Genomic DNA, 117951 nt, shown 5'->3' with positions numbered 1-117951 from the left:
AATGCAACTCTTCAGCATGAGGTTGGTTACTGGTTTGCTTATATATATACACTAATTTCTACAGATAGAGCTTGTGTTTGTATCAGACAGACCTATACATACACATACTGACACACATACACACACACATACTGACACACATACACACACACATACTGACACACATACATACATTGCTGCTAAATCTCGCGGCCAATACTCTATCCTAATTGTCCTTGATCTTTCTGCCGCCTTTGACACTGTTGATCATCAACAGCTTCTTCTCATTCTCCGTAACTTTGGTCTACGGGATACTGCTCTCTCCTGGTGCTCCTCCTACCTCTCCCAGCGCTCTTTCAGTGTTTCTTTCTCTGGCTCTGCCTCTTCTCCCCAACCCCTCGCTGCCGGCGTCCCCCAAGGTTCTGTCCTTGGTCCCCTACTGTTCTCTATCTATACTGCCTCCCTTGGTAAACTCATCAGCTCCTTTGGCTTCCAATATCATTTCTATGCAGATGACACACAAATCTACCTGTCCTCCCCTGATCTCTCTCCGCCCACCTTGACTCGTGTTTCTGACTGCCTCTCTGCTATTTCCAACTGGACGACTGCTCACTTCCTTAAACTCAACCTGTCCAAAACAGAACTTCTAGTTTTTCCTCCCTCAAGTGCTGCTACATCTGTGTATGTCTCCATCCAAGTCAACGGCGCTACTATCACTTCTACCTCGCAAGCTCGCTGCCTAGGGTTTCTTCTTGATTCTGACCTCCCTTTTACTCCCCATGTCCAATCGATAGCCAAATCCTGTCACTTCCAACTCAAGAACATAGCGCGCATCCGCCCATATCTAACGCCGAACGCAGCGAAGGTACTGGTTCATGCTGTTGTTCTCTCTCGCCTTGACTATTGCAATCCCCTTCTCACCGGTCTTACATGTTCCCAGCTTGCACCGCTGCAATCTATAATGAATGCGGCTGCAAGGCTTATTTTCCTGTCCGGTCGCACCTCCCACGCCTCCACGCTCTGTCAGTCCCTGCATTGGCTTCCAGTTAGATATAGGGCCCAATTCAAAATTCTGGCGCTTGCTTACAAATCCCTACATAATGCTGCTCCAACATACCTATCCTCCCTCATACACAAGTATGTCCCGTCGAGACCCCTGCGCTCAGCCCAAGACCTACGCCTATCCTCTGCCCGGATCCCCACCTCTGATGCTCGCCTTCAAGACTTCCCCAGGGCTGCACCTCTTCTGTGGAACTCCCTTCCCTCCTCAATCAGACTTTCACCCAGCCTCCACTCCTTCAAAAAAATCTCTGAAAACTCACTTCTTCATTAAAGCGTATCAATTACACTGTCAGCAGGTTTCTCATCCCCCACCCCATGACTCCTTTCCTGCAACTGTCAAAAATGACCTACCAAGCACTCAATAAACCCTTCCCTAACAAACGATTTAATTCCCCTACTTTAACCCTTTGTGTCACTATACCCCACTCCCTTTAGCATGTAAGCTCATCGAGCAGGGCCCTCAACCCCCTCTGTTCCTGTACGTCCAGTTGTCTGATCTCAATTATGTGTCTGTTAGTCCACCCATTGTACAGCGCTACGGAATTTGTTGGCGCTATATAAATAATAAAATAATAATAATACATACATACTGAAATATATACACATACATACAGATACATACTGACATACATACACACAGACAGACAGACACATACTGAAATACATATACATACATACAGAAAGACATACATTCACATACAGATACATACTGACAAACATGCGCATACAGATATACATACATACATACTGACATACACACACACAGCTAATTTATCTTACCTTTTTGGCTGGGGCTGATGGGAGTCAGCGTGGCTCTTTCGTCCTTGTGGCCTGTCTCTCTCCCCTCTGGCACAAAGGGAAGTGGGAGGAAGTGACTGGCTGTCACTTCCTCCCAGCACTACTTTGCAGCTGCAATTTTTTTTAAAGGGGCCCTGTCACGCTATTGCTGATCAATGGGAAACGGATCTAGGCGAAGTCTTGGAAGGCTTGGAATGGAGGGAGATATGGGAGGCGAACACCTCTGTCTCGATTTGTGTCACTCTCCAAGAGCAGGCATGGAAAACTATGCTTCGGTGGTATGCCACACCTGTGCAACTGTATCGCATGCGCAAAATGGACAACGATGACTGCTGGCGGGGTTGCGGTTCCCGGGGCACGTATATACATATGTGGTGGGAATGCCCAAAACTCACCGGCTTTTGGAGGTCGGTAGAGGACCTCCTACGACAGACTTTCAACAGACCCCTGCCTATGGATCCATGGGTGTATCTACTGAGCAGGTCTCTTGAGGGCTGGACCAGGAGGGAACAAAAATTGGTGCATAAGATAACCCTGAGCGCACGCCGGGCCGTAGCGATCGCGTGGCTTTCCCCTGAAGGCCCCGTTTTTTCCGGAGTGACGTCCAGAATTAGGGAATGTAGACTGATGGACGATCTGACTGCTAGGGTGCGGGGTACGATTACGTCGTTTCAAAAGATTTGGGGACCATGGGACAATAGTTTACTGGGCTCAGGCAGTGCTTGATGTCACCTTCTACTGCTATAGCTGGTAGGGCCTCACGCTGGGGCACCCCCCCCCTCCCCCTTTTCCCTTCTTCTCCTCACATTTACTCTGCTCCCTTTTTCCTGGGCTGATGCTCGGCCTCTTCTCTTTCCTTCTCGCTTTGCTTTTCTTCTCCGTTTTTTCAGTCTCGTCTTACTTTTTTGTTCTTCTCCTTTTTTTATCTTTCTTTTCTCCTTTTTGACACTACAGCTTCCCTGCCCCTGGTATATCCACGGGAAGTGGAGTTTTTTATTTTTCACCATTCATGGACCCGGGGATACGATTGGAGGAGCAATGTAGTCTAGGATAACGTGGGGCGTGTGTGGAGACTGCTGTCGCGGTATACCGGCCGCACTCTACACCGCCTCACTATTGGCAGCGGTCACCTGGGGCTCTGGCCCGGAATAGGCATGTGATGGCAATATAAAGGTATATCTTAAGGACAAGTCCACTGGTTATAAAGTTTCGATGTTACCCGGATTTTTTCTGGGTCTTTCCCTCGGCCAGTGTGCCTCTTGTTCTGCAAATAGGCGAAGGCAATGGCGGTCTGCCTTTATTTAACAACATAGAGTTTGTTTATGACCCTGTATGGCACGCTACATGCCCTCAGACTCAAGGTTTACAGACGGGGTTGTATGTATATTTTGTTGTTCTTTTTCCTTTCTTTTTTCCTTTTTTGTTGTTATAATCTTAAAAATCTTAAAAATTTTGTGCTGTATTAACTCGTTATGCTGTCCTATATTGATAATTGCACTCAGATGCTGATGCGGATCTGAGTAACTGTTGTTGATACATGCACAACAAAAATAAAGAATTTAAAAAAAAATATATATATATATATAGATATATGTGTGTGTGTATGTGTGTATATGTATCTGACACACAGATACACACAGTGACACATAGTGGCACACAGATACACACACTGACACATACACACATAGACAGCTACACTGGCACACAGATACATACACACACTGGCACACACATTGACACACAGATGCACAAATTGGCACACACATACACAGATTCACACACAGACACATACACACACATATGTTTACATTTGCTGTTCACTTTTTTTCTGCAGGAGGATCTTTAGTGCTGCTAGCTGAGCCTGGTATGCTGCTCAGTCCCCGCTGCTCTCTCTCTACCTTCAGCCGGCGCACTCAGTCTGGGAGGAAGTGCAGTCACTTCATCCCAGCATCCAATACAACAGGGGTCCGGTCACAGTGTAAGACGGACGCGGCGCCTGACCGGACCCCTGTTTAGTGAAACCTCAAGTGAACACCAATTGGGAAACACTGCTCTAATCAATACACAGAGACTAAAGAAGTTTCCACGGTACATAAAGAATAATGCTAAAAACTGTTGTGTTATCAAATTTTACTTACAAGGTTAAAATATATTCAGAGGGAAAGTGTATTCCCTATGTGAGTACCACGAGAAAAAGAAAGAAGAGAAAAAAGAGAATTGAATGAAAATAGGAGGGAAAGAGTGTAGTGGGGTGGAAATGGAAGGGACAAGATAGCCTGTGTCAGAGAGAACGTCCATTAACATGCAGATGGTTTATAATAGAAGGTAAAGAATGTGGTGGCATAGTAGCTGAAATGTCAGATGCTGTCATTCTGGAGATATCCACCCATTGGGCAAGCATTGTAGCCAGTGTTCTGCTGTAAAACCTTGGGTTCTAGAATTTATGTGGACGTTACTTTAACATGTACCACCTAGCTACGGATTGTTTCAGACCCTGATGTCAGTGGCCTCTTTCAGCATTGCAAAATATGTTTAGGAATGATTTGAGGAACAAGACAAACAATTCAAGGTGTTGCTTTGGCCTCCAAATTCCCTAGATGCCAATCCTTTTGAGCATCTGAGAGATGTGCTGGAACAATAAATCTGGACCCATGGATTCCCCACCTCGCAACATGTAGGACTTAAAGTATCTGCTACTAATGTCTTAGTGGCAGACACTTAAGAGGTCTTGTGGAGTCCATGCCTCAACACATCAGAGCTGTTTTGGCAGATGAGGGGGACCTACCCGAGGCAAGTGGTTTTATTGTTGTGGCTTATTAGAGTATATATGTATATAAATTGCTTTTTCTCACCCCTCCTGGTATACATTTTTCTCATTTTCAGCTCCTCTACCAGACGCCTGGGAGTCTGAAGGTTCTGCGCAGTGTTTTAGCTGTTCCTAGAGCTGCACTCTTATGGACAGCAATCTCAGATTTCCCACCTGGAATCTGTTGAAGCCACTCCCCCAACTTGGTAGTGCACCAATCACAACTGGGACTACTACTGCTTTCACTTACATATCCTTTCTAGTTCTTCATTTAGTCCTTTGTATTTGTCCATCTTCTTATGTTCCTTCTTCCTGGTATTATATTCCATTGGTATTGCCACATCCACCACCACAGTCTTCTTTCTTGCCTATCATAAAATGTCAGGTTGGTTGATCCGTACTTGATTGTTTGTCTGGATCGGAAAGTCCCACAGGATCTAATGCCTTTCATTCTAAACTATCTTTGTGGTATCTTTCATATTGACTAAGGCAGGTCCAGCGCATATTTTGTACAGATGTTTCTGTACATATTTTGTACAGATTTTGTACACAGTCAAAACTTTGCTGTATTGTCAACAAAGAGACATAGTTTTTTCACAATAAGGAGTGCTGGACATTTTTTTTTTTTGTTTATTCTTTGATACGTATCCGGGTAGGCGAAGTCGGAGTCATTGTACTCTTAAGAAAAATAAAAGTGAGTGTTCTCTCATACCATTGTTATTTAAGTCCAGATGGGTAGTTGATAATGACAGAGCTAAGATCCTGTGGGACTTATAGATCCAGACTGACAAGTATTGGCCAACCAACCCAACATCGTGGTGATAGACAAGAAACAGTAGACTGCAGTTGTGGTGGATCTGACAATACCAAGTGAATATAACATCAGAAAGAAGAAACATGAGAAGATGGACAAATACCAAGCACTGAAAGAAGAGCTAGAAAGGATGTGGAAAGTGAAGGCAGTAATAGTCTCAGTTGTGATAGGAACACTCAGGCTGTGAAGTTGGGAGAGTGGCTTCAACAGATTCCAGATGGGATATGCGGTCTAGAAGAGTGCAGTTCTAGGAACAGCTAAGATTCTGCACAGAACCCTCAGACTCCAAGGTCTCTGGTAGAGGACCCAAGAATAAGGAATATATACCACCCCAGAGGTGATAATATATATATATTTTTTATATATGTGTATATATATGTATATATATACATATATATATACATATATATATATATATATATATATATATATATATATACACACACACATTTTTTTTCTTGGCCATATCCATGGCAGCACAACAATTAAAACAAAGGTATATATCCCCTCCCACTCCCAGTCTTTTGTTCCTGTCCTATCCCTATAGGATGCATAAGGTCGTTTCAGGCTAAATAAAGCTTCTTTTTGGCTCACCTGAGGGTTGTTTACCCTTGGCCCCAAGGGAGTGCAGCCTCTCTTTCTTGGGAAGCTTCAGGAAGCCGCCCTGTGCAAAGGTTATGTCAATCATCAGGGAGAGACTCGCATTACAACAATAATGAAGATCATGATTCCCCTCAAATGGGTACTAAACATCTTCTGGGATTATTTGCAATATACCTACCAGGCTAATTGAACATCCAAGCATATTTCCTGAGCAGGCATCAGATCCAACCAGGGGGAATTGTGTGTGGCCAAATGGGATTTTCAGCTTATTGTTCAACTTTGGGGGTGTTCTAGATATTGATATGATAACCAATGTCAAGAACAAGCAAATACATAGGTTCATTGTACAGGAACCCCGACCATAGGTAGAAGGCTTGAGAGCCCTTTCCTGTTCCGGGAATTTCTCAAGGAGATATATGTTTCCTCTGATCCCTTTGATCTTCAGCTTTCTCAAGGAGGACCCAGAGAGGTCATAGCAGTCCTTCCGTATTGGTCGAGAAGGCCGTGTTTCTTGAGCCTTTTGTGGGAATCTCCGGTGAAGCAAGATATGCTGACTCAAGGTCCTTTGTAACATCCAGCTTCACAATCTCTTTATCATGGTCTGGAGACTGAAAAGAGGCAATTGAAGGAGAAAGGTTTCTCAGATGTTCTTGCTGTTTCCACCCTGCTTCAAGCAAGGAAGAAAAATACATCTGTGGCTTATAATCAAATGTGGATTTGGATGTCTTTACTGATTGGGCAACTAGAGAAGGTGTTCCCACAGTATCCTTTAGAGCTGCAGAACTCCTTCATTTTCTTGAAGACAGTCTCAACAAAGGTTTTTGCTTAAAATATTTGAAATTATGTTAAAGGATAGGATTGTTGAACATCTAAAAACACATGGATTTCAAGATCAGAGACAACATGGGTTTACTTCAGGGAGATCATGCCAAACTGATACCGGAGAAACTGACGGAAGCCAAGCACAGAGAGATGGACACAGGTTTCTTCAGGAAGGAAGAGATTCTTTATTGGATCACCGATCGGGACTCAGAGGGACTAGCGTCACCAAAATACAGCAAGTTCTGAGTCCCGGACAATAGTGCAGGCTCCTTATATAGGCACATAACTCCTCCCATATTAAGCTCCACCCGCACATTCTCTTAACCAATCAACACAAATGAGAATTAACTTCCTGTTTGACCGCATGGCTTGTCCAGCACAATGGAGGAGGGGAATACTACATCCTGTATTCTTGCACATGCTCCGTACACTACTGATCGTATCTTGCCTCGTGCAACCAACTGATCGATACGTCAGCATATGCACGTACACATGCCACGTGGTAATCTCGGCCTACTAAATTTATTTTTACCGAGATTCCACCACATTCCCCCCTTTGATGCCTCTTGATATTTCACAATTACTTGAGGCATCACTTAACCTTGGTTTGCATACACCGCAAGTTACCTTGAACCAGACCAGACTTATCTTATGATGTGAATCTTCAACACTCATCTTCCAGCATTGGTTCTCCCTGATCTAGAGCCTTATACTTATAAATCGCCATTATCTGTGCAGCAGCCTTCCTCTCTGCTATATTTTCTATCAGGCTTTGCACAGACCTAACTACTAAGGGTATAAGACACGGCAGGAGTAGACACAACATTAAAATCAGTAGGACTCCACCTACCACTGCCTTAAGCCCTCCAAACCACTCATACCAGCTACCAAACCAACTACTTGGATTGTACCCTTTCCATACCTGAGTAGGCACATGCGCTAGTTTAACCATATGGCTAGTAAGCTCAGCTATTGCTTGCCCTTCGTCATCTATTTGAAGACAGCAATTGCTCAGGTTAAACTTCCCACATACACCTCCCTCTACTGCCAAAAGGTAATCCAAGGCTAATCTATTTTGATAGACTGCTGTCCTCATCCTGGTGTTATGCTTCGCTAGAAGATTGAGCGCTTGTGATGTCTCGTTGGTGATAATCTCAACCACCGCCTGTAATCTTATAATTCGGTTGAGCATATAAATAGGGGTTCTATAACCAAAGGTACCATCCTCAGCCCACGTGGCTGGCCCATAATAATCTATGATACGCTGGGGAGGCCATTCATCATCTTCCCAGGCGCCTATCTCTATGGGTCCCCTTTTCTTCCTATGATTCACATCATACACTTTAACACCTAAAGTCTCACCTGTTTCGATCGGTAACAAGAAGAAGGATGGTTTGAGCATACCCAACACACATGCCCCTTCCCAGTCCTGTGGCAACTCCGAATAGGCTTTCTTACCACAGATCCAGTACAAATTTGCTGGGGCTCTCCAGGTAGATGTGATGGATAAATCAAACCACACATCCTTTAAATTGGCGTATCTAGCAAACGGGTTAGATGGTTCTGAGACATTTGAAGCCGACCACCAAGTTGTATTCTTTGTATCATCATCATAAGCTTTTTGCCCTAGACAAGTTAATTCTCCTACAGAAGTATTATACATTATTCCTTTCCTTGCTATGCAAACATAACCTATGATGGAGGTCTTTAATCTCCACTCAGATTTACCTCTAACACTCATATGATAATCGGCTTGTGTAGATATTAGTTGGTCAACTGCCTCAGAACCGGACATTACCTCCTTTGCTTCCCAAGGCCATTGGTCTCCCATGTTAGTACCTCCACACACATAGCAGTTGGTAACATTAAGACTACCGGCAATACTTTCGGCTAAATCAATAAACAGGTTTTTAGCATTATGGGGGATCTTATTATCTATACTCATCTCTTCATAAAAGGAATGGTATACTTGATGAGTCTGGGAGGATACCGTATCAGTCTCTATCCCTATAAATAATACTGTCCCAGGATCTAAACCCGTCCCGTATATTTGAAACCCAAACAAATTGCCATATTTGTCTAAGAACTTATCGGGGTTATTTATAAGTATATGGATGGGATTACATTCCATAGACTTACAATATGGGCTAGTCGGCAACTTAGTCACTATCATGTCTTTGTCTACTGTCTGTCCCCAAGTTGCCCACCCCACACAAGACCAATATGGGCAAAAGTTATAGTCTTTATTTGGGCATCTAGGACTCACATATTTATTTTTACTACTGGGACAAATATATTTATCATTAGACCCATACGTCCTCTCCCATCTAAGATCCCCACATACATTCCACGGCTTTCTACCACTCGATATCGCTTTACACGCATCAAATAGCAGAACACCCGAAGAATGTACGGATTCTAACACCGTCTTATTAATTAGGGTCCCCTGAGGATCTCCATTCCTGAGAGTCAACCAAATTGTACGAGGTTGATACTCCGGACTGAAGCACTTAGGTTCTCCTACTCCTAAATGGCACACACTATAATCTATATTTAGGTATCTACATCTCGATACATCTCCTTTACACTCGTATTGTGAATGCCAAATTAGGGTTTGGGAAATATGGTTACCTGTTCTCGTAGTCTTAATGCATACCTCACAGCTAGGAGTGTCGGTACCTCTACCTTCCTGAATATAAAAACACACATAAATAAACACTATCAAAAACACATCTTTCGCCGTCATCCTCAGTCTTCGTCCGTGCGAAGGCACCTCAGCTTCCAGGATGTAAGGGCTGCAGGGAATGGAGTTCTGCTCGTCTTCACAGGAGTCCCTTCGAGACTTTTCCTGGCTTATAAACTATACGTCGGTGGGCGGACAGGCTTTATTATGGCCTTCTCACTCACGCACCAAATCCCTGTAACAATAAAATTTGTAATCCACAATAGTTCCTCGTTACTACGACTGAGTAGTGCGTTTTAACCGGATCTTGCAGGGATTCTCTGGATCTGCTGTAACTTGCCAAGAATCGACTGCTGCTGGTTTAACCCTGGAGTGATGTATCCACGGAGTCACTTCGGCTACTTTTATCGCTGTAGGGGTAGACAAAAGAACAACATAAGGACCTCTCCACTTGGGCCCTAGCGGTACATTATTCCACTCTTTAATCCACACTTGATCTCCTGGATGATAACTATGAACTGGGGGATAAATATTCACAGGTAATCTATCTTGTACCCATTTCTGTACCTCCTCCATAGTCTTACCCAACTCTACAACCTGCTGTCGGGTAATTCCTTCTCCCAACTGACTCAAGTCCCCCCTTAAGTTACCAAGTACGGGAGGTGGTCGCCCATACATGATTTCAAAAGGAGAGAGGCCCATCCTTCTGGTAGGGGTACTGCGGATTCGCAATAGAGCTATGGGTAAGAGAACGTTCCACTTAAGTTGGGTTTCCTGACACATTTTAGCCAACTGGTTCTTAATAGTTCTATTCATTCTCTCTACCTTGCCAGAGCTCTGGGGTCTATATGCAGTATGAAGCCTCCACTTTATACCAAGCATATGAGTCAGTTGTTGTAGGCACTGATGAATGAAAGCTGGACCATTGTCCGATCCTATAGAACAGGGTAGTCCATATCGGGGTATTATTTCTCGTAGCAGGAATCTCACAACTTCTCCTGCTTTCTCTGTACGAGTAGGACATGCTTCTACCCAGCCTGAATAGGTGCACACAATTACCAGCAGGTAACGATGTCCACCCGATTTAGGCATCACTGTAAAGTCAATTTGTAAATCGGACATGGGGAGTCCCCCCATAAACTGGACTCCTGGTGGCTTTACTGGTCCTTGTCTTGCATTATTTTTAGCACACGTTACACATCTTCGTACAATGGCCTGAGTCAAGTTGGACAATCTTGGTATGTAGAAATGTTTTTTGAGAGATTCTTCAGTACTGTCTCTCCCAGAATGTGTCCCGTTATGATAATTTTGGACAATTTCTACCGCTAGTGATGCTGGTATGACTATTCTTCCATCTTCTAGCTGATACCACTTGTTCTCCAAATACTTTCCTGGTTCAGTCTTTAACCACTCCTCTTCTTGAGCTGTATAAACTGGAGTCCATTGGGACAGTGGAGTTGGTATAAGAGCAGCTATATGCCCCACATACTCCTGTCTTCCTGATTCAGCAGCACGCTTGGCTGCACTATCTGCCATCCGATTTCCCTTGGTTACATCACCATCTCCTCTCAGATGCGCTCGACAATGTATGATACCGACTTCTTTCGGCTCCCACACTGCTTCCAATAGTTGTAGGATTTCAGCTGCGTATTTGATTTCTTTGCCTTCTGAATTCAGTAGTCCTCTTTCTTTATACAAAGCTCCGTGGGCATGAGTGGTTAAAAACGCATATTTGGAGTCCATGTAGATGTTCACTCTTAAACCTTCAGCCAATTGTAACGCTCGTGTCAGTGCTATCAATTCTGCCTTTTGTGCTGATGTTCCTTTCGCCAGTGGCCGAGCTTCTATCACCTTGTCTATTGTTGTTACTGCATATCCTGCATAGCGGATCCCTTCTTTCACATAACTACTGCCGTCGGTATAATATTGAACATCGGGGTTCTGGATGGGAAAATCACGAAGATCTGGTCTACTTGAGAATACTTCATCCATTACTTCCAAACAATCATGTTGACTTTCAGTAGGTTGTGGCAAAAGGGTAGCTGGATTTAAGGTGTTTACAGTCTCTAAATGCACTCTGGGGTTTTCACACAACATTGCTTGATACTTGGTCATACGGCTGTTACTAAACCAATGATTTCCTTTGTAATCCAACAACGTCTGTACTGCATGTGGGACTCGTACATAAAGTTCTTGACCCAGAGTGAGTTTATCGGCTTCAGCTACTAGCAGGGCGGCTGCAGCTACGGCTCTTAGACAAGGTGGAAGTCCGCTGGCCACTGCATCCAATTGCTTAGACATGTAGGCAACAGGTCTTTGCCATGATCCCAAGTACTGTGTCAATACTCCCACAGCCATTCTTCTTTGCTCGTGTACATATAAGTAGAATGGTCGTGTGTGATCAGGTAGACCTAATGCTGGGGCACTCATCAAAGCCTTCTTCACATCTTCAAATGCCGTTTGCTGTTCTTGGGTCCATAAGAAGGAGTCGTGCTCTGTACCTTTTATAGCTGCGTACAGAGGTTTTGCCAGTATCGCGTAGCTGGGAATCCATATCCTACAGAAGCCTGCTGCCCCCAAGAATTCTCGCACTTGTCTTCTATTCTTGGGTATTGGTATTTGGCACACAGCTTCTTTTCTCTCTGGCCCCATAATTCTTTGACCTTCAGAGATATGGAATCCCAGATATTTGACAGTTGGCAAACACAACTGAGCCTTCTTTCTAGACACCTTGTATCCTGCCTTCCAGAGAATGTGTAGTAGATCGTGCGTTGCTTGCTGACAGATTTCTTTTGTAACTGCTGCTATCAACAAGTCATCTACATATTGTAACAATACACACTCTCCTGGGATGGACTCGAAATCCAGTAGATCTTGACTTAGGGCTGAACCAAATAGGGTAGGTGAATTTTTAAACCCTTGGGGCAGTCTTGTCCAAGTCATTTGGCGTTTTGAGCCCGTTACAGCGTTCTCCCATTGGAAAGCGAAAATACATTGACTTTCTGCGGCAATTCGGAGGCAAAAGAAGGCATCTTTGAGGTCTAAGACTGTAAAGTAGGTAGCCCCGCCCGGAATTAAAGCAAGCAGGTTATATGGATTGGGTACAACTGGATGTATACTAACAACCGCATCATTGACTGCTCTCAAGTCCTGCACAGGTCGATACTCATCTGTACCGGGCTTTTGAACAGGCAGCAATGGGGTGTTCCAGGGGGAAGTACAGAATTTTAGGATACCATACCGTATGAACTTATCCAGATAGGATTGGATGTTCTTCTTAGCCTTCTGCGGGATGTGGTATTGTCTTAGGCTCACTGGATAAACCCCAAGTTTTAGTTCAATTTTTATAGGTGGAATATTGCGGGCCAGTCCTGGTGGGTTGTTCTCTGCCCAAACTCCTGGTATGTTAAATAATGTCTCATCACTCCTAGGGTTTTGGCTAGTCAACGCTGTATAAAGTCGCCACTCTTCTTCCTTTGGTACGGATAATGTCATGATACCTGAAGGTCCATTAAACTTTAAAGATGTTGTTCCATTTGGTAGGAACGTAATCTGCGCTTGTAATTTTGATAGCATATCACGTCCCAGCAATTGGACTGGACATTCAGGCATATAAAGGAATTGATGTTTTACTACGTGGCCTCCCAATGTACAGAGTCGACTTTTAAGAACCGGTTTTTCAGCACTTCTTCCAGTTGCTCCTATCACAGTAATAGTCCTTCCAGATGGAGGAGCAACTAGATTAGTCACCACTGAATGTTCAGCACCAGTGTCGATCATGAACGCACTCCTTTTTCCCCCTATTGATACATCGACCATAGGCTCCGCTCGACCAAGGGGGATGGAGCCCGGTCGGTATCAATAGTCCTCCATGACCGTGTCAGCCAATCCTACAAAGTCCCTACCTTCTCTATCGCGGGACCTTTGCGCTGCTGGAATATACCTGTCTTCCCTAACACTTCCTCTGTTCCCATTATTCCCTCTATTACCATTACTCCCTCCGGGGCCTCCTCTACCTCTCGCTCTGCCTCTAAAGTTTCCGTAGCCTGCCCTGGGTAGGTCTCTCTCGTACTGCTCTCTTTGCGGACATTCGTTCCTCCAATGCCCTTCTTCCTTGCAATACGCGCATTGATTCCTACTCAAAGGCTCCCTATTCCATCTACTATCGCCTCTATCTGGGCCCCGTCTATCTACGCCTGCGATCGCTACCGCTAGCATATCAGCCTTTTTACGCATCTTGCGCTCTTCCTCTTTCTTACTTTCTGTTTCCCTATTCATATAAACCTTATTCGCTACCTCCATTAGTTGGGTGATTGACATACCTGCAAACCCTTCTAACTTTTGTAGCTTGCGCTTAATATCTCCGTAAGCTTGGCTGACAAAGGCGGAGTTCACCATTCGGGAATTATCTGCGTCTTCCGGATTAAAGGGGGTATACAAGCGGTATGCCTCCAATAATCGGTCATAAAAGACACTGGGCGCTTCATCGCTTTTCTGAATCACCTCAACTGTCTTCGACATGTTAATAGCTTTCTTTCCCCCGGCTTTCATGCCAGCAATTATAGCGTCTCTATAGGCTCTGAGTTGAACCATATCAGCACCATTTACATTCCAATCGGGATCGGTGTTGGGATAATGTGTTGCGGCCCATGCTGATGGATTGGCTTGGTTTAAAGTACGGGCTTTATCCTCTAGTGCTTTAATGGCCGCTTGATTAATTCTTGTCCTTTCCTCATTGTTGAATAAAGTCATTAATAACTGCTGGCAATCAGCCCATGTCGGGTTATGTGTCTGTACTATTGAGGTGAACAGATCAGTCATAGCTTGTGGTTTCTCAGTATACGAGGAATTGTGGGTCTTCCAATTCAAGAGATCGGTTGTCGTGAATGGGACATATACAAAGACTGGGTCAGCATGTGCCATTTGGCCTGCGGCATCGATATAGGCTGGCCCAGGATTCAGACGAAGAGGCATCTGATAGTGTTTTAATTGTTGGGCACCGGTCAACTGTCGGGTCTGTATGGGGCTACGTGGAGGGGCGTCAGTCATAGGTTCCAGTCGGGGAGAAATAGGGTATGGGGATGTGGGAGCTTGGTTTTGGGAAAAGGTTGTAAATAAAACACTTCGAGCCGAGCTAGATGAAGCTTGACCGGAAGTCTGAAGTGGCGCCAAATCAGGATATTCGTTTTTAATGGGGGTTGGTTCTGATTCCGGAAGGGGAGATTTAGTACGAGGGGGGGTGGATCCTGTACTGGAGGAGGAAGCGGAAGTGGATGAGGGTAATGAGGGGAGGGTTGCAGGACTTCCTGCATTTGCGTCACTTCCTCTTAACGGAAAGTAAGGGGGCGGCAAAGGGATCTCGGACTCAGGGGGCGTGTCCAAAATGGGCCTAACACCAGTCCTAGTGGACAAACAAGTCCTAGCTACCATGAGGCGACACTGCTCCTCGTGGCATGTCTGGAGCCATTTTGGCGAGTCATTTACGGCCTGTCTCCAACAATCAATATAAGGAAACTGGCCGTAAAGTTCAGGCCTACCCGATACAGCCACGTGTACGCGCTGTACCAGAGTTGGATCCAAACTGCCACGTGGCGGCCATGCCGCAACCAAAGTAGGCCACTCCCTAGTACACAAAGTGACCAAACGTACAGGAGACATTTTAACCCCAAAATCACAAGTTTTGAATCCCTTTTTAAAATTCTTTACCATACAACCTAAGGGATCCGGAATCGTTGACTGCGACGCACCCATACTTAACAATGGAACGTCGTCGACAACGAATACTATACACGCGTACTATTCAACAGTCACACCCGTTTCCTCTGGCAACAGCACCACGTGGTACGGTTACCAAGTGAAACGTACACAATAACACAATAAACACTCAGGGAATTCCCGTACACACACAGCTGTTACACCAGTCACTAGATAATCAATATTATGCCCTTTGGCGTAACTATACAGTCACCCACGCTATAATTCTCTATATACGAATTACCCGTCTATAACACACCCCAGTAACATCGTCTTTTACAAATAGCGGTTACAGTACGGTTAGCATAGGTCAAAGCACAAGTTAAGGTCACAATACAATTATTAGTGGTTATGGTGTTAAACATGCAATGGACGACAATGATTAGTACTTATATACAGTGTCAGTAAATATACAGGGTTATGGTACCGTGCACTATGATACAGCAACACACTATTAACACTCTCGCTAGACGGCTGAGCTCGCGCTATCTAACAAGATATACACTTTACTAAACAATCTTTAACACATTTACAATTCCCAACTAAACTATTGGCCAGTACCTTGAATGGACTACCTAAAACTATATACACCCGTTTTGGTTAGCCACACTGCCCAATCACCACATATAGCGAGCTAGAGAACCGAATTTACACAGGCGCCTCTTAGTCGCACTATCAAAAGTCTAGTGGGTTCCAAATTTACACGCCTTCCCACTTAGCCCAGATAGGTTGAGAGCTAGCGAACCGAATTTACACAGGCGCCGCTTAGTCTCCCGGTCCCTCCGACCTAGCGAACGTAATATACACCCTAGAACGCTAGTCTAGACAAGACACCGGTGTCCGGCTAGGGCTATTTACACCAGGACCCCGCCTGACTAACAAAATCAAACGGTCTGACTAAAGAGCGTTCGATCGAGCGGTGCGCCTTCGCTCCTTCCCTCCGACAGAGGGGGCAGATACACAGATTCAAACCCCTTTGGGCCTACCGCACAATCGGTATACCCCTAGTGGGTCCTGCCGTCTAAAACAGCAGTTGTCTTACCTCCTCGTTCCTGAACCTGAGTTCACACTCATCGACGGGGACACCCCAGCACTTCTCACGTAGAGGCCGATGATCTCCTGGACAACAGACCAGTGGCGCCGAGACGAAGGGAGGTCCACGCAGAAGTTCAGGGGTGCAGCCGTAGAGAACGTGGGCAAAGATAGACCGTCTCACGCCTCTGCCTCTCAGCTACCGTTGAACGATGAGCTTCCCGGCCAATGCACCAAATGATACCGGAGAAACTGACGGAAGCCAAGCACAGAGAGATGGACACAGGTTTCTTCAGGAAGGAAGAGATTCTTTATTGGATCACCGATCGGGACTCAGAGGGACTAGCGTCACCAAAATACAGCAAGTTCTGAGTCCCGGACAATAGTGCAGGCTCCTTATATAGGCACATAACTCCTCCCATATTAAGCTCCACCCGCACATTCTCTTAACCAATCAACACAAATGAGAATTAACTTCCTGTTTGACCGCATGGCTTGTCCAGCACAATGGAGGAGGGGAATACTACATCCTGTATTCTTGCACATGCTCCGTACACTACTGATCGTATCTTGCCTCGTGCAACCAACTGATCGATACGTCAGCATATGCACGTACACATGCCACGTGGTAATCTCGGCCTACTAAATTTATTTTTACCGAGATTCCACCACAAAACTAATCTTATTGATTTTTTTGATTGGGTAACTAAAATTATAGATAAGGGTGGTGCAGTAGACATTGCTTACCTAGATTTCAGTAAGGCTTTTGACACTGTTGCACATAGAAGGCTTATCAATAAACTGCAATCTTTGAGTTTGGATTCCAATATTGTTGAATGGGTAAGGCAGTGGCTGAGTGACAGGCAACAGAGGGTTGTAGTCAATGGAGTATATTCGAAGCTTGGGCTTGTCACCAGTGGGGTACCTCAGTGATCTGTACTTGGACCCATTCTCTTTAATATTTTTATTAGTGATATTGCAGAAGGTCTTGATGGTAAGGTGTGTCTTTTTGCGGATGATACTAAGATATGTAACAGGGTTGATGTTCCAGGAGGGATAAGCCAAATGGCAAATGATTTAGGTAAACTAGAAAACTGGTCAGACTTGTGGCAACTGACATTTAATGTGGATAAGTGCAAGATAATGCATCTTGGACGTAAAAACCCAAGGGCAGAGTACAGAATATTTGATAGAGTCCTAACCTCAACATCTGAGGAAAGGGATTTAGGGGTGATTATTTCTGAGGACTTAAAGGTAGGCAGACAATGTAATAGAGCAGCAGGAAATGCTAGCAGAATGCTTGGTTGTATAGGGAGAGGTATTAGCAGTAGAAAGAGGGAAGTGCTCATGCCATTGTACAGAACACTGGTGAGACCTCACTTGGAGTACTGTACACAGTACTGGAGACCATATCTTCAGAAGGATATTGATACCTTAGAGAGAGTTCAAAGAAGGGCTACTAAACTTGTTCATGGATTACAGGATAAAACTTACCAGGAAAGGTTAAAGGATCTTAACATGTATAGCTTGGAGGAAAGACGAGACAGGGGGGATATGATAGAAACATTTAAATACATAAAGGGAATCAACACAGTAAAGGAGGAGACTATATTTAAAAGAAGAAAAACTACCACAACCAGAGGACATAGTCTAAAATTAGAAGGACAAAGGTTTAAAAATAATATCAGGAAGTATTACTTTACTGAGAGGGTAGTGGATGCATGGAATAGCCTTCCAGCTGAAGTGGTAGAGGTTAACACAGTAAAGGAGTTTAAGCATGCGTGGGATAGGCATAAGGCTATCCTAACTATAAGATAATGCCAGGGACTAATGAAAGTATTTAGAAAACTGGGCAGACTAGATGGGCCGAATGGTTCTTATCTGCCGTCACATTCTATGTTTCTATGTTTGTTTTGTTTGGATTCAGTTGGGCCCTCAGCTCTGATGTGGCTAGATTTATGAAGCTAGTCATGCAAATTAAATCCATTTCTCCTCCTTGGGAACTGCCTCTTGTCCTATATACCCTACAGGTTTACCCCTTTGAACTTATTGAAGAGATTCTTCTGATGCAACCTGCACTCAAAACTGCTCTTCTACTTGCCCTTACCTCTGGTAAGAGGGTTTCGGAGCTTAGAGCCCTGTCCTCACTGAGTCTTATATCTCCTTTCAGCAAGATAAGATGGTTTCCAGAATATAACTGAAATTAGAGCAAAAGTAGATTGATTACCTTAATTCTTTCCATCACCATCTACGGGAGAAGAGAAGTTGCTTCTAAATCTCAATGTGGTTCATTGTTTTTCCATTTATCTTGACCGAACCAGCAGTTGAAGGAAGTTCTCAAGGCTTTTCATTATTATTATTTTCATCATGATAAAGGTTAGCTGGCATCTCCTAAAACCATTCCAAGATGGCTAGTTACTGCTATTTCTTTTTTTTTTTTTAATTCTTTATTTTATTGTGCATAGTTAAGACAAGGTACATGTATACCGGCAAGTGTAGTTACTGCTATTTCTAACATGTATGAGGTGAAGCAGGTTCCAGTCCTTAGGGTCTGAAAGCACACTCCACGAGAGCTCCATCTACTTCTAGAGCAGCTATTGCACAAGTCTTCTCTGATGAGATCTGCAGAGCGGCTACTTGGCCCTCTCAGAATACCTTTATTCAGTGCCATCACCTGGATGCTAGGTCTTCTAAACTAAAGAGTCTAAATTTGGCTTAGCTGTCCTTTCTGCCTCATCAATTACGTATTTTTATTAATACATTTTCAGCAGTTATTTTCGTGTCGTGTATTCTCTTTACCCCAATATTTCTAGCTTGGGAACTGCCCCAGACTAGTGCTGCCATGGCCATTGCTGGGAAAGTAGAAAGTTATTTCATACTGACTGATGTTTTCGTTTCCCGGTAATGGTCCATGACAGCAAAGGAATATATTGGAAAGTATGACACAATTTTCCAGTATCATAATGGTCTATCTCCATTCCTATAGCCTCAATACACAAATCCAGCTAACAGAACATATAGATAAAAATTATTTCCACTAAGCACTACCCACCCTTCTGGTTCCTTCTAATGTTATGTCATGCTTCTCCATCTGAATGAGATGCAAGTCAATTACATTCTCACTAACTTTACACATTACCAGTAGCTGCAATTATCCCTTAATTTTCTACGGCCATCAACTCCAAATGCTCCCTGCTACCTTGTCTAAACTCCCGATTGTAACAGCTAGATTGAAATTTCGCTAAGTACTTTCTATAGACGAGCTTCAGTGGCCCTTTCTATCTTTTTTACTGATCTGTGTATATTGTATGGTCTTTTCTCCCCAGTTGCACAGGAATATTATATCATCACAATACACCTGGTCAATTCAGTTAAATTTGTTGCTAAAACACTACCCTATTATATGTATAAGAAATAATATGGAGGTATATTGTGGCCTCTTGTTTCACTTTGAGAATCTGTTGATTTCTTGTACAAAAACATTTAATAAAAGTATCAGGTGTTTTTTTTTTCTTGTACTGTCACTGTTGGTGTATGGTCCAATTGTGATTTGCCCAGTGGAGTCTACAATTCAGAATATTCCAAGGATTGTGAAACAGGGAATGCCATGCAATGCCTGATAATTTACACTTCTCTGATACATTATAGATAGAGCTGGGATTTTGGTAAAAGCAAACACGTGGGAGGGAAATTTATGGTATACAGTTTGCCCTTATATTCAGCGGATTGCTTGTTGCAGTATTTTGTTTTTCTTTGTTTACTTAAAAAGACACTTCACTGCCTAAAAAAAAACCCAAAACAAAATATTTAATCTATTTATATCCCACCCCATTTTTACAAAGATGATGCATGCTTCACACAAGCTAAAGCCCTTCAGTGTTCCTTTAACTTTTCCGTTTGTTTTTGGATAATTCAGCATGTTTCACATATGGAATTAAATATATTTTCATTTAGGGGTTGCAATCTGAAAGGGGTTATTCACTAAAAGTGTGCATGTCAAATTGAAGGCCAAAATAACAAAAGTGAAAACAATGCTTACTTTTTACAATTGAACTATTGTGGCCTAACATTTGACATTCACACTTTAGTGGATACATCTGAAAGCTTCTTTCTGTATCTATCAGAGTTGTATACTTTCTCACCATAGGGTGCGGAGCAGGTGAAGCACCCAGTAATGAAGAGGGATATTCTAAAGCACCATAACCACTATAGCATGTTTTAGTAGTTATTGTGCCTGGAGTCCTCTGGTGCCACCACACGACAAGCTGTCCAAATAATTTAGGAAGAGTTTGACACTTGGCTACGACAGGCACCCACAGTCCTGACAGTCTCCGTGGATATGTAAAAGCGGAAGAATATTTGAATGCATTTGCATACCAATAAATACCAACTTTTAAAATTATTTGATTCAGAGACAATTAGAGATCTCAATCCAGACACTGAAGGGTGAATTCCTGCTATGCCAACAAATGCCCACGACTCTGATCAATGTAATTTAATATCCCCATTAGAAGCATTATTTACTTCTTATTTTTTATATTTTGCTCTCCCTCCCAACCTGCAGGGTATTTGCACCAAAAGTACTGCTGTAAACGATGTCACGAGTTGCTGTTTAGCCATTTGTTTTATACAGCAGAGAGCTGATAACTTAACTACAAACTCCAGAGACACCTGGCTGTGCTCGTAAGGCACTGTTTACAGCAAAAGCTCAGCAGTACTAGAGAACGTTCAGTGAGCAAAGAGTCACTTTCTGGGTTGGCATGAGGTCAATGTAGAATCTGCATAGCCTGAGAATTTGCCGAAAATGCAGGGACTCCAACGAGTAAATTTAAAAAAAATAATTTTGTGTATTGCATATTTTGTTTAATTTAGATCAAGGGTAGTCAACCTGGTCCCTACCGCCCGGTTTGGGATTTCAGGTGGGCGGTGGGTTTGTTTTCAGAAAACGCCCAGTGGGCATCGATGGCCGTGGACCAAGGGCGGCAAGAGAAAATCCTTTCATCTCCCCTGCTGGCCCATGCAGAGCCAGCCTTGCTGTAAGCCCTCTCGGGCTGGTGAGGAGATCAAAGATCTCCCTCACCGGCCCGCTGGCACTTGGTTCCAGCAGAGGGAAGGACCTGGGAGACTCTCTTTCTCCCGCAAACAGGCTGGTTACCATGGAAACGCAGCGATACAGTGCTGTGTCCTCAGGAGAGTCACCCTGCCCCCGGTGGTGAACATGCCACCACTGGACCACCAGGGCTTGCAGCATTATGTACCCCCTCCCTGGTTAAAAAGGCAAGAAGAAGAGAGGGGGCGACCTTAAGATAGATTTTCTCTTCTCACCCACCTACACACAGCATAGACCCCTATGCACCCCTCACACACGCACCTCACACAGACACAAGCACCCCTCACACAAATATATAGAATTTTTTAAAATAAATTAAGTACATTCATTGAGATAGAGATATATATATCTATATCTATATATAAAGATTGCACTTGCGCTATAAAATTTGTTATTTCGGCACTGGTGGGCGGTAAGTATCAAAAGGTTGACTACCCCTGATCTAGATGTAGTAGTAATGAATGTAGTAAAGATGTAGATGTAGTAAAAATGAATGGAGTGTCCTTTTGATAACTTCTGAAAAAGGAAAACACAAAAGGGGAAAAAAAAAACAAATATAAAGAAAAGGGAGGCTATGTGCCATCTAATTGCATGTAACATGCTTTATTAAGAGAATGCCAGATATTGTCACACTGCTCTCTATGGGATAAAAGCAGTGCAGAGCTTAATCGGATCCTTCAATAGAATAATAGAGCATTCAACTCTTATTTTGTCTAGGTACCAACATTGTAACCATTCGTCTTCCCCTAGACATGAATCCGTTACCTTACGGGAGTGGGTACGTGTGTTAGGTTGCATTGTATTCCCTGCAATGTGAGCAACCCTTTTTTGGAGGGGATTTAATTTTTTTTTGTTTTGTTTTTTTTGTAAAAAGTTCTCTATACAAACACAGCGGTATCTCAGATGTTTATACTGTACATTTTATACAAATTTAAAAAAGAAAAAAAAATAAGCACACAGGAAACATTTGACAGCACAATTAGCATACGTTTCATCACCTAGTGCCTGAACTCAAAAATAGTGTATTTAGAAATTGGCAGCCACGTTCTCCCCTTCCCAACCTTACCGGCACTCAAATCTTTAAATTTGTATTGCTGAAAATAACAGTCCAACAGAGAATTAAAAAAAGGAGTCACATCTGGGTTTGTGCAAACAGAAATCCCATTAACAAAGCTCTCAAGATCCCTCAGCATCAAGATGATCCCAGTAAAGTGTTTTGGGCTGCCCGGTCAAGGCAGGGGGATTTACAAACCACTTTGACATTTTAACCTGCTTTTGGAAAATGAACCAAAATCATATACACATTCTATATACATATAGAAATATTTTTTTTTTAAGGCAATGAAATGGTGACATTTCCTAGGATCCATTCTAAGAAACAAATACATATATAGAATTAATTTTTCTTTTCTTCTTACTTGATTCCTCGCTGGACCAAAAGTAGAAAATTAACAAAACATAAAAAAAACATGCAAAACTTTTTTTCCTCATGTGCACAAAATAATCCCAACGGTTTCTTCCCTCCTCCTTAAAATGCCATTTGGTATAACCGTTGAATCAGAAGCGAAGGGGAAAAGGAGTTAAAAAAAACACACAAAAAAATAAACATATAAAAACTCACACGTGCCAAAACCTTTCTAGATGTTGGTATTTTGCACATTCAGTCTAGTAAGGTTTTAAGAATCAAAACTTTCATCAACCATGTATGCTTCTGACCAAGGGAAAGGCACTGCAAAACGATAGATTGGCTCCTACTATCCGCTTGCAGGTATATGGAAATTTGTTAAAAAAATACATTTACCCATCCATTCATTAAAGCACAAAATTCGTGCCGCACAGTCATGTAGCTGAATTCATTTTTACAGCCCCCCAATAAACTTTGTTTCTTCTGAAACCACCCAGAGATGCATGTGCAAGGCCTGGGGACCAATGGGGTGGAGGGGGGATTTTAGACAGCGGTCTGCTATTTTATATTTTCTCAGTGCATTTTGCAGAAAGGGTCTGGAATTTGGCCTCTTATTTAACACAAAGGAGACCTCCAACATTGGCCATAAACTCTTCCAGGCTTTTGAGGAAAGACATCTTCTGTTTCCGGTCAAGAGTTGGAGGAGTACTGCTGGCCGTTAGCTTGTTGAATGCATCCGCTAGTCGTTGGTAAATGATGGGATCCTGTTGACTTGACAGCAAAGATTCCACAAGTTCTGCATATTCAGCCTAAGAAAACCCAAAATGTTCAGGAGAGATTAATGAAGTTGAATAGTAATGCACATAATTATTATTTTTAACTAAAATATGTAGTAACATTCAAAATGAAAAATAAAAACAAAAATATAGATTCTCAAAGGTCTGACCGTAAAGTGACTGTACTACCATGGGTAATGTAGGCACAGTGGTAAACCGAGATGACTTTCATGTAACCATTTGAGTGGTATAAATGGGCAATGCAAGTGGACAAGTGAGGGAACTAAGTCTATCAATTATGTTTATACACCTAACCAGTTCCTAAAAAGCACACCAGATGTCAATATGTTCATAGGGACAGAACTGAAAGATTCCCAAATCCTGGACTGTTCATGTATCTCAGGGGAAAAAGGGGGAGACACAGCGCTAACTCCAAAGGCAGCAGAATAAGGGCTGTTACTTGGATACCCTAATAACCAAAAAAAACATAGCACCAAATAAGAAATACAAGCTCACTTGAAAAAGCCTATCGGTGAAACACGTTGTGATTCTATAGGACTTTTCTTTTTTTTTACTTTTTATTTTGTATGGTATTACAGTAAAAATAGTTTTTACCGAGGGGGCGGGGCCTGACAGCCAAGATGGCCAGACGTGCATTCTGAAACCTCCAGCACCGACAGACACAAATTCGCCAATCCTGTCCAAACCACAGGTGCTAGCAACCCAAGGTGCTTGGAACAAGATGCAGTACATCGCAGGGATCAAGGCGATACCGGACCGGCACCGATCCGCACTGGTAGAGCCTGAGCCGGCCATGCGGCCTAAAACGGAGCGGAGCCTGCAGCATGGGGGAGGTGGCCGACCACCCGGCAAGGGACCCGCTTCCATACGAAACGCACGCAAAGCCCCATGGACCGGCGGGGGTTATCCCGGTCCTCGCCGGGGAAGGTTACCCCCAACCAAGCGACGGAACCAGCAGACAGGCAACAATGCAAGGGCCCAACCAAGATGGCGACTCGGAAGCGGCCCGCGAAGGGGAGAACCCGCATCAATCCACCTACACACACCGTGTAGTTCTTCGACCGGCTTGGAGCAAGCCTCTGGTCAGCACTTCACACCAAAAGCCAGACCTTTAAGCAGGTAATGAAACACGCAGCGGCGTGGATACGCCCCGCCACCAATTAAGCAGACAACCGCTAGCGGCTCCCAGGGCGGCCACCCGACGGTGGCTACACCAAGCGCCCAAACGGCAGAAGAAATCTATACATCTCCCGGGCGCCAGCTCCCGCTCGAATGTACACCAGAGGGGGACCACCCTTCTTGCCAGACCCATTTCTCGCCCAGAGACATCTGCAACCTGCACAGCGGCGCCATACCGCATGAGTGAACATACTGACCCTCGCTCCCGAGATAACAAGGCTGCTAAACCGGACTCCCACACAAGCTACTTACAAGCTCCAAGAGCCAAAGTCCAGCCAGGCTCGCATCTTCCCCTTCACAGCACGAAGGGAAGAGGCGCTCAGTCACCAAACACGCACCTAGTCAGCAACCGCCTCTTACCACTGCAAGGACCGAAGACGCCACAGCAGACCAGCACCTCCCTAGCACCCCGCTCCAGATCCGAAACCACGGCCTCCAGAACAGGTATCGGCTAGGTACATTGGGACCATCTCATCATCTGGCTTCCAGCCATAGCCCACACTCACACCATATGAACTATGCTAATTACTTTCACGCTGTTTTAATGCTATCGACCAAGAGCTTAGCAAATTTATTAAGGCCATTGGTATACCTAATATGATCCAACACACTTCACTCCAGCCTTCAGAAATACTCACACCATCGTTCACGTTGTTAACCCTGTGTTCACTTAACCACTCATATGTCTAGATAACTCATACCGAAAGTAGACGCTATTGATCTATATAAACAGACATACATGAACAGCCTGCAACCTAGCTACTTATATAGAAATGTGTGTGATAATGTATTTCTGTCAAAGTTACTAACCACCTGCCTTAACTTAAAATGTATGCATTTTTATGCTATCAGTTGGAACTGGTAAAGTTCAATCTATAGCCTCATTATTGCATACGGTCATGTGTTCCTACGTGGCATAGGATAAACGGATAGCAAATAATATACACCAAATCTCTTGCAGAGACATTACACTAAATGTTCCCTAAGAGCCATTACGGTGTGATTGATACCCAGTGGTCACAAAGCAAATATAACACTAACTAAAGCTTACTGCCTTTATATGTATGATTATTAACAGCATCATAATGAGCCATGATGATAGTTTACCTTTCCTTTCCTGTTCATCCTAATGTTTAAATTATGTAAATCAGCTACAGTATAGATGTCACTCTCTATTGATAGCAACGTTTTATTTGCTTGACCGAGCAGGTCTATGTTCAGCATGTAATGTCATAAGCGCTGCTTTAGCTTGGCTTGTCTAACTAGCCTTACTGGCAACCAGCCCATGTACTCTATCTTTTAAAGCGTGTACCTTAATCAGACATTCAAGGACTTAACTTAAGAATTGTTAATTAGTTTAGAATGTATTTTTCTCGCACTTGAAATGCCTTCATATAAATGCAATGCCTTAGACGTACGAACCGCAGCGCTACTAGCCATGTCAAATGAACGTTCAGTCTAACATGCTACACTATACTACCTTTATGTTGCACTAACTGTACTCCTCATGTTGTATATGAAAAAAAAAATGTGCCGTTTACACTGCAAACTGTTATGAAAATGCGTGCAGAAGCTGTCGTGGCTCTGCGTACTTGATGTTAATCTGAGCACATGAAAAAGATATAATATACATAAAGAATTAAAAAAAAAAAATAGTTTTTAATTTCAAAATTTTATGTTTTTGTTTTTTTTATCCTGCATTTTATTTTATTAACCTATAGGAAACTCCATATGTACCAACATATATCCTTGGTGGGAATCATACCACCCAAGCTAATATCAATGAGCAAAAGGTGCTCTTGAAATTGTGAGTAGATTTTATATACTTTTTTAAAACAGTACTATTGCTTACAATGGTGAGCACTAGATCTCCTTTTATTCCTTTCATATGCCATTTACATTGTGAACATCTAAAGAGCACAGCTCCAGATTTATACTTGAGCGGGGATTGTACTGCCCAGAGTCCTATCTAAGAGCTGATTGGAAGCTCTCTCTGTGTCAGTGTATTTTAACTTAATTTTACCCAAGACATTATATATACTGGATTGCACTATTGGTGGTTTATTTTGCGTTTCATTTTATATGAAACACCAACAACAGAATTCCTCATCTGCAAGTTTGGTCTACTTAAACACTAAGGAGGATAACAGACTGACCTCCAAAAAAAGCACTATCTTCAAAAGGTTCATATACACACAAACTGTCAGAATTACTAGTTGATCCAGCACGCAGGAATAAAATCACACCTAGGACTAAGGATAACGTCTAACCAGACCTTACAATGGCCAGACTTAACGAACCCAAGAATAGTCAAACTACTTGCTGAGGTCAGGGATACAGAATGAGACACAATGATGAGGGAAAGACAAAAAAGTCAAGGATACCAGGAATCAGGGAAGTCAAAATGAAGCCAAAGTCAAAAACTAGAAATATACGATCAGGAACACACTCTCTGATAACCAGCAAAGGGAAACCATGACAGGGCGATGAGTAGAAGGAATAATGAGTTTAAATAACCCTCCTACAGATCCTATTGGGCGTACCTGACTTTTGACCCCAAAATGTGTGTCTTTTGCATGACGTCACACGCACATCAACATTACCGTGGGCGGATGTGGGGCTATATGGTGTGGGTCCGCAGCAGCCGGCGTCCACCGGCATGTTGCAAAAGACAGGCATAATGGCGTAGGACTTCTAAGCGGCACTTTTATTATTCTTAAGAAGGGTATTCGTATTGTAATGTTTATATGGAGAGGATGGATACGTGACACATACATACCCGAATATGATTATCTAGTATTTCTTATTTGGCGCAATCTGTTTTTTCTGTATTTTTTTACTTGTTTATGTATCCTGACCACTGGACTGAGCATCACTAAATTAGAAGTAAACGTACCTGAATGTAGGTTGTCATCTGCACAATTGTAAATGACAAGTTTACTTCAATGCTTTACAGGGATTGGGTAACTGGCTGCTTTTAGGATTTTTAATGACAGCTTTTCAAGACACATGGAGCTGTGAGCTATTCGTCTACATTTCCATGTGCAATTAAAATAGAGTGTGTTCATTCTCAAAGTGTATTCCAATTACTTTTCAAATGCACAATATTCTCTTTTTTATTTCTTTAGGACTTGTATCCGTGTCTGAATATAGGTGGCAACAGAGACGGTACTTTATACGAATACACAAAATGCTTATTTGATAGAATGTCATAGTTTCCATGTGGGTAATATCTTGTCCCATATACAAATTTAGCCTGCGCGTCATTATCACAAGTATCACAGTGCTTGGAAAACTTTTGATATTTATACACGAAAAGATCAAGGCAAAACGGTGACCACTTCTCATTACTGTGCTATTCACCAACTCTGCATAATTGGATGTGATAAAATGTCAATGGGTTACTGGGTAAAATGTTACTCAGCAAAAATAGGACAATATTTATAGCTGGGTTTTAGTAGTCCAATTTAGCTCTTTGATGCCTGCCTTCTCATCTTCCATTAATACATAGGAACGCAACATACTCTTATTAGACAGTTCAGATGGTCTTGTCTTCGAGTGCTTACTTCTTCCTATTAACTTAATCCACTCCTTTGATGAATTTAGGACAGGCGATTTAATCAATCATTTCCTTAAAATAATAGTGATAAAATAATCTCCAGAAATTATGCTGGAAGGGAAAGTGGCCTCAATCATTTTATACTGTGCATAACATTGAAAGGACTAAAACTATCGTCTTAAAGAATGTTCTAGAGTTTTATGTAACGAGCCACACTGCACCATCACCTTTCAATTCTGCTACTTCCCATCCTGTTACTTGGTTGCTATCCCCACACTTCCCTTCCTCCCCCATCTCCTCTGGACTGTAAGCTCGTTTGAGCAGGATGATCATCAACCTATTGTTCCTGTAACATTTTGTAATGGTCTTATTTATTGTTCAATTCTCTCTTTATAATAGTGTAAAGCGCTGCAGTGCTATATAAATGCGAAAAACAATAATGTATTGCAATTTAAAGGATTGATCTATCTCAAGGCAAGAAAAGATTTAAAAAACAACCTGGTTTAGACAAACTAAAGTGTAAAATGCTTCCCCTGCCGCCGTCGTCATTTCCGTGTTGTGTTTTTGCAGAACGAGCATATCAAAAACCAGCTGAAAAAGAAGGAAATAATGTTGGTTACTGCATCACTTTTGGACATCAGCTCATGAATCCTGGCAATGAAAAGGGGTATTCTTTCCTACCTTAAGAAAATGTCGAGTTGCTAGTAGAAGAGGAGAATCTGTGTCGTGTGCTTTAGCGCACTGCTCGGCTAGTGGGGTTAATGCTTCAAGGCAAAGCTGGGAGACCTCCGAACTCATTCTTTTTATTTTTACACAATTAAGGAAACCAATTGATTCTCGTAAAATAAAATATAAGATCTAATGGGAGAAAAATGTTTTACCTCATTTTCCTAGAGTGTAAGCTCATTTGAGCAATGCTTTCTTTGTCTCTTGTGTCAATCAAGATTTTGGTCTCGATGTAACATTGTTAGCTTTCCAACGGATTTATTATTTTTGGACAAAATTTTAATATGATTTTTTTCCCCCCAACATCTGCAAATTTAAAAAAAAATCTATTTAAAAATATCTAAAAAGTACAAGTAAAATCTTTTTTAACAATATTAAATTATTTCAAACGATTATTAAAAAAATAGCGCATCATTTGACCAAAAAAAACAAACCTGTTTCCAACAATACTAAATTGAGGCCTATGTTTTATTTATACAACGTCATTGTTTAATTAGAAAGCTATGAAAACAATGCTAGTGCTATATAAATGCGAATAATAACAGTAATAATGGTGGCTCACATGGTTATGGTGATTGGCATTACATAATACCACACGTACAGTATTAATTTTACGTAGAAAATAAGTTTCTCTACCGTGGCTCTGCTCATCACCGAATGCCTGTAAATGCCAATCCCCTGCTACTAAATACTGAATGCTGCAATGGTAATTAAGCCAGGCATGTATATGTACTTATTATTTGTGCCCATTTTAAAATTCCAGAGCTGAAATCTAAAGTATTATTCTAATCTAAGTCTCACCTTTTGTAAAAGAACGGTATTGATCTCTGAGATATTAAAATAGGCAATATTGTGTAATTTCACAAATTTTCATCCCTCAAAATTGCATTATAGGATAAACAAAAAAAAGGGTACTTGGGTACGCGTCTACGCGATAACTGTAGATTGTAGAGACTTGCTCTGCATTATGAATTCTAAACTGCCATGGGTCCATAGTGGGATATACCTTCTCTTGATACTCTCACTTATCATTTCTTATAACTTAAAGTGACTCTATAGTCACCAGAACAACTACAGCTTAATGTAGTTGTTCTGGTGACTATAGTCAGTCCCTCACTCAGGTCCCCTATGGGAAAGCATTGGATAGGCTGGGATCATCAGTTCTGATGTCAGTCAAAGAGACGGATTGGAGGTGAGGCCAGCACCGGCAGACCCATGTGTATGTTATTTGCCTTATATTCTTGTTTTCTGCAAAGCCACTAAATTGATTCTAACACAAGATGCATGCCATCCCTGGTAGACACCTCTATTGAGATCTAGAGAAATGGAAGGATACGATGTCATTCCCAGCTCCAGCGAGTACATCAGGCTCTTGAACAGGTCTTCAGGAAGCTGAGGAATCTTTTCAGGGAAAATTTCACATATAAAAGTGATGAGTCTGTAGTATTGATTGCAGAGTGAAGGGAACTGAAATAAGCCCATAACTAATTAGAACAACCAATCCATGCATTTTAGGAGTATGAACTGCAATCTGCAACATGGAATTAAAAACACCCGACTTTGACAGGGGGATGACAAGTTCATTACTTAGGGTAAAACTTCAGGCAGTATTAAATTATAACATTAAGCAAAAAAACTGTGTCCCAAGAGGTCTGACAGATTAATGCAAATTTTCCAACCTGTGATTCATGTACCTTCTAAAGTAGTTAAATTAATAGAGCAGAAATGAATGGTATTGATGGGACAATTTACTGTTAAATATGATGTGCCGCATGCAATTAAAGAATGAAAATTAGCAAGTGGAACAGTTCCATGAGAGGAAACATATTGGAGAGCAGTACGTTTATCACAAATCCTTCCTTTCTAGATCCATTTAGCCATTTGTTTATATTCTAGCATCAATTCCAAGAGGGAGGAACCAGCTGGAAAGTGATGGCCAATACTACAGTGAAAGGCGATTTGCTGCAATTTGGGCAGAGCTAGCCATTGAGGGCTAGATTCTATTAGAGGGGATAAGCTTATCTCATGTAATCGAATAGAAATTCTTTTTTTCTCCCAGAAGATAACTGGAAAACTGCTTGTAAAAAAAAAAAACCCAAACAATAATAGAATCTAGGCAAAGTTACCAAGAATAATTTTTCCTTATCTTTATCTCCTGCCAAAGATCACTGGGCTATGCCAGTGTACTAACAATAACAGGATGTCACAAATTCTTAGGAATGCACAATAAAGGAAGAAGTTATCACTCTCTCTCGATATAGATATAGATATATATATATATCTATATATATATATATATATAGATATATATATATATATATCTATCTATATCGAGAGAGAGAGGGAGATTATATATTTATTTCTTTACTAAACAGGGCCTTTGTGGAGTACATAGCACAGATTAGAAGATATCCTCTAGCACAGTTAAATGCCATTTTAAAATACAATATAGATATTGTTCCCTCATTCTACAAGGAAATACAATACATACCTTTAGTAGATCTTGAGACATTAAGGGCAGCACAATATTTACTCCAAATAAAACCACGTCTGCTGCAGATACTGGCCTGTTAGTAGCTTGTCCTTGCTCGTGCGGTCTAAAAACTTCATCTGGAAAGAGAGATTAATAAACTCAATATCCCGGTGACAAACTCATACTACACCCCGCACTCCTATATATTATACGAATATCACAGAAAGTATGACAAGAAGGATACCTACAAAACTACTGCACTATTATCTAGATCCATCCAATCAAGCACAGTACCATCATGTGAACAAAAATGTAAAGATCTAAGAATGCAGGCGGGCATTCCCTCTAATGGCCATTGGAGAAACTAAATGACCTCCATTTGTCTAAAAATACATAGGGATTAAAGAGAAAGCGCAGGTAACTTTTTTTTCCTTTGGTATATAAATTTAAGGCAGGAAAAAAAATAGGACATATGGAATACAGATCAATTTTTCCAATATTGGAATTCTGAGAATAAGTGTGTGTGTGTGTATTATATATATATATATATATATATATATATACATATACATACACATACACACACTCACACACTTAATAAGACTTACACCTAGTTAAACAATAGGAACTGGAGGGCCAAGCACAGATAGGCGAGGCTCATCTAGATCCCATTACTTCTTTCTATGGACAGCAATAAATACCTGTGTCACTGAAGTCAATGAACTCTTTGGAGAGCAAGTTGGTGAGAAGTTCCATAATGAGCAAAAGATCCTGATACTGATCCTCCTCGGCTGTTACATCAATGCGCTTCCTGCCCATATTATTCTTGGAATATACTTGAAGCAGAGTCAGGCATGCTTCATACAGGTTCATGGCTTTTGACTAAGAAAGAAGCAGAGAAACAGTCCAGCAACGTTCTAGTGCCTGTACATTGGCAATATCTAGTGGCAACATTCACATTTCTCTCATAGGAAATATGTTTAAAACACAACACACTATGCATTAGAGGTGCACACCTTTCCACCTGGACCAAAATACTAAATTTGTAATGCACAGTTCCCACATAATGCTGTTAATCTCCAGATTAAATATTGCATTTCACAATCAGTTGCCTTTGGAACCCTCCCCCCCCCCCCCCTTAAAAAATAAATAACTCCTATCAATGTAAAAATAAGAGAACATCAGTCCCCTCCCCTCCGCCGAATACCTAAATAAGTAACCCAAATAGCATAGCACAAGTCCCAACTTCATTAGTTGAATGTATGACTACAGTCTTACAAGTTTCATTTCTTGAACAATAGGATTTTGTCATGCACCTATTTAGAGGGACATTTCAAGTATAACAACCATTACAAGGCATTGCAGTGGTTATGGTGCAAGAGGCTAAGGATTCAGCTGTGCTATTGCTTTCGTGACAAACATTTTGATTGAAAGATTGTAAGAAAAAAACCCCAAAACATGGCAGAATTCCCCACGACCCAAAACCCACACCATAGTTTGTGACATTACTAAATCCAATTTGACTTCCTCATTATCTGTCTATTATCACCCCCCCCCCTCTCCCACCTCCCAACCAGTGTCTAATTTCTACTTAGCAGAAAAGTAGACACTTTGACCTGGGTATAAGACATGTCCTAAAATTAGAGTGACTCGTATGGCTTTAAGACGTAGTGTATACTGCTCGATATTGCACAGAAACAATAAGTCCCATGACTACTGGATGTAGCAACAAACAACAAACCAGCACGCACCTCTCCAAGGTAACAGATCTGTTTATGTGCAACTTCTACAAATACTTCGATAATGAGGTTCACAGTTTCTGGGGTGTTCTTGTAGACTTCCATTAAACCAATGCAGTTCGTTAAAAAGTCCATTAGGAAATTGAAGAGGATTGCTACATTGTCAATCTGAGTAGCCTCTGCAATGCCACAGAGGGCTTCCAGTGTAGCGGTAATCTCCTGCTTCACCTCCTCCTCTTGGCAAATCTGCTGGAAGTTCTCCTGATTGATGACATTCAAAAACCGTTGCTGAAGAGGCTGCAGGACCTATTAAAAGACCCACAGGGATGAGTTGGCAAATGTCTATCCTGGCACATCAAATGCAGAAAACCACTTTTCTTTGACATATGCAACCTGTGTGTGTCTAGCCCAGATGTCAACCTAAAGGGACTTTCTTTTCTATTTTTTTTAATAAAGCACAAAGTATGAAAGTATAAATATTTATTTAATACACACACACACACACAATTTCAGAGTAACACTTTTCTAATTTAAAATAAACTGCCTGCAACAACTATAGAATATGGTATTGTCAATGCATTTATGCTGATGTGTGAGGAATCAGTATTGTCTATGTAGATGTGAGGAAGATCCTTGTAAAAACAGATCCGTATGTTAGAGAGTAAACTATCACACTCTTGTATGTGCTTACCTCTGTCCAGTACTGTTGTTTCATGTCTGAATCCATATTGGCAAATCCCCCAAGAACCAAAGCTTTCATCAGTGTCCTCTGAACAGAGCTGGATAGATAGTTAAGGGGTGGACTTCTTCGTGCAAACTGCTTAGCCAAATTCCACCAGTTTTCACAATGAATGACTACATTTGCTCTATAAAATAGGAATACACATTACTATCATTTCTGAAAATCAATCACAATGGTTTTACAGCTGTGTTTTTGTTTTTTTAAAACAAAAATCAATAAGAATGTGACACATTGCACCAAAAAAATCAGTAACTATGATCATTATCAGAGTACGTGTTGCACAGAAGATTCTTACCTCTCTCTCCGTTCTACCAAAGTAACCAGTAACTGGACAGTGTCGTTGGCCAATTCCTGCTCTGAGCTCCACACAGAAAGATTGCTAATCACTTTCTCTAGGAGATAACCAATGATCCATTGAGCACCTTCTGTGTCCGCCCCAAATGCCGTACTAAATGACATACTGATCTGCAGGATGAAAACACAATGAAAATTTATATAGTAATATATTTACATGAATCTAGGGTGTGTGTGTGTGTGTGTGTGTGTGTGCGCATATATATATATCCAAAGTTATAGACTGTACATCATGGCTACAACTTTTAAAGTAAAAAGTTAGTCTATATAAATTTACAAACACACACACTTAATACAACACCGTTTTAATCAGCCATTCTCCTGGCATACAATATCCTGAAGGGTACACATGACAAGGTATATTATCTGAAACCGTTAATATTTTAGCTAAAATTATGGGTTACCAGGGAGTACCTAAAAAAACAACAAAATAACACAAATATAAACCCCACCTGGTCATATAGTTTTTCATCCACGAGAAGGTAGGTTTTTGCCCAACGCTTCAGGAACCAAACAATATCTTTTCCCATTTGGGGACTTAAGAGGTGTGTTAAATCTGCCCTTGTGGCTCGAGTCTCTACTTCCGATACTCTCAAAACTGCAGAGAGCAACCTGCACAGGAGAGATGGAAATCCTGTTAGCAAAACTGGTGGGTGGCGAACAAGTAAAAACACATTGACAAATGGAAAAACGGTCCCAAAGCTTTATGTAATAGTCTATTTTTTTTTAATTTTGCTTCTTCAATACAGGGTATGTGCAGTATTCAATACCACCCCCTACATATTGTAGCAAGTAAAGAAAGCATCTGCCTGTCTCTCACCTGATGACGGAATCCGTTCTGTTGCACCCAGGTATGGAGGAAGCCTTCTCCCCAGGAGATCCCAGAACCTGTAGTGTTGTGTTGATGTCAACCTCCGTTGATTGCTTAATGGAATATTCCATTATTTCTGGAGGTATTAACGGAGTCTCACCCTGAGTATCATCAGCCAAGAGGTAGCCTGGATTGATAAGTGAGGAGAGTTATAGCAATGTGCTTTATAGTGTATGAGGCCTGTACTGCACTGACGCACATGAACTGTTGTATTCTGATAGGACTAGTCTTGAGTGGACATCTCGCATGTGTTACATATTGTATCCTTTTCAGTGGTAAAGAGATATACATTCTGTATTTGAAATTCCCTCTGGGAATGCCACAATAAAATTAAACGTTGACTCCAATATAAAACACAAAGTCTCACGATTAAAAAGGTTTTTATTTCATTTTCTTATGGAGTTTTGTTTTACTCTACTATGTATCAAGATCCGCAAATGTCTTTTGTAGCCAAAATTAATGTTCTGTCTAGGTGGACAAAACCCGCACCTCATGATAGGAACCTGCACAACAAAATCTGCAAAGTCTATGTGTCACACCAAGGAGTGAACTGTGGTTTATTGCAAGAACAGCCCTAAAGTGGTTTGTGTGCCTAGTTGTTGTACGCAGGCGTAGTATTCGCACAGCGCTTACCTGTAACTAAGATAAGCCAATGAATGTCCTCATAGAGATCATCCAGCACTTTGTTATCAGTAGAGCCCGATCCGGATCCTGGGGAAGCTAGCAAGTGTTGCTGGTACCTCTGCAGCTGCCCATGAAGTCTGGTCACTCGGTCCTCTAGTAAGCTGAAAGGGTAATGTTATGCATCGGTTATTTATTAAACTGAATTTCACAAAACAAGTTTATTAGCTATAACCATTTAGTGAATAGGAGTGTTTATAAGCAATGTGAAGATAATGGCATCACATGTGGCAACCGATCAGTAAAAACAGGCTTGGGAAAATCGAACTTACTGCTTTTTCTCTTGAAAATACAACCCAGATGCCAATGGAAAGGCTGCCATTTGGATATATAGACTTGGGGTAGAAGGCTCACAAGACCAACAAATCAGATTCCATGTGCAGTCAACAAAATACAGCAAGGATTGCAAAAGTTTTTGTAAAATGTTTCCCATGTTAGAACCTAGAAAATCTATTGATATCAAATGGCGTAATTTTATATTATGTTATTATTTATATAGTGCCATCAGATTCCGTAGCGCTGTACAATGGGATTTATAAAACCTGACCTAACATTTACAAGTGAAAGTTCATCTTTAAAATCCAGAAACGAGTTAGGTGTTTAATGAAATGGTTGTGTTTGCCCATAAATGTACCTCGTAAGTAGAGGTATACAGTGATCTGCTGCAATCCTGCCAAGCATGCCAACGCTCGCTAGTTGGTCAGAAAACAAGTCACGGTCATCCTCTTGAATTTCATTTATTTCTTCTTCCTCCCGAGAAGCAACACCATTAGCAGTCTGTAAACAGACAAAAAACAAAAATGAAGATATGTAAAACACACACACACTAAACATCAATTTCACTATAAATGGATGCCTTTTGGATAAAATGGCTTAGCTATCAGCTTGCAAGAGCAGGACCTGACATTTTATCTGGACCGCTAGATCTCTGGTCATGTTGAATTTCACATACTGCTTCATTTCTAATCAGGTTATATTAAAACATATTAAAGTGCTCCGCCAAAAATAAATCTTAATCTGCCTTTTCCGATTCATAAGATTAAATTTGCCTTGTCACCAATCTTCTTGTCCTCTGGGCACATGACTAACACAACAGTGAGCCATAAAATGGCCATTCTAAGAACACATTTTACAAAAATAGCTTTTAACATCATGCCAGGGAAGGAGCACAGTACTAATATCTGATGTCAAACAGGAGCAGAGACCTTAAAATAAAAGTTGGAGTGCATATCAACATGATACACATTTGGCCCAGTTCGTAATGAAGCCTCTGTGCTTATCGGTTCATACTGTACAAGTGGTTCCTTGTGTACTTTGTTACTTGGATCAGTGATACACAAGGTAAATAACTCTCTTATGTAATGAATTATCAGCAAAATGGAGTGTTTATAGGACTATACATGGCCTCACAAGTGACAATATTACGGACCAAATTATAAATGTGAAAAAAATTTCATGGTCAACAGGTCTATAAAAGACACTGTACGCTCAGGTCACATAACAACCTCAATTATGTGAAACCAGTGATAGTTAGTCTCACACTACTTGCAATCAAAAAATGAGACCGTAAATATTGGGCTGTCTGGAACATGGTTATATCCTATAGGCAACCCACTAATAACCCTAAATCGAGCACAATCAAATGTGAATGTTTAATGTTTTGACATTAATAAAATATGGGTCATGAACATCAAAATAAAATGTGAATATATTAAAGAATCAAATATTATTACGTGTGTGTGCAAAAAGCTACAGATTTGAAAATATCTAAAGGGATTTTAAAAGTATAGAAAAAAATCCACAATTCTGGATAAAGCAGAAGCTATCGTTACAAAACCAGTAACTAAAATGTTCTCCCAGCTGAAGCGGGTACAGAAAATACTGTATGTCCAACGTGGAGACACAGACACACACACTTGCTCTGTATTAACATGAGATTAAATATTCAAGTAGCGAGCCTTAAATGAATGTAAAATTAAATTGGGAAAAGAACGAGGATGGGCCAAGTATGCTGACGGAAGCTGTAGCACACTTCAATGCTTTTTGCGCCACACTTTCCAGATTCCGATCTCCCCTTAATCTAAACCACCAAACACTTCTCTTTAGGTGACTTCAAAGCTGCAGCTGCCTCCTTCCTAGATCTTCACATCTATCTGTAAGCCATGACCACCGCTTTGAAACCAAACAAGTAGAGCCCTGGAATGTCAGCTGTGCTTTAATTTGTAACTTTGAGTTAAATATCTTATTTGATAGAGATGGGCGCTGACCAAGCTTCTCATATGTAAAGATTACATTTAACCCAGGAGAATGAACATCTGATTTTATTAGTGCAGGCATAAAACAGCCATCCAGTAGGACAGCATTTGCAGGACATATGCTAGGCCGACTGGTGACAAAGAGAACATCTTCACTCTGAACAATTCTGTTACACAGACACATATCTTCTTGACAAAGTCAAGGTTTTTTTTACTAAACTGAAATGTTTGGGCCAAACGATGCAAATGGAGGAAAAAAATAAATTCCAATATTTTTGGCTGAAACTTTGCAATTCTGTGGTCAATGAATAACATGGATATAAATCAGTGGCAACACAATAGACATCACTATATCACATTACCATAGATTCTCATTCTTTACATCTAAAACTTTACACTTCAGACACAAACACTATGACAAGCCAAGTGATAGGATACAATTACATCTGCTCCAGCATAACAGACAGACACCAACAGCTCCACACACTAATGATGAGATTTAGAAAGCAGGGCCCTCAGCCAAGAACAATAGACAATCAAATACTCAACGCCACACTTGTGCTGTACATGCCACAAACAGAAATTAACAAAGTACCACTTTTGGCCACATACAATCCTGAACTAAAGGTATTAAAAATAACCTGACACAGACTCATCAAAAATAACACATTAAAAAATGTTTGGGGGACCTCACTCTACTCCTGAAAGACAACCTTCAAATCTAGAGATATTTTCCAGTGAACAGTCAACCAAAAAACAAAACAAAACTGAAATACACATAAGACTCTCTGGCAACATATCATATCTTGCACAGTATTATAGATCTCCATGTCTATCAACTATGTGGCTATTTGTTACTGTTGTTTGCTATATAAATGGAATAAAATGATCTGCCATAGAAGAGTTTGTAGACGTCCGGTACATCTGTGTAATTATTGGAGAGAAAATCGCAACGCATATGAAACCATGATACACAAAGGAAATAGAACAAATCTGGCAAACAGATTTGTGATTCAGAACCAAATAGATGTTTTGTGCCCAAATACTTATGTAGTTCTTCAATGCGTTTTAAAAATTTCTAAATAGTTTTTTAAAAAGGCAACAGACAGATAAATGCACATCAACTTGCTTTGCCAAAAGGTCAATTTTAAACAGAAATTCAAAAAGCACAGCTATCACATATACGGAGAGCAGAATCCACTCACTCACAATTTCACTGCTATTCTAGACTGTGAGTGTAGAGCATCATGTTAGTCACCAGCAATCTTGAATATGAGGAATTTGCACACCCCTGCTCTAGAGAATGATTACACTTACCAAGTTCCTTGTGCCCTCCGGAGCAGCTAGGTGACACTGGATATGAGAGTTAAAGACCTGGACGGCATGTTGAGTAAAGAAGCCTTTATGGAAATGTTTATCATCTTGTACCAAGGTGAGCCAGGATTCTAGCAGCTTATCGTAGGCTTCCATGTACACCATGTCATCTTTGTCGAGCTGCAGGAAGAAAAACAGGGGCATCGTCAGAAACACTTGCGTGACCGGTTAACCAGCCACTGGAAAAAGCACAGTCAGAACATGCTGAGCTTTTCAAACAAAGCAAATTCAAATAGTTTGTATAATCTGATCCATATGTGGTGAATAGAAAGAAGCCTTAGCCTCACTGAAGACTCACGCACGAACACAAACTGCCAAAAAAAAAAAAAGTTCTCCCAGAAAGAATTGCCGTAGCGTCACAAGAATACTTTTAAAGGAACACTGTAGTGTTAGGAATACAAACATGTATGACTAACAATCTAGTACCGAACTACCTATTTATGTGACCGGCTCCCCTTAGAATGGAGATAAAAGGTTAGCTTACCTTTTCTTCATTGCCATACTGGTCTTGCCTCCATCACGGAGATCAATCTTGATAATCTTAGCCAATCCAATGCTTTACCATAAGAAAGCATTGCGAGGCTATTGGCTAAACACATGGCTGCGCCATTCAGCATCTCCTCATTGAATCATGCATCCTGCAGAGCAGGGAGACGCTGAACGCACGGTGCAGCACTCAGATAGGAAGCAGCTCAAGTTGCTGTCTGAGTAAGTGGCACTAGAGGTGTTACTAGGTTGTAATGTAAACACTGCCTTTTCTCTGAAAAACCTGCAGGGACGTAGTATGTAACAGCTAGTGTAAAAGAGTGCACTGCAAGTAGGCTACAAATTTCAAGTACTGCCTGGATACACATATTTTGTGCCTGGTTTATTGTTAATTTTTTTTCTTTTTTAAATGCAACTTTCCTTTTGAGTGCTCAAATTATTAACTTTTTTCATGGAATAAAACTCCTTAAAGTGGCACAATAACCAATAAAGCTTACAGTCTTTCGGTACAATCTTCTAAGTTTTTGACGATTTGAGCAATTTGACAAAAACATATGTTTACTCTGAGTCAAACCCCTTGCCCCTCTATTACAATATCACGTAGCATTCTCATCCCAACACTGTTGTTCAAAAGTAGACGACTAATGCGAAAGGTCACTTCTGCCATCAGCCATACTGTGGCAGAGTGGCTGGACTTTTTGCCAAACCATTTAAACATGGTTTCACACAAGGACCCCAAAGACTCTTTGCACCATCACCACTGAATTCACATATAGAGGTTCTAGTACTTACAGTGAATCTTTAGGGGAAAAGAATTAAAAATAGTCACAATAATTACACCGATAGACCATTGTGGTAGCCAGTAATCCTCCATAACTGATAAAGGTTCAAACACAGAACATCTTACTGTGCCCCCCAATATACCGAACGATTTTCTGTCCAAGAGAAGTATGCTGCAATAAAGAAGCTAAGGTAACGGGACCCAAAATAAACTTCGAGGGAGCCGCAGCAACGCCACATATTGCCGTGTGTATATAAACATATGGGTGTTGTTTCGCAGTCTCTAAATCCTTTCTGCTTGCCGTATAATCTCCATGGTCTAGACTCGCTAGTTCAAAGCCAGAGTGAATCGGTCAACAGATCATATAGCAGGACTGAGGAGAGATCTAGCAGCTGGACAGGACAGTCAAGCACTGATACACTTAAAAAGTTAATTTAAAAAAAATAAAAATCTTTTTATAGTGGCTTTTAAAACGAATGTCTAGTTAAATGAAGGTGCTTGTTGTGAGTGTAGTTTTTCATTTTACTTTATTTCTTTAGGTAATCAGGATTCTAAAACAATATCTAAAGGGTTCATTCACTACACAGGGAAAGAAGGGGGAGGTGGCAAGGAATGGAGTCATTTAAAACCCAAACTGCAGAAAAATAGAAGACTTAGAATTTTCCCTTTTCATATATTTTGGCATAAAATTTGCAATGACCGTCAGATGTTAATTATTCTTGGTTTAGTAAATAACCATGCCAATGCCATCTACAGTCTAAATGACTGCACCCATATTTAAACGAAAACTCACTAATATTTTTTTTCCAAATAACATGTTTTCTTTATTTATGACTGTTTTTTTCTAAAATCAGTTTTATTTGTTTATTTAGATTATTCTCAACCTTTTCACTATTTCCCATGGAACATTGTCATTATAAGCAATCTTTTTGGGACATCCCATTTATCCAACAAAACATCCTCTGTAGCCAGGCTAATGGGTATTCACGCAGTGATCTTCACTCACAGCCAAGCGTGCAATAGCTCTGTGGGTTTCTAACTGCGCACTGGGAAGGACTGCTGATGAAATTCTACTTCCAAACCTTAAAATCACTTAACATGGCAGCACTTCTTGTAGTAAAAAGAAAATGTCAGCAAGGAAATCAAAAGTAAATACAGATATAATAAAAAAATAAAAAAAAAAAAACCTTAGTCACAAATAAAGAAAGCCTTATATTAGAAAAAATAGATTGGATATTAGATAGAGCTTTCCTTTGAGAAAGATAAAACCATTCTAAAGAGGATAATAAGGTATATGCTGAAATGGGCATTACACAATTCTCCGTGAACATGCTGGCATACACACATCAAAAGAAGATGCCTGTTGCCTTCACACCTATAATCTCTTCGTGGCACTTGCATATGGCTCTCCTTTTTTGAATGACTGTCAAAGCAGATTTATTCTAAATATCGGGAGCACACAGAATGAAGAGAAAGTCCTCATCTACTTCTGGGTTTGAAGCACCATGTAAGACAATGAAGACTAGCCTACATCTCTCAAACTTTACGTGTGCCTGGGCATCATGGGATATGTAATATTGAAACGTCCGTAGGGTAAAGGTTACCAAATTTCTGCCTTTTCAAGGTCTTAACACCATACCTTGCTTTCCTTAATTTTTAAGGAGAGTGTCCTCTTTAAGACGTTGCATGTTCTTTAGCAGGGGTAAGCAACCTTCGGCACTCCAACTGTTGTGAACTACATCTCCCCTGATGGTTTTGCCAGCATTATGGATGATGCAGTCCACAACATCTGGACTAATGAAGGTTGTGCATCCTGGTTTTATACAATAAGGTAGAAAATAACAATTGAGAAAAGAAAAAACAAAACACCTCTATGTACCCGTGAAGATAGACACAAGGCATAGTAAAAATATATTACACAATTATCAGGCACATAAACAGGTTGGGTGGTTCTATTGATCTGTCTAGTATACATGCTATTCCAAACAGTTCCCATCTGGTCTTTCTAAGATGCAGAGTACGCCACATAAGCCATTCGTATTAATTGTAGCTGACAGCTTCACAGGGTAATTTTAGGATAAGATTTCCCAACACCAGTCATCATGTCCCAGCTAATTAAACCACGCATACCGTTTTCATAAACATGCTGGTCACTAACCCGATATGATCGAGATCACAATGTAATAATGCACTGGACAACACTCATGGGGTTATTCACTAAAAGCAGAAATTGTTGTTATTCTATGTAAATTTAAGGCTAGTGTTGCAATTCTATTTGAATTTGAAGCATGTGAATTTTTGGCTAGTAGTTCCCAAACGAGTGCACATGGCCCAGCAACAGTGTAGAATTTTTATATTTCTATTCCAATGGAAATACTGACAAAACCCGGACTGGTTTGGGAACCACTAGTTCAGGCCAATATAGCCAAACTTTTAAGATGGCACAACTGGAGAATGTTTTCCGAGGTTTTTCGAACTTCCATTTAAAATTCATTTTGAATTCCAGACAATTCACACATCATATTATGGTGGCTACTTTACAACATTTTGGTATGCTTTTCTATCAAGTTTCTTCCATAGTCTATATTGAGCGATCTCTAGGCTGCTATTAAACATTTCATGTACATATTTTATCCAACATTAGTGTATATCATAATTCCTTGCTTGCTCTCTACTGATAATGAAAAGTGAATTTTGTGTTCCTTACCACTTCCTCCAGGGCAGCACTTCGTCCAAAGGAACATGTGAGATGTGTAAAACAGTTCACAAACGAGGAGAAAAGGTCACTAGGAATGGCGGTCAAAATATTTCGTGGAAAAACAGTTATCAAATTGCTGATTATATTTGAAACTCCCACGGCTTCCGAATCCTCAATTTCTATCCTAAACAAGAAATCAGAGGTGAGCTTATTATCAATTATTTTAAAGAGGTCACGCTTCAATGCATCAGTACACTGTTAGGCTTTCTTAATCATCACAGCAGGTTTGGCGACAAATTCAAACTTCCAACCCTGAGACAGATTATAATGTACACACACAAATATGTATATGTCCAAAAATGAAGAAAAAAAAAAAAGATTTGAGGTGGGTTAATAAGGCTGAGATGAATGGCAGAATAAATACCCACAGGTGAGCACCGTATACCCAATGACATGATCACAGCACACAGAGCACAATGTGTTAAGGAAATTAAAATAGGCACAATGCATTTCAGTGAGAAATAAAAGTAGGTGCTACATACCCATTAATAGTACTAAGTAATCCTTCAATGAAATGTGCCAAGTAATCAACCTGCGACCGGTCATCGGGGAAGATAGGTCCGTGGAGAGATGCAAGCTGGGCCAAGCACTGAAGAGAGTCCTGAGCCATGTCGGTATCCTCTCGGATCTTGCGATGTACCTGTGATAGAAAGCACAATCATTAGCTTGGTCACACTCTAAAAAGAAATCCAATACAGACTAAGTCTCCCAGTGTGTACGATTATTAGAAAGCATTAGCAGGATTCTTGTCCGGACACTGTCCTGCAGCATTAACATTCCCATCCAGCTGTGGGTATATGGTTTGAAGTCAGTGAAACAGTCCTTGAGATCTACCTTCACGAAGAAGGCCGAGCTAGAACACATGCCAGCCTCAGACGTCCTGCTCCTTCTAAAAACAGCAGTCATCTGGAGTATGCCAGCTATGCCTCGGCTATTGCGTCTGGCTAAACTTAGCCGACAACTTCAATCAAGCACATACGGATGCAAGCTTTGGTGGAGGTAAACACCAGAGGAACAGGGAATTAATGCAAGTCCGCACCCTAGCCACGCACTTCAATCAGCTGGCATTCTATGTGCTGTTGTGTCTAGCCACACATTAGGAAGGGCAAGGGTAGATAAAGCAGACAATCTTGGGGTCTGGCTTGCGAGCAATATAAAAAAATTACTTCTGCTTGTTTTATAGGGGATTTTTAAAAAAAAAACACAGTTAAAGGGTTATTCCAGGCACCACAGTCATTTCAGTGATTTGAAAGTGGTGATGGTACTTGGCGTCTGTATGTGTAGCATTTTGCTAAGAAACACAAAACACTAAGTGTTTAACAGTTTAACTCCTTTTGTGCTGGAAGTACAATTCCACCTCTGGCAGAGTCATTGGGCCGTCAGACAGCACAGAACAAAACCGGGGACCGGAATTGAAAGGGTTACTATAACCAAAAACTGTGTGTGTTAAACCAGTCTTATTGGTTATAATAACCTTTTAATCCAATATTGGTGTTTCCAACTAGTTTCTCTTTAAATTAGTATCTCTCTCTGCAAAAGCATTTCGAAAAAGTAACAAAAATAGCCTCTGATGGTAATGCTTTATCTCCCAACAATCAGTCATTAATAGAATCCAGGAAAATAGCACTGGTTCTAATTGAGTAGGCTGCAATCTACAGACACCTTTTACAGAAAAAAAAAAGCAGAATTTGTAAGACAGTAAGTAAAGATAAACTGAATCTCTTCTTCCAGTTCTAGATAACATATCAGTTCTGATATATATGGCTTGGTGGGAAAAGAAAAGGGGGGGCGTAAGGTTAATGAAAAAACAAAACGCTGTCAATATGACGATGACCAGGTTACAGTACTCACACAGTGGCTAACAGTGGAAAAATCACAAAATAAATGACCAATGTAAATTTCTATCAATACAACTCCCTTTCACCCTGATTAGAAAGGCGTAAACATGTTTGTTTCACAAGGAGTGAAGTGAGACATCGAACTGTTTTAATCCAATGAATCAGATGATATATACAGACACGGAGAGAGAGAGAAAGACATGCAATGCAATAGTACATCTGCTGGTGTAATAGAAGAAATCAGACACACTGGGCGAGATATATCAAAGTGATGTGTTCTAGAACATGGTGCAGTAATGTAAAATGGACTGTCCGTGCCTGCTTGTTTTCACTGGTCTCTATGGCGACAGCCCCCACATTTAGTACTCTGCACTATTTTTAAAACACGCTGATAACTTTTCTCTTGTAAAGGTGATTCCTTGTTCAACAAATGTTTAAGTGTGACCGCTGGCCTGCACCACATCCAGCTTTTTGGATTACACTCTACACTGCAATGTTCTGTGCCATAACATTAATATATGCACATTCTGGTACATACTGCCAAGAGAAACATTTGTAAATCTAATTTTTCTTCCTTCGTGATGAGGTAAGCTGGACTTTGAGAGGCTACTCATAGGATTTCTAATTGATGAATTTTGGCCCAACATTTATGGTGTGAAGATGATCCCATTAAGCAGGGATATGGAATAGTGAGGAACGACAACACTGTGAAGGAAATATCTTGTACATATCAAGGAGTAGGTTTAAATTAGTGAAAAAAAAAAAACTGGATTACGGTAAGTAAGGGACTCTCTTCTTCATCTTCATTCGGTGTAATATGAGCATCTGGAAATATGCCGCCCTTTCAGTTGAAGGGACAATATAGTCACCAACACCACTTCATCTCAACAAAGTGGCCGGGGTGCGGTGACCCTGTCCCGTAGTAAAACTTTGTCACGTGACAAAGGAGCCCATAGGAAAGCATTAAATCCAATTCATACCACCTCGATGACTTTGCAAAGACGTGAGCAGGGCAGAGTGAGCCTCGACGATGGGAAAGGGTAAACAATTGTTTGTTTTTTGTTTTCTTGCAAACAGGGCACTATTGTGTTAGTAATAGAGGCCTGGGTTCCTTTAAGCAGGCACACAGCAAATTAAAAGGTGGAAGTAGCTTTCTCAAAATTACTTACATTGGTGAGGACTCAACGATGACTATTATTGTGAACTGTGGATACCGTTTTTAGAACTAGTAAATCAATAACTGTAATAAGACACTTGTGTTGACAGAAGGCATTTATTTTTCTCCTTATGCCAAATGCATCTGTACTACACTCCAAAACATTGCTTCTAACTCACCTTCCACATGGACAAATACAACAGCAAACAAAATAATCAACAGAGAACAAATTCTAAAGATCAGCAGGATTGCCTAGACTTCCTAGTTAAAGCATTTCTTTTCATTTTATTTAGGGGTGGGGAAACTGTACGCATTGTTAAAAGGGGTGTTTATAGTGTTTGTGGTTCTGTAGATCTGCTAAAGATCATTCTTTAAGGATAGGCGAGTCCTCTATACGCTCAAAGTGACTGAATGTTTAGAGGCAGAGCAGGCATTGGAGGGCTAGAAATGCCAAAATCCGCATGGAGTATGGAAAAGGGTACAAATGTCTCACATAAGTCACATTTTGGATCAACAGCAAAAAACAAATGTGAGGAAGGCTGAACTTGATGGACGCAAGTCTCTTTTCAGCTATGTAACTATGTAACATTTTGTGACAGGAGTTCAAGAGAAAAAAAACTGAAGTTACATTTGCAAGAGAGCAGAAAAGGGCGTCTAATATTATAATGTGAAATTAATGTGTGTATAATAAATACAGGACATAATGCAATTTGCAAAGACAAGTTCATTTTTAGACCTGTACCTATTAGTGTTATTAAGGAACACCTTAATAATCTAAAAATGAAAAACCAGTCCGGACCTGATCAAATCCCAGCAATGCTGTTGAAGCTCAGTGTGCCGGCAATTGCTAAACCCATCACAACCCTAATTAACAAATCCTTGGTGGCTGGATAAATACCCAACTTTTGGAAGACTGCGAGAGTATTGCCTATCCATAGAAGTGATGACATTTCTTTGGATTCTAACTAGGGATCGATCGATATTGATTTTTATTTTTTTTTAGAGCCGATACAAATAATATTTGAACTTTCAGGCCGATAGCTTACAGATATTGTGTACATTTACCATTTTATGAAGAAAAAAAAAAAAAAAAACTTTTTTTTGCACATTTTTTTTTTTTAAGTGGTAAATGCAGATTTTTAATTTTTTTTATGTTTTCCATAATATTTGTGTGTGTGTGTAGTCGATGCAGTGAGAGTATTTGATTAGTAAATGCAGTGTGTGTGTAGTGGATAAAGTGCCCCCCCCCCCCCTCTCCCAGCCATAGTGTTCTCCCCTCCCCTGTCCCATAGCGCTCTTTCCGATAATCGGTCGATCTCGATTTCTAACTATCGCCCAATATCATTGCTCCCAGTATTGTCAAAAATCTTAGAAAAATGCGTCCATATGCAACTATGTGAGTATTACCAACAATCTAACCATCTGACCCCTGATCAATCAGGTTTTCACCCAAATCACTCCACTACAACTGCCCTCTTAAAAGTTTGCAATGACATCCAAACTGGCATGGAACAAGGAGACCTAACTGGAGCTATTTTCCTTGATTTTGCAAAGGCCTTTGACATAGTAGACTACGACATTCTACTAGGTCCGCTAACCTGGTTTTGATCATATGTATTAGATTGATCACAATATGTGTCCATTTCTGACAGCGACTCCTTTCCTCTCCCTGCCATGTGTGGTGTCCCCGAGGTTCCATTCTCGGCCCCCTACTATTCACATTATTTATAAAAGATCTGCCTAATGTCTGCAAATCCTCAAATGTACACATGTTCACAGACGACACAGTAATCTATGCAAGCTAATCCGATCTACCGCAGCTTGAGGCTGTGCTCCAAGACCAGTTCACAGAAGAAGAAAAGTGGATCGCAAAAAACAAACTCTTCCTAAGCACTGACAAAACGGTCATAATGAGCTTTACAAAATTCCCATCTATGCATCAAAACAAAATCAAATAGCACACTGACGCAGTCCACTCTTTCAAATACTTGGTTATGTTGTTAGACCACATCTAACTTCTGGCCTCCACATAAGAAAACTTGCATTTAATCTTTATCCAAAACTAGATGCCCTGTACAGAAACAAATCCTGCCTAAGCCCTACAGTAAAGGAAAAGATTGTACCAATCATTGATTATGGGCATGTAGTATATGCACCTGCACTGCAAACCCACGGTAATAAACTTAATACATTGTATAACTCGATAACCCGATTTGTGCTACAATCTAATTACAGGACCCACCATTGTGACATGCTAAAAGAACTAAACTGGCTGTCGCTGGAATCCAGACGCACCCTTCATCTTTCCAACCTTGTGTTAAAAAGCTTTTCTGGGAAGCTCCCACCCTACCTGAGCAGAACGCTCTCCTCGGCTGTTCCCACCTCCTATAACCTCAGATTCAGTACCAGCACTTTATTTAGTCTACCTCAATACAAAAAGAAAGCAGCCTGATCCTCCTTTTCCTACAGAGCACCACAATTATGGAACGACCTCCCGCACACTTTCAAATCTTCCCCAAGCCTAAAGTCCTTTAAGAGATCCCTCTCTACATTCCTCAAAACAGAATGCACCTGTCATGGTTGATTATATATTTCCTACCTGTTCTATGTTAAATTTGTATATATTGTGTATTAATATTGTTTTTGTATTCTATTGTACCCTACTGTATCAATGTAATGTTTTGTGAACCCAGGACATACTTGGAAACGAGAGAAATATCAATTATCCTTCCTGGCAAAATATTTCATAAATAAAAATAAATAATTAACACAGAACATTTCAAGCAGAGCAATGTCAGGTTGCAGGGTCGTAAAAACCATGTTATCTGCTGCCAATACAATAAAGGCTAAATCTTCCTTTACAGGAGAGACACACTTTTCCAGTAAAACACTTATTTACTAAATTGAGAATTGGGCAAATTGGAAAAATTGTTAGGCTGAAATCCACATTGAATTCACTTCAAATTCCTCCCGATTCTTACTTTTTAGTGAAATAAAAACCCTGAAAATCAAAGTTAGCAACAGCATATTCTAGCACGTTATACAGAATGTAACTTATCCGTTTGAAAGCCTATTAGAAAACCAATACAGAAAATACACACCATATAAAAAAAAAAAAAAAGAAAAAAAAAGAGCTTACTTTTGCCTGTTATTGTAAAGGAGATCTGCTAAACCAGTGGTTCTCAAACTAGTTTCATGGCCCACCAACAGTCCAGGATTTATGTATTTCCCTGTTTTATTACAATGGAGATACTAACAAAACCTGGATTGTTTGTGGGTCTTGAGGACTGTTTTGAGAAACGCTGTGCTAAACAGTGACAAGGCAAATCTGCAGATATTCTCTATTGTTAATCTGCTGTACTATGAATCTCCTGAAATAACAGATGTTTGTCCCCTAATCATTTTCTGCTTTTAAATCTTACACAGCGTAAAAAAATAAATCTGGGGAAAAACATTTCCACCGTTCGGAATTTCCCACTTCGTTTTACATTTTGTTCTAAATTGGCTAAATAGGAAAAACTCTCACTCTGTTATGTTTTCAGTCTGGCTAATTTAGCCCAAAATTTTAAAAAAAATCAGATTGACTATCCAACAATTCACAGTTTAGTAAATAGCAGTGAGTTGGCGTGTGAGATATATCGGAAACCAGATTGACATCAGAGGCTATCTGCAGAGTTGCCTTGCCACTGTTTAGCAGATCTCCCACTAGGAACTGCTATACAATAACAGACAAGAAGTAAGCCCTAGACGTTTTCACCTAATCAAAATACTCTGGAAACTCGATCTGTTCACACAATGTGCATAATGTCTGCTGGAATGTAGCTGGACACTTGGGGTCAGAGAAAGCTCTCCTTGGCTCTCACACTTCTGATTTCACACGGACAAATAAAAATTGTTGCCAAAGAATCCTGAAAGCCGCAGAATAAAATAGAATGGAAGAATATGACACATTGTGCCAAGGAGAGAATATGATACGTTGTGCCAAGGAAAGGCAGATCCCATCTCCTGAGGAATGATTTATTGCACGGTCATCACAAGATTGGCTTGAACAAGACAGACATTAACAATGAGAACAGAAGGAAAATGAAAAATGGTGGGCTGGAAGAAGAAAGGTGATTACGTATTAATGAACACATCATCACCTGGAAATTACCGCGTTCTAAGATAATGTCCGATAAGGGAGAGATTCCAAAATCTGATGGATTGAACAAGATGGTAGCACGGTTAATTGTCAGGAATTCAAATTTATCATCAAAGTAGCTGAACTAGAAGATTAGGGGACTTGGAAAATGTTTCCAGTTGAGCTTTTCTGGTATTAATTTGGAATTCACTACGATTCTCACGTTAGTGTAGAGACACTTAAAACCAATGTAATTATGTAATGTAAAAAAACAATTCAAAGCTTCCCAACTGTAGCAGAGAACCTTTTTGGGTTTCCAGAGCAATTTCTGCATTTTCTTAAGCACCATTGACACTTAAGTTTTTCATGGAGAGAATCTCAAAGCAGTGGTCAAAACCAATGCTGTATAGTAAAATATGTGAAGGCAGGGACAGTTAACATGTCTACGCCATAGATACTCTACCGTGATACGGAGCACAATCGGATGAAAAATAATTTCTCTGTCAAAGTGTAATTCATAGCGTGAATCAAAGTAATTGATCTTTAACACTGCCTGTGATAGTAAGGATAATCACAGTCCTCAGATCGTACTACAGCTCTGAGTTGGAGGAGATTGCATTTTGGATTTCACCTATTTTTAAACGCTATTCTGTAAAAAATGATGAGCAACGGTCACAAACATTACAGTATTGTCCAATTCCAAGCAACAATGCAGAAACACACATCAGCAGATAAATATCCACTACAAGACAGCTGTAAACGTAAGAATCACAATACGGATAGATTTTGCAGACTAATGCTTTTAGAATCAATCTCAAAAGGATTTATAAATGGCGGGTGCGACATAAAACAATGCAGTAATTACATCATGCTTTCTCAAAACAAAGATCAACATTTTGCAATAAAACAAGCAGTCAGATCATGAAGTCAGCACGTTGTTATGAGCGGTTTATACATGGAGCGTTATGTTTCCACCATGGTAAGAAAAATACAGATGAGCATTTAGAAACAAATAAATAAAAATCTTATTCTTCAAAAAACTAAAAATGGCAAAGACTGTGAAGAGTTAATAAGCATTGCCAGAGGGTATTTGCAGGAGTTGGCTCACAGCTGACAGCAGCAGCTGTTCAAATGTCTGCTAAACAGCTGCTCAGAGCGTGTGTCGGTTCTAATGCTGGGTTTTGCACCTAAACCAAAAAGCAAATAGACGGTAAGTGTGACCCTCAGCAGTCAGGCATGTTTGTCTGGGGGGCTGACTCTATAGACATAACAAGCTACTTTACTGTCTTATGTGTTAGTGCTTCGATATAGAAAAGTCAATGAGTCCTGTAATGAGTTCTATACCATTCTAGAATGGAGCAGTCTCCATGGAAACCAATGGAATGTGGCAACAGATTGATGCATTACAAACAGAACTGCTCTTTATTATTATCGCAATTTATATAGCGCCAACAGATTCCGTAGCGCTTTACAATATTATGAGAGGGGGATTTAGCATGTTCCTCCAGCTGTTTGAGATTCTTACTCAATTACCTCTTCATTCCCTTTACATTTTACCAATAGCTGCTTCACTCTGTTAACTATTTTAGCCATCACCTCCAAATTTCCCCTGCTACCTTTTGTCTCAAATCCCCACGGTATCCTTTAGATCAGGCTTCCCCCAAACTCCGGCCCTCCTGATGTTGCTGAACTACAACTCCCATGATTCTATGAATGAAATAGGCTAAGAATCATGGGAGTTGTAGTTCAGCAATATCTGGAGGGCCAGAGTTTGGAGAAGCCTGCTTTAGATTGTAAGCTCACGGGCTAACTAAGCACTTTGTAAAGTGAGATATAACAGGTGAAAGATTTCGTTATCTCCTATTCGATAACACAAGTGCTTTTCATGAATCTAATTTTTCAGGAAGGATCACTGCTCAAGCGCCAATGTAAAGATCCGTACAGTAGTTTACGAAATTACTTTGGCTGCTGTTCGTATACTATAATAGTGGGAGGGGTTTATAACAGACCAAATAAAACTGAATGGGAGGACCCAAAACCCTCCCCGAGTATTCTATCATTTAAGAAGTCTCTCAAACCTCATCTCCTCAGAATAGCCTATGCCATGGCCCTCCCGGGTAACTTATACCTCACGCTCTCTTAAAATGTCCTACTAAATAAACTATCACCTTCCAACTCTACAATTTTTTTCACCCTGTCACTTGGTTGCTATCCGCGTCGCTTCCTTTCCAATTGGGTTTATATACCACATTTCCTTTAGATTGTAAGCTTTTTGAACAGGGTTCATCAACCTATTATTCCTGTATTAATGTGTAATTGTCTTGCTTGTTAAATCCCCCCCTTCATAAGACTGTATAAATTGTAAAGCATTGCAGAATAAGCTGTCGCTGTATGGAACGCCAGTAATTGTAAGTTTTAATGAATGAATATCTGTTGTATTATTTTATTATTCATATAGTGCCAGCAAATTCCGTAGCATTTGTAATGTATTATACAATTAAAACCCAAACAATGGTTTTATACCTGAATGACAGGCTGTGCATGAGAGTAAACACCCGAGGGATCAGAGAATGTTGATCTGTCTTATGCTACAAAAATACAATAATATGCCAAATGCTAAAAGTGTACCAACGCTTACTACCATATAAAACAAACTTTATTTCATTAGCATCTTCATACAGGCAAACAGTACTGTGTGCAGCCACAAACTAAAATCAATTTAACCGGATAGGGATTTATATTGTGGCAGAAATACACATAGCTAGTGTTTAACCTGTCATTCTATGACAGCTGGAACAAAGTTTTCTATGGGAATACAGCCCTGTTTACAGAGTATTGGCAAGTCAGTTTTTAAAGGGGCACTCCAAGCTTTTTCTGTAGGCATACTACAATCTATTTTATGGTTACTCCTCTGCATTTTAATTCACAGGGAAAATTAGCGAGTACTCCTGATGGTAGTTCTGGTCATGTACTACAAAGCTTCTCAAAATAATGGTGTGTAAATATAGGGATTATTTATACAAATTGTCTAATAGCAGTACAATCATTCAGTTACCAGAAGCTGTATGTTTTAAGTTTTTACAGTCAAGGTACAAGCACACTCATTTGCACCCATAAGTTAAGACAAACACTCTGATGATGAGGGTTGAATATAGGTAGTACAGCAAGCTATGCTGAAGTTCTAACAAAGTTCCCTAATTTAATAGAAAAAACTATTCATTCTTCCAAATTAACAACAATTGAACAAACAAACAAAAAAAATTAAAGGGAAAAAATATACTACCTCTGGATCAGGTAGGGAGATGTTGCACACAATCTTTAACGGATGAGTTTAAAACAAGAATGTTCTTGCTCGTTATGTATTGTGCCCCTTATATCTTACTGGCACCAAATTGGTGGAGTCCAATTACTGGATGTAGACTCTTTTGAACGAGCCCCTCTTTAAAAGACTAAAAGCCCCAGATGAAGGTGTGTGTTGGTTGTTTATTTGTCTTAGGCATTATGGCTGAATTTATTTTGTGTTTATGGGATGTGTAGATTCTTTAGAATTATGCATGGATTATTTTTCTTATATGTTTATGGTCTGATTAGTTCAGCATTTAGGGACAGCAACCTAAGTGTGTTATGTAGGAGACCAACAGCTCTGAGATGTAGTACTATCCTTAATTATGTATGGTTATTTAGCTTTTCTTTTGGGCTAACTATCTTGGTGTAAGGGTCTGGGATATGGTATTTAAGATTATTTTCTAAACTATGAATCTTCTCAAATTAAGTGGTCTCTAGGGAGCTCTATATGTCACCCTGTAACACTGTTCCTGCATACTCCAGCTCCTTACAAGGTGAGATTCTAAACTGCAATTACATTTTTATTTCTACATTACATTTTATTTGCACTATAATTGGAATCAGTATCTATTTATCCAAAGATCTAAGACAAATCCCTATGAAGATATACATGATTAACAATCCTGTGTTAGACAGATATATCCCTCTGAATGTATAAAATACATACCTCGCTGGATCTATTTTGACTCCCCCCCTTTCTTTATGTGGATAATTTAGTAGATATGCCCTCCACACAAAAACTCCTGAAAAAGGATATCCCAAATAGAAGCAGAAATTAAGTGGGAGGACGCTCTTTTCTACTTTTAATTGTTGTTTTAATACGTAAGCAATTGGCTGCACTATTTAATCACAGGGTTTTCTGATAAGTTAGCTTATTAATATGAGGAAGCAAAAGTACTTTTTTTTATTTATTTTTATACAAATTGACATATTGAGCTAATATAGCCAGGGATTCTCCAGTTTCATCCACTATAAGGGGATCATATACATTTCTTTTTATAAATATATAGGGTTAGGACCTTCCTCTTTTGGAGAAGTCTCGGTCAAAGTGACCTTTTTTTGTTTTTCTCCTTTTTTAAAACGAGAATGGCCCAGTCATTGTATTGTGTAATATAAAGTGCTCCTATGCTTGGGCAGCCTCAAAACATTGCATATAGAGTATATACTGTAACAAAATAAGTCTACAGTTACACTGGTTTAATTCACAAGAATAGACCCGCCACCAGGTGTTAAAGATTCTGTGTACTTATTAATGATGTATTTAAGGTCTGAAAAATAAAATTGCATGTGGACAATCACACCTTTTATCCCCTGCCTCTAAGCACCTCCATCCGAACTCCCTGTTAATCATTGTCCTTTGCAGTCACAGAAAAAGCATTCAGAGAAGAGATTGTACATAAAGCAATGGCTTTGCATTGCCTGAACTGGATTGTGAGGTTTTATGTATTTTTCTGAAATTTTTATATAATTTTTTTGTATGATGGGGAAAAAAAATGTGAAACACACACACACACACACACACACAAAGTCCATGCCACTTACAGAAATTCCACCACTTATGTAATGACAGTCAACGGCTTTTTTTAGACCACATTTAATAAGGCAATTGAGAACAGTAGATTCCATTTATCTCTTGAAACAGCATTAGAAAGTGAAATCCAGTGATCCAGGTTATTGCATACACTGAGCTAGGGACTGCGTTCCTGGCCTTTTAACCACCCAATAAAATATTATGACAACCTATGATAGTTTCCCTCTTTGGGAACTCTTATCTTTTTACAAGGGACACACAGAACATGATTATTAACTAAACAGGAAATTACAAATTTAGAGGACTAAGTTGTTTTCAAATCACTACAATTTGGTGTTTAGCAAATAAACCCCACATGCTTAAAACCCAGGAGATTTAACCCCTTAAGGACCAAACTTCTGGAATAAAAGGGAATCATGACGTGTCACACACGTCATGTGTCCTTAAGGGGTTAAAGCCTTTCCAGTAGTAGACAGCTGTGTAAACCTTTACAATTTATATCAAAATACAAGTAAATCAAGAATAGAATTGTATAACCCCCACATTTTAAAATCTATTAAAATGCATTTAATTGGTTTACATGAAATGCATTTGTATAAAGATTGCACCTAAATATAGATGTTTACTTTGACTGTTGCGCACATGCATTGTAATACAAATAATAATAAGGTAATTATTTTACATCCTTATACATATCTGATTCTGTATTTTTAGGTTTTCATGTAGTAAGGACAATATGATACTATAAAGTACTATACGGAGCTACCGGTAAATGATTTTAACATCTATTAAAAGAAAATTCAATCACAAGCACTTTTTTTTTTTTACAGGACGACATATAAAATAAAAACAAATAAATATCAAAAACCAAAAACAACCAAACAAAACACCAGACGAACACTAAAGTTATTACACAGATCAGAAGAAAAAAAAAAAGAGGGAAACGATGTAACAGAAAATGGAAAAATAATAATTTGAAATAAAACAAGCAAAATTATTTTCATGCGCAAAACAGAAACTGCAATAAACAGAACTAAGGCACATGTGTCTTCTTGCAAGGTTTCCATGTAAGAGTAGATGCTTAGGTTTTAAATCTGTTAGACTTGCCTTGTAATTCACAGCTTCTCTTTTACTGCATCAAAAGCACTGCACAGAAACACAAAGCAATAGAAAAGCAGACTTACTGTAAAGAAAAGCTCCATGACTCTGCTGTCGAGGAGGGTATCACGCCAGGACTCTGTCGGTTTCAGCATCACATTTTGGGAGGACTCAAACATAGCTATATAATGTCTGCCCAGTTATCTGGTGTCAAGGTCAACAACAACATTCCTACTAGTCTTTAAAGAAAGGAGTTAAAAAAAAAAAGAATCCAGGCCTTGCTAACAGCACCATCCACTACAAAAGAATGCAATGGAAACAAACTTTAAGCCTCTTCACATACACGGCATTATTCATGCATGAGGCCAGAGAATAAAAGGTATTAAGGACTGAAAATAAGAATGCTCAAAGAATGTTAGATAACAGTTTGATCATTATTATGTCGTGCCATAGTGATACCATCACTTTGATAAGCAGGGCACTAATGTGACAGGAATAAGAGGAGAAACAGCAACAGCCCATGACAGGTGCTACAATTTATGCAAAACAGAACTTTTCATTTTATTTGTTTGGAGACAAAATCCACGCAGATCGAACATGTACAGAGGCTGTATGTTACGCCAGAGAAAGCATACGTTAACATGTTTTAATGATTCAGATTCCCCGTGATTGAGCAGAGAGAAGATAAGGAAGGAAGGAAGCAATTCTTGTGTATTTATAGACATGCTGCTAACTAGGGGATGACAGGCAAAGAGCACAAATGGATCCAAGACCAGAAAGACCTCATATAATACATCTTTTAACCTTATCTTAAGTAACCACTAATTACAACCTCTGTGATAGCTTTAAGGCCTCTGTTGTTGATTAAATGTTTTAATAGACCTCAGACATCCTGCCTATTATTAGTGACATGAAGCAGAAAGATCTTCAACCAGGCACCACAGACATTCATACTAGCTGCATGTACATAGACTTTGGAACAGCGAGTGTCCAACAATCTGACGTACTCAATAAAATATACCTTGATTTTCGGGCCCACTGCAAGGCAATTTAAATGGCTATACAGTATAAACTACATAATACTGCATATACTCTATTAACCTTGTCTGTGAAGCTATTATACAAGAATAAAAAAAAAATAATCAAAAAAATCAGAAGGAAAAGTGTAAATATATAATAAACATAGCATACAGAACTTTTTTTTTTTTTTTTAAACAAAAGTTACCTGCTTGAGAAAAAAACTTCTAATGGGCCAAGTTACAGGACAGAGTAGAAAAGGTCCAACGTTTCAAGAGGAACATTTAATATAAGGGGTGGAGATGGTCTATGGGAGGTGTTTGGTGACTTCATCATATACTGATGGTCATTAATCAATTGAGACAAGTCATTTGGAATACCAAATTATTTTATTTACACTAAGGCCGAAACACATTTGTAATATAATTTACAATGATTTAAAGACATGTGAAATTGCCGAATACCTCTGCCATACTCAAAAATACACTCCAGATGTTATGATCATCTACACCAAGATTGGATTGTAAAAGGAAAGTGGGTATTTAATAGAACTGCTACGTAATTTAATCATGCGTCTACTTGATGTCGAGGATGGTAGTTTAGGCAATGAGGTTATTGAAAAATAAGTAACTGCATACAATAAGTATTAACTAAGCTTAAGAGAAACCAACTACTTTTCCATCTCCTAAACTGCAGTTTAAACTCAATAAAAGCACACAAATTGAAGCTCTTTGCACACCTATGATAACAAGTTAGCAACAGCAAAGCTCAGCTGCATTGGTTTTGCATATTAGTAGGGTCCATTTGTGGTGCATCTACACCTGGACTAGCAGGTCAAATCTCAAGACAAGTAGATACAGAACTTTGGGAAATTGGTCATTGTCACAAACAACAAAACAGACATATCAAACGCCATAATGGCTGCCAAGGTTCAAATACATAAATATCAGTTTAAAAAAAAAAAAAAAAAAAAAAAAGGGCATTGAATCACCTTCAAGCAGAACCATGTACTTCACACCTCTTTACTCCTAAACCATACCGCTTTAATTTGCCTTAACGTCACACATGTGTCTTGAATCCATCACACCTACCACACTCCATCTTCCAAGCCACGTTGTAGATCCATTAACATGTTTTTCTTTTAAAACTGTTCACTCTGAAGACTTCTAAATCATTTTGCAAACCCTTTGAACTCTTTCCCTATCTGCAAGTTCTTTTTAAAAGGTCCCTCCTCTTTACCAATGGCAAGAACCCTCCCTCCTCATCTGCAATCACTTCCTTTTCCATTCTTCAGTATCTAGAAGAACTGCATCTTTTCTGGGAAGTCAATTCATCCTTCGGGCATGTCACACCAATGTTACTGTTTGAGGTGTATGTTTTCAACAAACTCAGAATGTAGAGAAAGGAGTGTTTCCATTCTGTTCAAAAAAGCACTAATGGTTGTACTACACTGCAAGTTTGATTCCAGTGGGGAGTAATTTATCTTCACCTATTTTAACCCCTTGAGGACCAAACTTCTGGAATAAAAGGGAATCATGACATGTCACACATGTCATGTGTCCTTAAGGGGTTAAACAGGAGGCGTCCATCTTTACCAAGAATACAAAGCTTACTAAGTTATGTTATCGTTATAATGCACCTCGAATGGCTAGGTTCCCAATATATCTGTATGATGCATAAACACCACTGTGACTTCCTTTCACTTTATCTCTTTTCAAAGCAGAATGGTTCATTGTTTGCAAAACTGTATAATAAGTTAGTCTTCTGGTCCACACGGTCTTGGTACTAGTAATGTCTAAAGTCAAAGGCAGGATCAAAAAACAAACAAATAAAACCAAAAGTCCACACACATCCCTGTGGAACCAGGTCCATTTCAACCACCAACATGTCTCCGCAGACCCTAACAGTCCAGTTTGCCTTTATATGTTGCATCACCACTGTATTTTCAAATACTTGAAATAATACAGAACCTATGGTAGGGCAAAAAAGAGAAAAAGAAAGAAGAAGAGGCCTTAATAGATTATCTTTAAAATGTTAATTACCAATTGGTTAAAGTACTTTTTCATCTCATGACAGCTCATCCTTCTAAACCGAACTATCGTTTATAAATGTGGAAACAGCCAAGTAGTACATTTTTTTTGTGCATAATCTCTGCGACCAAATCCATCAGAAAATGTACTGGCTCAGCTGTCTACTATGAAGTTTATTTCCAGACTTATGCATTGGGTGCATGCATACAGCGGGCATACAGATTTATGTATGAATACACGTATCTGGGTATTTCCTAGCACAATGTACAGATGGCAGGTTATCCTTCGTGTGCTACCATAATATATTCATTTTGCATTTGAAGCAGGATAACAATGCATTACTAAGAGATACACTAAAGCCAGCTATTTAATAAAAAATAAATAAAATAAAAAAAACTTTTGAAATTGGTGAAGGACCTGAATTAAATGGATTCTGAAAAACCAAAAGCAAGATTGCCTGAGATGAAAGCTATTCAAAGTGTTACAAACAGCAGACGTCATTGAGTGCACGGAGGAGAAGTGCACATTGTTTCAGTACTATTCCTAGCAGGTGTCAAGGCCGTGCTATAGATATACAGTATGTGTATAACCTTTTTGTTAGATACATGGTGGGGATTGGTATACCACGCATCCAGCCAGTCAGAGTTATGAAGCTACTGAAAAGGAGTGATCAGTGACCAGAAGACTAAAAAGTAACTGGAACTGTCATCAACATAACAGAAAATCGCAAAAGTAACCAGGGGAGCCCATCCATGGCATTCTAATTTGCACAAACAGCTCATATAATCTTCAGTTGTCCCCACTGACCTCTAGTAAAGCACTTGATCAGAGAGGCTGCGTGTTAATGACGGCCAACGTGGTCTGTAACAATGCACCGCTAATGGAGAGGAACCAGAGTTAGCTTTAAAAGGAGTGTTCTGCTGCCTGTTACATTCCATGGGCATTGTGCTTTGCTTCTCTACAATGATGTCTGCCAAAGGCCTCTAAAGGATGTTGAAACACAATAATATCATAAGGGCTTTTCAAAGACAAAGGTAATCTAATACAGTGGGCTTATTTATACTGGAGGTATGGAAGTCACATCTCTTATAAACATGTGACATCCAAGCAGGACATGCATCTATTATTTTTGGCATTTATACAGTGCCAACTTTTTCCACAGCGCTTTACAATATTATAAAAGGGGGGAATTTACCAATAAATAAAACAATTAATAAATGTTACAGGAACAATAGGGATGACTAGGATCTTGCACAAATGAGCTTACAGACTAGGGGAGGTGGGGTAAAAAAAACATAAAAGGAAGGGCATGGCAGCCAATGACAAGGTGGGAAAGTAGCAGAACCGAAAGGTGAGAGTGAAGTGTGGCCCTTTAAGCAAGAGCAAAATACAGGTTTGTGAAATAGAAGTTACTGTGGGAGGCCATAAGCTTTCCTTTAAGATATGGCTTTTGAGGGACTTCCTAAAATTATTGAAGACGAAGGGAAAGTCTGATGAGGGAAGGCAGACTGTTTTAAAGGAAAGAGGCTGCCCAGAAAAAGTCCTGCAACGTAAGTTAGCAGTAAGGGTGTGAGAGCAGCTGACAGGAGAGGGCCACCGACAGTAGAGAGATCAAAAAGTGGCTTACCTATGAATAGGTAATGAAATGTAGCGGGTGCGGGTGAGGAGGTGTTTAGAGAGAATACGTTTCAGAAAGTGGGAGGACATCCATAGATGGAAGAAGTGCAAACAGTGATTAGTTCTAAGACACAGACAGAGAAATCATGTGAGGAGCGATACATGGGTTTTCATCTGTGTACAGGTGGTAGAGGAACCCAAAAGAATTAATATGTTTGCCAAGAGAGGCAGTATGAAGAGAAAACAAATAGGGATCAAGAATAGAACCTTGGGGGAGTCCAGCCAAGACAGACTGAGGGGAGGAGACAATGAATCAATGTTGGGAAAGATAGAAGAACCACGAGAGGACAGTGTCAGAGATACCAAGGTACGAGTTTGAAGGAGGACGACATGAACAACATTGTCAAATGAAGCAGAGAGGTCAAGAAGAGTTAGTATGGAGTAGTGGCCACTGGATTTAGCCATGTTTAGATCATTTGTTATATTAATCAGAGAGGTCTCAGTAGAGTGGAGGGGACGGAAGTTAGATTCAAAAAAGAAAGAATTGGAATTGAGAAAGCAAGCCAGATGAGTAAAGAGACAGGATCAAGCAGACATGTGGTGGTGTGAGAGGTAAAGAGAAGTGAAGCCACCTCCTGTTCGGTAGCCAAGGAGAAGGCCTGACGAATAGGAAAGGCATGGTCTAAGTGTAGTTGAGAGAGAGAGAGAAGGGCGAAGGTGGAAGAATTATTTAATTAACCGTTTAGTCTTGTCAGTGAAGTAGCATGCAAAGCCATCTACTGAAAATGTAGTTTGAGAAGTGGCCACAGCAGGGAGAAGAAGAGAGCTGAAGGTATCAAAGAGACACCATTGTCGGAGAGAGGAAAAGTATGATTGTTTAGCAAGGGTGAGGGATGCGCTATACGAACACAAGATGGAATTATAATGGAGAAAGTCTGCAAGGTTCATGACTTCCTCCAGTAGCATTCAGTTGAATGTGAGCATCTCTTGAAGTTGCAGGTGAGAGTAGAGTTATGCAAGAAGATAGCCAGAAAGGCACAGGAAAATGTTGGAATGGAAGAGAATTGACATCAGCTGATAATTACTAGAGGTCAAGAGAATTCAGGTTCCTCCTGTGTTGAGAAGGTTCTCAAGAACAACCTGTTAAGAAGTGGTGATCAGATAGTGGAAATGAAGAGTTACAGAGTTAAGAGAGTGTACGTATCTGAAAAAAATAAGATCGAGGGAATTGTCAGCTACAGCGTGAGAGAAATAGCCCACTGGAATAACCCAAGGGAGGAAGCAATTAAAAGGCATTTTGAGGTCAATGGTGGGTTAATTGGAATGTTGAAGTCACCAAGAATAAGAAAAGAATTACTACTTGAAAGAAAGTAAGGAAGCCGGTCACCAAAATGATCAAGGAAGAAAAGAAGACAATCCTTAAGATGGTAAATAATAGCAATGTTTGCAGAGATGGGTTTGAACAGTCAAATTGTGTGACTTTCACATGAGAGGAAGGGTCTCCTTTCACATGAGAGGTACTAGAGGTTTGAAGTAGCAGTGAAGTGAAAGCGGAAACCCTAGCCCGCCACCCTTCCTGTCAGATTGTCTTGGGTTGTGAATAAAATGAAGACCACCAAAGGATAATGAGGCAGGGGGGTAGCAGTGTCAGAGGGAGAGAGCCATGTTTCAGTTCAAGCTAGTAAGTTTAGGCAATGTGTGATGAATAAGTCATGGACAGCAGTTGATTTTGTGATGTTGTACATAACGTGTGCATTCCAGGTCAGTGCGAAGGAAAGACTTGAAAGGAGAGTTACATGGGATGGATAAAAGATTGGTGGGGATTCTGGTATAAAATGTTCCAATGCCTTTCATCTGAAATAAAACATCTGTGCACTGCAAGACACACACACACACTATATTAATTATATATATATATATATATATATATATATATATATATATATATATATATATATATATATATATATATATATATATATATATATATATATATATATATATATATATATATATATATATATATATATATATATATATATATATACACACACACACACACACACACACACACACACACACCCCGTTTGCCTACATTGAAATTCATTGGGATAGATCATGTCCCACCTTTAGACCGTGGAGGTGACAGATCTAAAGGCCTTTTACAGAGGGAAGCGTACTGGATCCATTTTTTGGACACAGTGGCCCCCAAAGGATTAAATGAGAATATAGTATACTCGATGTTTTTGTAATTATATGTTATCATTCAATTTACTTTTTGTGAGTTAGACGTGGGTACTGTTCTTTGTATATACTCTTTTGTGAATTCATAATCCTTAGAAGCGCTGGCTATATGCTATTCTTCTTGGTATTCTTTTCTGAGGCTCTTTTTCTCTATGGCCTATATATTTAATGATTTATGATCTTACCATTAATAATCAGACCTATCATTTGTGGTCAGGTTCTTGCTATATATTATTCCCCTATAGGTCCTTTTGCTAATAGTCAGGTTTAACTATGACATACGTTCTACTATTTGTAAGCACTGGCGCACTACGTTATATATACACACGTAATATATTTTTTCCATAGATACCAGTTTCAATACCTGGCGATATCATTCTATAGTTCTATTTAATTTTTTTAGTTTTTATCATTGTGCCAATGCGTGACTGCTCTCCCTCTCAAGTATTGACATGTTAGATTTGTATTGGTGCCGTGACTGGTGCTATTATACCATTGTCACTTTAAGAACCATTTAATCTTATAGACAAGTATACTTTGTAATATGTATAGATATGTGGACTTTTTCCCCACATTTTGTGCTTTCTGAGTTATGTATAATGGTTATGTGCTATGAGATGATGTAAATACCCATTTTGTTTATACTCATTTATGCTATTATATTATTTATTAATTATGTCACACTCCTGATCGAGTAATTTACACTGTTTGCACTCTCAATATTCATTTATCACTTATTTTTATTTCACTTTAGCACTTTTACTTGTTAGGGGTGGTCCTATAATTATAGATTATTTATTTATATCTGGTGCCTTTAGATCGGTTCTAGTTCTACAACTCCTTCTATGCTGTGTCACTTCACTCGGCATTTCACTATCATGTCTACCACATAGTGTTTTGGTCACTATGGTAACCACGTATCTTCCGCAGTGCGTCTAAACGTCTGACGTCACTTGCGGCTTCCATTCACTTCCGGGTGGTAACGGACAGAGACACTTCACCGATTGGTAAGTTAATTATTTTACACTCTGTACATAAGTTTGATTGTTTTGCACATATAGTGATCTTGAAAAAGACCGGGCAGGGTCGAAACGTCGATTAACTCCTATATGGATTGAATTATTTCATTAAACACCATTGTTCACGATTTTGGAGACCTGTGAGTGCATCCTGTTTTTTCTTAAAAATAAAATAAAATAATAATTATATATATTTATTTATATATTAAAAATTACATTTAATGAAAGGATAATGGAGCCCTTGACCCCCCCAATATCCGTATTGTGATGGTTTTTGTGAGCACATTTACAAACTTAGATCAGAAAAAAATACAAGGTCGTGTATACTGAAAAAAGGATATAATTTGGAGGCAGGAAATTCCAACTTAAAACTTGATTGGATAGTGCAAGATAGCGCTGAAACACTGAAGACATTTGTGCGTTAAGATTTTCCCGTCGGCTGAATTCCTGCAGCACTTCTATCGTTAACATGAAGATTCGCCGGAGATCGTCTTCCTACAAGAAACAAAAATTGTTAAAATAAAAATAAATAAAAACACACCCAAAATACATCTTTACTAACAATGCGTGCAACAGAAAACCAATACTTAAAGGGTTACTCCAACCACCATGAGCACTTCAGTGATTTGAAGTGGTCTTGGCTGTAGGAGTCTGGATGTGCAGAGTTTCTGCTTGAAATGCTGCATAAACAGAGATAAATGCACTTGTGAGCTGGGGGGCTACCTACATCTCTGGTATGTGTGACTTTGGAAGATTGGATCCGGACAATCAAATGCCTATTCTGTGCAACTGTGATGTCTGTCAGTGCATATTGCACACTGGCGACAGATGCAACATTCTTCATCCTTGCAGGCAGCGCTTCCACGGGCCGCTTCATCGAGTGAATCGCTTTTTTTATTACTCTTAAACCCCTCCCTCCCCAGCACAGATCGCGCACATACACTCTGAGCTCACAAAAAGATCAATTTAAAGGCTTCTTTATGAGAAGCCTTTGATAGGACCGTGCAAGTGTAGGGAAGACCGCAGAAGAGGCGTGGAGATCAGTGCCAGGAACTTCGCCCGGCACTGGACACCAGGTAAGTTTGAACATTTTTTGTTTGTTTGTTTTAACAGGTTTTAAGAGGGGACCTATTGGTAATGCTGATTAGGGCATTGTGAAGCAGAAACTGTTCAGTGTCAATAAAGGGTTAGAGTAACTAACACAGCAAGGGACAGGTGCAAGGAATTCTATAAGACAGACTTAATTCTAGATAGAAACAAAAGATCTGCAAGACAAACCTGGCACTTACATGTGAGAGTACATGGTTATTAAAAACAAAACAAAAAAAAAAACAGAAGAAAAATCAAAATGAAAGATATGGTCTCAGCCTCAAAGAATACTCAACCAACATTTTTATAACAGACTACAATACATTATAACATTTGTTTTACTTCTTTATTACATTACATATGATGCACTAGTTGAATATGTAAATGTAAAATAAGATATATTAAGATTTACATATATAGGGGGCGTGTCCTGACCGGAGAGCTGAGCAGTCGCATGCACTAGCAGCTCCGTTCCCGATCAACCTCGGAAGAGCCATTAAGCTGGAAAAAGCTTAAAATAAATAGCTAAAAAGCAGAGATGTCGCAACAAAAAGGGAAGAGGAACACTGACAGGTCGGAGAAAGCAAGTTTCTTCGCATCCAGAGCCAGCCAGCAGAAAAACGTACAGACGCAAGAGCAGGCCCAAGATGGCGACGATGACAACGTGGAACATGAGGGACAGACGGCAAATCAAACACCCGTCTTAACACAGGACTTAATGAAAGCACTACTGGAGGAGATGTCCAATAAAATACTCACCAAACTGGATTCAGCCATGAAAGATATACATAAAGATCTACGAGAGCTGGGCACAAGAACAGCACACCTCGAAGACAAAATGGCGGATTATGAAACGGCCCATAACACCATGGCGGACACTATGGACGGCCTACTCGCCAGAATAGAAGAGCAGGATATCAAAATTGCGGACATGGAGGACAGGGCCCGCAGAAATAACCTGAGAATAAGGGGTGTTGCAGAAACGGTAAACACACCGGACCTTATGGCCTACATTACAGGGCTCCTAAAACACCTCCTACCTGACTGGCCCCAGGAGATGCTCCTGATTGATAGAATCCACAGAACGGCGAAACCTGGCTTTCTACCGCCGGACACTCCACGAGATGTGCTGCTCCGCATGCATTATTTTCACGCTAAGGATGCAGCACTCAACGCTAATAGAACGAAAAAATCGACGCCGGAGGAGTACAAGAACATAACCATATACGCGGACATTTCCACCCATACACTGAAACGACGGAGGGAGTTCAGAGACATCACTCAAGCACTGAGAAACAGCCATCTCCCATATCGATGGGGATACCCAACAAAGCTCCTAATCACCAAGAAAGGGAAGACGACGGTAGTGAAATCACCGGAGGAGGGGTACACCCTTCTCAAATCCTGGGACATCACACTACCGGACCCCACAACCGAAAGAAGGCACATCACTAGACTTTCCCCGGACTGGCAGAAATCGAAAAAGCGCCAAAATTGACCACAAGCTGAACACACACCACATGGAGACAACCCTTGACTGATCAGGCTAAAACCTGGAGAAGGCCAAGAGTGGGTAAAGTAATAAAATGGCACAGTGACTAACGAAGGACTGACACACTGGCACCCTTTATTCAAAAGACTACTGCAGATAGAGATATTATGGGAAAGACTGTTATACACTGTTTATTACTAATGTTTACTAATATGTACAATGGGGTGATATTAATGTGGGAAGAGGTCATTACAGCAGGAAAGACTGCTAGCCAGGCGGGAAAGAACCCGCGGTACAATAGATAAACCCAGGCCCTCCTAGGGGACCGCACATAAAATGACGATCTCCATGACAGGCTCAATGTATGTATGTACAAATGCCGACACCAATCACTACTTACCAAGGTCTATAACAAATGACTGAGGTTAGAGGACGGAGAAGATGTCGGACAGAAGCTTAGCTTCAACCCCAAGGCACGAAGATGCAGTGCCTAGCCACACTAATGGCAATGTTTAACGTTGTATATAACTACGTTAGAGTTGTTAAGTTTTATTTTTTATTTCCCTATTTGATTTATTCATATACCGCTACACAAGGTCATTGTAACAATAATCACAAGGCAGTAGAGACTACACGGGGACACCCAATGCAGGTACCTCTGACACTAGCAGATTTGAAACTTAGTAGAATTACGGGACTGGCACGACCGGACCATAGAAGAACACACTCCCAAGCCCAACAGACACCTTCACTCGGCTCTAAAAGCTGGGAAGGAGTGCAGGGTGTCGCAAACATAGACTTGACAGAACACCACACAGTAAAACACCACAGGAAACCACCGTGAAGATCTGTACTTATAATGTGCGGGGGCTAAACAACCCCACGAAAAGACACCTACTTAATAGAGAGATTAAATCACTAGATGTCGATATACTGTGCCTACAAGAGACACATTTTAGGCATAACGATCACCCACAGATCCTAACAGTACATTTCCCACACCAATACCACTCAATGTCACCACACAAATCAAAAGGTACTTCCATACTTATAAGCAAACACATTAACTTCATACCACACACCCAGGAAGTGGACAAAGGAGGCAGGTATGTCATAGTCACAGGAACAATAAACGATATGCCATATACTTTAGTGAGTGTATATGCGCCTAACACTAACCAGGGAAACTTTCTGCGCAGCGTACTAAACAAACTAAACAAGCTCAAAAAGGGCATTGTGGTGATTTGCGGGGATTTCAACCACATACTAGACCCTAAATTAGACACCACGTTACCACAACATCGCCACCGGCATCGCCCGTTAGCAAGACAATGTAAAAATCTGCAAAAAATCCTACACGAACACCATCTCTACGACTCGTGGAGAATCACACACCCGGAGACCAAGCAATTTACACATTTTTCTGCCGTCCACAATTCCTATTCTAGAATAGATGGGTTCCTAATATCAGGCTCGCATTTAGACCAAATACAAGCTTGTGATATACAACAGATCACTTGGTCAGATCATGCACCAGTAACTTTAGATATGAAAAATACATATGATTTTAAACACCGTAGCCCATGGAAGCTAAACAACTCATTACTAAAAGACAGGAACTTTACCAAAGATCTCCAAAATGATATAAACGCTTACTTTGCGACTAACGACAATGGAGAGGTGACACCAGCGACCTTATGGCAGGCACACAAGTCAGTGATTAGGGGCCTACTGATCAGAAGAGCTGCGCACATTAAAAAAATCACCCAAACAAAACTTAGTGCATGGCAAAAGGAATTATATGATCTCAACTCCCAAAACCAATTACGCCCACTAGCAGACCTTAAACAAAAAATAATGACAGTATCCAAACTAATACACCAACAGGCTCTAGAACAAACTCAGTCACACTTGGTGAAACTAAAAATAAATCACTATATGCAGGGAAATAAAGCAAGCAAACTACTAGCGTCCCACCTCAAAAAGAAACAAGCAAACCAGAAAATAGCATACCTCCTAGACGCCAAAGGTAGAAAAGTTACCAAACCCAAAGACATAAGCGATGTATTCGCCAAATACTACCATAACCTATACAACTTGAAAGAAGATGATAACACTGTCCAACCCACAGAAACGGGCATCCAAGATTACCTGACACAGATAACTCTACCAGAACTCACAGTACAGCAAAAAGCAGACTTAACTAAACCGATAGACGCCCAAGAAATCAGATCGGTTATTCAAACATTACCCATAGGCAAATCACCTGGACCAGATGGTCTGACGAACCTGTACTACAGAACGTTTAGCGAAACACTGGCACCCCACTTGGCTTCGACTTTTAACTATGCAACAGCCACAAAATCACTCCCACGAGCCATGTCGCTGGCCCATATAGTCACACTGCCGAAACCCAATAAACCCGCTACAGTCCCACAAAACTTTAGACCCATCTCATTGCTAAACACTGATGCGAAAATTTTCGCGAAACTTTATGCAACAAGACTAGGAAAGATCATACCACATCTCATACACCGGGATCAAGTGGGATTTGTTAAGGGAAGACAGGGATCTGATAGCACGAGGAAAATACTAAACCTACTGCACAAACTTCAGACACAGGGACAAGGAGGCCTCTTTGTATCCTTAGATGCGGAGAAAGCCTTCGATAGGCTGCATTGGGGATTCCTCAAGGCAACCTTAACTAAATTTGGGATACCACAAGAATTCACAGCAGTGGTGGAATCACTGTACAGCGCACCTACAGCACAGGTCCTGAACTCAGGCTTCACGTCAGAGCCCTTTCACCTAACAAATGGCACACGACAAGGATGCCCCCTGTCACCACTGCTTTACATCCTGGCCCTTGAACCATTAGCCAGCAAAATCAGAGAGAATATGAATATACATGGCATACAGATAAAAAACACCGAATACAAGGCAGGTCTGTTTGCGGATGACGTCATTCTGACGCTCATAAACCACTCATCTCACTTCCCAATCTTCTCAAAGAAATCAAACAATATGGGGACCACTCTTACTACAAGCTTAACCTCACTAAAACACAAGCTATGGGGATAGGGTTATCCACTAAAACACTGACCCAACTTAAGGAAGGATTTCAGTTTGACTGGAGGGAGGATTATCTCACATTTCTAGGTCTAAAAATCCCCAAACACCCTGCAAAATTGTTAGAGCTAAACTATGGTAGACTACTGCGGGAGATGGGGGACACAATGCACAGCTGGGAAGGCAAATATCTGTCGTGGATAGGTAGAATGGGGGCCATAAAAATGATGCTATTACCCAAGTTCCAATACTTATTGCGCACTCTACAAATTTTCCTCCCAAACTCGTACCTCAATAAATTACAACAAATAATCACGAGATTTGTATGGGCAAACAAAAAACCCCGAATAGCCACAAAAATCTTATGCAAACCGCTGAAACATGGAGGCCTCGGCCTCCCAAATGTGCACTTGTACTATAAGGCCGCCTTAATGTCAACAGCCTTGCAAACACACGAAATGAGGGAAAAAGGGGAAAGACCACAATGGGAAGAGATAGAATCTGCCGAGGGAGGTCATAAAGGCTTAAAATACTTGTTTTGGGTACCACACAAATTAAGACCAAAATCACTACATGTTCTGCCGACAACAGCGCTACTGCTGAAGGTATGGGACTCATCAATAAGAAAATTGGGACACGATAAACAATGGGCATTACAGACACCAATGCAGAGTCTGGCCATAGCCAACCCCACTATAAGCATTCGCCCATGGGTACAAGCCGGATGCACGAGAGTAGGCCAACTAGTAAGTAGGGGCACAGTCAAACAATTTCCTGACTTGCAGCAGGAATACACCCTGCCAAGTAGCACCATTTTCTCGTACCTCCAGATAAAATCCCTACTAGGGGACAACACTAGCAAAACCACCCCCCATTCCCTAAAGATACTATATACAATAAGTGAAACAGGCAACATGCCGAAAAAAATGTTTTCTACGCTTTATGCAACATTAAGTGACAGCACACCAAACGACGCACTCGATAAACTCAGAGAGGACTGGCACAGAGACATACACAAACGATTTACAGATGACCAATGGCAAAAAGCTTTTACAGCACACAAAGGAAGGTCAAGATGCTCCTCACACGTGGAGCTGATGAGGAAAATCCAGTATCGGTGGTACCTGGTACCAACCAAACTAGCTAAAATCTACCCAAACACAACAAACCTATGCTGGAGATGCAGGGAAGAGACGGGAAGCATGTACCACATTTGGTGGACGTGCCCAAAGATAAAAGGATACTGGGAGAATGTGGGGGGGATTATTAATGACGTCTTACACACGAACATAGCACTAAAACCCGAGCATGGACTGCTCTTCATGATCCCGGACGAGCTCCACAAAGCACACAAGACACTTCTATTTCACATACTAATAGCGGCAAACACGTTGATAGCACGAGCATGGAAGCAGACCGCCTGTCCTAAACCAACAGAGCTCCTATCTCAGATTGATCTAAATCTAACATACGAAACTAAACTCACGACCACCTACTCTACCCCGACTCACCTTCTGGAGGCCAAACAAGAGTGGGATTCGTTTATACAAGGTGGGAACAAAGAGACCCAATCTCTTAACACACGAACACTAACGGTGTAAGTTAGATGCTATAAGATGAGAGGAATGAATGACAACACAAGGGTATCATGTCCCCCCAAACGAGCCTTAAATAACAATAAGGGCAAGGGCTACTTTCTATATTAAAGACTAACAAGTACACAGGCTGTCAGCACACAGGTGCTCATACCTATCCTATAGTAATATGTTTTCTTTTTGGTAATGTGTTGTTTTTTTCCCATTCTAAAACTAAGGAAGAGAAGGCCACACGGCCAACAAAGCCAGCTTTGTGCAAAACGGTTTAAATGTACATTGTTAGAAGGATGTGGATTAACAAGTCACCTACGATGAAAGAGACTCTACTGTAAACGGTTTATGGTTTTCTGTTTTCTTTTTTTCTTCAACTTATTTTCTTGTTAACATGATGTGCAATATATGAATAATCTGAGGTTCTGCTGAACCTAACAAGACTTTCCCCATCACCCCCTTTTTTCCTTTCTGTACCCCTGTTTATGTTCTATATTAACTGTGAAATTTCAATAAAGAATAAATTGGAAAAAAAAAAGATTTACATATATAAAAATAAATAAATGGTGGTGCACAAAAAACACAAAGGTTGGGGGAATTTAGGATTTTTTTTTCAAATCAGCACATTTTGCTATTTTTGGTGTTTTTAATTCACTACAATTCGGTGTGTAGTGAATAAACATTTATGAGAACTGACAAAAGAAGTTGGAATTTTTGGCCAAAATAACAGATCTAGGAAAAAATAAATAAATACAACGCTTCCCATTTTGGATCCTTTGATCTAAAATGTGCAATTCTCTTGCAATTTTTCACAAATCCAAATTTAGTTTAAAACAGATAAAGTAAACTGAATATTGAAGAAAATAAAATATTAATCTAAGCAGAGTTGGATGTCAATATATTAAAAACACTAATGACTAAGAAGCACGAGACTAAACTGTAGGGGTCAACCCCAAAAACACTCATGTCGCGATTAGTAATGATGTAATTTTTGCTTCATGTCTATTTAATAACACATTGTTAACCTACTTAACAGGATTAGAAGGTCTTGCGGTCTCAAAGAACCTCGATCTACAGTAATTACAGTAATGAAGCTGCACATAGAAAGGTCCTTCGACAACCGAACAATACATTCAGAACAAACAGACCATCTGTAACAAAACCTCCTAAATAGATAGCAGTGGCGTGTGGCCAAAGATATTTTAGGGCAGACATTGTTAGACAGAATGTGTTGGGCTCTCTGAGTAGCAAAGCAGTGCCACACCAGTGGAAATAGCATTCTGACAACACAAAGATCAGATGACAAGTAAAAGACACAAGGAAGGACTGTGCAGACAGACAGGTTTTTGAAACGGCATGCCTCAATAAAGCCAACATATAACCCAATTACATGTATCAATCATTGTTTTGCCAACTTTTTCCAAAGAAAGACTTACAAGGTTTACATATTTAAGTATAGAGCCATCAGTCAAGTCTTAAATCACAAGTGTGTACGAAAACACCATTTTGCGTACCCAAAGAGTGGAGGGCCAGTCTGTGAATGCATGGACTTTTCTGCGTGGAGAGTCTGTGTGTTTGAGAGGAGGCTTAGCGCATTTGTGAATGAAGGGGCACAGTTGAGGGGAAAGTCAATGCTGCGATTTATTGAGCAGATGTTCCCCTATGCCATAGTCTTCTCCCCTCCCCCCCTCCCCCTGTCCCATAGTCTTCTCCCCTCCCCCCCTCCCCCTGTCCCATAGTCTTCTCCCCTCCCCCCCTCCCCCTGTCCCATAGTCTTCTCCCCTCCCCCCCTCCCCCTGTCCCATAGTCTTCTCCCCTCCCCCCCTCCCCCTGTCCCATAGTCTTCTCCCCTCCCCCCCTCCCCCTGTCCCATAGTCTTCTCCCCTTCCCCTGCCCCTGTCCCATAGTCTTCTCCCCTCACCCCCTCCCCCTGTCCCATAGTCTTCTCCCCTTCCCCTGCCCCATAGTCTTCTCCCCTCCCCCCCTTCCCCTGCCCCATAGTCTTCTCCCCTCCCCCCTTCCCCTGCCCCATAGTCTTCTCCCCTCCCCTCCTTCCCCTGCCCCATAGTCTTCTCCCCTCCCCCCTTCCCCTGCCCCATAGTCTTCTCCCCTCCCCCCCTTCCCCTGCCCCATAGTCTTCTCCCCTCCCCCCCTTCCCCTGCCCCATAGTCTTCTCCCCTCCCCCCCTTCCCCTGCCCCATAGTCTTCTCCCCTCCCCCCTTCCCCTGCCCCATAGTCTTCTCCCCTCCCCCCCTTCCCCTGCCCCATAGTCTTCTCCCCTCCCCCCCTTCCCCTGCCCCATAGTCTTCTCCCCTCCCCCCCTTCCCCTGCCCCATAGTCTTCTCCCCTCCCCCCCTTCCCCTGCCCCATAGTCTTCTCCCCTCCCCCCCTTCCCCTGCCCCATAGTCTTCTCCCCTCCCCCCCTTCCCCTGCCCCATAGTCTTCTCCCCTCCCCCCCTTCCCCTGCCCCATAGTCTTCTCCCCTCCCCCCCTTCCCCTGCCCCATAGTCTTCTCCCCTCCCCCCCTTCCCCTGCCCCATAGTCTTCTCCCCTCCCCCCCTTCCCCTGCCCCATAGTCTTCTCCCCTCCCCCCTTCCCCTGCCCCATAGTCTTCTCCCCTCCCCCCCTTCCCCTGCCCCATAGTCTTCTCCCCTCCCCCCCTTCCCCTGCCCCATAGTCTTCTCCCCTCCCCCCCTTCCCCTGCCCCATAGTCTTCTCCCCTCCCCCCCTTCCCCTGCCCCATAGTCTTCTCCCCTCCCCCCCTTCCCCTGCCCCATAGTCTTCTCCCCTCCCCCCCTTCCCCTGCCCCATAGTCTTCTCCCCTCCCCCCCTTCCCCTGCCCCATAGTCTTCTCCCCTCCCCCCCTTCCCCTGCCCCATAGTCTTCTCCCCTCCCCCCCTTCCCCTGCCCCATAGTCTTCTCCCCTCCCCCCCTTCCCCTGCCCCATAGTCTTCTCCCCTCCCCCCCTTCCCCTGCCCCATAGTCTTCTCCCCTCCCCCTGCCCCATAGTCTTCTCCCCTCCCCCTGCCCCATAGTCTTCTCCCCTCCCCCTGCCCCATAGTCTTCTCCCCTCCCCCTGTCCCATAGTCTTCTCCCCTCCCCCTGTCCCACAGTCTTCTCCCCTCCCCCTGTCCCACAGTCTTCTCCCCTCCCCGTGTCCCACAGTCTTCTCCCCTCCCCGTGTCCCACAGTCTTCTCCCCTCCCCCTGTCCCACAGTCTTCTCCCCTCCCCCTGTCCCATAGTCTTCTCCCCTCCCCCTGTCCCATAGTCTTCTCCCCTCCCCCTGTCCCATAGTCTTCTCCCCTCCCCCTGTCCCATAGTCTTCTCCCCTCCCCCTGTCCCATAGTCTTCTCCCCTCCCCCTGTCCCATAGTCTTCTCCCCTCCCCCTGTCCCATAGTCTTCTCCCCTCCCCCTGTCCCATAGTCTTCTCCCCTCCCCCTGTCCCATAGTCTTCTCCCCTCCCCCTGTCCCATAGTCTTCTCCCCTCCCCCTGTCCCATAGTCTTCTCCCCTCCCCCTGTCCCATAGTCTTCTCCCCTCCCCCTGTCCCATAGTCTTCTCCCCTCCCCCTGTCCCATAGTCTTCTCCCCTCCCCCTGTCCCATAGTCTTCTCCCCTCCCCCTGTCCCATAGTCTTCTCCCCTCCCCCTGTCCCATAGTCTTCTCCCCTCCCCCTGTCCCATAGTCTTCTCCCCTCCCCCTGTCCCATAGTCTTCTCCCCTCCCCCTGTCCCATAGTCTTCTCCCCTCCCCCTGTCCCATAGTCTTCTCCCCTCCCCCTGTCCCATAGTCTTCTCCCCTCCCCCTGTCCCATAGTCTTCTCCCCTCCCCCTGTCCCATAGTCTTCTCCCCTCCCCCTGTCCCATAGTCTTCTCCCCTCCCCCTGTCCCATAGTCTTCTCCCCTCCCCCTGTCCCATAGTCTTCTCCCCTCCCCCTGTCCCATAGTCTTCTCCCCTCCCCCTGTCCCATAGTCTTCTCCCCTCCCCCTGTCCCATAGTCTTCTCCCCTCCCCCTGTCCCATAGTCTTCTCCCCTCCCCCTGTCCCATAGTCTTCTCCCCTCCCCCTGTCCCATAGTCTTCTCCCCTCCCCCCCTTCCCCTGTCCCATAGTCTTCTCCCCTCCCCCCCTTCCCCTGTCCCATAGTCTTCTCCCCTCCCCCCCTTCCCCTGTCCCATAGTCTTCTCCCCTCCCCCCCTTCCCCTGTCCCATAGTCTTCTCCCCTCCCCCCCTTCCCCTGTCCCATAGTCTTCTCCCCTCCCCCCCTTCCCCTGTCCCATAGTCTTCTCCCCTCCCCCCCTTCCCCTGTCCCATAGTCTTCTCCCCTCCCCCCCTTCCCCTGTCCCATAGTCTTCTCCCCTCCCCCCCTTCCCCTGTCCCATAGTCTTCTCCCCTCCCCCCCTGTCCCATAGTCTTCTCCCCTCCCCCCCTTCCCCTGTCCCATAGTCTTCTCCCCTCCCCCCCTTCCCCTGTCCCATAGTCTTCTCCCCTCCCCCTTCCCCTGTCCCATAGTCTTCTCCCCTCCCCCTTCCCCTGTCCCATAGTCTTCTCCCCTCCCCCCCTTCCCCTGTCCCATAGTCTTCTCCCCTCCCCCCTTCCCCTGTCCCATAGTCTTCTCCCCTCCCCCCTTCCCCTGTCCCATAGTCTTCTCCCCTCCCCCCTTCCCCTGTCCCATAGTCTTCTCCCCTCCCCCCTTCCCCTGTCCCATAGTTTTCTCCCCTCCCCCCTCCCCCCGTCCCATAGTCTTCTCCCCTCCCCCCTTCCCCTGTCCCATAGTCTTCTCCCCTCCCCCCTTCCCATAGTCTTCTCCCCTCCCCCTTCCCATAGTCTTCTGTCAGTGAGAGTGTATATATGTGTGTATGTCTGTCTGTCAAAGAGTATGTGAGTCTGTCAGTGAGAGTATACATGTGTGAGTGTGTATTTGTGTGTCAAGGTTTGTGCATGTGTCATTGTGTGTGTGTATATATGTCAGTATGTGCCAGTGTGTATCTGTGTATCAAGGTCTGTGCATGTGTCAAGGTGTGTATCTTTGTGTGTGTGTATATGAATGTCAAAGTGAATGTGTGTGATGTGTCAATGTTTTTATACGTGTGCCTGTGTGAATTTGTTTTTGTATGTATGTCGTGACATACGTACAGCAAGCATATGTGCATACATCCCAGCAATCAAACACGTATATGTGCATACATCCCAGCAATCAAACATCAGCAGAACATGCAAACACTTCTGATAAACACAAACATTACATACAAAAAAAACCTGGATTCAAATTTCAAATTTATATACAAACACTCAAGCACACCTTTCACTCAAACACTACACACAAATGTACATCCGCATTTAAAAGCCAACACTACATCGAAGCACACCCCTGCACGAAAATGCAAACATTACATCCAAGCACAGCCCTGCACGAAAATGCAAACATTACATCCAAGCACACCCCTGCATGAAAATGCAAACATTACATCCAAGCACACCCCTGCATGAAAATGCAAACATTACATCCAAGCACACCCCTGCATAAAAATGCAAACATTACATCCAAGCACACCCCTGTATCAAAACGCTAACATTATATACAAACACCAACTGTACACTCAACAGCACACCTGCTCTTAAGTACTACTATCTGTGCTACGGTGCCAAAGATTTTTTGGGGTTCCACGTTGTTGGCGCATTATGGCAAAGGGTTCTGCGGGAAAAATTAATTGGGAACCCCTGCAATAGAGAATCACTGAGGAACCATGGTGCATAAAAACCGCAAAAACTTTTTATAGAGAAGCATCCAATCCAACATTGCATTATCAGCTTCAGAATGAGTATGCACCTCCAGTGGTGTGGTTTAGGCGAAATGTAAACTTTAAAGCATTGCCCTTTTACTCTAAAAAAGGCAATGCTTTACACTGTCAGACACAAAGTACAGGCTATCAACCAAAATCACAATTTTTTAAAAAAAAATTTTACATTGAAAAATCTGAATACTTTACAGATTAGCTGCATCTCTAATACCCCTTACCTGAAATATTCTTTTACAGTTGCCATGAAACTCCATGCTAAGGCCAATGTTACTGGTTTTACTTGAACTGGAAAACTCTATTAGAAGTGCTGTCAGAATGGAACACGCCAAGGTTTGCTGTAGGAGACAAAGAAGGGGGGGAAATTAAATACAGACATACAATCTGATCCAAGCCAAGATCTCCTGCAATGGAAAGTTAAAGAGTACATTCCAGGCACCCACATGTTAGGTACAATGTGTGTTACATTACGGTTAGTTTTTTGCATTAACCTTCTTTTATAATTTTCAGACAAAAAAAAATTAAAATAAATAACAAATCGTGTTTCATATGCCTTTCCTTTCTGTCCCTCTATCACAACATTCAATTTTCTGTCTGTTTTTGCTCCAGTAAGAGAGACCTCTGGGAATTACAGCTCATCTGTTAGCTTTCTAATGTAAGTCCCAGAATGCCTTTGTGCACGCATAAAGCACTGCTAACGAAATAATGGACTTCCTGATCTGGTCAGAATTCACTGAAGAAACTACAGAGCCTAGTTACCTTTTTACTTTTGTTATTTTAATGTATATTTTTTTATATATATCTTTGTTAACATACTATGCACATTATATAATGTCTAAGAACAAATCCACCAACTCCAGCTCCGAATGTCTCTTTAAGAAGGTTAACAGGAATATGATGGTTAAATACACACCTACACAAAGACAGATGATATCTCTACCAGACCTATTGCTCATGTGCATCACTTCTGTATAACTGTAAAGAAACCTGTGAAAAGTTTCTCAGAGTTTAATTCAGTGCTACAGTGTTTAACACATTTAATGGTGACGTCAATTAACTTTCAGAGTGGCCCATCAAAGCATTTGAGAATGGAATGTATTGTCTGAAGAGATGGGATTGATAGAAAGAAGGGAACAAGATGTGGGAGACAGAGATGTACAAAACCAAAGAACTGTGTTTAAAAACACATAAATCAGATATTCCACGGATTTCTGCAAACATTTGTTTATATAAAAGGTGACCTTTGGAAATGGCTAGACAATTACAGCCCTGTGGAATGTGAATTTCGACTACAATTACCCTCGGCCTCCTACAGTTGCCTGTCTTGTATTGGGAATATCTTCCACTGGACTGCGAATAAATCTCCTGGCAAGCAAGCTGTCATGCAGGCCTTGTTAGCACGCAGGGCATGATGTTGGCATGAATCGCCATTAAACAGCAGTAGGAAGCTTCCTGCCTCTTTCAACGCCTGTATTATTTATATAGATATAACCTCTGATAGGATTCTCAATTAAAGTACAATCAGCATTAAACTGATCACATGGATAACATGCAAGTTCTGTTTTAAGAGGTCATCAAATAGATTAAAAGCGTAAAAAAAACACACAAAAAAACACCACAACAGTTCATGTATATTTAAAGGGACCTTGTGGGCACCCAGACCACTTCATCTTATTGTGTCCCTGTCCACTTAACCCTGGAATGTAAAATGTTACAGTTTCAGAGAAAGAGCAATGTTTACATTGCAGGGTTAAGACTGCCTCTAGTGTCAGTCTTGACCTTCTGACTAAGAAGTCAAACTGTTGTAGTTATGGCTATTAGAGTTTTCCTTTTAACCCACCAAGCTGTACATTAAACAATCTGCAGTGGAGGACAAACTTGGGGGAAGACATTTTTGGAGGGTGAGACAAAGGCAATGGCTGACTAGTTAAAAAGAAATATGCAGAGTACCTCACAGTACCCAAGAGATTAAAGTGGACATGATACTATTTATGCAGGCTCACAGAACAGCTGACAACCATGCCGTACAGGGACCAACTGCTATATCTTTGTTCATAAATGCCTCTAATGTCAATACCTTGACCTTAGAAACGCTTGTTATCTTAGTTAGCACGCTCCAAACCTAATCCCCCTTGTTGCACGATACATAAACATAGGAAACTTGAATAGCAGGCGCGTGTCAATGGTTGCAGGGCACCGCCTTGCTCCGAGGGCTCAAGTAAAGTGACAATACCATTCCAAAACAATGGCAGCTATTTCAACCTTTCAAGAGGTTAATGTAAACTGTAAACACGAGCACAGTGCAAGCAGTGAATCAAGGATGACATGAAGACAAGACTAGCGCTTTGTCAGCCACCATCAGCACGTGATAACCATTTGAGAACTAGAAGGATAGGCTACAAGTGTTCTATCAAAGAGATATAACGTATATGTAATTCCCCCTTGTTATACATATACACACACTAAACATTAACAGAACACTATAGCGTTAGGAATACAAAACTGTATTCCTCATGCTATAGTAAGCCCTGTCACCTAACTTATTAGGGTTTTTTCACTCACTCTGGCTCCAACTCCTCCTTCCTTGACATGATGCTGATGGAGGACCTAATGTGCAATTGCGACTGCACACAATTTACAACTTCCCCATAGGTAGGAACTGAAGCAATGCTTTTATATAGGGATTTGAAGACTCTGAAACTGCATTTTCTTCACTTGCAGGGTTAAGGGGACTGGAACACTGCACCCAGACCAGTTCAGTGAGATTAAATGGTGTCGGTGCTTCTAGTGTTCCTTAACATATAAAGTGATTATCTCTGCATATTGTCACCCATACTATTATTTCCGTCAGTGAGTGTTTAATCTACAAATTGCACCCGTGGAGTTTAAACTCTGGCAGCTGTGAGACACACATTTACCAGTCAGCCAGAAATTAGTGGGAGTTGCACTGAAATTGCTACTGCCTGGAGCGGCAACTCCCACTAATCTCTGGCAGACTGGTAAGTGTGTGTCCCAGTGCTGCTCTGATAGTAAAGTCCTTTCCTTTATCCCTACATTACCCAAACCGCTACCTTAACGTTCACAATAAAATACATGTAATATTAAAATAATCATGTAATATAAGAGATACATTAACAATCTGCTATGTCAGATCTCAAAATTTCCGCTTGCCTCTCACAAGTACCGATTGGAAATTAAGTCTTTGCGAGTTTTAAATGGTCTCCCCGCCACCACTCTCCCCGCTGCCTGTGAGGACTTCTAGTTCTGCTGGGAGGTAGCATTTCAGGTGAAAAGGAAGATGCCTGGCTGAACCGTGCTTTTATATCCCAAACTCCATGCTCCCCTTTACTTGCACACTTGGCATTCTGAAAGTTAAATACTGGAGCATGATCAGTTTAACCCGCTCTGTAGAAGTCTTAGAAATCTTCTGGTCAGCTCCCTTCACTCTGACACAGGGATGCTTGAAAGAAAACTAAAAGCTCTGTTTTGACATATTTTGGAGAGTACGCAAGGAATCTCCCTATTGGCTAAATCTGTCAAAACTGAGCTTTCTTTCAAGAGGTCCTGTGTCGGAGTGAAGGGAGCTGACCAAAAGATTTCTAAGATCTCTACGGAGAGGTTTTATCTGCTAAGTACTAAACATGCCTACAAAAATTACTACATTTTTGGGAGAGTGTATTCATAAAAGGATCATATCCACCGGTTATTTAAAATCAATGTCAGAGTGATCAGGAAGCAGTTTTAAATTACATTTTAGAAAACATTGCAAGTTTTTCTCCCAACGCCAGATTTCCTATCAAAGGGAGAGATCGTGGAAAACATAATTTAGTTGTGTTGGGTAAACAGATACCTAATGTCCAGAGTAATTCCTTAGACCTAGATGTAAACCAGTGTTAATCTTATCGACTAACAATTTTAGACGACTATAATTTTTTAGATTTAGTCAACTAAAACAATTTAGATGACTAAAATATGACTAAAACTAAAATAGCTTATTAGTCAAAAGACTGACTAAAACCAAGTTGACATTTGCCGCCAAAATTAACACTGCATAGAGGGGCAAAGAGACAGACTAGAGTTTGGGAGGACAAAGAAACACAGAGGGGCTGGGGAAGGGGCAAAAGAGGCAGGTAGAGGCTTTAACTAAACTCATTAGATTTTAGTCGTTTCAACTAAAATATACTGGAAATTTAGCCGACTAAAACTAGAATGGTGTTTTAGTCAAAAGACAATGACTAAAACTAAATCGAAAGTTGCCACCAAAATGAACACTGATGTAAACATAGAATTCCAAATTTTGAAGTATGTGCTATATAATACAATTTTAAACACCGCATATCTGCATTTTGCACACTAGATTTTTCCATGTTGGTAAGCAACAAAGATACATTTGAAAATGGTGTTCTAGATCTACACCATGCAACGATATTGAGAACAGCAGCTGTTAACATTAATAAACATATTGCCATATCCTAGGCCATCTTTCATCCAGAGCATTACATACACCATCTATGTGGGGTTTTTAGAGCAGAAAAGTCTGTTCACCAAACGGGGCTGATTTCAAAACAAGCAGCCACGGACTACAGAAACAGCTGCCGACCTGAACGTGTGGGTATGTTAAAAGTCAGAGTTATATGGAGCAACAGTGCAAGTGACATGTGTATGACATTATGGTAATGGGATGAAAGGTCACTTAGTTTAGGGAACCTACGGTGCTGTCCTCATTAAAGAGGCATTACTGGTACGAGACAGGGCATGCTGTAGGCTAGCTATGTCAAATTTCAATGAGCAATCCCTTTTTGTGTACACAAACACTCATTAAAAGACACCCATATGTATAATAAACCATTACATTCATTAGACATTTGAGTTATATTAGTGAGATAAATGACACCCCCTTAAAAAAAAATATATATATATAATGCTGTGCTACGAATTTTCACCTATTAAAAATGGTCACTCTTAGCATCATAATCACTAGAGCACTAGAGTGATTATGGTGCTAGCAGGTTAGTGGCGCTCTACCCAGGCTCTGCGTCACACTCCTTGAACAGTTTGATGCAAATGAAGCCCCCTCCTCCCCCAGGCATTGATCTATCAATTTGATTGACGCAGCTTTGATACGCAGAAGGTAACAGCTGTATAAAAGGCATATTTGAAAGTAAAGGACATCCCCCGTTTTAAGAATTTAGTGCGCGGTTATGCACATTAATCAGGTTGGGCCAGTACACAGGAGGAGGATTAGGGGGGAGGTTAGCAGATAGTGAGCTCCAGTTGGTCACTGACCATTCTAATTGCAGATAAAGCCTCAGATATACAAAGTGCGCCGAGTGGTGTGATTACAGACATATCTGTTATAGTTTTTCTACTCGGAACTCTGCACCTGCTGTTTTCCTATCTAAGACTGGTGGCTTAAACCTTGAAATTTTTACATTAAAAAAATAAATTAAAAAATTAAGCACAATTGAGAGCTTAACAGTGACCTATTAATAGAACAGGAAATTAAATACCTACCATGATGGAGCTTTTTCCTCTTTTTTGTTTGTTTTTAAATGTTTTAATATTTCTTTAATCACTTTTCAATTTTTTTATTATAAGTTTTGTCGCTGAGTTAAATGACAGTGTGACAATACAAAAGCAATACACGCCAGTTGGCCGGCCAACTCTTGTGTTCGGATTGTCTCCCGTAATAGTCTGGCAATGACCCAGCTGCATTATACCCCAAAATAAACTTCATAAAGGTTACCATAGACAAAGGATTTCAGCTGCTCTTTTATTGGAACATTCATGTAAGCCAAGCAGAAAGTATATCCATCAATCAAACGGAAACACGCATGAACGTGATGCCAATGTTATCGCTACGACTACTGGTTTCTGGACTGAAACCTTGAGGAACTCAAGAACAGGAGCTTGGTGAGATCCTGTATGGGTTGAAACATTGTTGGTTTTATAATGGAATAACAACCGTTTTTGTACTAGTCTGGAGCAGTGGCTCCATTATCTACTAGATCACAGAGAAGCTGGACCTTTCCCGTCCCATGCTTAGGTTCATAAATTACAGGATTATGGGAAATGAAAAAGGTGATTATAAGTCAAATGAGCTTTCTTGAATAAATAGCAATTTAGGCATTACCAACGGTCAGCTGGCCAAATGGCAGAGTAGATTGTGGGCTAAATGTAAAAAAAAAGGCAAGAATGTTATAATTTATCAGTCCTAAAAGAAAACAAGAAGATTCATTTGTGGTGTTTTTAGAATGTCCTAAAATGTGTACTCCGACACCAATACTGAAACCGGAATGAATTAAAACCTTTTTGGAACCAGTTACAATTTCATTTTCTGACTGAATTGTGGAAAGAAAGTGGAAGAGATCTGTCTCTAACACAAAAAGTATCAACAATAAGAATGCACGTCCAAAGATGTACACTAAAAACTGTGCAAATTATAACTGTATGCGGCTTACGTGAAAGATGAAAGCTTTTAATTTAAGCCACATGGATTATCCCCCAAAGCAGCAACATTAGAATATTAACAATTAACAGTTTAACTGATGGACTTTATATACTTTTTTCAACCTAGACAACTAAGTAGCGCCAGTTTTCATATTGACAATGCATACATTAAACCTGGTAAGAAAATCAGTGCAGATGCCGAGTCCAAGGCTATTTCATCAATTTGGAGAAATGAACAAACTGGCTTGTGAAGAAAAAAAAAAGTACCCCTGGAGCTGGGTGATCCACGTATTTATCGACACCTGGGTCGCTTTTCTGCTTTATTTAGCTAAAGTCATTTAGGTGACTATAGTGTTCCTTTAATAAAGTTATAGATATTACATGTGTGTGGCTCGTGACTTATATAAGCGATAGAGCAATAAGTTTTCTCAACCTGTTCAAAGACTTTGTGGATAGTATTCCCATCTGAACTGGAAAGAATGTTTATGGGATGCTTGGGTCATACGACTAGGGCGTATAACGCAAGCCTTGGAATAATCAAAGCTTCAAAAGAGAGGGAATGAAAAGTTGAGGTCTCTTATCGTGCACACTGTATGATGAAATGGAATTAAAAGAATGATGCTCCACACTGAAGGTGACCTACATTTTTAAAGGACTATGGTAAATAATGCAAAAACGTAGGCAAACACGATAAATATTTAATAAAGTATTTCTCAATTAAGTTGTTTTTGCTCACCTGCGTGCCCCCACTAATTTCTCCCTTGTCTGGACTGTATTCACAATGAATGGGCAGTGATGGGCCGGTCACTGTAACCCTCGGCTTTCCTTTTCAGCTCAGTACATCATTCAAGCAAAGAAGGGAGAAATAGTTGCCAAGCGGACAGGCGCCTTGGGAGAAAATAACGTGTTAAACCATTCAGAAATGGATTAACACATTAAGGTAAGACCGCGCACCAGGACTCAAACCTTAAAAACCTATTCATTGAGATGAAATTGTTTTGAGGTAAGAGAACCCTACTATTTAAAAAAAAAAAAAAAAAAATTCTTCGAAGTTACTGCATTTGCTGCAAATCCTCAGATATATTTCGGCATACACCAGAAAGTCTCTCTCTCTGCCAATCCAGATGTTCCATTAGATTCCGAGTTGAAATTGTCCCGGCACAGTAGGAGTTTATGGGACATGTACTGCAGCCTATGACCGATATTCTATAAAATGAATGGAACTGCCACCTAAGCTAATAGCAGCGGCATTGTTTTGTGAAGAGAGCCATCAGACCCAATCAAGCATGTGTGGCTGCTGCTAAGACTCCTTTGCTGTAAGCTCTGATGTAGTCTGCTAGTGGAGGTGTCCATACATGTAGAGCGCAAATACCCTGCTACGGCACCTCATTATCTGGACAGTCAGAATACTAAATTTCCGTCTAAGACATCAGGTTTTTTGTTTTAAAAAGTCAACGATTAGAAAACATGGACACTACACAGGCAATGATCATATGTTGGAATAGTACTTAGAGTGACCCTTAAAGCGGCACTGTCATGCCGAACTTACCTTTCCTCAATCTCTTCCTCTTCTCTCCCTCTCTCAGGATCTGTTCTTTTCTTCCTGTCTGCTATAGTTTTCTTTAAAATCATAAGACAAAGTAGGGACTCTTTGCCTTATGGAGGATTCCTCCGCTTGACCAGCTCTGACCAGCGGAGGAGCGAAGTGTGGTTCATTTCCGCTGGTCAGAGCAATTTTCCCATGATCCTTACCTTTCCTCCCTGTTCCCACGATGCTTCCTGTCATTTTACATTGAAACATAGAATGTGACGGCAGATAAGAACCATTCGGCCCATCTAGTCTGCCCAGTTTTCTAAATACTTTCATTAGTCCCTGGCCTTATCTTATAGTTAGGATAGCCTTATGCCTATCCCACGCATGCTTAAACTCCTTTACTGTGTTAACCTCTACCACTTCAGCTGGAAGGCTATTCCATGCATCCACTACCCACCCTCTCAGTAAAGTAATACTTTATACTAATTTAAGACTGACTATGTCCTCTTGTTGTGGTAGTTTTTCTTCTTTTAAATATAGTCTCCTCCTTTACTGTGTTGATTCCCTTTATGTATTTAAATGTTTCTATCATATCCCCCCTGTCTCATCTTTCCTCTAAGCTATACATGTTCAGATCCTTTAACCTTTCCTGGTAAGTTTTATCCTGCAATCCATGAACCAGTTTAGTAGCCCTTCTTTGAACTCTCTCTAAGGTATCAATATCCTTCAGAAGATATGGTCTCCAGTACTGTGTACAGTACTCCAAGTGAGGTCTCACCAGTGTTCTGTACAATGGCATGAGCACTTCCCTCTTTCTACTGCTAATGCCTCTCCCTATACAACCAAGCATTCTGGTAGCATTTCCTGCTGCTCTATTACATTGTCTGCCTACCTTTAAGTCATCAGAAATAATCACCCCTAAATCCCTTTCCTCAGATGTTGAGGTTAGGACTCTATCAAATATTCTGTACTCGGCCCTTGGGTTTTTACGTCCAAGATGCATTATCTTGCACTTATCCACATTAAATGTCAGTTGACACAACTCTGACCATTTTTCTAGTTTACCTAAATCATTTGCCATTTGGCTTATCCCTCCTGGAACATTTTAGCCGAAACTGCCGAATTGCGTTCTAACTGAATGAGAACAGTATGTTCGTTTGTTTTAGAACGCAATTCGGCACTTTGTTCGGATCGCAATTTCATTCGAATGAATGAAACTCCGATCCTATTCATTGCCGCGGCTGCATCTTGTAGCCGCTTAGTAGATAACGCCCTAATTCCCATGGTATTAGGGAGTTATCTACTAAAAGGCTGAAAGACCTAAATTGGTCTTTCAGCCACATTTACTAATACTAAGTAAAGATTACTTAGTATTGGTAAATAATGCCCCTACTCACAATACCGCGAGTAGGGGCATGTCTAGTAAGCAGTGAGCAGCCTGTGGCCTGTGGCTGCTCACTGTAAAAAATAAAAACCTATTGGCCCCCACACCTAAACGACGGATGGGGGCCCTAAATTAAAATATGGGGGGAGACCTATCGTCCCCCCTCACCCGGCCCCCACCCCTGAGCGGTGGGTGCTGGCCATAAAGATAATGAGGGGCGGGAGCTACTGTCCTCCCCCCACCCCTGCGCGTTGGGTGGGGGCCATAATGATAATGAGGAGGGGGGGGGGGTGCTACTCTTCTCCCCTACCCCTGGGCGGCGGGTGGGGGCCATAACGGTAATGAGGGGGGGGGGACGGACCTACTGTCTTCCCCCTTGGGCCCCCACCACTGCGAGGTGGGTGGGGGCCATAAATTACAATGGGGGGGGGGGGACCTACTGTCCCTCCCCCTCTCTGGCCCCCACCCCTGGGCGGCGGGTGGGGGCCATAATGATAAGGAGGGGGGACGACGACCTACTGTCCTCCCCCCGGTCCCCACCCCTGGGCGGCGGGTGGGGGCCATAATGATAATGAGGGGGGACGACGACCTACTGTCCTCCCCCCTGGCCCCCACCGCTGGGCGGCGGGTGGGTGCCATAATGATAATGAGGGGGGAACCTACTGTCCCCCCCGGCCCCCACCCCTGGGCGGCGGGTGGGGGCACCTACTGTCCTCCCCCCGCCCCATAAAGATAACTAAGGGGGGGGACCTACTGTCCTCCCCCTCTCCGGCCCCCACCCCTGGGCGGCGGGTGGGGGCCATAAAGATAATGAGGGGGGGGATGGGGGGACACCTACTGTCCTCCCCCCCGGCCCCCACCCCTGGGCGGCAGGTGGGGGCCCTAAATCAAATAAACCTCCCCCCCCCATCAAAGGTGACTAGGGGTCCCCAAGCCCCTAGTCACCCACCCCCCACCCAAATAAAAAAGCCCCTACCTACCCCCCTCAACCTAAAAAATAGTGAGGGGGGAATAAAATTACTACCCTGTAAAGTAAAATTAAACTTACCATTCGATGTCTTTTTTCTAAAATCTTCATTTTTCAGCCCCAAAAAGGGCCAAATAAAAATCCATTATACCCGTTGAACTTAAAATAAAATAAAAAACCCGAGCACAAAAAAAAATAATAAACCCTGAGGTCCCGCCCCCCCCCCCTCATTATCATTATGGCCCACACCCGTCACTCAAGGGTGGGGGAGGACAGTAGGTCCCTGTCCCCCCATTGTAATTTATGGCCCCCACCCACCGCGCAGGGGTGGGGGCCGGATAGTAGGGATTTTATTTTACAGTGAGCAGCCACTGGCTGCTCACTGTTTAGTGGACATGCCCCTACTCGCGGTATAGCGAGTAGGGGCATTCGGGAGATTTTATTCTCCTTTATACTATTATGGAGGGGGGGACCTGGGGGGCTTATGAAGTGGCGGGGAGCACTGCTCCCTGCCGCTTCTGTCTTTACATATTACAAGGAGGGAGCTGCGTGCTGGTAGCTCCCTCCTTGTAATAAACTGAACGAACACTGATACACAGTGTTAGATTGTTCGTCTGATTTTTCTAATTATTCATTCGTCTGTGCGGGAATCTCAGTGCTATCTAGTGTGGGCAGATGACGTGTCCCACAGGGACTTCACCTACCCACACAAAGATGGCGGCGCCCTGAATATAGATCGGGGCAGAAAATAAAGATTACAAAATAGGTAATCTGGGGGGCTTAGGGGCATTTGACTAAGGGGTCAATTGGATGTAGTGGAGGCGGGTTAAAAAAAAAAAAACTGGATTCGGCATGACAGTGACGCTTTAAAATCTCTGTAAGTGGTTCAAATATAACTTTACCAGCATTAGGTCTGTTTCATTTGAATAAATAAAAATATGTCGTGGGGGGGGGGAGGGGGGTAATAGATAGAAAAAACTAAGCATTTAAAATAAAACTATATCAAGAGCCCCAATACAAAATCTAAACAAGTATTATCCATGAGCAATGCAAATAGTGTAAAATATGAACAAAAATAAAATCTAATTTTAAAAAAAGAAAAATGTGTGCAAAAAACAAGTGTTTTTTTTTTGTTTTTTTAAACAGTGGAAGTTAAACTGTAAAATTAAGCTCTGTAATCACAATCAAATTAGTAAACCAAAATGCACTGTAGGAAGTCTGAAATATGCACTTATTGAAGTAATCTTCAGACAGCAGCACAACGTAAAGTTAAAACATACCTACATGGAGATGAATTGTGTCAACTATGACACACTGTGAAAAGGATATCCACAAACACAATAAGGAACAGATTACAGGACAATAAAAATAAATTGTGTTTTAAGCCACTATTGCACATCAAAGAAAAGCAAGAGAACAAATTACTGAATTTTCAATTTAGACTTCCCTTATTACTGCATGAGCAGTAGTACATCTTATATCAGCGCAGATAAGAATGGTCAGACAAAGCAAATGATTCCGTATGGAACCTTAATCAAGCTTTCTGTACAGTACAAATGTCAGTCTACAGAGGGAGCTAACATTTACGATGAAGAGATCATATTTCAGTTAGTACCAAACCGCAGATCCCAAATTACAAGCAATGCATTGCAGCATTTGCTGGAAAATTGTGGGCAATGCAGATATGCAGCCATAAGCACGGGAAACAGCAAAGCCATCATGGAAAACAGTGCCGGGTCATTTTAGAAACATTTCACAAAGAACGAATGGAATAATAAAAACCACAGATTATTTTTAGGCACAACATAAGGATTTATTTTTATGATCAGGCTGTCGGACTATTGTGGTTGGGGTACAAGCAACAGCAGTAGCAGAATTAGAAGAACCACAAACTGACACAAGGTCTAATTACATCAGAATAAAATGTAAAAATTAAGGTTTTACAAGCTTGGGTAAAACAAGACAGACAACAAAAATAAAATGATCTCCAGAAAAGCAGTATAGAGAGGAATTCAGCAAGTGGCAAAGATAGCCAACAGGAGCAACAGGTTTTAATATGGGTCATGTGTCTGGCTATTAAAGGCACACTATAGTCACCTGAACAACTTTAGCTTAATGAAGCAGTTTTGGTGTATAGAACATGCCCCTGCAGCCTCACTGCTCAATCCTCTGCCATTTAGGAGTTAAATCCCTTTGTTTATGAACCCTAGTCACACCTACCTGCATGTGACTTGCACAGCCTTCCATAAACACTTCCTGTAAAGAGAGCCCTATTTAGGCTTTCTTTACTGCAAGTTCTGTTTAATTAAGACTTTCTTATCACCTGCTATGTTAATAGCTTGCTAGACCCTGACAAGAGCCTCCTGTATGTGATTAAAGTTCAATTTAGAGATTGAGATACAATTATTTAAGGTAAATTACATCTGTTTGAAAGTGAAACCAGTTTTTTTTTTCATGCAGGCTCTGTCAATCATAGCCAGGGGAGGTGTGGCTAGGGCTGCATAAACAGAAACAAAGTGATTTAACTCCTAAATGACAGTGAATTGAGCAGTGAAATTGCAGGGGAATGATCTATACACTAAAACTGCTTTATTTAGCTTAAGTAATTTAGGTGACTATAGTGTTCCTTTAAGGGAGGACACAGATAAGGGGGTTAAAACCAGTGACTTATGAGATGGTACTTTGAGAATCATACCCTAAACTGTGACTACTACCCCAAACAAAAGTCTCATTTATTACAATGTAGAAGGCGCTGTAAGTTCCCACTGGAATTGGGTCATCAACTCCGATATTTCTAACATTTTTGTTTTGTCTTAGATGAATTGCACATTTGTTTTTGTACTTGCATCAATTGTACTCATGGACAACACTGTGGAATGTGTTAGATCACCTCTGTAAATACGGACGCTAAGTCCACTACCGAACAGAAATGTGCGATTTGAATGCGATTCAAATGAGATCTACCCAGGTCACAGTGTATTCCGCTTAATTGCCATCATTTTGCAGATGGGTATCAGTAATACCTCCCTTTGCACTTTTTCACGGAAGACACTGTATGCCCCAGAGTTTTCAGAGACACAAAACAAGCTTACAGAAAAAAAAAAAAGTAGAGCAATACTTACTACCGTGGGATTACAACTGCTTATTAAGTGGCTGACTTCATGGAAAATGCTCTTGCAGTCAATGGATTTATCTAAAGAGCCTCTTTTCACTATGACTGCTACCGCCAATAGAATCTGCTCTCGCACGTACTTCTGCAGGCTGTAGATGAAGTATAAATTAGATGTAAGATATTGACGGACACAATGCATATCCTGTAAACATGCACAATGACAAAGTAGACAATAAAATAATAAAACATATCAGTAAATTATTTTCCTTTCTTTATCAGAATAGCAGTAGAGGACCTGGAGGACATGACAGAGATGGGGGGAAATTAGCTCAGATAGTTGTTAAAGTAATACTCTGCAGCTCAAAAAGAAAAATACTGTTTAGTAGATATAACCTCAATGAAAACATGCATGCATTTAATTATGCAGTTTTTCCATTGGTGTTCTATCTACAAACTGGTTGCAAAAGTTGCAGATGTCTTATTTGCAGCCTTTGTAGACACAGGGCACCCAGCATTTCTTTGACTGTCCAATAGACTTTCCAATGAGAAGTATTTGCAAGGACGTGCTCTGACCAATTCCCTGCCTCTAGTATAGCTCCACTGAGCTAAACTACCAGAAAGTAACAGGACTTCGGATGGATGGGGAGCATGGGGAGATTTCAAGAAACAAATTGGTTTTTGAAAGTTTATTTTCAAATAAATATATTGGCAACGGTTTGTTTAACACCAATTAATTAGTTCCGGCTTGTCAGAAACTGAGCAGAGAAGGGATAATAGTCCATTGATTGGAAGCTTCATTGAGCAGATGGATCTTACGACAATTTTGTGGACATAACCTACTGCTTGTCATTAATTTGATTATTTTACATATTCATACTACAAATCACCATCATCCGCTGTCAGGTTCCCGTAGAGAATCTTACTGCCTGAATACCTAGTAAATCAGTCTTTCTGCAGTGGGATTATTACATTAAACAGCTGCCCTGCATTAGAACATCCCTTGCTGTTGCTCTGCAGAGAAGGAGTTACTTATCATAAAAAATCCTCTGGAGGATATGACAATATTTAGGACATTGATTGATTTTATTTTTTGTTTCTAAAATAACTTTAGCAACATCAAATTACATCGTATACGTAAAATGTTATTTAATTTTGCCATAAATCCTGCGGTACAGAGAACGTGGGGAGGAGCGTTTTTGGTTATGCAGTTTACTTTCGGTCCTTTTACTGTATTCTGGTCTATGGTCAGGTCTTCAATCCACACTTGTACATTTCACTACCACAGCAGTAAAGGCTAGTGTTTCATTTCACATAGAAGTGATTGATAGTCGGCATTACTAAAAGTGTAAGTTTTACTGCCCTGTGTTTGATGTACGAAGAAGTTTTATAGGGACAAACTACTAACTACCGTTTACTCTTGTGGTTGATGTGGTCTTTGGATGCAGCTTGTTACCTTTGTTTTTCAAAATGGAAACAAAGAATGTGACGGAAGATAAGAACCATTCGGTCCATCTAGTCTGCCCAATTTTACTTTCATTGGTCCCTGGCCTTATCTTATAGCATGCTTAAACGCTTTCACTGTGTTAACCTCTAGCTGGAAGGCAATTCCATGCATCCAGTAATACTTCCTGATATTATTTTTAAACCTTTGCCCCTCTAATTTAAGACTATGTGCTCTTGTTGTGGTAGTTTCTTATTTTAAATGTCTCCTCCTTGTGTTGATCTATCATATCCTCCCTGTCACGTCTTTCCTCCAAGGTATACAAGTTCCTTTAACCTTTCCTGGTAAGTTTTATCCTGCAATCCATGAACCAGTTTAGTAGCTCTTCTCTGAACTCTCTCCAAAGTATCAATATCCTTCTGGAGATATGGTCTCCAGTACTGTATCTCCAGAAGGTTACTGATACTTCAAGGATATGGAAGGATAATAAATCTTTATTTCTGATGTGCATTGATATATCACAACAATATTTTATCCGACATAGCAGCAAAGTAGGTGCATACACATGCTTGAGAGTCAACAGAGCATAAACTGAACAATTTAATTTATGAACCAGGCTCTAAGAACACAATGCAGCAATGAGAGAACTAAATTATCAAGGCATTCATTTATGGCATAATGCAGGTCTAAAGCACAGGATGCATGACAGTAAATTAAGTGCAGAGTGCTAAACATTTTTTAATATAAGGCTAAGAATATCACTGGTGGCAGCCAATAATTAGGACTTAAAAGAATAAAACTTAAGCTTGTGGTTGGAGCAGATGGGGAAATTAACAGTGATACGTATCATTGCCCCATAAAAGCCTGGAGGTCCAAAGAAGTATGGTGCTCGAGCTCCATGGTGAGGATAATGATCAAGCTATGCCCAAAAGTCAAAATGGATTACGCAGCTAGTTTATGGTACACCAGTCCCTTTAGAGCACTGCCCCAACAGTAATGATTTAAGGAGGTTATGGGTGCAGTTGTTACAGTTTTTCAAAATATTTGACAAAAACTGGGGACATCCCTGAATGAGAGCAAAACATCCTCCATGTGATAGAGGAACCATGTCTCAATTCAGTACTACCAAAGTGGGTTACCTGTCTATGTTGTCTAAGCTGTAATATGTCCAGTGCTTTGTGTTCCCCACCCATTACTAGAGCAGGTTCCATATAAATATAGATACCGTCATCTATAATAGTTGTACAAAATTGGTAATTGTGCAAAAAAAAAAAATTTTTTTTTTTTTTTTTTTTTTAAGTTTAATCCACATCCGAACGATCAGTGTGGGATTTACCTGTTAAGTCCTATATATTGAATGCGACTCTACAGGTAACTGCTGCAATTATCAATAAAAAAAACCCTAAGAAATAGCCTTCATTTGTCATAAGTTTGCTGATAGGTATATCGTCCCATTTATGATTTAACAAAGTTTCAAACCTTGGCATAATGAAGAACATTTGCAAATAGTACTTGGGTAACACACGGTAATATAGCTAACTGCTGCCATCTACTGTTCACGTACTGCACTTCATGTTTTATTCACAGCAATATGATTTTCAATTATAGGAACACTTTTTTTTATAATCTGGTGGCACTTTTGAAATGCTTAATACTGTCAGGGTCTCACTGTAAAGTCTGAATTCGAAGTGACTTTTAAATCTTAGGCCAAAGTAGTTGAACTGTAAGCATAGCTAGCTCAGATACTTTTTCCAATTCTACTTTTTCGGCCTTAAACAAAGCGGTTTTCCTGACAGTATAGTGTCCCCCTCCCGTGGCTGAGAAGGGGTTAAAACCCCTTCAGCAGCTTACCTTATTCCAGCGCCGGTGACCTCTTCTCCCTCGCCGACGTCACAGGAGCTGAATGCGCATGTGCGGCAAGTGCCACTCGCGCATTCAAAGTGTCCATAGGAAAGCATTTCTCAATGCTTTCCAATGGACGCTTTGCGCAATGGAGGTATAATATGCCTCCAGCGTCGCAGAAGCGCCTCTAGTGGCTGTCCGGAAGTCTAGAGGCTGTTTTAACCCCAAATGTAAACATAGCATTTTCTCTGAAACTGCTATGTTTGCATCTGAAGGGTTAAAACCTGAGGGACCTGGCACCCAGACCACTTCATTGAGCCATAGTGGTCTGGGTGACTATAGTGTCCCTTTAAATTTGACATTAACTTTTAACTCTTCCTTTAGTGATTAACCCTGTAAATGCTAATTTAATTGGTTTTGGTGCACATAAGCTGTCCCCGGCTCTAAAATTCACATTCTGCCTAAAATAACCTGCAATTATTACTTTGCAGGACTATGACAGCCACAAGAAGCACTTCCTGGATGCTACCAGACTTTAGGTCCCCTAAATGATACTGTACGTCCCCAAGCTCTGCACGAGGACATCCAATGAGATTGGAAATCCCCATAGGAAAGCATTGAGGCAAGGAGGGAGGGGGTAGAAACAAGAATCCCTTTAAATAGAATCCAGTTCACACAAACCCCATAGCCCCAAATGCAGTGAATACACATCACAGAGACACACGATGCAGTCAACGTAAAGTTTAGAGATACTCAATGACCTTGCTTCCTATTCAGTGTCACCATATCCCCAAGCTTTGTAGGAATTGCTTTCATGTAACACTAACCTCCGCTCCACCCTCTTCTTCACTTTGCCTTGTTTGGGGACAGTACCCCATGCAGGGCACGCCTATGTGATGCCAAAACGCTACATTTGTTGTCAGAATGCCAGTGACATCAGTCTATGCCAAAGAATTGATGGACAGATATATTTTGTATTAGTCCTCCCTCCCAATCTATACATTTGCAAGCAAATCTGCTAGCACCATGTATAGATGAAAATGGATGCTCTTACAAAATAGCATGTAGGTTGCAGGTACCACGACAGGCAGCCTTTTAAAAAAAATGCTATTTTCAAAGGTCTGCATGTACAGCATGACATTAAATGTGTCGAATTCTTATAATAGAGAAGCACTGGATTGGCAAGGCAAAGCAAGTGCAATGCATGAGTCATGTATCCTCAATGCTTCTCTGTGTATAGTACCGGATTGTACAAAAGTCGTCAAAAAAGGATCAGCTGCAGCATACAGGCAGTCTTTTTTTTTTTTTTTTTTTTTTTTAAACGTTAGTTCTTGTTATTTTTTTGTGCAAGAAGAAATGTCAACATTAAAATAAACAAATGTACTTTTAACATTAGGCTGATCCTTTAAACCATGGATGTCAAACTCGCAGCCCACAACTAATATGTTTGCGGCCCGAGGGCCACAGCGAGAGAGTGTAAGCTCTCCCTGCTCAGCTTCCTGCAGTGATGCCGGGAGCCGGAATGTGACATCATATTCCGGCATCACTCTGCGGTGCGCGAGGGAGCTGAGCAGGGAGAGCTCAAAATCAATGCTCCCTCACTGCCTGTCCGCCCCCTGCCTGCCTGAATGTACACTTGCCCAGCAGCCCCACTAGACACCAGGTAAGAAATCCACCCAGCTCTCCCAAATGTAGGGAGGCTGGGTGGATTTAAAATGAAAATAATTTGCTAGCAAAAAAGTGTTGGGGGGAAATGTGTGTGTGTGTGTGTGGCTGTGTGTGTGTGTGTGTGGCTGTGTGTGTGTGTGTGTGGCTGTGTGTGTGTGTGTGTGGCTGTGTGTGTGTGTGTGTGGCTGTGTGTGTGTGTGTGTGGCTGTGTCTGGGTGTGTCTGGCTGTGTCTGGGTGTGTGTGTGTGTGGCTGTGTCTGGGTGTGTGTGTGTGTGGCTGTGTCTGGGTGTGTGTGTGTGTGGCTGTGTCTGGGTGTGTGTGTGTGTGGCTGTGTCTGGGTGTGTGTGTGTGTGTGGCTGTGTCTGGGTGTGTGTGTGTGTGGCTGTGTCTGGGTGTGTGTGTGTGGCTGTGTGTGTGTGTGTGTGTGTGTGTGTGTGTGTCTGGCTGTGTGTGTGTGTGTGTGTGTGTGTGTCTGGCTGGCTGTGTGTGTGTGTGTGTGTGTGTCTGGCTGTGTGTGTGTGTGTGTGTGTCTGGCTGTGTGTGTGTGTGTGTGTGTGTGTGTCTGGCTGTGTGTGTGTGTGTGTGTGTGTGTGTCTGGCTGTGTGTGTGTGTGTGTGTGTCTGGCTGTGTGTGTGTGTGTGTGTGTGCGCGTGTCTGGCTGTGTGTGTGCGCGTGTCTGGCTGTGTGTGTGCGCGTGTCTGGCTGTGTGTGTGCGCGTGTCTGGCTGTGTGTGTGCGCGTGTCTGGCTGTGTGTGTGCGCGTGTCTGGCTGTGTGTGTGCGCGTGTCTGGCTGTGTGTGTGCGCGTGTCTGGCTGTGTGTGTGCGCGTGTCTGGCTGTGTGTGTGCGCGTGTCTGGCTGTGTGTGTGCGCGTGTCTGGCTGTGTGTGTGTGTGTCTGGCTGTGTGTGTGTGTGTCTGGCTGTGTGTCTGGCTGTGTGTGTGTGTGTCTGGCTGTGTGTGTGTGTGTGTGTGTGTCTGGCTGTGTGTGTGTGTGTGTGTGTGTGTCTGGCTGTGTGTGTGTGTGTGTGTGTGTCTGGCTGTGTGTGTGTGTGTCTGGCTGTGTGTGTGTGTGTCTGGCTGTGTGTGTGTGTGTCTGGCTGTGTGTGTGTGTGTCTGGCTGTGTGTGTGTGTGTCTGGCTGTGTGTGTGTGTGTCTGGCTGTGTGTGTGTGTGTGTGTCTGGCTGTGTGTGTGTGTGTCTGGCTGTGTGTGTGTGTGTCTGGCTGTGTGTGTGTGTGTCTGGCTGTGTGTGTGTGTGTCTGGCTGTGTGTGTGTGTGTCTGGCTGTGTGTGTGTGTGTCTGGCTGTGTGTGTGTGTGTCTGGCTGTGTGTGTGTGTGTCTGGCTGTGTGTGTGTGTGTCTGGCTGTGTGTGTGTGTGTCTGGCTGTGTGTGTGTGTGTCTGGCTGTGTGTGTGTGTGTCTGGCTGTGTGTGTGTGTGTCTGGCTGTGTGTGTGTGTGTCTGGCTGTGTGTGTGTGTGTCTGGCTGTGTGTGTGTGTGTCTGGCTGTGTGTGTGTGTGTCTGGCTGTGTGTGTGTGTGTCTGGCTGTGTGTGTGTGTGTCTGGCTGTGTGTGTGTGTGTCTGGCTGTGTGTGTGTGTGTCTGGCTGTGTGTGTGTGTGTCTGGCTGTGTGTGTGTGTGTGTCTGGCTGTGTGTGTGTGTGTCTGGCTGTGTGTGTGTGTGTCTGGCTGTGTGTGTGTGTGTCTGGCTGTGTGTGTGTGTGTCTGGCTGTGTGTGTGTGTGTCTGGCTGTGTGTGTGTGTGTGTGTCTGGCTGTGTGTGTGTGTGTGTGTCTGGCTGTGTGTGTGTGTGTGTGTCTGGCTGTGTGTGTGTGTCTGGCTGTGTGTGTGTGTCTGGCTGTGTGTGTGTGTCTGGCTGTGTGTGTGTGTCTGGCTGTGTGTGTGTGTCTGGCTGTGTGTGTCTGTGTGTGTGGCTGTGTGTGTGTGTGTGTGTGGCTGTGTGTGTGTGTGTGTGTGTCTGTGTGTGTGTGTGTGGCTGTGTGTGTGTGTGTGGCTGTGTGTGTGTGTGTGGCTGTGTGTGTGTGTGTGGCTGTGTGTGTGTGTGTGTGTGGCTGTGTGTGTGTGTGTGTGTGGCTGTGTGTGTGTGTGTGGCTGTGTGTGTGTGTGTGGCTGTGTGTGTGTGTGTGGCTGTGTGTGTGTGTGTGGCTGTGTGTGTGTGTGTGGCTGTGTGTGTGTGTGTGGCTGTGTGTGTGTGTGTGGCTGTGTGTGTGTGTGTGGCTGTGTGTGTGTGTGTGGCTGTGTGTGTGTGGCTGTGTGTGTGTGTGTGGCTGTGTGTGTGTGTGTGGCTGTGTGTGTGTGTGTGGCTGTGTGTGTGTGTGGCTGTGTGTGTGTGTGGCTGTGTGTGTGTGTGTGGCTGTGTGTGTGTGTGTGGCTGTGTGTGTGTGTGTGGCTGTGTGTGTGTGTGTGGCTGTGTGTGTGGCTGTGTGTGTGTGTGTGGCTGTGTGTGTGTGTGTGGCTGTGTGTGTGTGTATATGTATATGTATATGCCAATCATTTTGAGTTTTAATTTACTCTAACAGTGGGGGATTAAAAATGTCACAGTACATACAGTGACCCTAATCTTGCAATATTTTAGAGAGGGTCTGCACTATTCGCACAGGAGCAGAATTATAATAACCCTCTCCGGTACACATTTGCATGGTTGCTAATGTAGCTTTTCAAAATTGCCACTAGATTATAAAAAATAAAAGTGTGGATATGATTTAATAACCTGGCACTGCAAGCTTGCTTCATTCTTCCCCCCTCTCAGATACTAAAATACCCCCTCTCTGAACTCCAATGCAGCATCCACTATACTGAGTGGCACCCTGGCAGATAGATTTGCTTTCATGACAGCAAATAACCACATTGGAGCAGCGAGGAGGATAGGTGCAGCGCTGTATTAACCAGGGGGTTAACAAGACATTTGCCTTGGGTGGCACTTTCCAGGGGGCGGCAAAAAACCCAGCCCCAAATGCTCAGGCAAATGCCTTGTTAGCCTCGTTTTAAGGGGGCCCAAGAGCTGGCCGGCTGGCCACCCTTGGGCCCCCCTGGGACAGACTGACAGTTCTGTCCCTGCCAGGCTGGCGTACAGGCAGGCGGTCGGGTGCGCAAAGCAGGCAGAGAGCGTGCTAAGCTCTTCCTGCCCAGCCCCCCTTTGCTCCGCAGAGTAAAGCCGGAATATGATGTCATTCCGGCTAGGGGCATTACCCTTTGGCGCGCACCGGCCCGCCTGCGGGCAAGTGTTACTAAGCGAGCACGTCTGAGCGAGCGATTGTCTGTGTCTGTCAGATTGTGTCAAATCGGTAAATGTGTGTTCGTCAGTGTATGCAAGAGTGTGTGACCGTCAAAGTGTGCGTTAGTCGTTAACAGGAATAGGTGTGGTCTTGACACTAAGGGGCGGGGTAAATTTAAATTAGGGGGTGCCCGAGTTCCGTCATGCAGCACTGATCCAAAATACACCACTGCGTAGGTGACTTGCTTCGCAAAAATACCTTTAAGCCGGAATAGCTACTACAACTGGCCTGTGCAAGAAACAACATATTTTAACAGAATTTATCTTAAAAAGTTCAACAATGCCATAAAGAACGCTAGTTAGATTTTGTAGGTTACTGTCCATCCCTTCAGAATCACTAGGGGACCTGCACTTACTTCGGTCTTTGTAAAACATATGTTAGAAGGAATGTTCGGAGTGATTCAATGCTACTTGTTTCCAAAAGGACCCATTCTCTTACAACCGCTTCCATTATTGCCGTGGCAGCTTGAAAAAGAACATAGTCCACTTTGCTAGTTTCTGAAAAGAAAAAAAAAAAAAAGGAACATGTCAGAAAAATAATAGTGTGTAAAGCCATGTCAAAAATGTCTATAAAATGTAAATTCTCCATATTAGAGCAACCAGTGGCGTATACAATCCATGGGCCCGGTGCGAAACTGACCCATGTATGCCCCTCCCCTCTCATTCACCCTGACAGACAGACAGACACACACACACACACACACATATATATATAAAATGTTTAAGTCACCCTCCTGTTTCCTACCTTTTAGGTGCAGGAAGGTGACTTTCCCTGGGGTCCAGTGGTAGCTCAGGTTGATGGGAGTCAGAGTTCCCACTCTGACTCCCTCTCCTTCCTCCTGCGCAGCTCTCTGATAGCTGGGAGAAGTGACCAGTCACTTCCCCCCAACAGTGATCTCATCACAGGAGGCCCGGTCACGCTGTTAAAGCGCCGCAGCGCTGACCTGGCCCCCTGGAAATCCATACCCATCAGGTGGCTCTAACAGCATGGGCCACCCAATTGGCTCCTTCCCGTGCGGCCCCTGGAGTGACGGGCCCAGTCGCAGCTGCGACCCCTATATGTACGCCACTGAGAGCAACCAGACAACTGAATATACTAATCACTGCTGACAAATTCCAATCAGGATTCCAGTTTTCCTAAACCACTACATTTTGGGCCATTTTATAAACATGTGCCACACACAGATATAGATCATAAATTATATATAGTAGTATATTATGCTTGGAAAAACAAAACACCTTTCAATGGTTAATGGCAGGATGATTTTATATATTTCATATAATACACACACACACAGTAAAATGATAAAATTAATCAACGTTGCACCAAAAAGTGTTGCTTGCAGCCCTCACCCAGGTGTATTACTCAGAGATACAAACTGTATTCTTTTTTCGCATTAGCTGATTTCAGAAGGGTTATCAGTCTATAAAGGATTTGTTAGGTATTATGTATATAATGCTGTATCAAACTCTTTTTGTAAAAAAAAAAAAAAAAGGAATATTTAGTCCGGTCTTAACAGTTAATCGCAAACCTGAAGGGTCCATAACATAATCAACAGGACAGAATGTTCACTCACTAATGGCAAGTGGAAATTTTGAGCCCCGTGTATAATATTTATATAATAAGGTGTTGTTTTTTGTTTTGTTTTTTTAAGATGTCATAATATTTCATACGTACCTAATATGTGTTTGCAGACAGCAAATGGTGATTTGGATTTTCTAAATGACAGGAAGATGTGCTCCGCGTGCTGCCGTTGTTCAGTGTTTACCATGGACGGCGGAGCCTGAAAGAAAGCAAAGAATTTAGAAACATCTATTAAAAAGGGACTTTAAGTGATTCCCTAAACAACATAACAACTGCAGCTTTCTGCAGAGGTTATGGAGCAAGGAGGCTATGTTTGCAGTCCTTACAATCTCTACCCAGCAGACAATCTCACCCTTGTGACACAGACTGTCTTAGTTCTGCACACTCCAATTCCACGAACTCATACAAATATTTTATCCAGATAAGAAAGAAGTGAAAACCAATTAATATGTTCATGGTTTAGCTGCCAAAGATTCCCTTTTTTTTGGTCATACTGCTTGAAAATGGTTTGTCAAAAACCAGATGGTGGCTAAAGTTGTTATGGTACTTTGAGCGTCCTTGTACTATATTTGATATTTCTTCTATGGGATTCCAAGACTTTAAGAAATTAAAATATGTACGGTTATGAAGAGAACGCCAGCCTCAATTCGCCCGCAGGTTCAGGTAAGTAAGGCTCACTTTTGCCTGCCTCCCTCCCGGCCAGGGGACCACTAGCGTTGATATCACATACATGGTCTTTGCAAATTATGCAAAGTACGCAGACTGTGACAGGACTGCTTTAACCCTTTAAGGACCAAACTTGTGGAATAAAAGGGAATCATGACATGTCACACATGTCGTGTCCTTAAGGGGTTTAAAAAAAAAAGTGTTGGTCACTCGGAAATTTAATGCAAATAAACATTTGCTTCACATAAAGTTACAGCAGGATTAGTTTGAGCATCCATTATAAGAGTGGAAGAGTTTCAGAGTGGAGGCGGCCATCTTACCACCGCATCACAATTTTCAAATCCACATTGATATTTACAGATAAAAAGCCTGTCGAGAGCACTTGATCTCTGCAGCCAGAGTGATTTGCTGAACAGCTCTGAGCATTCCACTGTCCAATGAAGTGGTCTGGGTGCCAGGTCCATCTAGGTTTAACCCTTTTTGCTGTAAACATAGCAGTTTCAGAAAATTATTGACAGCAGCTAGAGGCGCTTCCGCGCTTCTCACTGTGATTTTCACAGTGAGAAGACGCCAGCGTCCATAGGAAAGCATTGAGAATGCTTTCCTATGGACTGGCTGAATGTGCGCGGCTCTTGCCGCACATGCGCATTCAGCCGATTACGTCGAAAAGGAGGAGGAGGAGAGTTCCCCGCGCCGAGGGAGCCTGGCTGTGGAAAACAGGTAAGCTTTAACCCCTTCCACCCCCTAGAGCCTGGCGGGAGGGTGGCCCTGAGGGTGGGGGAGACCTAGAGACCCTATAGTGCCAGGAAAACGAGTATGTTTTCCTGGCACTATAGTGGTCCTTTAACAGACTGACATATGCCCAACAACAATTATTGACCAGGAGTAGGCAATATTATATGATGATTCCGACTAGTTATGAGAAGAGCCACTTTAGACAGGATTAGTAAACCATCTTAAAAAAGGTTACCTAGAGAAATGCTTAAATACATATTTTACTATTTTAGGAATGAAAGTCCATCAAAACAAAAATTCTAGTCTTCAACAGAAAAACAAAAAGCAAAACATCTAAACTCACACCAAAAAAAAAAAAAAAAAAGATAGAGGCTTGAGTTACCACAGGCAGTAAAATAACGAGGTACAGGTGCTGCTATTCCACCTTACTGTGGCTCCTACAGTGATATATGCAAACACAATTTAGAAAAAGGAGGGAAGTGCAACCACAAGTGTGTGCAACAAGTGCTACAGCTTTAATTGAAGAACAAGCATCTATACAAACTTTTCGGGCAATGCCCTTTCTCAATGCATCTTGTCCTTAACCATCATTTTAATACTCGCCATTTTATAAGAAAAGGTGAAATAACACTCCCAAACCCACCCCCAAAGTGTCGGTAAAACCATTAACTCTCTCAAAGACCGCATCTCACAGCACAAAACTGCAATTCATAGTATTAAATCCGACACTCCTGTTGCACTGCACTTTAGAGATAAAAGACAATGTCTCACAACTGAGATACCAAATCCTTGAACGTGTTCCACCTCAGACTCGAAGGGGCAAGAGGGAGAAGATTGTAGTCCAGAACGAGGCTGTGGTTTACAGAATGCACTCATTTATTGGACTGGGTTATATACCCCAATCTCTAGAAGCTCCAAAATTAAATATCTTATGGCCAGGGATGTGACCGGACCAGTTGTGCTGGTTTTGTGTATATATATATATATATACACACACACGGCTAACTGTACTTATATACATACACACACATATATATACACATATACATATTTATGTATATAAGATTTGATTTATGAGCTGTATCTAACAGCTGCACTCATTTTTGCGTCTGGTTATTGGCGTTACTACATTTCTATTTTATCCCTTCCTACCCTTTTTTTCCCCCCTATGCCTAATACAGAATACCTGAGACTGACTCCCACCCATTAGTCTGCCTCTCTCTCTCTCTAATTTGGTGATTTTTTTACTGTATATGGCAATATATGTCTGCATTTAGGATTGCTATACAATAATTTACCTGTATCATTTCAATGTGTCTTTTGCTGCATTGACATGGGCTGACATTTTTCTTTTGAGTTTTGCTTTTCTTTGGCTATTCCAGGTCACTGCAATGCTTCCTGTGGGTCCAGCCTAATAATTAACCTGTGTACCTTGTTTCCTAGCATCACATGTCCACGGGCCACATGACCGGAACCAGCAAGATGGCAGCAGGCCTCAAATGGGGATCCCCTCCTCCTCATTTCCGTTGGGGTGGGTTTGGGAATGTTATTTCACTTTATTTTATAAAATGGTGAGTGTTACATGGATGGTTAAGGAAAAGATGCACTGAGAAAGCTTTGCCCGAAATGTTTGTATAAATGCAGCACTTGTTGATCCCACTTGTGGTTGCACTTCCCTCAAATTAAATTTAGATATTTAAACAAGGCAAATCACACATATAGGAAACCTGTGATAAGGCACGTTTGCAATAAAGTGAAATGAAGGGCTGAGCTCCAACAATTCAATACGTGTAAACTTTACCACTTCAGTGGTAAGATAAAGATTAAAAGTGGTTAAAATTAATTTAAAAATTTAGTCAAAGTGAAAACATTGCTCACTAGTGAGTTTTTCCCCATGAACACCTGACAATTCTCACTATAGTGAATAACCCTGAAAGTGAAGAAGGGGACCAGAACTGGACGGGACAGCTCTGTTACTTCCTAAATAATGCCACGGGCACCAAAGAGGGTTCAGAGACCACGCATTTCTTGCTGGGAAAAACAAAATCATAGCTGTAGTGTAATTTCAATGCATAAAAAGACTACTAAACTTACCATAGACTGCCATTTTAAATCTGCATGTTATTCATTAGACAAGACAGTAATCTCTGATGATTCTAATAAATCTAGGCTACAATACCTGGATACTTTCCAACCGGGATATTTTGGTGAAAATGATAAAATCCTGCCAAGCTCCTGAAAATTACAGTTTGGGGAATAACCACTCAGAATGCAGAAATCATCAGGGATAAAACTATACTATAATTTGATGCTTTCAGGTGGGTTACACCTGATTTCAAGTTTGTTTAGCACAGTGTGCAACATCCATGGTAGTGATGTAGCGAGCAGATCCACCAAAGGGAAAGTTGCATTCAGAACTTGAATTTTAGCCAGATAAGAAAAATCTAAATGATTTACTGCTCGCTTCTGATTAGTGCTTCAGGGAATAAAGCTAAAAGCATTACTAAAAACTAAAGAGAGCTGATGTTTATGTGGATTGTACGTTTGCCAAGACTGAATTATAACTACACGCAATAAAATGAACAATAACCGTTAAGACTACATGCAATTTATAGACTGAAAAATAGCTCCATACTAACAATAAATCTCTAGCTTTATGTAGCATAATAGGACTGCAAACTCCAGCTCTTTGGACAAGTTACTGAAAAATTGATTACCCACTGTTTTGGGGGGGAAAATAACCATTTCATGAGAGATCTGTATAAATGGTGGTTTGCCTTTTGGAATTATTAGCCAAAAGATTAGATGTAAAATTAAGTTAGGGTGGCCACCCACAAATGGCTATAACTGGGCCATAGACTTTTTCTCTCTTTTACTGCAGATCTCACAGGGACATCTCAGCCAATATATCCAGATATACAAATTTAAACATTTTAAAGACTATTTGTATTAAAGAGACACTCCAGACCCCTGAAGCAGCTATGTGTGAAGAGAGTGTCCGCTTTTTTTTTTCTCTCTCATTTGACAAAAAGTTCAGATTATGAAAGAAATTGTTGCTTTTATAAATTAACCTGGTTACACTCCCTTGGCTTTCCTTGCACATCTAAATGTATAGGGTGGAGGAGCAGAGAGGAATTTAATAGTGAACTATCCTAAAGTTTTTCTAGCTTGTTTGGGAGGTAGACCGGTTGTACGTAACTGAACCTGAATCATCCATGCATGGTGCTCAAGTTGAATGTTGGCTGGTGTCTGACCGATTTGTGCCATCTCTACAGATCTTTAAACCAACAGTGTCTCGCTCTGTTTAAAGCTATAAAAATCACCTGGGAACCAGTGTTCATTTAGTCGACTAACAATTTTAGTCAAATTTTTGTCGACTAACATTTCTGAGATTTAGTCGACTAAAACTAAAATAATTCAGATTACTAAAATATCTCTTTAATCAAAAGACTATGGCTGAAACTTAATTGAAATTTGCCACCAAAATTAACGAAGGGGAAATATAGTCAGAGGTTTTAACTAAACCCATTAGATTTTAATCGTGTGGACTAAAATCTACAGGAGATTTAGTCAACTAAAACAATTCAGATGAGTAAAATAAAAATAGCTTTTAGTTAAAAGATTTACCTAAACTAAAGTGAAATTTGTCGCTAAAATTAACACTGCTGTAAACCCACTGTGACAAACTGCTGTTTTCGAATCTTCAGTGGCTAGTGGGTAAATGAAAATTTTGAGCCCTATCGAGATAATGGCAGAGACTGATCAAAGTGTTTGACACTTTTCTGTGAAAGTTTGGCACATTTATGACAATTTATTTAGGGGAGATTTATGTACCAATCTTTCAATGGATGTATGAATATTCGCTTTTTTAGATCACTGAAATGATAAAAATAGTAATGGAACGTATCCACTACTTTTCAGAACATTTTGATAAACATTCCAAACTAATTCAAAATGCAGTAAATGTTTACAGCAAATATGCAGCTTCTCCAGTAAATTGCTAGGGATTTTGAACCATCACGGAATACCTAATCTATTTACTTGAAATGCTGTGCATACCCACTGAATACCTGTATAGCAGGAGTTTTGGGGTATAAAGTTCAGCTTTTGACAGTAGTTTCATTCACAAAAATTAAATATCTGTGCAATAAAACAGAAGCCAAAACATAGCTACCATGAACTTACTGAGCAGTTGCATTACCAACAATGTCCCACATGGGAGCCAAAATCCTTTATTAAATATAAACCAAAATGATCTTACTCCATCTAATACAAGAGCATGGCTTCCACCTGGTAGAGGGGATTGGAGAGTGTCCAGAGGGCAAGAGAATCATATCACTGCTCTCCTACTGTTAGATGACAATAGGTTAGAGAACTAGATGGGCCAGCCTCCCCCTACCATTTGTATTTAATTCTTGTTTTATCAGCTATAGACAAAGGGAAGGAGTGGACACAGTCCCGGTTCCCTCTGGCTATCATGTGAGAAAATAGTATCTAGAATATGGAAAAAAAAAAAATATATGTGTGTTTAAAAGGAAACGGGCAAGCCCAATATTTGGCCCTGTAACTTTCCAAAACACCATAAAACCGGTACATGGAGGGTACTGTTTTACTCAGGAGACATTGCTGAATACAAATATTAGTGTTTTAGAGCAGTAAAATGTATGACGACGATATCCGTGAAACTACATTTTTTGAGTGAAAAAATGCAAATAACTAATTTGAACAAAATAAAGTGGCACAAAAAAAACACTCAACATACAACATTTTGAATATCCTGGGTTGTCTACTTTTGCAAATCGTAAGCCATGATGGGATAATTCCCATTCCTGGGCTGCCATTCGCTCTCAAAGGCAACAGTCTGGCAAATTTCCATGTGTAAAAGCTGAAATGGGCAAACCCTATAACTTTCCAAAACCCCATAAAACCTGTACATGTGAGGTACTATTCTACTTGGTGAAAATTACAGTATACTCACGTGTGTTTTATTGCAGTAAAAGATATAGAATAGTATAATGTCATTCACAGTTAAAATACCACGCAGAACTTGGAGAATAACATAAAAAGATAATATTTTTTACATTTTATTTATATTACATTGTGTCCCATTTGTAAATATGTGAAGTGAAATTAAAGCTATTTCTCCTGAACAAAATGATATATAATAAGTGTGTTTGCATTTAATATGACAGAGGTAAATTATGGTTGTAGAAACATATAGCTCAAATTCTAGGTTTTGTTTGGGTTCAGAACTTGCACAGTTGCATCCATCCTTAAGGTGTTAAAAAGAATAAAATAAGCCCTTTTAAATACTAAACCCCGACATCCTTGAGCAGGGCCCATCCAGCCGGCTCCACGCACCCTCATACCAAACGGCATTCTGGCTAACACCCAGGCAAGAGGTGTACTAGCTTAGATAATATAAATAAAAAAGGGTAGCCTAGCAAATGTGTAATAGATGCCATAAGACTTTTCTTGTTAATCTTATATGTGTTGTACAATGTGAAAATATTACACTTGAGGTATAGCTGACTTATACTCTGCATACCCGCAAAAATAAAGAATAAAAAAAAAAAAAAATAATAAAATAATTTACAAACGCTTAGGTTAAATAATATTAAAAGGATAACAGTTTCCTCAAGATTATTAATAATTTTGTCAAGTTTTAAAAGGAAATAGACTTTTATATTTTTTATTTTAAGTATAGAGGGGGAAAAAAAACAAAAAAAAAGCCCTGAGAAAAACACATCCAAGTGTTTATTATAGGACAGGAACTTTATGTCATACATCTTGATGCATGCAGTTTTATCAATGGAATAGGTTTGCCCTTCCAGCTATCAACAAGTGATCAAATTGGTGGTAAGAGATTGCCATAAAGTGGTTTTATTAGAACCATTCTATTGGTTGATCACAGTGATTGCTGCCCATGTGCCATAGGCTGCCAATGCTTCTCTATGAAAAAGTTATGCTGTCTCCGGGATCATCCCTATTGATCTCTCAGGGGCAAATTGGAGAGGCAGGGAGAGCTTATTTATTAATTAAATAAGGGAGGGGGGGTAACTAATATAAAAAAGGAACCTCCAACTGTTAAAAGAGATAAAAACAGAGAGAGATAAAAAAATCTATTTTTTTCCCTCCCCAAGGCAACAGTAAAATGTATTTGATCTGCACTATTAACCCTTCGAAAGCTAAAGCGGGTGAGTTAGGTTATTTTGAGAGTTAAAACCCCCATCTCCTCACTATTCAGGTCTATTCTGTAGTGCAGCTCCTTTCAATTTGCTTTGTGCAGCATTGATCCAACAGTCAGCATGTGACGGTTCAAATAACGGGGAAGATTTTCTAACACGCCTTTGTAAACAATGCTTTGTGACGGTGATATATGGTCTTCACGTTCACTTACATACTGCAGCGCAGTCTGGCCTGAAAACGTCAAGAAAAATAATAATAGAGTTTATCCCAGCCTACCTCTTTCAATAAGGCTGGGGCATTGGAGCATTTACCACTATTAGCCACAAAGATAATTTTCTTTCATTTGTATCATCCAACAAGGATACAGTTTAACTCCTTACACTCTCCAGCACATTGCAAATGACTTTATATTCAAACCTCAATCTATTCCACTGAAAATGAACAGGCAGGCAGATGAATGATGCTGAGGTACAATGACACCACAGTCACCCCCCACATTTCAAATTACCCCAGCTGAAACCATGGTGCAACTAGCAGAAAGCACCATGAGCCATTGCAAATTTAATAGTATTTACAACTGCCTTCAGGATTACTTTTTCTGTAGGGTTTTACTGACAGAATCTATGGGGTTTTGTTCTGTTTTGGTTTTTCCAAAACCTTGATAACTCCCAGCATGCATATTAAAGTGGCAGTCTAAATACTACAATCACTACACCTTAAACCAGGACATTCTTGAAAACGAGAGAAACCACAATGTATCTTTCCTGGTAAATTATTTTATAAATAACGAAGAGATTTAGAGGCATACAAGCCACCCTTGCAGATGAACACACTGCTGTGTAGCACAACTCATTGAGAAGGTGGGACGGTGAGCATGCGCTAGTTTAGCACGCCTGAGACTTCCCTAAGCTCTAAGGATACGGTGGAAAACCTTCTTGGGTGTCTGCCCCAAATTACAAAAGTTAAAATTTCTTTGAAATCAGCACTTTTATAAACTGTGACAAATATGGCAAGACTCCAGACATGTAAAGCATTTAGCAAGCTGAAATACTTATTGTGTGTGGAGTGGGTCTCCCTGCAACTGCCCTAAACAGGAAGAGACCTCTAATCACAGGATCCATTTTATCTTACTAAATTTTGCCCCGTATAGGATTTTTGGTATAAGTAGTACATACCCCAAGAGAAGTTCCTCTTATCATACAGAATCAGTGGAACTTTGTTCTAAAAAGTTCCTTGAAGGAACTAAATGGCGCGCTGAAGAGAATGCTAGTGGGGGTAATCCACAAATGACTACAAAAACAATATACCAGGCACATGATATTAGAAAGAGGTCTCTCACTGAAAATAAAAAGTTAAACAAAAAAGTCTTTATTGCTATATAGTCAGAAAATTAAGGAAAAGGAGAGACTACAACAACACATTAAAAAGCCAGTAGGCTAAATGCTAGAAAGGGGAACAAAAAAAATAACCCAAGATGGTATAATCGTACTACTACAGCAAACTGAACTAAAATGCAATTTCACAAAAAGAGCAATTTACCAGGGTCTTACTTAAAGGGACACTATAGTCACCAGAACAACTACAGCTTAATGTAGTTGTTCTGGTGAGTATAATAGCTCCCTTCGGGAATTTTCATGTAAACACTGCCTTTTCAGGCAAAAGGTAGGGTTTACATTGCCCCTAGGGACACCTCCAAGTGGCCACTGGAGGAGCTTCCTGGCTCAGGGCTGCACAGTAAGCAGCACTGCTGCTCAGGATCCCCATGCTCTGCATGGAGACGCTGAATTTTCCTCATAGAGATGCATTGATTCAATGCATCTCTATTAGGAGGTCCTGATTGGCCAAAATGGCATTTGGCCCGCCGCCGTGCCGATTTAAGCCAATCCAATGCTCTCTCATTGGCTAAAATTCTGCCATTTTGATGATGTCACAAATGGGGTGGAGCCCGCGACGGCAGACCTGCACGGAGCTGGAAATAAGGTGCGTTTTCAACTTTTGTAGGGGGGGCAAGCCACCTAAATGGCGGGTTAAACACTATAGGGTCAGGAATACATGTTTGTGTTCCTGATCCTATAGTGATCCTTTAAGGTTACCCTTAAAGGGACACTATAGTCACCAGAAAAACTACAGCTTATTGTATTTGTTTTGGTGAGCAGAATCATTACCTTTGAACTTTTTGCTGTAAACAGTCTTTTCAGAGAAAATGCAGTTTGCATTACAGCCTAGTGATAACTTCACTGGCCACTCCTCAGATGGCTGCTAGAGGTGCATCTTGGGCCAGATGTGCACATTGTGCAGCACTGACATTCAGTGTCTCCACCCTCTGCATGGAGAAAGTGAACGTTCCTCATAGAGATTCATTGATTCAATTCATGTCTATGAGGAGATGCTGATTGGTCAGAGCTGTGTTTGACTTGTGCTGGCTCTGCCCCTGATCTGCCTCCTTGACAATACACTACAAAAAAATATCAGATGTAAACTTTTAGTCTTTGACTTTACAGTACCATTCAGGAACACGATTATTTTATTAACTACCCCTACACCTGGAGTTAAGCACGTTTTTGGCTACAGAGCCAAGTTAGGGACCACTGCACAGACTTATGCTATGAACTATTTGAGCATTATGATTATCATCAGTTTATACAGCAGTTCTATTTATCTATGTGATGAGTGGAACTGTGGCTGTGAGAAAATACTTGAATGATAAACTCCATCAAGACAAGTATGAGAACATTCCACACTCCACAGATCAGAATGAGAGATTCAGGCTTAGTGTAGCCTCCTGACAAGGGATGGATCTGCCTGAAACTGCAGTCAACTTCAGGATCATGGAAGTTATTTTTTTTTATACAATGCATTAACAATTGTGGGTAACTGTTGATCATTGTGTTCCTTAATATTATTCATCATATTCGCTTTTTTTTGTCTGCATCACTATACCATTGAAACATGCAGAAAACAAATGTGGCTGTAGCAGTGGGTAAACGCACATCATTCCCAACCCAAATGTTTAGCATTGCTAAATGACAATTGTGGCATTTAAAGAAAAGCTAATATGGACATATCTGCGTATCTACAGTGTGGCAGCCATTTTGGTAGAGGCAGGATCAAACTTCAAACAATGAATCTATACATTTGCCGCCATTTTCACTAGCACAGCTAACTGTATACCTACCAGGATCTGACTGGACATGGCCTATCCTTTTTTGTAAATAATAGTCCACAAACTTCAAGGATTCGCATGTTTCTGAGAACATTTTATGAAATGAGCACAGTGCAAGACACTTTGCCTTTTAGATATGAATGCATTTTCACATATTACCTTTCCAGTTTCATAATTAGAATTTTCAAGAAATAACCATCACGTGAACATGTCTTTCCATAAATTAGCTTTAAAAAGTAATGCAAATAAATTACTGTTTCTATCTAAACATATTATGCTAAGTTTAACTGACAATATTTCTTGAAAATCTGCGAGTCTTTGAGAATAAATCTGGGCATCTTGCAATTGCAAAGTAATTTTCAAACTCTCCGTAAATTTACTGATTAAACAATACCAGCAAATGCTTCATTACCCCAAGCAGCAAATGGGGGTGGCTGCTGGGGACTCTTATTTAGCATTAAAAACGATTCAAAGGAACATGTATTCCTAGTGATAAATAGGCTTTTTAAGTGCCCGGCCCACCTTGCCCCCGTTTATAAAAGGTGATTTTACTCACCTTTTTAACTATAGCTGTACCAGTCTTGCCACTGCTGGCCCAGCCTCATACCGTCTCCGTGGCTGAGATCAATGCATCTCTATGGGGAGCGTTCAGCATATAAATGTCAGTGCTGAAGCTGAATGTCAGTATTGCACCCAGGAAGCCCCTCTAGTGGCCGTCTGAGTGACGGCCACTAGAGGTGTTACTAGGGAGTAATGAAACACTTCCCTTTTCTCTGAGAAAATGTTAAATAATTCAATCCAAGATCAAATAGCAATACATTATGTTTTAACAGCAGAGTAATCAACAGGAACATTCCACTTGTTTCCATGGTGATTACTCTGCATTTCAAACGTGAATCGATCTTTGTAAATAAATCCAACATAAGGGAACCATTTCATACAGCTAGACTTATGGGGATCGGAGTCTAGAATTAAGTACAAGTCTAGGTTGGTCAAAACCGCTTATCTAAAAGTGCATTGAGCAATATTTATCAAGGTAAGTAGACCATCAATAGTTCCAAAAGAGGCATTATAGCAGCCTTCCTTTAAGATCAGCTTGCCTTATTTTCAGATAAAAGGTTATTACATTACAATAAATACTTTATCATAACCTTACAATTAAAACATCACACAAACAGGGATATAAGTAAAATCAGCAAATCTCCATAACAAAATAGGCAACAAACCTTATTTATTAAATCTATGAACATCAAAAGAATGGGGGGAGGTAATAATTGTGTTTAAAGGTAATTAACAATTGCATGTTTGTTGGTAAACATTGAGACTAGCTCAATGGCTCCAGATAAAGAAGTATATTTGTTTTTAGAATTTTCTCAATTCGGTATCGTTTTTTTTTTTGTATTGTATTTTACAAAATAAAATGGTCATTTTGGAGACGAACACTGTAGTATTTGAAGTTTGGTTGCGGGAGTAGTACATAAGTGAATGCTGGCATTCTGATATAACCCAGAAAGCCATAAACACGATACACTATGCAAACAAAAATTCATTACATAACAGAATATTTTTTTCTGAAATAATTCAATCCTAGATCAAATACCAATAAATGATGTCAGGACAACATGCCATTGAGGACAAACCACCCATACATGAAAATGTAAACCTCCAGCACTTATTTGAAGCCAATAAATAACCAGCAAAACCTGCTTACACTTTGCTTGTGCTAGCCTACCATATATTTCAATGTGAATCCCCACTAGAGTTATACTGATCAACCATGGAGATATGTGGATCACATTGACCCAGGAAATGCTACACTATATTGGAGATTAAAAGTACTGGCAAACTCTAAAGCATTGGACTACGGGTACTGATGAAATATACAGTATTAAATACTGTACTTCGTAAGACATGCAGGAAGAAAAGGATGGAGAAAAAAAGATTAATCTCCTATATTTATGATGTTGCTTAAACAGAGGACATTTGTATGAGAGAACATGCATATATACTGTCCCCACTCTTGGCTGGTGTAGACCTACACCCATGAGGCTTTAACAGTCTTAACTAGAGCACCATGGAACTTGTAACTGTAAGCATGTTGAGGTTCTGTCTTTTGGACACCGCTATTCAATGCATAAACCACAATTATATAGATAGAAACCCCACTATTAACACGGTCTCTGGGTAGTACAGGTAATGATTGCCCCATACGTTAAGGTAGCATGGATTGATTTCACCCTGCCCTTGTCTGGCATGGGTAACTACCCCCTGCCTTGGGGTAGTACAGGTAATGGGAAACAGTGGGGTGGCACAGGCGATGCCCCCTGGCCAGGGCTAGTACGGCTCATTCCCCCCAGTCCCGGGCTCCTATGGCTCATTGCTTCCTGTGCCAGGGTGGTTTGGCTAGTAACCCCCTGTCCCGGGGTAGTATAACTCATTGACCCTTGTCCAGGTGTGCTATGGCAAGTAATTCCCTGTCCCGGGGTAGTATGGCTCATTGCCCCCTGTCCCGGGGTAGTGTGGCTCATTGCCCCCTGTCCCGGGGTAGTGTGGCTCATTGCCCCCTGTCCCGGGGTAGTGTGGCTCATTGCCCCCTGTCCCGGGGTAGTGTGGCTCATTGCCCCCTGTCCCGGGGTAGTGTGGCTCATTGCCCCCTGTCCCGGGGGTGCGCCGGCTCATTGCCCCCTGTCCCGGGGGTGCGCCGGCTCATTGCCCCCTGTCCCGGGGGTGCGCCGGCTCATTGCCCCCTGTCCCGGGGGTGCGCCGGCTCATTGCCCCCTGTCCCGGGGGTGCGCCGGCTCATTGCCCCCTGTCCCGGGGGTGCGCCGGCTCATTGCCCCCTGTCCCGGGGGTGCGCCGGCTCATTGCCCCCTGTCCCGGGGGTGCGCCGGCTCATTGCCCCCTGTCCCGGGGGTGCGCCGGCTCATTGCCCCCTGTCCCGGGGGTGCGCCGGCTCATTGCCCCCTGTCCCGGGGGTGCGCCGGCTCATTGCCCCCTGTCCCGGGGGTGCGCCGGCTCATTGCCCCCTGTCCCGGGGGTGCGCCGGCTCATTGCCCCCTGTCCCGGGGGTGCGCAGGCTCATTGCCCCCTGTCCCGGGGGTGCGCCGGCTCATTGCCCCCTGTCCCGGGGGTGCGCCGGCTCATTGCCCCCTGTCCCGGGGGTGCGCCGGCTCATTGCCCCCTGCCCCCGGGTAGTATGGCTCATTGCCCCCTCTCCCCGGGTAGTATGGCTCATTGCCCCCTCTCCCCGGGTAGTATGGCTCATTGCCCCCTCTCCCCGGGTAGTATGGCTCATTGCCCCCTCTCCCCGGGTAGTATGGCTCATTGCCCCCTCTCCCCGGGTAGTATGGCTCATTGCCCCCTGTCCCCGGGTAGTATGGCTCATTGCCCCCTGTCCCCGGGTAGTATGGCTCATTGCCCCCTGTCCCCGGGTAGTATGGCTCATTGCCCCCTGTCCCCGGGTAGTATGGCTCATTGCCCCCTGTCCCCGGGTAGTATGGCTCATTGCCCCCTGTCCCCGGGTAGTATGGCTCATTGCCCCCTGTCCCCGGTAGTATGGCTCATTGCCCCCTGTCCCCGGGTAGTATGGCTCATTGCCCCCTGTCCCCGGGTAGTATGGCTCATTGCCCCCTGTCCCCGGGTAGTATGGCTGGTTGCCCCCTGTCCCCGGGTAGTATGGCTGGTTGCCCCCTGTACAGGGGTAGTATGGCTGGTTGCCCCCTGTACAGGGGTAGTATGGCTGGTTGCCCCCTGTCCCGGGGTAGTATGGCTGGTTGCCCCCTGTCCCGGGGTAGTATGGCTGGTTGCCCCCCTGTCCCGGGGTAGTATGGCTGGTTGCCCCCCTGTCCCGGGGTAGTATGGTTGGTTGCCCCCCTGTCCCGGGGTAGTATGGCTGCTTGCCCCCCTGTCCCGGGGTAGTATGGCTGCTTGCCCCCTGTCCCGGGGTAGTATGGCTGCTTGCCCCCTGTCCCGGGGTAGTATGGCTGCTTGCCCCCTGTCCCGGGGTAGTATGGCTGCTTGCCCCCTGTCCCGGGTTAGTATGGCTGCTTGCCCCCTGTCCCGGGGTAGTATGGCTGGTTGCCCCCTGTCCCGGGATAGTATGGCTGGTTCCCCCCTGTCCCGGGGTAGTATGGCTGGTTGCCCCATGTCCCGGGATAGTATGGCTGGTTGCCCCCTGTCCCGGGATAGAGTGTTAGCCTGGTAGTTAAAGCCCCCGGGGCAGACCGGGCTTGTCCGAGGTGTGAAAGCCCTCTCCCCCTTGCCCCTCGCTCCCGGCCCGGTCGCGGCTTACCATTAAAACTTTGGCAGCGCTCTCCAGCTGGGCGATCACTTCACTCGCACCCAGCGCCGCCATCATGGGCTCCGTTCAATGACGCGCCACGCGGTGCAGTGTGGGAGAGAGCGGGGAGCAGGGCCAATGGCGGCCCGGGGGGAGGGGACTCGGGGAGAGGATGGCGGCGGCTAGCTCAGGGACTGGCTGAGCCACGGGAAAGGGTTAACAGGGACTGAAGGGGGCGGGGGGAGCAGGGCTGGGGGTATGGGAAGATGTGGAGTATATAGGAGAGATACAGGGGGTGAGTGAGGGGGTGGTAGGATGGGTGATGGCATGGTTAGTGATGGGGAGAGGGTGATGGCATGGTTAGTGATGGGGAGAGGGTGATGGAATGGTTAGTGATGGGGAGAAGGTGATGGCATGGTCAGTGATGGGGAGAGGGGGGTGGCATGGTCAGTGATGGGGAGAGGGGGGTGGCATGGTCAGTGATGGGGAGAGGGGGTGGCATGGTTAGTGATGGGGAGAGGGGGATGGCATATTTTGTGATGGGGAGAGGATGATGGAATGGTTAGCGATGGGGAGAGGGTGATGGAATGGTTAGTGATGGGGAGAGGGTGATGGCATGGTTAGTGATGGGGAGAGCGGTGATGGAATGGTTAGTGATGGGGAGAGGGTGATGGAATGGTTAGCGATGGGGAGAGGGTGATGGCATGGTTAGTGATGGGGAGAGGGTGATGGAATGGTTAGTGATGGGGAGAAGGTGATGGCATGGTCAGTGATGGGGAGAGGGGGGTGGCATGGTTAGTGATGGGGAGAGGGGGATGGCATATTTTGTGATGGGGAGAGGATGATGGAATGGTTAGCGATGGGGAGAGGGTGATGGAATGGTTAGTGATGGGGAGAGCGGTGATGGAATGGTTAGTGATGGGGAGAGGGTGATGGAATGGTTAGCGATGGGGAGAGGGTGATGGCATGGTTAGTGATGGGGAGAGGGTGATGGAATGGTTAGTGATGGGGAGAGGGTGATGGAATGGTTAGTGATGGGGAGAGGGTGATGGAATGGTTAGTGATGGGGAGAGGGTGATGGAATGGTTATTGATGGGGAGAGGGTGATGGAATGGTTATTGATGGGGAGAGGGTGATGGAATGGTTATTGATGGGGAGAGGGTGATGGCATGGTTAGTGATGGGGAGAGGGGGATGGCATGGTTAGTGATGGGGAGAGGGTGATGACATGGTTAGTGATGGGGAGAGGGTGATGGAAAGATTAGTGATGGGGAGAGGGTGATTGCATGTTTAGTGAGGGGAGAGGGGGGTGGCATGGTTAGTGATGGGGAGAGGGTGATGGAAAGATTAGTGATGGGGAGAGGGTGATGGAATGGTTAGCGATGGGGAGAGGGTGATGGCATGGTTAGTGATGGGGAGAGGGTGATGGAATGGTTAGTGATGGGGAGAGGGTGATGGAATGGTTAGTGATGGGGAGAGCGTGATGGAATGGTTATTGATGGGGAGAGGGTGATGGCATGGTTAGTGATGGGGAGAGGGTAATGACATGGTTAGTGATGGGGAGAGGGTGATGGAAAGATTAGTGATGGGGAGAGGGTGATTGCATGTTTAGTGAGGGGAGAGGGGGATGGCATGGTTAGTGATGGGGAGAGGGTGATGGAGTGGTTAGCGATGGGGAGAGGGGGATGGAATGGTTAGTGATGGGGAGAGGGTGATGGAATGGTTAGTGATGGGGAGAGGGTAATGGCATGGTTAGTGATGGGGAGAGGGTAATGGCATGGTTAGCGATGGGGAAGAGGGTGGTGACATGGTTAGTGATGGGGAGAGGGTGATGGAATGGTTAGTGATGGGGAGAGGGTGATGGAATGGTTAGTGATGGGGAGAGGGTGATGGAATGGTTAGTGATGGGGAGAGGGTGATGGAATGGTTAGTGATGGGGAGAGGGTGATGGAATGGTTAG

At 41.9% G+C, this 117951-nt stretch overlaps 1 protein-coding gene across 1 annotated transcript; it reads right to left on the bottom strand.

The window, feature by feature from the left end:
* Nucleotides 1–22042: 22042 nt before the first annotated feature.
* On the bottom strand, nt 22043–116091 carry XPO4 (exportin 4). The gene is made up of 23 exons (XM_063429863.1): nt 116005–116091; nt 101054–101159; nt 99732–99873; nt 91147–91285; nt 77911–78027; nt 65000–65153; nt 56818–56930; nt 44126–44283; nt 43593–43767; nt 39562–39738; nt 36624–36766; nt 35942–36093; nt 35258–35435; nt 34890–35049; nt 34379–34548; nt 34033–34207; nt 33354–33647; nt 32304–32484; nt 31621–31739; nt 30466–30596; nt 29085–29202; nt 28902–28994; nt 22043–23677 (listed from the first exon to the last, which is right to left on the bottom strand). Exons 1-23 carry the CDS (start codon nt 116068–116070, stop codon nt 23480–23482), a joined length of 3459 nt encoding a protein of 1152 aa, XP_063285933.1. The 5' UTR covers nt 116071–116091; the 3' UTR covers nt 22043–23479.
* Between the last annotated feature and the right edge of the window lie 1860 nt (nt 116092–117951).

The sequence above is a fragment of the Pelobates fuscus genome, chromosome 1, assembly GCF_036172605.1.
Source record: "Pelobates fuscus isolate aPelFus1 chromosome 1, aPelFus1.pri, whole genome shotgun sequence".
Classification (NCBI taxonomy): domain Eukaryota; kingdom Metazoa; phylum Chordata; class Amphibia; order Anura; family Pelobatidae; genus Pelobates; species Pelobates fuscus.
The sequence above is the reverse complement of the archived record's forward strand: the minus strand, read 5'-3'. Positions and strand labels throughout refer to the sequence as shown.

Bases quoted from the DNA above. Each gene is read 5' to 3' on its own strand.
- XPO4 (XM_063429863.1), bottom strand. From the start codon at position 116,070: ATGATGGCGGCGCTGGGTGCGAGTGAAGTGATCGCCCAGCTGGAGAGC. The intron at 30,597-31,620 runs GTATGTATTGTA...GGCTTATTTCAG, and splicing joins TGTCTCAAGATCTACTAAAG to TTCCCTTCACTCTGCAATCA. The intron at 23,678-28,901 runs GTTGTTTTTTAA...GGGTTTTCTTAG, and splicing joins CTTTAGTTTGTCTAAACCAG to GCTGAATATGCAGAACTTGT.